Source organism: Monodon monoceros, unplaced genomic scaffold (assembly GCF_005190385.1).
Source record: "Monodon monoceros isolate NGI ecotype Baffin Bay Population unplaced genomic scaffold, NGI_Narwhal_1 Super_Scaffold_18, whole genome shotgun sequence".
Classification (NCBI taxonomy): domain Eukaryota; kingdom Metazoa; phylum Chordata; class Mammalia; order Artiodactyla; family Monodontidae; genus Monodon; species Monodon monoceros.
The window spans coordinates 159,394,064-159,538,242 of NW_021703774.1; the positions used below are offsets into that span (position 1 = coordinate 159,394,064).

At 42.6% G+C, this 144,179-nt stretch overlaps 4 protein-coding genes, 1 non-coding gene and 1 pseudogene across 10 annotated transcripts; 2 read left to right on the forward strand and 4 right to left on the reverse strand.

Annotated features, from left to right (window-relative positions):
- Nucleotides 1-15,832: 15,832 nt before the first annotated feature.
- On the reverse strand, nt 15,833-33,298 carry PPP1R8 (protein phosphatase 1 regulatory subunit 8). 2 transcript variants are annotated; one of them, XM_029230730.1, is made up of 7 exons: nt 33,186-33,298; nt 31,233-31,293; nt 26,470-26,623; nt 24,936-25,156; nt 23,204-23,348; nt 18,829-18,893; nt 15,878-17,342 (listed from the first exon to the last, which is right to left on the reverse strand). In XM_029230730.1, the coding sequence occupies exons 1-7, from the start codon at nt 33,239-33,241 to the stop codon at nt 16,989-16,991; spliced, it is 1,056 nt and encodes a 351-aa protein (XP_029086563.1). In that variant the 5' UTR covers nt 33,242-33,298; the 3' UTR covers nt 15,878-16,988. The 2 variants fall into 2 exon arrangements, with proteins under 2 accessions (XP_029086564.1, XP_029086563.1); XM_029230731.1 differs by lacking the exons at nt 31,233-31,293; nt 33,186-33,298 and having other exon boundaries at nt 15,833-17,342; nt 24,936-25,701; nt 26,470-26,594.
- On the reverse strand, nt 29,507-29,672 carry LOC114900161. The gene has a single exon (XR_003794778.1).
- Nucleotides 33,299-37,979: 4,681 nt separating the features above from the next.
- STX12 (syntaxin 12) lies at nt 37,980-72,343 on the reverse strand. The gene is made up of 9 exons (XM_029229933.1): nt 72,096-72,343; nt 58,778-58,847; nt 57,113-57,212; nt 52,834-52,971; nt 46,926-46,969; nt 45,512-45,617; nt 41,929-42,001; nt 40,815-40,897; nt 37,980-39,497 (listed from the first exon to the last, which is right to left on the reverse strand). Exons 1-9 carry the CDS (start codon nt 72,211-72,213, stop codon nt 39,405-39,407), a joined length of 825 nt encoding a protein of 274 aa, XP_029085766.1. The 5' UTR covers nt 72,214-72,343; the 3' UTR covers nt 37,980-39,404.
- A 9,698-nt stretch (nt 72,344-82,041) lies between these two features.
- FAM76A (family with sequence similarity 76 member A) lies at nt 82,042-108,938 on the reverse strand. Of its 2 annotated transcripts, XM_029230416.1 has the most exons (9): nt 108,759-108,938; nt 107,402-107,466; nt 104,456-104,510; nt 103,555-103,707; nt 98,636-98,793; nt 93,693-93,779; nt 86,410-86,545; nt 83,660-83,761; nt 82,042-83,135 (listed from the first exon to the last, which is right to left on the reverse strand). In XM_029230416.1, the coding sequence occupies exons 1-9, from the start codon at nt 108,837-108,839 to the stop codon at nt 83,049-83,051; spliced, it is 924 nt and encodes a 307-aa protein (XP_029086249.1). In that variant the 5' UTR covers nt 108,840-108,938; the 3' UTR covers nt 82,042-83,048. The 2 variants fall into 2 exon arrangements, with proteins under 2 accessions (XP_029086249.1, XP_029086250.1); XM_029230417.1 differs by lacking the exon at nt 82,042-83,135 and having other exon boundaries at nt 83,703-83,761; nt 86,366-86,545; nt 108,759-108,900.
- Nucleotides 108,939-132,187: 23,249 nt separating this feature from the next.
- On the forward strand, nt 132,188-135,439 carry IFI6 (interferon alpha inducible protein 6). Of its 4 annotated transcripts, XR_003794672.1 has the most exons (6): nt 132,188-132,272; nt 133,686-133,785; nt 134,145-134,198; nt 134,279-134,428; nt 134,913-135,124; nt 135,204-135,439. XR_003794672.1 is itself a non-coding variant. In XM_029231205.1 (5 exons), exons 2-5 carry the CDS (start codon nt 133,716-133,718, stop codon nt 135,308-135,310), a joined length of 381 nt encoding a protein of 126 aa, XP_029087038.1. In that variant the 5' UTR covers nt 132,188-132,272; nt 133,686-133,715; the 3' UTR covers nt 135,311-135,439. The 4 variants fall into 4 exon arrangements, 3 of the variants coding, with proteins under 3 accessions (XP_029087038.1, XP_029087040.1, XP_029087039.1); XM_029231205.1 differs by lacking the exon at nt 134,913-135,124; XM_029231206.1 differs by lacking the exons at nt 132,188-132,272; nt 134,913-135,124 and adding an exon at nt 132,360-132,964.
- Nucleotides 135,440-144,082: 8,643 nt separating this feature from the next.
- Nucleotides 144,083-144,179, forward strand: part of LOC114899397 — a 408-nt pseudogene continuing 311 nt past the window's right edge.

Below are 144,179 nucleotides of genomic sequence, written 5' to 3' on the forward strand. Positions count from 1 at the left end.
CAAGATTTATAAATGGGTAACTAGTCGCATGGGCACTGGGAATAGTCAGCGCAGGTCTTCATCATTGTTTGGAGACTGACAGAATATAGAGCCACCTGGACATCACAGTTATTAAACAGTATCTATTAACTACAAAGTCCTTGATGACAGGACAGTATAGTCCTGGCTGGGGTCAGTGGAAGGACAGGAGGAGCTGAATGGGCCCAAGATGGTGTCAGTTATGATAAGAGCCGTACAGATGACAATTGTAACATAATTATCCTGGCTCAAATTATCAGTTAAAATAGCCAATTGCCATCCCAGTCTTATTTTTGGAATTTAAAAGTTACTTCCACAGAGTTTTGTACAATCTGAAATCTGGCTGTCTTTCAAGACTCTGTGCAAACAACCTTTCCCAGGATGTTGTTTTTTTTTTTTTGGCTGTAGTGGGTCTTTGTTGCTGCATGCAGGCTTTCTCTAGTTGCAGTGAGCAGGGGCTACTCTTCGTTGCAGTGCATGGGCTTCTCATTGTGGTGGCTTCTCTTGTTGGGGAGCACGGGCTCTAGGCGCGCGGGCTTCAGTAGTTGTGGCACGTGGGCTCAGCAGTTGTGGCACACGGGCTCTAGGGGGCTTAGGCTTCAGTAGTTGTGGCGCACGGGCTAAGTTGCTCCGTGGCATGTGGAATCTTCCCAGACCAGGGCTCGAACCCTGCATTGGCAGGCAGATTCTTAACCACTGCTCCACCAGGGAAGTCCCACTCAGGACGGATTTGTATTAACAGAGCTAACATGTTTTTCACACATAGTTCCACAGTCTCCACATTGGACAGAAAAACAAGATGGACACACTTGTGAAATTTCTTGTTTTGATCTGTATCATGTCTGATTCTTTTTCTTCTTTTCTTTTTTTTTTTGGCCGCACCACGGCTCGCGGTATCTTAGTTCCCCATCCAGGGATCAAACCCACACCCTCGGTAGTGAAGGTGTGGAGTCCTAACCACTGAACCGCCAGGGAATTCCCAATCATGTCTGATTCTTAAACTCATTTTTATGATGGAGTATAATAAGTATTTGTGTTTCTACAGCTTCAGGGGAGAAAAGACAGGTACTTCCCATCTTTCTGAGGCTTGTTTTCATAGAAGTTGTTAATTAAAATTTTCATTCTTAGGGCCAGGCATTGGAATTTTATTAGTTAATGCAAAAGAGCAGGGCTGAGGAAGCCAAGTTCTAGAACTATAGAGAAGACAAAATTGTTTAATAATTCCATTATTTAACCATACTAGGATCTAGAACATTTGATGTTTTTCTACAATATTGTAGTTTGAGGTCAGAAATATCTTCTTAGAAGATGGAGTTTCTGTTTCTTGTTCCCAATGTGTGTGTGTGTGTGTGTGTGTGTGTGTGTGTCTGTCTGTCTGTCTGTGTGTGATGGGGTGATTTTCAAGAAGAAAAGGGGAAGAAGATGCCTCTACTCCACCTTCCTGAAAAAGCAAACTTGGAGCACATTTCTAGAGTATGTTGTACTTCCTCCTATGACAGGACATTTGCAGATGCCATTCCCTCTGCCTGGAATGCACTCCACCCTCTTGCCTGGGTAACTGTGTAGCGGAAAAAAAAAAAACATCTTCCCAGGGAATTTCCCCTACACCAAGTAACTTTGTGAAACCAATTAGGTGTCCTACAATTCAACTGAATTCTGACAGTATGTGCACAGAGATATAATCAGATTCTACAGGTTAAGGGCTCAGTCCCATAAGACTGCCCCCCCCACACACACACACTTCAGAGGCCAGTTACAAGCCCAGGTAATTAGCTGTGCTTCTGACCAACCAGCTACAGATTGAAAGTTCCAACGACCCCCTCCTAGGGTCCAATCAACTTGTTAGAGTGGCTCACACAACTTAGGGAAGCACTTTAGTGTTTATTAAAGGTTATGACAAAGGATACGGATGAAGAGCCAGATGAAGAGACACATAGGGCGAGGTCTGGGAAGGTCCCAAGCGCAGGAGCCTCTGTCCCCGTGGAGCTGGGTTGTGTCACCCTCTCAGAACGTGGATGTGTTCACTCATCTAGAAGCTCCCCGAAACCCGTGCTATTTGGATTTTTGTGTAGACATGATCAACTATTTCCAGCCCTCTCCCCTCTCTGGAGAAGTTGGCGTTGAGGACTGTGTATGTGAAAATTCCAAGCTTCTAATCAAGGCTTGGTCTTCCTGGTGGACAGCTCCCCTCCAGGAGCCGTTCGGGACCACCACTCCCCCCGGCCAAGTGACTTCAGTAAAACAAAAGATGCTCCTAGTGTCCTCATAAGTCAGGAAATTACAAGGGTTACAGGAGCCTTGGGCCAGGAACCAGGGGCAGGTATCGATATAGATATATAATTATTATCTCACAGTAACCTTTTTCATCCTGAGTCTCAGCCTAAGCACCGCATCCTCAAAAGACTTTCTTGACCTCCCAGGTAGAGTGTGGTCCCTTACTACATCCTTGCACAGTCCCATGAACCGCTTCTCCATAGCCCTCATCACAGTTATACTGTTACATTCATTCGTGATTTCTTAACATCTCTTCCTCAGTAGTCTATATGCTCCCTGAGAGCTGGCTGCGTCTCTTTTTCTGCTATTTCCACAGAGCCTGGCGTTTGTTGACCAGATGATGGGAAGCTTCTGGACTGTGTGATCTGCCCTCACTCCCAGCCTCCACATCTTCCTCCAGACCCTGTGAGGATGGCCTCCTGGGGAAGGGGGAAGGGTCCTGGGGAGTCAGGACCCTGGGTTCCTGGCTTGTCACAACTTCTTCCTTGTGATCTTGAGTCAAACAATTGTCTGCGACTAAAGCGTGTGCCTCGAAGCTTGCGTTCAGTGCGGTAGGTTCAGGAGAGCTGCAGTCGCAAACCTGGCTCTGCCTCCTCTAAGCCTCAGTTTCCCCAGCTGCAATGAAAAGGGGCTGAAAGAGGCCACAGGTCCCCTCCCTATTTCTCCTGTTAGGACTTCCTGCTCTTCCTCAGCCCCAGGGCCCTGTCCCACAGCCCTTAGTCAGCAGCTCTGCCCCTGTGTCCTCTGTCCCCTCAGCCGGGTCCGTCCCATCCACCCTCGGCCTGGATGTTGCACACACTTGAATTTTCATATGCATGAAGCTGATGGGAAGGCCTGGGGGCCTGGGAAGGGGAACTTGCCTCTCCATGCGGCAGGCGCTGTGCAAGGGGCTCTCCACGCACTGCTCCGCTAAGCTCACCATACCTGAGACAGGGTTCTCCGGTGCTTTCCATTTTACAGGTGGGAAAGAGTAAGCGGTGTGCCCAAGTTCCGCTGCCAGGAAGAGACCGAACCAGGTTCCCAGGAGCCAGCATCCCCTCTGCTGCTCGGAGCAGGAAGCCACAGGGCAATTTCCCTTTCTCAGGGGCCCTCTGGAGCCCTCCCCACAGAATCTCCTGCTCTGTCTCATTGCCCTTACTTCCCCTGAGGGTTTGGGAGCCTTGATGAAACATGACTTCAGTTGCTGGTGTCTCCTCCCAACACCCCTGGGACATCACTGGGTTCAGGGCTGAGACCCTCTAGGTGGCATAGGTGAAGGGACGCGGCTCTGCACTCAGCTGCCCCTTCTCGCTGAGATGGGGAATAACACCCCCTGCTCACCTGATCCAGCAGGGGCAGGATCCAAGGATGGGGGAGGGGAGGAGGGTGAAAGAGCTTCATGACACATTCCAACTCAATGCTGTCTATACGGCTGGCCCACTGTGGGTTTGCTGGGAAGCTGTGGTGAATACGATAGACCCAGACTCTGCCCTCCCAGCACCCGAGTGGGAAAAACCCAGTGAGTGGGAGTTACTCAAGCAGACCTTCCTTACGCAGCCTGGGGACAAAGGAAGGCCGCCCAGAGGAAGTGATGAGTGAGCCGAGGGTGAACAGCAGGTGAAGGGGGAGGGCAGCAGGGAGGATGCACACTAAGGAGCTAAAAAAAGAGTCAAGTGGGAGGGTTTGAGGCCCCGGGAGGGAGATTGGCCTTTGACCCAAAAGTTTTGGGGATGAGTCCCTGCTTCAGGGACATCTGAAGGAGGAGTGATGTGCTGTGAATTGCATTTTAGGAAGACCCCGGGGGAGATGTGGAAGATGGCTTGGTGGGCAGAGAAGGGCACTGCAGCAGTGCTCAGAGGAGGGAGGAGGGAGGAGGGAGGTCCCACCTGGCTGTGGGCAGATGGGAGGGAGAGGCATGTAGGAGGCAGAATGGAGCCCAGGGAGTCTGGGTTAAGCCCTTCCTTCGGGGCAGGGCTGCCATCAGCTCCGGTAAGGGTCTTGGGGGCAGGTGGCTGGGGCCATTGGGACAAGGAGGGAGAGTGCCAGGCCTGCCGGCCAGCTCTGCTGTCTGTGAGCTGCTGATGGTGACATTGTGCCTGGACTTCCTCTGGTTACCCGCCCCCCCGACTTCAGTCCCCCTTCTGAGCTTTCCCAGAATAATGGGGGCCTGTGTCCCGGGGAGGGGCCGCCATCTCCGCCTCCAGGTGGGGCTTTGGTCCCAGAGCGCCTTTGGTCCCAGGGCCTGTGTGCAGCACAGAGCCTCCCCCTCTGCTTTCTAAACAAGCCTGGAGCGGTGAATTATTAGGAGAGGGAGGACTCTTCTGTCCCAGTGAGTGATCCAGCCACTGGGAGTTCCAGGGAGCAAGGTGAGACCTACAGACCCCAGAGAGAGTGGAAGACGGGTGGGGGGGTGGGGTGGGGAAGTGGGCCTTCCTCTGCCTTCCCTGAAACCCTGTCTGCCCTGAGCCCCCAAGGCTGTGGCTTCTCAGCTAGAAGTCTTCAGAATTCCTCTCTCCACCACTCCTCTCAGCACCGCTGTGTCCATCTTCCAAACCTGTGTCTCCAGTCCAATTTTGAGCTCCAGGTATACATACAACTGCCCACGTGACATCTCCCCTGATGTTCCACAGCACGAAGTGTCTCACACTCAGCACCTTCCCCGTAACGTGCCCCTCCCACCTCCCCCTCTGCAGTGAATGGCACCTCTGATCACCTGGATGCCCAGGCCAGGACCCAGGAGGCACCTGGGTCTTTCTCCTTCTCCCTGGACTCAGCCCCTTCTCTCCAGCTGCCACCGTGACCCAGGTGGCATCATCTCACTTTCCTACAGTCTTGCCACTGGTCTTCCCACCTCCAGCCTCACCTCTTCCACGGCACTGTCCCCCTCCTGCCATCTGCTCTTAAAATGCTGCCTTCTGCTTAAGCACTTCCATGGCTCCTGGTGGCCCTCAGGGTAAACTCTGAGTTCCCAGTGACCCAGCCCTCTTGGCCCCTGACAACTCTCCAACCTCATCTCTTGCCTTCCCCTTCCAGAACTCCCTCTTGAGCTATCTCAAAGCACTTGCAGTCCCCCAATCATGAAATATCCCCTCGCTTCCCCAGGCCTTTTGCACATGCTGGAAATGCTCCTCCCCACTGTCAGGCAGGATTACCTCTATTTACCCATCAGATCCCAGCCTTCATAGCCCATTTCCAGGGAAGCCTTCCTGATGGCCAAGCTGCTTAGGACCTCCGGTCCTAGCAATGGCTCATTCATTCAACAAATATTTACCACGTGCCTACGATGTGCTAGGCCCTGTTCTAGCCATCCTGAATACAACCTGAAACGATCCTGACAACAATCCATGCCCCTAGTGGAGCTCACATTCAAATGGGGTTGGGGGCGGGCGAGACAGACCACAAACAATATAGAGCAAATAAGAAATTGATCCAGTGTGGGAGAAGGCGATGGGTGCTATGATGGAAATGGAGCAAGGGAATGGGGAGGCTTGGGGGGTGGGGCAGGCTGCAGTTTTCACTGGAGATGGTAACCTCTGGGTAAAGACTTTGTGAAGGACCTCCAGCCAAAAACCACCAGAAAGACAGGGCAGTTATCAAGTTGAGTTTCTGACTTGTAGTGAGGGACAGCGTACTCCGTGGGGACCATGGGGTCACTCAGTAAGAGGGTGTTAGAAATGAATTACTATGGGATTTGGACTTCGGTTAGATGATTTGGGAGGGCTTCAGGAAGTAGAACTTTGCTCTGGATTGGATGCTGTAGGAGTGGGGACAATTCTATGACTAGGAATCTATCTTTTTAAACATCTTTATTGGAGTATAATTGCTTTACAATGTTGTGTTAGTTCCTGCTGTATAATAAAGTGAATCAGCTATACATATATCCCCATATCCCCTCCCTCTTGCGTCTCCCTCCCATCCTCCTTATCCCACCCCTCTAGGTGGTCACAAAGCACTGAGCTGATCTCCCTGTGCTATGTGGCTGCTTCCCACTAGCTATTTTACATTTGGTAGTGTATATATGTCCATGCTACTCTCTCACTTTGTCCCAGCTTATTCCTCCCCCTCCCCGTGCCCTCAAGTCCATTCTCTACGTTTGCGTCTTTATTCCTGTCCTGCCCCTAGGTTCTTCAGAACCATTTTTTTTTTTTAAGATTCCATATATATGTGTTAGCATACGGTATTTGTTTTTCTCTTCCTGACTTACTTCACTCTGTAGGACAGACTCTAAGTCCATCCACCTCACTACAAATAACTCAATTTCGTTTCTTTTTATGGCTGAGTAATATTCCATTGTATATATGTGCCACATCTTCTTTATCTATTCATCTGTTGATGGACACTTAGGTTGCTTCCATATCCTGGCTATTGTAAGTAGTGCTGCAATGAACATTGTGGCACATGTCTCTTTCTGAATTATGGTTTTCTCAGGGTATATGCCCAGTACTGGGATAGCTGGGTCATATGGTAGTTCTATTTTTTGTTTGTTTGTTTGTTTGTTTGTTTTGCAGTACGCGGACCTCTCACTGTTGTGGCCTCTCCCGTTGCAGAGCACAGGCTCCGGAGGTGCAGGCTCAGCAGCCATGGCTCACGGGCCTAGCCGCTCCGCAGCATGTGGGATCCTCCCGGACCGGGGCACGAACCCACGTCCCCTGCATCGGCAGGCGGACTCTCAACCACTGCGCCACCAGGGAAGCCCCTATTTTTAGTTTTTTAAGGAACCTCCATACTGTTCTCCATAGTGGCTGTATCAATTTACATTCCCACCAACAGTGCAAGAGGGTTCCCTCTTCTCCACACCTTCTCCAGCATTTATTATTTGTAGATTTTTTGATGATGCCCATTCTGACCAGTGTGAGGTGATACATCATTGGGGTTTTGATTTGCATTTCTCTAATGATTAGTAACGTTGAGCATCTTTTCATGAGTTTGTTGGCAATCTGCATATCTTCTTTGGAGAAATGTCTATTTAGGTCTTCTTCTATTTTTGGATTGGGTTGTTTGTTTTTTTGATATTGAGCTGCATGAGCTGCTTGTATATTTTGGAGATTAATCCTTAGTCAGTTCCTTTGTTTGCAAATATTTTCTCCCATTCTGAGGGTTGTCTTTTCGTCTTGTTTATGGTTTCCTTTGCTGTGCAAAAGCTTTTAAGTTTCATTAGGTCCCATTTGTTTATTTTTGTTTTTATTTTCATTTCTCAAGGAGGTGGGTCAAAAAGGACCTTGCTGTGATTTATGTCATAGAGTGTTCTGCCTATGTTTTCCTCTAAGAGTTTTATAGTGTCTGGCCTTACATTTAGGTCTTTAATCCATTTTGAGTTTATTTCTGTGTATGGTGTTAGGGAGTGTTCTAATTTCATTCTTTTACATGTAGCAGTCCAGTTTTCCCAGCACCTCTTATTGAAGAGGCTGTCTTTTCTCCATAGTATATTCTTGCCTCCTTTATCAAAAATAAGCTGACCATATGTGCGTGGGCTTATCTCTGGGCTTTCTATCCTGTTCCATTGATCTATATTTCTGTTTTTGTGCCAGTACCATGTTGTCTTGATTACTGTAGCTTTGTAGTATAGTCTGAAGTCAGGGAGTCTGATTCTTCCAGCTCCGTTTTTTTCCCTCAAGACCGCTTTGACTATTTGGGGTCTTTTGTGTCTCCATACAAATCTTAAGATTTTTTGTTCTAGTTCCATAAAAAATGCCATTGGTAATTTGATAGGGATTGCATTGAATCTGTAGATTGCTTTGGGTAGTATAGTCATTTTCACAATATTGATTCTTCCAATCCAAGAACATGGTATACCTCTCCATCTGTTGGTATCATCTTTAATTTCTTTCATCAGTGTCTTATAGTTTTCTGCATACAGGTCTTTTGTCTCCTTAGGTAGGTTTATTCCTAGGTATTTTATTCTTTTTGTTGCAATGGTAAATGGGAGTGTTTCTTTAATTTCTCTTTCAGATTTTTCATCATTAGTATATAAGAATGCAAGAGATTTCTGTGCATTAATTTTGTATCCTGCAGCTTTACCAAATTCATTGATTAGCCCTAGTAGTTTTCTGGTGGCATTTTTAGGATTCTCTATGTATAGTATCATGTCATCTGCAGTGACAGCTTTACTTCTTCTTTTCCAATTTGTATTCTTTTTATTTCTTTTTCTTCTCAGATTGCCATGGCTAGGACTTCCAAAACTATGTTGAATAATAGTGGTGAGAGTGGACATCTTGTCTTTTTCCTGATCTTAGAGGAAATGCTTTCAGTTTTCCACCATTGAGAATGATATTTGCTGTGGGTTTGTCATATATGGCCTTTATTATGTTGAGTTAGGTTCCCTCTATGCCCACTTTCTGGAGAGTTTTTATCATAAATGGGTGTTGAATTTTGTCAAAAGCTTTTTCTGCATCTAGTGAGATGATCATATGGTTATTATTCTTCAATTTGTTAATATGGTGTATCACATTGATTGATTTGCATATATTGAAGAATCCTTGCATCCTTGGGATAAATCCCACTTGATCATGGTGTATGATCCTTTTAATGTGTTGTTGGACTCTGTTTGCTAGTATTTTGTTGAGGATTTTTGCATCTCTATTCATGAGTGATATTGGTCTGTAATTTTCTTTTTTTGTAGTATCTTTGTCTGGTTTTGGTATCAGGGTGATGGTGGTCTCATAGAATGCGTTTGGGAGTGTTCCTCCCTCTGCAATTTTTTGGAAGAGCTTGAGAAGGATGGGTGTTAGCTCTTCTCTAAATGTTTGATAGAATTCACCTGTGAAGCCATCTGGTCCTGGACTTTTGTTTGTTGGAAGATTTTTAATCACAGTTTCAATTTCATTACTTGTGATTGGTCTGTTCATATTTTCTATTTCTTCCTGGTTCAATCTTGGAAGGTTATACCTTTCTAAGAATTTGTCCATTTCTTCCAGGTTGTCCATTTTATTGGCATAGAGTTGATTGTAGTAGTCTCTTAGGATGCTTTGTATTTCTGCGGTGTCTGTTGTAACTTCTCCTTTTTCATTTCTAATTTTATTGATTTGAGTCCTCTCCCTCTTTTTCTTGATGAATCTGGCTAATGGTTTATCAATTTTGTGTATCTTCTCAAAGAACCAACTCTTAGTTTTATTGATCTTTGCTATTGTTTTCTTTGTTTCTATTTCATTTATTTCTGCTCTGATCTTTATGATTTCTTTCCTTCTGCTAACTTTGGGCTTTGTTTGTACTTCTTTCTCTAGTTCCTTTAGGTATAAGATTAGATTATTTGAGATTTTTCTTGTTTCTTGAGGTAGGCTGGTATAGCTATAAAGTTCCCTCTTAGAACTGCTTTTGCTGCATCCCATAGGTTTTGCATCATCATATTTTCATTGTCATTTGTTTCTAGGTATTTTTTGATTTCCTCTTAATTCTTCAGTGATCTCTTGGTTATTTAGTAGCATATTATTCAGCCTCCATGTGTTTGTATTTTTTACTGTTTTTCCCGTAATTGATATCTAATCTCATAGTGTTGTGGTCAGAAAAGATACTTGATACGATTTGAATTTTCTTAAATTTATCAGGGCTTGAGTTGTGACCCAAGATATTATCTATCCTGGAGAATGTTCCATGAGCACTTGAGAAGAAAGTGTATTCTGTTGTTTTTGGATGGAATGCCCTATAAATATCAATTAAGTCCATCTTGTTTAATGTGCCATTTAAAGCTTGTGTTTCCTTATTTATTTTCATTTTGTATGATCTATCCATTGGTGAAAGTGGGGTGTTAAATTCCCCTACTATGATTGTGTTACTTTCGATTTCCCCTTTTATGGCTGTTAGCATTTGCCTTATGTATTGAGGTGCTCCTATGTTGGGTGCATAAATATTTACAATTGTTATATCTTCTTCTTGGATTGATCTTTTGATCATTATGTAGTGTCCTTCTTCATCTCTTGTAATAGTCTTTAAAGTCTTTATTTTGTCTGATATGAGAATTGCTACTCCAGCTTTCTTTTGATTTCCATTTGCAAGGAATATTTTTTCCATCCCCTTACTTTCATGACTGGGGATCTTAATTAACTTTAGCTAGAAGGAGGGAAGACCAGACCAAGGCTACCACTGTTATTAGCAAAAAGCAAGTCTCCCATATTATCTGGCTTAGGGGGATTGCCATAACAAATTACTACAAACTTGTGGCTTATAACAACAGAAACTTATTCTCTCATAATTCTGGAGGTTGGAAGTTGGATATCAAGGTGTTGGCAGGGTTGGTTCCTTTTGGAGGCTCTGAGGGAGCATCTGTTCCATGCCTCTCTCCTGGCTTCTGGTGGCTGCTGGCAGCCCTTGGCATTCCTGAGCTTATAGACATGTTATTCCAGTCTCTGCCACCTTCTTCACAAGCTTCCCCTCTGTGTCTCTGTGTCTTCCCCTTTTCTGTCTCTTACAAGGACATTTATCATTGGATCTAGGGCCCACTCTTATCCAGGATGATCGCACCTCAAGATGCTTACCTTAAATACATATGCAAAGACTCTTATTCCAAATAAGGTCACATTCTGAGGTTCTGGGTGGACGTATCTTTTGGGGCCACAAGTCAACCCAGTACAGGGATGGCTGGTCCTTTTTGTGGTTTGGATGTAATGTCCTGAAAATATCAATTAAGTCTAACTGTTCTATTGTATCATTTAGGATCGCTCTTGCCTTGTTGATTTTCTGTCTAGAAGATCTGTTCATTGATGTAAGTGGGGTGTTAAAGTCTCCTACTATTATTGAATTCCCGTCAGTTTCTACCTTTATGTCTGTTAGTATTTGTTTTATGCACTTGGGTGCTTCTAAATTACATTCATATATATTGACAAGTGTACAATCCTCTTCTTGTATTGATCCTTTTATCATTATATAGTGTCCTTCTTTATAGACTTTGCTTTAAAGTCTATTTTGTCTGATATGAGTATTGCAACTCCTGATTTCTTTTCATTTCCATTTGCATGAAATATCTTTTTCCATTGCCTCACTTTCAATCTATGTGTCCTTTGCCCTAAGGTGGGTCTCTTGTAGGAAGCATATCGTAGGCTCTTGTTTTTTTATCCCGTCTGCCACTCTTTGTCTTTTAATTGGAGCATTCAGTCCATTGACATTTAAGGTAATTATTCCTTTCTGTGGTTTGGACAGTGTTCACGTTTTTGTCTGTGTTCAGACATCATTACAGAGTGGTCCTGTTTGTCTTGATCCATCGTGGTCACAGAGTAGCCTTGTCTGACACTGATGTTCTGTGAAACTGTATATGTTCAGCAGGAGAGCACCAAGGCCCAGCTGTGTGAGCCAGGCCAGCCTCTGGAGGTCAGGGCCTGCCTTCCTCTTGTTCAGCTTGAAGGCAGTGAGGGAGGCAGCCATCTGGGAGAAGAGTTCCAGCCACAGGGGCAGGGTGGGAGTGTGCCTTGAGGGCTGAAGGGCCAGCCAGACCCCGTGGTGGCTGCAGCAGAATGAGCAAGGGGGAGAGAGGTGGGAGGACAGAGAGGCAATGGGAGGGGGTGCAGAGCAGTGAAAAGACTGGCTCTCAGGCCAGAGGAAATGAGGGGCCTCTGGAGCGTTCTGAGCAGAGCAGTGAACACGGCGGACCGGAGTCATCAGCAGGCACAGTTTCGATGGAGTGTTAGGACACAAACCTGACTGAAGTCGATTCACAAGCAATTGGAGAATGAAGACACAGGTGAGACAATTCTTTCCAGAAGTTGTAGTGCAAGGCGGAAGAGAGAAACAGGAGGAAGCTGTGGTACCTGGTGAGAAAGTGGAATAGAGGTTTTGGTTTTGTTTCCCTTTGAGAGCAGTGACGATGAATAGAACACTGCTGAGGAAGGTCTGGAGGAGAGACTGTCTTGATGGTGTCAGTTGGAGAGGGCATAACCGCAGAAAAACAGGCTCCAGGCCCAAGTGGCGGCCTGGCTATGGAGGAATACCGTGGTAATGGTGGGGGTGGAGGGGAGGCCGAGGCAGATGGGGGACTTGGTCATCAGAGGTTCTCTCCTGAGAGCCTCTCTCCACATCTCACCTGCACTTCCTGTTAGTAACCTTGTCCCCAGGCCATGAGCGCAATAGTGTCTGGAGGGGGCTTCAGTCACCCAGCCTGGCCCAGGTATGGAGACAGCACTTGGAGCTCCATGGACCCCAAAAGGGACCAGAGATGGAGATAGAAGGGGTAGGAAACTGAAAAAGAGAAAAATCAGAAAGGGACCAAAATCCAGAGTCTCTCACAGACCCCAGGCACAGGCAGGGACAGCGACCTGAGTCAGGAGCTCCCCTGTGTTCTTCGTCATCCTAAACAGCAGGTCCAGGTTCAAACTGCTGGTTTATCACTTGCCCGCTGTGCACTCTGTGAGCCTCAAGTTCTCCAGGTATAAAGTCGGACTCAACCAACCTCCTCTCGGGACTGTTGGGAGAATTTAGGGAGGTAAAACACATAAAGTGCCATCAGGGTGCCTGACAAGGAGCCAGATGCTTTCCCTTCCTATCTTCTGCCACCCACAACCCTGGGTCTTCACACTGGCTCCTACGGCAGCTGCAAGGATGGGAGCAGGGCCCTGCCTGCTGGCTGACTCTGGAACTGCACCTCTACCCCAGTTCAGAGGTAGAAGCCTCCACATACAATTCCTCCAGCAATTTCATTCCATGGCTACAGATACTACCCAAATTCGGTAGGCGAGCACTCCAGTCTTCTTACCACCCCCAACCTCATCGCCAGGGCCTTTAATCCACCCTAACCCCCTTTACTCCTGCAGCTGCCCTTGCTTGGAGTGCCCCCACCTCCGCCATTTGGAAACATCAAAGGTCTGAAGCTTTCCATGACCCTCTCCTCTTAGCACCCCTCCCTCTCACAGATAGAACTACTAAGGAACTTTCTTTTCCGTATTCTCTCTACATCTGGACTTACCTCTAGGTTTGCTAAACTGTGTGAGAGAGTACACTAGAACACCTGTCTCCCCTGCTTCGAGACTCACCTGAGGTCAGGGACTGCCTCATTCGTCTGCTGCCAGAGGGACTTTCTAGCATCTGAATCCGATCCGTCGCTGCCCTGCCTGAAATCTCCCCGAGGAAGTCTCCCCACTCTGGGTGAGGAGGGTGCGTGTCTGTGTGAGGTATATGTCTATGGAGTTTCCAATATTGCTGTATAAGAATGTCCGTATACATTTTTATTTTTTTAAGTAAGGAAAACAAATCCTTCATTGGCTCCCTGGTAGATTCAAATTCCCCAGCAGAGCTCACCGTGTGGGACCTGGACTCTGCCTTTCTGATTCCTCCCTCCTGCCACCCCCCAGCCATCCCCTCGTCCTCCTTCCATGCCTCTCTCACACTGGTTCTTCTGCCTGGAGAACCATGGCCCACAGTCCTTCACGCAGCAAATCCCTCCTTGATCTTCAATGCTCAGCTCAAACATCATCTCCCTAGAAGCCTCACTGACACCCCGGGTTTCACTCATCTCTACTCACACATGTTCAATCCTTATTAGTTGAAAGAAGTAGAAGTAAGTCCCCGCTGCCATGGTTTGCTTGCAAGCAAAATGAGGGATCCAGGCAGGATCTTACAAACCCTTCTAGACTCCAAAATTCTGAGTTGATAATGATGAGCATATTTTAGGCAAGCAGTCACCAAACAGCTTGAGCTGTGATCACCTATTGCTTTCTGTCAATAGGTCCTTCTCCATGGGGTTCATCACTCTCTCCCACCCTGGGGAGGGGAAGAGTCATCCCCTCCCTCCTTAGCAGGTGGTCTATTAGGGGCAAAGGACTCTGGGGAAACCAACAGTTGCTTCTCATCCCTGCATCCCTCAGCAGCACTGTGCTCACCTGAGTGATAGAGACCATTTGCTGATCCTGGTGGTGAAGAGCAGGGGCTTACCTACCCACAGTCAACGTCTAGACCTGCATTAGGGGCGAGAGGCAGCTGAGCCCCTTCCTGCAGTGTTCATCTTTGAGGGGCACTAAAACATGATTGGAATAAATCAGAAATCTGGTGTCAGGAAAGCCAGGTTTCCATACACACATGCCTCCGTATGCTGTGTAACCACCAAATTCAGCCAGTCCTGCTTCCACTAAAGGCAAATGGACCTTTGAAGAGAAAGACAGAGCTTTGTAGGCTTGGATATTCTCTGTTGAGCCTTCTTTGACACACCAATTCGTTTTACTCTGCAACTCAAATTCTGAAACCGAATAATGCATGACATCTCTCACCAGGAAGGATTTTATTCTCTCACCAGGAAGGATTTATTTTATTATCTAAACTAGACCTAAATCCCTTATTATACCTTCTAGTAAGTTGTCCAGTTTGGAAAAAAACCTTTTTTTCCCCTTCTTAAAAAAAATTACTTACTTATTCATCTTTGGCTGCGTTGAGTCTTTGTTGCTTTGCGCGGGCTTTCTCTAGTTGTGGTGTGTGGGCTTCTCATTGTGGTGGCTTCTCTTGTTGAGGAGCACAGGCTCTAGGCGCGCAGGCTTCAGTAGTTGTGACACGCAGGCTCAGTAGTTGTGGCACACGGGCTTAGTTGCTCCGCGGCATGTGGGATCTTCCTGGACCAGGGCTCGGATCAGGGCTCGAACCCGTGTCCCCTGCATTGGTAGGCGGATTCTTAACCACTGTGCCACCAGGGAAGTCCCAAAAATACTTTATTCAAACTTCAGAACAAACACCTAGCTCCAGTCTACGGAGCACAATGACGAGCCACCTAAAGACCGGCACATCCTTCCCCTTAACTCATCCCGGAGGCCATGTAAACCTGTGCTCAGGCTCTGGATTCAGGCTACAGTTTAAATCCTGACTTTACTACATGAAATCATAAGGAAGTTTACTTTAGCTCTGAGCCTGTTTTCTCATCTGTAAAACGGGGATAAAAACAGTATTCCTCTTAGGGCTATGAAAATTAAATGACATGCTTGTAGATGGCTGGCACAGTAGGCAGGTGCTCAACGAGTGACAGTTAACCAGCACTAACAGTAACCTTCGCTGTGATGAGGGGAAGGCACCCTCATGAAGACGAGGACACTCACTGTTACGGAGGCCAGTGGAGAAGTTAACTTGTCTGTGATTTTACAGGTCTCTGTTCTTTAACAGGCTGCTCCTGCCGTGAGTCCACACGCTCAATCTAAGGGATTTGGAACCTAGTTGGCATTTTCACCACAAAGCCACATATATTAAGTCTCACCACACACAAATGCACTTCCTGCACACGAGGTTCTAGTATGCAAGACACACCCATCCAACCCAAACTCTGGCTGAAATCCCTTCTAAATGTACTCATCTTTAGCTTCCTTTCACTCCTGCGCCTCCTGAGCTATAGCGCAAATGCAGGCAGCTGTAACCGGAGGGCAATGGTTACACCCAGGACAAGGGCCCCAAAGCCCAGTCTTCCTCGTCAGACCAGCGGCTCTGCCTCCTGATGAAGGGCAGCAAGCACTTCTTAACCCACTTTGCTCGCTGAGGCTTCAGTCTGGGGACTGGAATCTCTAATTAGAATTTCCACGTTCATCAGGGGGCATCTTTATTTGTAGTAATAAAATGGGGACAGAGCATCACCTCCCAAGCCTGACAGCTGTATTGACAAAAATTCCCTAATGGCAGTAGAAATAGGTGATGGCAACTGAATCACAGACTGCACCCGAATGACAAAAGTTACGTTTAATTTACAATGTAATAAAGGTTACAGGTAAAAAGCTACACATAAAGCGTGAAAAGGCCTATTACACAAATGTACAAATCTCTGTACAAAGCTCACATCAATGTGTCCTACCTTCATCTCCTATGTTTGTTAACCAGGTCTAGTCTTGGAGCTCTGGACAACGAGAGCTCTCAGTCAAGGGGGGGGAAAGAGCCTCCAAATCAACATCTGAAAATGTCCTCTTCGAGCTATCCGTTACTTCAAAGTAAAATCTTTTCCTTTTTAATTGAAATTGCTCTAACTGGTCATATCCTTTATATTGCCTTCATAACACACTTGAAAAGGAAAGTAATGCCTTAGAGAGTAGAGGACAGTACTCTGGAATCAAATGAGAAACTTCAGCAAGTAGAGTACTCAGGTTTGACAAGAAAAACAGGTAAAGTTCAAACAATACTGTAAGTTTAAAACTATCAACCTGTGTCTATGGCACTGGTCACAGATGAAGAAAAATCAAAATGTTCTCATTCTAACAGAAAGGACAAAAGAGAAAAGCCTAACTACTGGACCTCAAAACCACCGACCCAGGAAAACTTCTGAGTTGTTTTAAACCTTAGCTTAACTGAAGCATTCTAAACCCTCTTGTTAACCTGGAATCCGTGGCAACCCTTCTGCTACCTGGGACTTGCAGGATAGTAAGTATAAATCAGGCTGCTAAACCCACAAAGCTGGCAATGCTACTGTCACCTCCACAGCTCTACATTCAACCTGAGGGCCTGGAGTCTCTCCCTGGGGTAAATGATTTTTTAAAAAGTGATGCTAGAAAGAGGGAGAAAAGAAAAAAGGAGATAATGGAAAGAGTGGAAAAGAGCCAGGGCAGTCTATTTAAAAGGATGTATGAAACATTTCTCTTCAATGAAAGTGTTCTGAAGACAGGTCTTTCTGGGATACTTCAACCCCACCCCCAGTTTTAATATTACATGGTTAGGACCCCAGGAGACATTCTGAAAGACGATACTGCACACATGGAAAGTTTTTCTCCCTAATTCATTTAGCTCCCCCATCACCCTTCCACCCTGTTCCCACCCAATCCCACCCTCCTCCATTACCAAAAATATCAAATCAGTAAGGAAGGTGTGGGCTTCTTGCCCGGCCAAGCCTCTTTTGCATATTTTTTCTTCTTGGGTTCGTTGACAGCTTCAGGGTTATAGACGGCAGGGTTTGGTGCAGGGTTCATGGTCACTGCTGACGGCACAACAGGAGTCAAGTCCACGTCAGGAGCGAGGTTCGGGTATGGCATGGGCAAGCCACCGATGAGTGCTGTCCCGTGGATGCCGTGCGGCTGGGAGCCGGCTTCACTGTGCGTGGGGGGCAGGCCCCCATAGAGTCCTCCACTGAATGCAAAGTTCTGCATGCGTCTGTTCCCTGATTCCTCCAGGCCCAGGGAGCCAGGGCCCTCCACCCGCTTCTTCTGTGGTTTATAGAGAAGACAAGAAGTGAGACACAAGAGTGCTGTTAGCCTGTTCTATTGCAGTCCTCAAAAAGCTGGGGAAGGCCCCTAAACCTCTAACTTGTTTTGTTTCTTAAACAACCCATCTCACTGTCCTGAAATCTCAGGGTTTGAAGAGACCTTACAGTGGTCATCTAACATCACGGCTCCCAAACACTGTCCCATACAAAGTGGTCAATATCCTACGTCAAACTGAGAAAAATGAGGCTAGTGTGTGAACTTTTCATAAAGTAAGACATCCAGTTTAAGTGACCACTCTTTACCCTAAGGTCATACTCCTCCCTCTTGTTTTCAATGTTAAAATGCCCTTTCAGGAATCAGAGGTGATAATAGATGGAGTAAGTATTTCAATTTTTCTTTTTTGGGGGGAAATAAAAAGTTAGTATCTTCCTGTTGGGCACCTAATTTTTAAACATTAATCTGAGAGCAGAACAAATCTGTAGTGACTGAAAGCAGCTTACTGGTTGCCTGGGAGTGGGAGGAAACTGACAGCAAAGGGACACAGGGGAACTTTCTGGGGTGATGGAAATCTGTATTTTGATTATGGTGGTGGTTACCCAGGTGTATATATCTATCAAAATTCAAATTATACTTTAAAGACAACAGAAAATTCCAAAGGGTGAAGAAAAAAGAGAAAAGTGCCCAAGGGGAAATGTGACACAAATACTATGGAGTTGTATGGAAAAATTTCATCTTATACTTTTTCACACTGGACTAAAGTTCAATGAAAGATCCTCCCTCACCCCTCTACTCCTTTTGCATGAACTTGACACATTTTATCAATCTATTCTAATATATTCTAAAGATTTTTAAAAAAATAAAACTCCCTATAGCATCTCTGACCAGCATCTTCCAATCACATTTTGAATACCTCTACTAATAGGGATCTACTTCCAGGGGCCGTTTGCTCCCTTTTGGAGCCCTAGCTGGCAGGTGGTTCTCCACATGTTGAGCAATCAGAACACCTCTGTAACTTCCACCTCTTGGTTCTTCAGCAGAGCTGCTCTTTAAACCTAATCCAATGTGGGCTGGCTTTCCTATCTGTGCCATCCCCATTCACAAAATAAAGATGTGGTAAAGGCCAGAGATGCCATCCAGAAATGCAACAATGTCTCTTCTTTGCCTAATAGCTTACTTTGAGTCAAGAAGGGAAGGTTAAAGAAAGGTGGGTCTCTCTGCACCCTGCTGGGTGGTAAATTTACAGACCCACATCACACCATAATTTACATGCAGGATCAAGCTAGCTGGTCACCTGCAGCCTCTCTATGGCACTCCAGGATCCCTGCACACAGATGGGGTAAATGGATTTCCACAGTATGAAAAATGGGAAAGGAGCAAAGAATGTTTTAAAATTAAGCACACACTTAACACTTACCTACATATAAAAGAGTGGGTTTTTAAACCAGACTATATGACATTTCAAATACTGTCACAACATGCTTCCTACCTTGACTGGGACCACTGCAGTCTGCACCATGTTCCGGAAGCGACCAACTGAGGGATCCACATCCTCTGCAAAAAGACACGAGGGCAGGGTTAGTTCCGTAATCAACTGGGAGGATTAAGGTTATAGGGCTCAATGCAAATAAAGCAATCACAAGAATTCATATTAAAACAGTAAAATACAGCTAACACTTCAAGTGTTTACTGGGTACTGTGTTAAATCCTCACAACAACCCTACGAGGTTAGTACCACTACAATAAACATTTAATAGATGAGAAAACAAACTCAGGCTTGGGGAAGGAAAGTGACCGGCCCAGTCACCTTGCTGGAGAGGAGCCAGGATATAAATCTAAGCAGCCAGAAACAGGCCTGTGCTCTGGACTATGTGCTACACTGGCTTCCCCAGGTTCTTTCCCATTCCACATACCTCCCTCTTTTGAGGGAAGACATCAATAATCTCATGTTAGTGATAAAAAGAGGTCACACACCACATACCTTGCTAACACCCGCTCATTAGCAAATAACAGAATTAGGATTCAGACCCAAGGCTCCTAGCTTAACCTCGCCTTTCAAGCTGAACAACTGTACACAGGCATACCTTGTTTTATTGAGTTTCATTTTACTGTGCTTTGCAGATATTGTTTTTTTTTTTAAAAAAACAACAAATTGAAGGTTGGTGGCAACTGTGCATTGTCAGATGATGGTTAGCATTTTTTAGCAATAAAGTATTTTGTAATTAAGGCATTGTAAAGAAACGAGTACATTGCTTTTGTAGACATAATGCTACTGCACACTTAACAGTTTACAATATAATGTCAACATAACTTTTATATGCACTGACAAACCAAACAAATATGTGTGACTAGCTTTGATATTCACTTTACTGAAGTGGTCTGGAACCAAACCCACAATTCCTCCAAGGTATGCCTGTACAATTAAGACTCACTAAAGGATCTGAAGCCCCTGTCCAGGCAGGGTGGGACAGCGGCTCCCTTTTCACAGCTTATACACACACTATTGCACCCTACGAAGCTTCTAGCTTCATTCATTCACTGTGCCAGAAGAATGCACTAAGACCAAGTAAGGGACATGCTTGTAGTCAGTCAGTCTCTCATTTATTGGACATCAGGCATGGAAATAAAGAACAAGACACCGTCCTGCCTGTAAGGAGTTCACAGTTGTAAAGCCAGACAGGCTAGAATACAATGGAGGTGCTTGAAGAGTGATGCAAAAATAGTTTTCTTGGAGCACAGAGGGGAGATTGGGCTGGATCACCTAGAATGAACAGTTTTCTCACTGAAGACTGAGTGTGGGGAAACAGGCAAGCATAGACTTATTATCATTACTAGAAAAAACTACTCCAGGGCCCTTTTATCTTAATATAGTGGTAGGAAAGGAGTTGTTTCCCTAATAGATGTTGTACGCCTTATTTTAATGTGTTGAGGGCACTTACTATTTAAAGAAACACTCTTGTGAGTCCCTTTGGAATACAAAGATTCCTTATTTAATTTGAATATAGTCCCTGGTTTATTTGTTTTAAGTCTGGCTTTTCACATATTAGGATGCCTCTAAGGAATATACCCTGGAATTATTTTCACAAACAATCGATGTTCAATGAATGAATAGCTTCTATATGGAAGAAGAAAGAGGAAAAGCTATCCAGGCTCATCAGGAAGGAGAGGTCTCTAAAAAAGGCGCCCTTATATTCTCTCTCATTACCATAACAGCCCTGCTCCAATCATCCCTTCAGGAAAGCTAAATCAAGTGCAAGAGCAACTGGAGCCCAAGAGGCATGGCTAACGGGGTATGTGGCCCACAAACACAAGAGGCCTACGGAAGTGGGGGCTAAGCCATCTGGGGGACCCTGTCCTGTGCTGGCTGAATGGTGCTCAGGCCTCTCACCCTCTCCTCATTCTCTAGCCATTCGACTCCTAGAGAGGGGGTCTGCCCATTGCAGGCAGTCTCTGCTCCCGGAGGATCTACCGAGAAGTCTCTTGCTAAGTCTACCTCTGGTATAGGAAAGTCTGCATAGGTCAAGGCAGAAGGGGTGGCAGATGAGGAGGAGGACAATGGCTAACACTTATCAAGGGCTACTGAGTGCCAAGCACAGATATGAGGTATTTTCACATATATTAATCATTTAATCTCCCCACCAATCCTGAGACCAGTAGTCCTGTCACTGGCCAGGGTCAAAGAGCTACTAAGCAGACAGGTGGATTTCATACCTAGGCCCTCTGATCAGAGCCCACGCTCTTAAACACTATGCCATACTCCGTCTGAACGTACTGCCTTAATAAAGCTGCAGGACAATAATTTTCTTTTTTTTTCCTTTTTCTTTTTTTTGGGCATGCCGTGCAGCATGTGAGATCTTCGTTCCCCAACCAGAGAGTTTTAATCACTGAATCGCCAGGAAGTCCCACAATAATTTTCAAGGAGAAAAACAGAACATATCAGACCCCGAGTCCTGAAAGAGACTTAACAAATTATCTAGTTCAGTGATTCCCAAACTGTTGGCTGTTCATCAGTACAAACAGGAGCTTATTAAAACTACAAATGTCGAGGTCCAACCCCTAGAAACTCTTATCTGGCACTCAGAAATAAACTTCCCAGATTAGTCATCCAGCTCCTGCCCAAACATTTCCCTTGGGCATTCAGTACCTTGAGAAGTAATTCATTCCACTTCACACATCATCAAAAAGTGAACAAAAGTCACTAGAATGAATGCCCCAATCTCTTTCACAGGAATTCTTTTAATTCTTCTTCTAAATATAAGAAGGATTTGTTGTTGCTTTTCATGCTGAGCCAAATACTTGCTACTCACAGGCTCTGGTTTCGCCTACTCCATCCTCCCGAAGGTCAGCCTTGCAAACATCCACCTCAGGGTGCCTCCCTCCAATCTACTCTCCCTCATGTACAGTTCCCAGCATTTAGGGACCACTTTCCATAGCTGGGAGTCTCCTCTTTCCCTCAAGACTACGTAACACATTTAGTACTTAAGGCCATGCTTGCATTTAGTAACACATTTGGGTGAGTTCTGCTCAGAACACAGGCCACCAGGTTACTGTCCCCCATTATTCTATTAATGCAATTTTAAACTGTACTTGATTAGTTTCCATATCCCCCTGATGACTCAGACTGCATTTTTAACTAACTAAAATCCTTATACCTTTTTTTTAACATGAGCTGTCACTGGAGCAGATTTTCTCCATTTAAATAACTGACATTCTGAAACTAAATGCAGGACTTGAAAGTTATTCTCACTGCATTTCAATTTGGGATATAAAAGCAACTTGTTAGTCTGGGATCCTTGTTTCCATCCATGAAGGTTTATTTTCAAACAAGATTTTTGGAATCCCAATTCCATCTTCACTGTATAAACTGCACCTCCCAGCTCCATGCCATCCACCTCCCAGAGTACTTGAGATATAACATGAGCCCAATAAATGAATGTTGAATGATGGAACAAATGGGTAAACTCAATGGCCTTCCCAGAAACTGATGCTCTCATCCTGCTGACATTTCCATACAAACTATCTATAAATTAGGACCTTACAGAGGCAAGTCTTCAATGCGATTAATAGTAGCAGAAAGTTCTCCAATCTTAGAGTTACCAATCATACATGGAACCCCATGACAATAGTGTCTGCTCTGACCTATACTTAAACTCCACTATACCTGGATCAGCAAAGGAGAATTACAGCCTTCCTTCATCTATCTACTTCTTTCACACTGCAACTGGATAATGCTTGAGTTTCAAGGCACTCCATCAATGTACAGGCATACCTTGTTTTACTGCACTTCACATATACTGAGTTTTTTATAAATTGAAGGTTTGTGGAAACCCTGCATCAAGCAAGTCTATCAGTGCCATTTTCCCAACAGCATTCACTCACTTCGTGTCTCTGTGTTACATTTCTGTAATTCTCACAATATTTAAAACTTTTCCATTATTACTATAGTTGTAACAGTGCTCTGTGATCAGCAATCTTTGTTGTTACTATTGCAAAAAGATTACAACTCACTGAAGGCTCAGACTAGCATGGTTAGCATCTTTTAGCAATATTTTTAAATTAAGGTACGTACACTGTCTTTTTTAGACATAATGTTATTGCACACTTAACAGACTGAAGTTGTGTAAACGTAACTTTTACATGTACTGGGAAACTAAAAAATTCATGTGACTTGCCTTATTGCAATGCTTGAACTGAACCCACAATATGTCCAAGGTATGCCTGTTCTGTACAAAAATATCTCCCCTCAACATAGCACCTGTTATCCTAAACCTTGTACAGAAACATTACAACTGACCTACAGGTTGTGTACACTACTCTCTGACATCACAGCTTTTTCATCAGAAAAAACTAGGAAGATACCTCACCTGGGTTGATGATCTCATCATCCTCACTAAAGGTCACCCGTGAGTTCTTCCTCTTCCTCTTCGGTCTCTGAATGTCCAGATTCCCCTCCTCAATGGTGAGAGTGGAAATCCGCTTGTTGTGGGCAGTGTTGAACTCTGTCAGGTTCTGGGACAGGGTTCACACAGGAAAGACAGGAATAAGTACACAAGGAATCTGAAGGAGAATATTACCAAATAAAGGGCAGGAAGGTATTAGGAGCTAACCTTGACCTCTTCACACAGATGAGATTCTTTTCTGCATTCAGAAAAGATTCATTACCGTCCCTAGACAGCTAATACCAGCAAGCCTCAATTTGACAGAATGTGGAACATCTTCATTGACTAGTGCGGCAGTGATATTCAAAAGAGAGTGAAGGACCTTGAGATGAAGACAGGTCATCTGTGCAAAAACCCTTGAGTTGAGGTTTTGGGTTTTTCTGAATAAAGTTTATCATGTCTTCATGCTGAGAATTAAAGGAATACAACTGGGAAGAAATCCAAGAATTGTTTTTAAGTAACAGAGACGAGAAAGGACAACTGACAGCTTCTTTCCCAGTAGCTCTCTCCTTTAAAACTTGTAAGGACGTTACCAGTGCACTGAATATCTGGCATTAATGTTTTGTCACTCCCCATCCCTTCATCTGGCCCCATTTCTACTCATAACTATCTATCCATCTCAGTGATTAACTTGACCTCATCACTGCTGCCTGCCTCTTCCCAATCACCTGGACTTATTCCAATCTGTACTGCAGTTTGAGACATCCCAAATGTCTTGAGAACAAGGACCCAGAGATGACCTAACATACTGAACTAAAAGACAGGAAGGCATGGAAGCAGCCTGGAAGAGAATGTGCAAGACTGACTGCCAACCAGGTCCCTGGCTATGAGGCTACTTCTTTAGAACAAAATAACTTCTAAGTTGTAAGACTGCTACTGTGCTTTTCTTCCTAAGGGCTGGGAAACTGTCCCGGTATACAAGAATAGTAAATGCATGTGGGTGGTGAAGGACAGGCTGGCGTTTGATCTCCCTGGATAGACCAGTCACACCAATGCAGTGACAGACATGTGAAGACAAAAGCTACATCACAAACTACTGGGGTCAGCTCTAGAAAAGAAAACCTTAGCACATTAAAATTAAATCTTGTAAAATTCATGGCCTTCAGGGCAGCCAGGCCCAGAGCAAAAGTAATCTAGTTCTACTCAGAAGATTCTTGGGCTGACTGGACAATATCAAAAACAGCTACATAAATGAATGAAAGCTTCAATCTCTGTAAGCTAGTGTTGTTCAAACAAACTTTCTGGATGATAGAAATGTCTTCTATCAGTGCTATTCAATATGGTTAGTCACTAGCCACATGTGATTACTGAGTACTTGGAATGTGATTAGTGGCTACTGCATTGGACAGTGCAGCTCTAGAGAAATGTAACTCCCAGCCTTGGCTTCTAACATCCACTGAAACTGCACTAGACAACCATAAGGGTCTACTGGCAGGAGACCCAGTCTCCTAGTTAGCCCTGGTTATACATAACCAAACCCACACAATGCAGCTCTCCAAGGGCCACACCACACTGCCAAAGTGGCAAAGGCTTATCACTGGGCTCAAGAAAACCTCCAGTTGCTAAGTCACTGGCATTTCAAACTACACAGAACAGCTACACACTGCAAAAGCCAGCGTCCCAAAAGACGTAACAATGACATAGACAATGGAATTACATCAAGCTCTGTTTCCTCCTCTGGAAGCCCCAGTAAGCCCTTGAGTTCATCATCCTCTCCACCCATCTTCTCATCTCCTTTCACAGCCGATGGCAATGTCTGAGGCTTCTCACGCAGAGTGTATGCCCTTGTGGATGCACCAAATGAGACCGTGGAATCGATGGGAATTTGCTGAGGCTTGTGAGGCTCCAACCGAATGTGACCCAAGAAAGTGCCGTGTGCTGGGAATAACCAAATCAGAAATGTAAGAGAGGAAAACAAACAAACAAACAAACAAACAAACAAACCTGAGTTGTAGAAGGGAGAGTAGCTCCTGCCAGCACATCAGTTTTGCTTTTTAAAATGGAAATGGCTCTGGGTCCACTTTGCATCCCTTGTCATGGGTCACAATGAAAAGGAAACTCCTTCACTGAATCTTGAATCTCTTCAGTGGATTTCTTACACATCTTCAGACCTGCTGTTACCCCACATAACAAATACCACTGCTTGTTCTCTGCTGCCAGACAGGCTTGGCTCCATTCTGGGTCCAGCAGGAATGGTTCCAACCCAGCAATAGGCATGCCCGCTAAGGCAGGAGACAGGAATTGCTATGGTCTGACCTCTCCAGCCCCAAGTCTAAGGAACATAGAAATTGCTGGCCTGGTGGCAGTTATGCTTGGGGTTTCCCCAGGATAAGAAATGAGGTTGGCTGAAACAGGTGCAATATCAATGGCAAGGCAAGCCACAATCCTACTGGAGAGTCTGGATATCTTTCCATGTCTGCATTCTGCATATTATGAAATGGAGAGAAAAGATGAGATAAATTTGCAAGTAAGTACTTATGAGACAAGGCTCTCCAAAACCATTATATAAGCATACTGGGGTGATGTGTGCGTGTGTATGGGGAGCGGGGAAAGGAGTAAAACACGATCAACCCAGGAAGCAGATCCTTTACATTTCAAGCTGTAATTATACATAGGCAAAAATGAACAAATTTCAAGGCCCCATGCAGTCAAGTCTCAACTGCATTTCTGGGATTATCTTTGACAAACTTGAAAATCTTATTAGTTGGAGTGTGCTCATAGAATTAAAATTGATATTATTAATATCACAGCAAAATATAGCTGGGATAAAGAGCCCATTATAAAAAATTAACTTTTGGTCAAAACAAGTTTTTTTTTTTTTTTTAATGTCCTACTGTACTACAACTCTACTACATTAATGGAGCTAATCACAGCTTCTGCTTAAATTGGACCACAATCTATCATGGGCCTATAAACACATTCCTTAGTTCCTGGATGCTTTTTTTGTTCTCTGTATATACCTATTGCTCTCTCCAGGAAAGTGCTCCCCAAAACCCTCTTCTCTCTCCAGTCATCAATTATTCCAGTAAAATAGGAAATATCACAGGAATGGAGAACAACTAATTTAAAAACCAAACATAAACTTCCTTGATGAGCAACAAAACACAATTTCAAAACTGAAGAACCCAAAGAGCATTTTCACACTGCCCAAAAGACAATGTGTGAAATAGGATGGGATATGAGTTACTTACTACTGTTGAGATCTATTAGGAAAACTCTCTTCAGATGCTTATGGTAGACCAAGGCAGCGTGGACCCGAGAGCAAGACTGGTGGTCAATGGTAAAGTCACACAAATCAGGGTTTCTCCCAAATAAGTAATACTTCTTCTCATCAATGATCAGTTTCTAAATAAATTAAATTAAATATTACTTAAAGCTTGTTTCAACAGGGTTTAGCAAAAATTCTTCCAATAAACTAAGTAGAGCATCTTAAGATAAAATTCCTTGTCAAAGGAAATATTTATATTTACTATTATTCTTCAAGATAAAGAGCTCAGAATAATTTACTAACATTGGGGGATGGATGGCAATTAATCTCCCCAAATGTAGTGGTCAAATGTTTAGTGTTGATATGAAAAGAACTTTCCTAATCGTATTAGATGTAAATGGCATGCAAGAGTGGTTGTTTTCTGACCATTGGAAATTTAAGATTTCACTGAATCTTAATTTTAGGTCAAGCAGGAAACACAAAGCATGCCTATAAAGTAATAAGACCGCTTTTCAGAAAAATATATATTCAAATGAAGATTGTCAATTGGTTCAAAAAGGAAGGGGATATAAACACCTATCTATATTCTAATCATGCTGCCAGAGACCCAGAGTATTTCTGGAACCCTCTTTAGAAACTAGAATTACATTAGACATCATTGTATGAGCCTCTAAATCTAACTTTATTGTCCCATTTCATTTTGCCCACAAAAAAGCATTACTCAAAGTTAACTCTAAATGAGTATTTGCTGTGTCCAAATATGGAACAACCTCACAGGGCAAAGATTTTCCAGGTTTGGGGGAAGGGGATGTAGGGATTAAACATTTATTGAAGAACTATTATTGCTAGGCATTTTTAAGTATTATGTCATCTAATCCTCAAAACAACTCTGTGAACCAAGTATCACCTTTACTGTTAAACATAAGAAAATAGATTCAGAGAGATGAAGCCACGTATCCAAGGCAGTCCAGCTGGTTAAGTAGCAGATCTGGGGTTTAAACTCAGGTGTGAAATGACCTGCAATGCTAACATTCTAAACAACAGTGCCATGGGTCTGAAACAATTCTGAGAAGAGCTCCAAAATGTTTCTAGCCACTGCTGTGGTACTGGAAAAAACAAAACTGTATAAGGCCCCAATATAATAGCAGAAAAGAGGATTTCGCAGACCAGCAATCTATTATTTTAAAAATTGTAGGGGCTGACATAGTACTGTTAACTTGTCTTTTGCCATATGAGAACTATTTTTTTAATTGTCACCAATCAGTATTATAATCATTTTACGAAAGATAGGTCATTTTAACAAATAAGTAAGAAGAGGGATAAAGGACCACTCTTTGTGCTGAATTTATGAAAAACTCACTACACTGTCTTTATTTTTCTTTTAGCCCATGATCAGTAAAGCCTTTGCCACAGACTGGTTGTAGACTGGGCCATCATAGATGAAGGACTCTGGATAAATTTTCGCTAACACTGCTTTCAGTTCTTAAAGTCTACAATATGAGTACTTGGAGAATAACCCTCATTCATATACATTATGTTGTTCCTTTAAGTTTTGGGGGGTTTTTTTGGCTGTGCCACGCGGCTTGCAGGGATTTTAGTTCCCCCACCAAGGACTGAACCAGTGCCCTCGGCAGTGAAAGTGCCGAGTCCTAACCACTGGACCACCGGGAATTCCCTGTTTTTCCTTTAAACACAAGGTCTCACTAAGCTCTAGTTCACATTTCACACTATGCTCCTTCTAAAATCCCTGAGAGAAGACAGCACAAAGTTGAGTAGGGAAGTATAGTCAAACTAGGATGTACCAGGCTAGGAATCAAGAGGCTTATATTTCATTCCTGGCTATGTCATTGAATCCACAGTGGGCTACAATTCTCCCCTATGCTTCAGTGTTCTTACAAAACCAGAAATACACCTCACGTACTAATAACAGTTAACAACTGCTGAGTACTTATGTGCCTATGTGCTATGAGTTTTATGCTCTGAGTTTTATGCTATGTCATTTCATCCTCACAACCACTCTGTGAGGTAGGCAGGCACTATTATTCCTATTTTTATAGATAGGAAAAGTGAGGCACAAAGAAATTAATTAATATATGCAAGTTCACACAGCTAGATATTTATAAACTGGATTAGAAATTTCAGGTTTGTCTGACTTCAGAGTCTAAGCTTTTTAAACCACTACATTATATATTTTCTTCACTCTTCCTGCATCAAAAAATCCACCACATGGCAAAAAACATTTTAAGGAGTGAACAAGTACTATGGGTCACACTCTTAATTGTTTTTTAAACAATCACTTACCCAGTTCCTTCCCAGCTTAGCCTTTAAGGCTCAAAATAGGTATGGGGGTCACCTCTGGGAAACCCTGTCCAGCAGTGCCCACCTGCTGCTGGCAGAGCTTGTCCCAGGCCCCTAGTGCTAGGGAGCACCAAGATTCAACAACAGCCTGACAGCTCAGTCACAAAAGCATCCCCATGTCTGCTCAGACCCAAGTATTAAGACTTGGGTTAAAAATAAGACAATGCTTCAGAATTGAGAGAGCCCTGAAATTTCAGCATCTTATTCTCTCTAGATAATATCTATGCAGGTTGAATCTCACTGCATTTCTCATTCATATTTATGTGCACATAGATTATGTCCTCATAAGCTTAAATTTGCTAACCAAAGTGTTCACAGGCTAGACTTAAAGAAACAGTACATAAGATCACCAGCACTTGGGCTCTAATATAAAATTGACCACATTTCTATGACTCTAAGCTGCCAGTACCAGCGATTTAGGTGTTTAGAGGGGAAAAAAAAGAAAAGGCCTCCAAATTAAATATATACATTCACTATTAAAGGCATCTCAATTATAGAAATGTGAAAATGTAGGGGAAAAAAAAGTATGCCTCAGAAGCAAGAAAATGTGTGAATCCTTAGACAATATGCTTCTTCTGTCCAAGTGAATGAAATAATGCATTGGTCTTTCAACAGCCACTAAGCCACAATTTCTTAACTAGCTATGGCTAGTACCATTATTCAGTTGTGCCTCTGAGTTATAACTCAGAGTGTATCTTTACACACTGGGCTTAAAAGACTCATGGCTTTTGTTTTAATATTGCACTTCTTAAACCCAGCTATCACAACACATCACAAGCCTCTGACATAAGGCTAGGACACAGATAGCTCGGTTAGTATCAAGTGCTGCCTAAATCCTTAAAAAATAAGCACATCTCGTGTCTATTCCTCTCGGAAACAATACAGTGATGTCTAAGTATTGTAACATGACAGTTCTGTGGCAACTCAGCACACCTAAGAGCACTGAAAGAGAACATTATCACTTAATGGAAACCAGTAATTAGAAGGATGTTTGACAAGTCAGAGTGCTTTGAAAGTATAAATTATTTCGCAGAGGAATATGACATTATCATTAACGCTAGCCCTCCTTGTCTGTTTCTTCCTGTAGTAAACTAAAGATTTACTAAATTCTGGTTATATATAAAAAAAGACTCCTATATGTCTATTTAGCAACAATATTTTATATGTGTGGAACAGTCTACAGTGTAACAAAACAAAAAACATTTTAGCTAACTTATTCCCTTGAATAATCTTGGTACTCTTTAATCTTTAAGACAGAAGAACACATGACAAAGGGGCTCTAAGTGACTGGCTCAGGGCTTGATGAATTAATAAGAGAATTCATCACAACTCATGCCTTAATACTTTGCAAAATACGTGGGTATCTCTACAACATCCTGAAAGTGAAAACACTGTATTTATAGAACATCCTGCAGGAGACCTCAAAGATAGCTTTCCATTATGGAGTGCAATGTTTTTACTATATATACCATAGAAAAATAACTGCACTCAATAATAGGGCCTTGAACTTAAATTCTATCTAAGCAAGCAAACATAAAATTGGTTGAAGACACAGAGACTCACAACTCCACAGTCAGAGTGGGCTTAATCTCCATCTCCTGGTAAATAAGTGGTAACATAAGGATTTTTAAAAAGTACACAACCTAACAGCTAATCAAAATTCATGTTCTCTTGAAGTTCTATGTGGTTTTCATTCTAGAGACTTGTAGAAAAGCTGGAATTCTGCTCAACTTGTCCTTTATAGTACTTATTTCAATTATGATCATGCAAACTTTTGTTTGATTCTGTTGTTCCCATCAGATGATTTCTTTGAGGACAGGAACCACATTTGTTCTGTTCACTGCTACAGTCCTATGCCGAGCATAATGACTGGCACATAATAAGTACTCAGTAAATGTTTTGAATAAATGAATGAATTTTGTCACCATTTCCATTCTCTTTTTTGAGCAAGTATCTTAGTTTACTATCTTCTTTGAAGAGTTTTGGCTTGAATCTCATAAAAGCAACTTAAAAGTTAAATTCAATCTACATCATTCACTTTCTTCTTCAATTACTACAGATCTTGCACCTTCCATACAACTCCACATACTCAGAGAGAAGGAATTCACCAAGTTATAGGGCATCCAGTTTGACTGAGGCCTACAAGCCCATGATCTATTAAAACCCTTCATTTGGAAGGTGAGAGGAGTCACAAAAAACTGAGTGTCTGTGGAGATACATGGTTTTAATGTGTTATATCACCATGTGCTTTTAATAGAAAAAAAAAATCAGGATGAACGAAAGTAGCATTTCTGTAAAACAAAGCACAGGAGAGGAGGTGGAAAAGTGAGTCACTGGCAAAAATCTTTAGTGTGGTGGGAAAAAAAGGGAAGACATGTACTTCCATACCTCAATTAGCTTGTCTCCTTTGACTACATCCAGATGTAAACCAGGAGGGGGTTTACCTGCCCTGAAAAATAAGTGTGAAAAAACATTTTCAGGATGAGTTTGTAGATGCTATTTACAATCATTATCCCATTCAACACTGTAGCTCTCTTACTAGCCTATAATTAGTTCACGTTCAAGCAGAAATGCCATCTACTTCACTGTTATTATAGCTCCTTTCTACATTTGACACTTACTTCCCCAGTGATTCAACTGCTCCGAAACATATTTTAGTGGATCTGTATTTAGAGCAGCACCAAAGAAACCCATATTTTAGCACTGGATTATCCACCTTGGAGAGAAAGCAGCACAAAGACTGCAAGTACTATAGCTGGGGTTGTCTGGTCACTTGGAGTCTGAATCTAAGATTTGCCACTACCATTAATTAATACCATATAAAGGCAGAATAAATCAGTTGGTGTCTGGGGCTGATCAAGACTAGACTCATCACAGAATAAGCAGAGGGTACTGTCCTGAGCTCTGAGTCCAAATCAGAGAAGTGTAATTAGGGAGCTAAGACAATCCAAAACTATGCCCATGAAACCAGGTACCAATAAATACAAGACATATTTGTTAACCTTGAACAGGTCATTCTACAATGGCATGGGTAAGGGAACTTTTCTCTACACTCCTGTAACCACACCATCCAAGGGAGATACATGTATGTCAAAGCACCTAACACAGTGCCCGGTGCCTAACAGACGCTGAGGAAATGGTAGGTGATCTTATACAGTCTCTTCTAACTATAAGTTTACTGTCCTGGCCCAACTTCTGAAATCAATGCAGCAAGGAACCAAAATGGACGCAGAATTTGTAGACTGAAGCAACTGGGTGTTACAAAAGTGCAGAGGGACCCAGAAAATAGCCACACATTCACTTGCTTCCTGTGTTTGCTCCTTTGAAGTTTGAAGGATGAACAATCTTGCCAGAGTCCCTACATATGCACACACAAAAATGCATCTGTTTACATCTAACTTAAGATGCAACACAGTCATCTCACAATCCTGACCCAACTCCTCTATGGAGGTTGTCAGTATGACAAGTGCATTGGACAAAAGCCCATTTTGTCTGGAAAACAGGGAAAGCCAAGTTATGTCTAAAACATGCTTTCTGAACTCCTACTACGTGCCAGGCTCAGGCCTAGGAACTCGGAATATAAAGATGCGTTAGGCAGCCCTTGCCTTTGAGGATCTCTATATAACGGGGGCCAGAGAGTAACACAAACAATACACTGTGATGAGCAGAAATAGCCCCAACTCGGATGGGTCTCCTTGCAAGGCAATTCATATGTATTCATCGTGTACTCTACTCAAAGACTAAAATTATTCCATTATTCCCAAGAACTTGCGAAAGGAGGAAAGGGGTTCATCCTAACAAGCAAGGATGCCCTCTGCTGCCCGGCTTCGCGCTGGTCGCTGAGGCGAGCTTGGGGGTAGGTCAGAGCCGATCCTGCCCTCAGGGAGCTCCCAGTCTGCGAGAGACAGGCAAGTGCCGCACCCAGGCTGCATCAACAACCGCGGGATGCGGGGCTCTGAGCGGGGCGCCGGGGCCGGGAAGCTAGCTCGTGCGCGCTCGGGACAGAGAGCAGGGGGGCAGATACGATGCTCCACAAGAGCACCAGACAGGAGTTGGGGTAAGTTCGGGGTCAAGGCCCCGAAGCGCCCCGGCAACCAGCTGATTGCCCGAGGGGCTGCCTAAGCGAGCGCCTCAGAGCCCCCAACTCCGGGTTTCCCCAGTTCCTGGGCCCGGGCTCCGGGTTCCCGGTTCCTCCACACGCCGCCCGGCCCGACAGACTGTTCTCCCTCAGTCAGTCCCAGGATCTTTGGGCCGCTCGGCTCGCTGCGAGAAATGAGCCGCCCGGCCAGCCCTGGCCAGCGTAGGCTAGGCCACTCCAGCGCTGGTCACCCCGCCACTCACCAGGTCGGGCAGTCAAACAGCGGGAGGCTGGAGCCGGAGTTCGCGGCTGCCGCCATCTTGCTTCTCCCCCTCCCATTTGGCGGGCCTGAAGCACGCCGGGAAACTGGAAGACCCAGAGGAGAGAGGCGGCTTCCCATCAGCCTGTGCGTATGCGCGCGCGCGCCCACCCACGCACGCATGGACGCGCAGACGCACAGGGCGCTTCTAGTAGCGGGGGGAACTGGGGTAGGGTTTTGGGGTCTTTTTCAGTGCTTGATAGTTCGCTCTTTACAGAGGTCAGGGTCTTCCTTGGCCGGGAGTTGTTTGAGGAAAATGGGCTCGTAAGGAGGGGTTCTGTTTCCCTCTACGTTCTTTTTGCAAACACGCTCCCAGGCTCTAAAATGTTGCGACTCCACCCTTGCTCTGGGCCTGCCCCCTCAGCGTTTCGACCCCAGTCTGGAGAGAAGCTAGAGGGTAGAGCTCAGAGATTGGAAAAACTCCAACTTTTCTGTTTCTCTTCTTCCGGTCCTTCTGCGTAGAGCTGCATGCACCGTACTCCCTTCCCCATTGTAACCCAAATCCGGCACTTGAGAGCTTCTGTTAGATTATCTGGGAAGCTACCTTTGGGGGTCATCTAAACTCTGGACAAACAGGAGCCAGGGACGGATCCAACCAGATGGCAGGCGTCCAGATCTTCAGTGTGCATGAATGAAATGGTTAATCAAGTTGAGGCCCCTTTGGATTTTAAAACTTTGGTCATAGTGACTAGATAGTGTAAGGAAGAATTAGGATTCAGGCCTGCTTTAGGCCAACAGCTGGGTGAAAGAGACCAGCAGCAGGTCCTTTGGTTGTAATGGCTTATGTCTATTGAGTGCTTACTTATCTGGGCAAGTATATAGTTTCTATGAATCATCTCATTTAATTCTCACAACTCTCTTGAAATAGGTATTATGATTCCTGAGGGGTGGGTCAGAGAGATTGAGCTACCCAGCCTCACCCTAGAACAAGTGGTGAGTGGGATTCAAATCTAAATCAGTGTGATGCCAAAGCCCATGCTCTTTAATCATCGCTATCTGTCACATTTTGATGTTGGTGTGATCATATTAGCATGCAACTAAAGCCCAACACTTTTTCACTTTTGTAGAAAACATGGGAGGATTATCTGACCTTTTTTTTTTCTTTCTTTCTTTTAAGGAAACCGAATGCAAAATTATTGTTCACCCATAAAGAGGCACTGACTGCACAGCAAGTTATCTCCTTCTATGGTGGAGTTATTTCTTTTCTTGATTGCTTGCTACTGGTCCTCTAGATTTTAAATCCAACATCAGCCTGTTCAAAAGAGTTTGCCCTTGGTGACATCTCTAGGCATCAAGATTTAGCTGCAGCATAATATTAACTTAGAATTTAAAATTATCAACTCTTAGGCAGGAGGATCACATTTTCCCCTGGTCTTCAAATGCACAGTAAACTCATCCAGCAAGGATGTTAACTGATCAGATCACTTTTCTTTTTTTTGGCTGTGCCTCGGGGCTTGCAAGATCTTTGTTCCCGGACCAGTGATTGAACCCAGCCCTCGGCAGTGAAAGCGCCGAGTCCTAACCACTGGACTGCCAGGGAATTCCCTCAGATCACTTATCACACAAACTGGTTAATATCCTACTTTCCAGCTTTGTGATTCCAAAAATAGACTAGGCTGATAGCTCTAAACTTGGTTTCAGGAAAACAGGCTATAGCTTCCTCCGTTGAGCACAAGGACTTGATTCTTAAGAAAGAATTAAATAGTTTCAAGTGTTTTGAGTGTAACAGAAAGGAGCAAGGTGCTTGTGTCTACAGAGATTGTGTGGGCCTTTAAGGTCCCATGCCCTTTTCAGGCATGAAGAGGTATTGAAGCCATGTCTAACTATCAGGGACCTAATACCATCTTATGTCAGCTTTGCCTTTCAATTTCTCAGCTTCTGTGGGTGGTCTATTATTTAATCCCTTCTAATGCTGAATGTACACCCAAGAAACCTAAGCTATATTCTTACCCTTATAATTTTTTATTCCTTGGCCATGTTCCCTGTTTCCAGCATAGCTGATATTCACACTGACCTCTGATGTAATGGCACCTTACACTTTCCTGGGCCTTATAAAGCAAAATGCTCTTTGGGCACCAATGATGTCAACAGAGATCAGCAAACTGGAGGACAGCAGTCTAGGACATGAACCTTTTGAAATGTAAAGACTGATGGGCTAGCTGCCTTTGGATTTTGGTATCTCAACAAAGACATTAATTTCTTAGACTTTGAGACTTCCTTAGAATAGAATCTAAAGACATAAGGAGCATACTGATATCAAAAAACTTCTTAGAACATCTTTTATATATGAGTGATCAAATGGAGACACTGAAAAAATTGTGTGTTTGTGTAGAGATGGTACAGCAGGAGACTTCATTTAGCAGGGTGATGAATGAAAAGTTTACAAGGTGCCAACAAAAGAAAAGATATTCATGAAAACTGAATAGAAATTCCCATTACTCCGCATTGTTAAAGCTTCATGAAAGACGTGGTGAGCAGGATAGTTTGTATCAGTGATGAATGGAGACAGTGTATAGTGTCTAAAGGTGTGGTTTTGAAGTCTGTGTGCTTGAGATCAAATCCTGGCTCCACTGCTCCTGAACTGTGTGCCCTTGGCCAGGTCGCTTACTTACTATGCCTCGGTTTCCTAATCCATAAAAAGAGGACGAGAAAAATATATCTCCTCAATAGTTTTGTGAGTGTAAGATGATAAATGTAAAACATTCAGCATAGTAAATTGCTTGTAGTAAGGGCTCCAGTATTACCCCACAAATGACCATTCACATACAGAGCACTTCCTCAAGCCTCTAAATTCCTGCAGTATACTGCCATTCCTGGCCTCAGCTTCTTCAGTTGTAAAGCGATGCAGCTTTATAGATGAGTGGTTCAGATATTCGAGATGTCATGGACCAGGGGAAAATAAGTATTATAGGGGTGTCAACTTTTATTTTGCCAACTGAGATTTTTAAATGAAGACTGTCACCTAACATCACCACCTTTTCATAATCTTTTTAAAAAGTGAGAAGGCCATTAGCTCAGATTCATAGATGGTACTTTAAAAAGCCCACTATGTTATTTTTCTCATTTCTCCGTGGACTGTAAAAACTTGGTCCTTAATCAGAGTCCCACATTAAAAATTCTATTATTTCAAGTTTATCTTTTAAAAATTAAGTAGTATATTGTTCATCAAATTTCATTTTGGATACGTATTAAAATGAACTACTCAGTTGGCCTAAAAGCAGGATCAAGGGTTGGAATTAAAACCTTTCAAGCTATTTCCTGGCTAAATGGAGATTCTAAAGTAGTAGATGTAATTCATAGTACTGGAAAGCAATACTGAAAAATTCCTTGAAACCTAGGGATACGCTAAATATGCTTAGAAAAGGGAGGAAGCAGGTGATTTCTAGCCCTAGGAAACAGGATAGAATGAAATCTGAGGTTCTGGTCTGCATTTAGTCACCAAAAGCAAAAGCTTCATTCCCATGACTGAGAACTGCCCCTGAACAAAAGAAGGGGGAAAAACCCAAAAAACAAAAAAACTGAACGGAGGAGGCTCGGTATGTTTTAGTTTGCACTGACTGAAGCATGATTTCATTTTGATATTTTTTCCCCAGTGGTGCAAGGCAGTGTATTACCACCCCTTAACAAAACAAAACAAAACCTACCCAGGGAGCATTGGTCTAGCAGCTAGCAAGTTCTTGTTCTGGAACATTTGCAGAGGAAGTGGCCAGCATGACACCTCTACTTTACCCTATACTACAGTACTACTGTTTTAATTCACTTGAAGAGAAAACATTCTATAAAGAAAGGAGAAAGAAAGAGAAAAGGAAAGGAATACAGAGACAAACATACAGTTGGTATGTTCAGACCACATCCCTATGGTCTTTATAATCAAAGAATTTTATAGCTTTAAGAGAACTACTGAGGAAACTAGGGGCCTATGGGTTAAATAACTTGTCCAAATACCTACAGCAAGTTAATGACAGAGCTAAGATTCCCCAGGCCTTCTGTACCCCAGTCTAGTTTTTGACCTCCAAACCAATGGTTTTCAACCATGGTTATACCTGAGAATTATCTGGAGCTTTTAGAAGTCTCTATACCCAGGCTATAACCCAAACTAACTAAATTAGAATCTTGTGGCACGGTCACCTAGGTATCAGTATTTTTTTAGTTTCTAATGTGAAGCCATGGTTAAGAGCCACTGCCCTAAACCATGGTGCCCTAAAGGTGGACAAAGCACAGTCAAGGAGGATTCTGTGAACAGGTTTGTTAGGACCACTTAGCAGAACCTCTTGGTGACTACTACAAATTCCAGGCCATTGAAATTCTAGGCCAAGGTCATATTTGCTACCCATGACTACTATTACCACCACCATTGGATAACACAGAACAGAACTGTGGTGGCTTCATTTTACCCAAACTGAAAGGTTTCGTGGGTTTTTTTGTTTGTTTGGTATTTTTTTACAGTCAAGACTTTTTTCTTGCCTGGAATGTTACAAATGATGTATTCAAGTCCAACCGTAATTTAGAGCTGGAGGGGCAGTGATTGTATAACCAAGGAATTACCTCTGAAGCTGCTGCTTGGGCCACTTGATGCCCCAATAGCTCTATCCTGTTCCTCAAGGAAAGGACCTATTCCACCCCTAAACCAATCCTCACCTGATCTCCAGTCTTCTTGCAGGTCTCAGTTTTTCTCTGGACAGCACATTACCCAGTATCTACTGCATTAGGATGTTAACTCATAAAAACTTACTACAAAAGCTTTTCAAATGTTTATTTGTCTTATGTGGGTGGAATGCTGCAAGAGTGCAAAGAAACTTATGCATTTAGCCCTATTTCCCTGCTGTTCACATTAGTTTAGTAAAAGAAGATTAAGTAACATTAAAGGGAATGGAAGAAATAAGTATAAATATATCCAGGGTAGTGAGATCCTCTGATTCACTAAAGGATGAACTGAAATCGTTGGCCCAATTCACATTTATGTGAGAACCTAGAGAAATTACTTTCCCTTTAACCTCCCTACACTTGTGAAAAAGGGGAGTGGACAACATTTATGTTACAAGACAGCAATCTTTTATTGAAACATTTTTTGTCTAAAACTATGCATGGAGAGATTAATCTCTTGTTCATAAATTAGGATAAGTCTAACATCACTATTCCAAACCAGTATTATTTACAAAAAAGAACCTTTGCTTTATCGCCAGGTTCACAGGACTAAATTTTAAACCAACTTCAGTCTAGCTTTTAAAATCTTCCTGCCATCAAATGCCCAGCAAACCTTATTAGGGTATGGGGCAGCCTTTTGATGGCAACATTCATCATTTACCAGGAATGCAGAACCACAACTGAGCAACAACAACAAAAGATTAAATCATTCCAAACAATTCCTATTTGCTCTCCAGAAGAACGCTTTGTCTAATTCTCCCCTTCTATACAGACATGTGGGAGAGGAACCCCACAGAGAATCGTAATGTTAATTAAACTCTTCAAAAAGTGAACAAGATCATTTAGTGTATATATGGATGAATTGCAGTCGATGACACTAGCAGATAATAAACTTAAACCCAGATTAACACACACCCCAACAGCTGACCAGCTCAAATAGTTACTTCTCATTTAATCTGGATCACCTGTGCAATTTTTTATTCTCTAGTTAAATACATTGCCAAAACCTTTCAAAGCATATAGGGGGCAGGCTTCTTAGAAATTCAAACAAATATTAAATAATAAAAAATGCTGGCTTATTATACAGTTTCTGACAGACTCCAATATGCTGGGTGACAGAAAGTAATTCTATCTCAGTTGCTAGTAAAAAGGTAAATCTTGTATGTACATAGAAAGACAACATTACAAGACTATAGTGTTACCTACCAAAACAAGAATATCTAGAATGTAATTTTCAGTAAACACTTGGGACGAAGGGCAATCAGAGTATAAGAGAAAGCAAAATCCACATAAATTAATTCTTAATTTGAGAAATCAATAAAATGTACACATAAGTTGATAAATACTGTCTCCACAGGTCACTAATTCCAAGGACTAGTTAGTAGTTAGTTTCTAACTAAATTATTACAGGACATTCTGGTGTATTCTGTCTTCTTGTGATCAGTTTGTTCTGGCAAGACTCCAGCAAGCACTTGCCCTTGAAAACAGCTCAGCAGGAGAAGGCTCGGAGGCAATCACTTCATTTATTAACTAGCCACAAAATAAGTCCCAAGATTACAATAATCACTGACAGGACAAGCACCAGGATACAGATCTTCTTGCGAGATTTTTTCTGAGGAGAGAAATATGTAAAGAAGACACTCATGAAACAAGTGAAAAATGTTTCAATCTAAGACCCCAAGAGTGCTTCATCAATCTGCCTCCTGGTAATTCAAAATTAACTCTATCCATGTATGACTATGCGGACACCTTCTCAAAAGTCTCAAATTACCAGTGCTAAGGCAGCAGCGCAAGTTCTAATTCCAGGCTCCCAAATACAATTTTGCAAAGGAACTGTTTATACCTATGTTGCTAGGCATTATTTGCAATAAAATAAGTTATCCATACATGTGTATTTTAATAAAGGTTTTATACCTAGTATAAAATTTTGTTCACTGTAAAATTGTGTTCACTGTAAAAAATACACACGAGCAGAAGAGAAAATAATCACCCACAGATAATAAAACAGTTGACATTTTGATTGTATTTCCTTCTGATCTTTTATCCATGCATGTTGTTATCTGACATAATTGGGACCATACTGTATGATGTTTGATGTTTTTATCACTTAATGCTTTAGCATAAAAATTTTGATATTATAAACTCTTCATAAACATCTATTTTAATTCCCACATAACATTGAGTGGATGTATATAATTTACTTAATTGTTCCTTTACTGTTGGATATTAAAGTCATCACTCAGTTTTAAGGGGAAACACTATTATTAAATATGAATTTCTTTAAGAACAGTCCCAGGTGAAATAGCTATCTTAGGAACATGGTAACTGACTGAATGCTATTTATTTCTAAAAAGCCATGCAACACCAAATTGAGGAGAAATGAGAGGGACCTCATTCACAATATTTGTAAACTGAGGTAAAGACCCAGATAAAAGTCATAAAACTAGAGTTTCAACTCATATGTAGAAAAATATCACTTTACAGAAAGTGGAACGATTAACCCCTATTTATTCATACGAAATAACCCCAAAATGATAAGCCCCTATTAATTCATAAATAGCTGTCAGAGTTGATTCTTTGTCCATCCTCTGTGGCAACAGTCAACATAAAGTATCTGCAAAGTTCTACTTTGTACCTATTACTATCCTAATTGAAACAAACTTCAGCTGTTTAGGTTATAAACGTAGGCTTATACCAGATTAGGTATCATGCTAGCTTACATGGTTAGCTTTGCAGCTAAGAGGCTTCTATGTCAGTTTATTCAAAGTTTGATGCCTTTTTGTAGATCTCTCTGCAAAGAAAAATACTAAAAGTGGAGCTGGGACTGCAATTATGACTACCTGTCTCCAGCTTAAGTCTAAGCAAAAGGCTGCAGCTGCTCTCAAAAAGTCTACAGCACACAGTGACTTTCTTTAGTACCTGCTTTTACCTGATAGTAAGCAGCTCTCTGTAACTGATCAGTGGCTCTTTCTACATGCACCTCTGAGCTTTCCACATTGGCTTCTATGCTGTCTGCAAAAAAGAAGGGCAGTGGATGTTTTACCACACTCAGATGTCTCAAGACTGCAAACTGAAAACAATTATGATGCTATGGGTCCTGGTTCATCACCATCACTCCAACTATCCAGGCATGAAATCAAAAGTTACTAACTCCATAAGAGAATAGCCCTATTCTTTGGAAATAAATACTGGGGTGGAGGGTTATGAAGTATATAACTCACCCACAAATGGTTCAGAAAAAAATCAGGTATATACATAGAGTGAGAAAGAGGGCAAATAAAAAGCAAGTGGGGCAGAATGTTAACAAGAGGTAAATCTGGGTAAAGTTTATAAAGGAGTTCCTTATTTTTTATTTATTTAATTTATTTATTTTTGGCTGTGTTGGGTCTCTGTTGCTGCGCACAGGCTTTTCCTAATTGTGGCGAGTGAGGGCTACTCTTCGTTGCACAAGCTTCTCACTGCAGTGGCTTCTCTTGTTGTGGAGCAGGGGCTCTAGGCGCGTGGGCTCAGTAGTTGTGGCTCGCGGGCTCTAGAGTGCAGGTTCAGTAGTTGTGGCGCACGGGCTTAGTTTCTCCACAGCACATGGGATCTTCCCAGACAAGGGCTCGAACCCATGTCCCCTGCATTGACAGGCGGATTCTTAACCACTGAGCCACCAGTGAAGCCCAAGAAGTTCCTTATTATTTTCATTTTTGCAACTTTTTATAAACTTGAAACTATTTCCAAATAAAAAGCTTTTAAAAAAAAGGGTTTCTAAGCCCATAGTTGTGCAAGTTTCTGGAGATAAAAACTGGGAAGCTGACAGCTAATATTTCCCTAAACAGCCAAAGACTTACCAAGAGGCTATGGCAAGTGAATGGAGCTGACTATTCATGGAAGCCTCATTTTAACTTACACATTTGACAACATAAGAAAATTGCTAAGAAAATGAATTTAATGATTTTTAAATGGTATTCCAAAATTCCTAAGACACATCTTACTGACTTCTTTGCACACAAATACTGTCAACTCACCTTCATGTTAAAGGTATCAATAATACATACCAATGAGATCACCTTGGTCATGGATCATCATTGCCAAATCTTTAAATATCTGATTGACATCCAAAATATCAGCCTGAGGAACACAAAAAAACAATTAACATTAAGCAACATGTTAGAAGATTCATTTCCTCTACTTACCTAAAGTTTTGTCTAGTAACAACACATGTGTTTTTAAAGCTTATAAATCATGTTTTCTCCATAAACAGAAAATGAAAAATAGTTAATTATTAACATTTACTAAATGACTACTATGTGCCAAGTACTATACCAGGTAGGTAATTAAAAGCACAGTCTCTTGGAGCCTGACTGTCAGCTACAGAGGACTGTTAATCCTCCAGTTTTGTTGTCCAACCTTAAATTAAGAACTTCTCTGGACCTCCCCTCTAAAATGTGGACAATGACAGTACCCATCTCATAGGGTTTTCAGAAGTACTAAATAAAAAGTTCTTAGAACTGTGAAATAACCACTTCATAAGGGTCAGCTATTGTTAACTATTACTTAATTGGTCCTCATGACAACCCAATGAGACATGTATTATCCCCATTCTACAGAAGAGAAAATCACGGCTCAAAGAGGTTTAATGACTTGTCCCAAGGTCTCACAGCTAGCAAGTGGCAGAACTGAGAATTAAAAGTTCATGATCTTTTGTTACTATGCCTCCTTGATACTTGAATTAATCATTCAGTAACTCTATGAATTAAGTATCTTTGAGGATAATGAGGCTCAGAGAGGTTATGTAACTTGTCTAGTCATACAACTCGTCAGTGAGGAAACTAAGCATTGCAGCCAGGATTATATCCCTAAAGCCCACGCTCTTTCAAAGTGTACTGCCTCTCAGAATGCTATAATAAAAAATGATGCCTTCAAAGCAATGACTTCCTAATCATAACCTGCAAGAATAGTTCTTGCCAGAACCTCAGTTACTTGCTAAGAGTCTACTATAGTTGGGAGAGTCTGCTAATTGCTGTGAATATAAAAGGGCTTAATAATAGCTAACAGGGCGGGGGGGGGCGGGGGGAGGGATCACTATACAATAAGATAAATAAGAAGAAAGGGTGTTACATGGTAAATGACTAATAAATGGTATAGGAAGTCTAGCAGAGGAGGAAGACTATGGCAGAAGAGGTAGGACTTGAGTTGTGCCTTACAGCAAAAGAGAAGCCATATACACAGAAAGGTAACTGGGTTAAAGAACAAACAGCCCAGTTTGACTATAACATAAGGTGTGATATTGTGATTCATAATAAGAAATATACATTTGGTCTCTGTCCCATTCCCAGCACAGAGCTTCTAAAAACTTTAGAATTTTCTAAGTGATAAATGAGATAAAGATGTCTTTTTTTATTCATAACAAGCCCTTTTCAACCACTCCTAAGTTTATGTTAATGGCTTGACTTTTGGAAAACCAGTAAGGATGGGGGCTGGTTGCCAGGGGAACCAACTTGGTGATTAGATGGTTGGAACTCTCAGCCCCAATCCTGACCTCTGGGGAGGGGAGGAGGGCTCAAGGTTAAATCAACCACCAAGGGCCAATTATTTAATCAATCATGCCCATGTAACCACAGGGTTCAGAGAGCTTCTTGGTTGGTGAACACATGGAGATTTGGGGAGAGTGGTGTGCCTGGAGAGGGCATGGAAGCTCTGTACCCCTTTCCACATACTTTGCCCCATACATCTCTTCCATATGGCTGTTCCTGAGCTGTATCCTTTTATAACATACCGGTAATCTAGTGAGTAAACTGTTTTCTTGAGTTCTGTAAGCAGCTCTAGCAAATTAATCAAACCCAAGGACGGGGTCATGAGAACCTCCAGTTTCCAGCCTGTCAGTCAGAAGCACAGGTGACGACCTGCATTTGGGAGTGGCATCTGAAGTCACAGGGAGGGGGGTCAGTCTTGTGGGATCTGAGGCTAACTCCAGGGAGATAGTGTCAGAATTGAGTTGAATTGTAGGACATCCCGATGGTGTGGCAGAGCTGCTTGATGTGGGAATAAGCCCACACATCTAGGGGCCAGAAGTGTCAGAAGTGTAGTGTGACAGCAGAAGAGACACACAGGAGTGTGATGCTTCACCATTAGCATGGGGTTTGTATGTTAGATGCAGGAAATGACTGGATATGAAAATCCAGCCCCGGCTAAGGAATTTGGCCTTAATTCTGTTGAGTGAAGTCCCCATTACACTCCTGACATCTACTACATTACATTCTTCTCCTTAGCTCCATATATCTCACTCTACTCCCTGCTATAACAGGATTTCTCACGTTAAAGAACCAAGTCAATGATTAGTAGCAATAGGTGAAACAGAGAAAAGACATGACATTTTTGAAGGTGAAACAGAGAAAAGACATGACTTTTTTGAAGGTGAAACAGAGAAAAGACATGACTTTTTTTTTTTTTTTTTGCAATACGTGGACCTCTCACTGTTGTGGCCTCTCCTGTTGCGGAGCACAGGCTCCGGACGCGCAGGCTCAGCGGCCATGGCTCACGGGCCCAGCCACTCCGCGGCATGTGGGATCTTCCCGGACCGGGGCACGAACCCGTGTCCCCTGCATCGGCAGGTGGACTCTCAACCACTGCACCACCAGGGAAGCCCAAGACATGACATTTTTGAAGGTAATAATCAAACTTGAGGATGAGCTGTCCCATCAAAAAAACTGACACTGATGGGCTCTAGGGCAGTGGGGCTCAACCTCGACTGCACGTTGTAATCACCTGCGAAGTTTGTAAGGGAAAAAGTGTCCACGGCCAGGGCCTCTTGTGGATGTTTGCCCATTTTTAATCTATGAAAAATAGGCAAATCATATAGTCCAAACATAGTAATTGGTAGTGGAGGAGGAGAGCTGGGGAATTTTTTAAAAAATCTCCAAGTGATTCTAAAGTGCCGTCGTGGTTCAGAACGACTGCCACAGATGAAGGTCAAGGAGGAGTTCAAAGTTTCTCCTCTCTCAACCCTCCCCTCCCCACTGCCTCCGGGGATGGCAGTTTTCTATCCCCATGGAGGAGAAAAGTACTCAGGTTTAAGGATATTTTACTGGTCACTGTGCAAGATTAAAGTTGGGAACTAAGGTAAGAGAGGCCTCAAGACCGCTCTCTCAACCCCTACCTCAAAAACTCTTCCTATTTCTCTGACTCACTGACATGATATCCAAAACTTGGGAGTGGACATTGGGATACACAAAAATGGAGCAAACCTTTTTGGCCTATCTTTATTCTAGGCTATTCAGATTAAGCAAAGGGCTCTCCATAGAGCCCTACCTAACCTAGAGGTTGGCATTGAGGTTTGGGGACAAAGTCTTAATGAGCAATAAAATATTTGTTGGCCTTGCTCTGTTCTCTATGCATAGTCTCATGGAGACCATATAAGATATAGTAACTGAGGAGAGGATTCGGGTATTCTCAGGTGCCATGGCCCATACCAACATAAGAGTAGTTCAAATTCACCGTGATTACACTGAGACATAATATGTCTCATTAGCCATACAACAACTCATTTCATCCTTTTTCATAATCACAGCGAGAAAAACCAGGTGAATTAAGAGATTGCATCTACATTGAGTCAAACAAAGAACATGACTTGGCTCTCACCTCCAGCTGCCGAATTGCCGTTTCCCTCTCTTTAATAAGTTCCAAATCCTGTTCAGTGATGGCCACCTCATCCTCCTGGCTCTGCATCTGGTTCCACTCCTCATGGCTGCAGGGAGACAAGCACACTAGTTGATTCCTCCTCTCTAAGGTGTGCATGAGACATACCTTCATCACCTCTGCTGCCAGCAGAGCCTGCCCAAAGACAGTACCAGGGCTCCAACTCCTCTGGTATCAATACAAGTGTCAGAGGCTACATTCTTCACATCCAGAGGCAAAGAGTTGGTAATACCAAAAAAACAAAGTCTCAGCTTTCCTGGGCAAAACTAAGAGGAAGCAGAATTATAAGGGATGGGACTCCTTGCTGTTTCCCTTCAGAGGTACATTCTACAATCTTGCTAGGGCTTGCTAGACAGAAGTGGGCAGAGATTTGAAATCAACAAAGGCCCATTCTCTCCCAGGGCACTCTCAAAGCGCAAGCTGTATTGGTATCTCGGGTACTAGACAGGTGGAGGAGAGCAGGTTAAGTGACCTGTCAGTGCTTCACCAATTAGTCCGATAGAATCACATCCCCTGGTTTTTGAGAATCTCTGAGGTTATGCTTTAGTTTGTCTCTTAACAGAAAGCCAAAGTAAAAAGCTAGTGAAATGTTATAACCCTTCTTTTCAGGTACCATATTTAAAAGAAACGCATACGACATCTTATACTAGAAATGTAACACTTTGAAAATTCAGTATTAAGCATTTTCCAACAGTACACATAAATCACAAATCATCTCCACAGTATTTAAAGAATTTCCTCCATGTGCTGGAGATACAAAACTGAATAAGACAGCACCCCAGGCCTTTGAGGTGCTCACAGTATAGTGGGGGGGAGATAGATACATACCTATAAGAAAACATTTTATGTTCTCAACTAATACCATCAGTACATTTTTATGGAATTAGTTAATTCAGTTTGGAGAAGTTAAGAAAGGAGATGTTCTTCAGATACAAATTATTTGCTTTTTCTTTTAATACCCCTAGAAGGATGGGTTGCCTCCATTTTAGGGATGAGTAAACACTGACCCAAGAACTTTGAAGAATTTAAATCTGAATTTGAGGTAAAATTATTTAGACCTCCAAATCCGTAGATTTGGGGGCTCATACTTATTCTTATTGAGCCACACCCTCTCCTCAACACATAGACATCAGAGATTTCTTGAAAGTTTTTTATTCACTTTGAAATTATTCCTTCCATAATTCAAAGATCTGGGAAAAGCCCACAGTTTTGACTTTTTTATTTGATGGATTATAAATTACCTACTCCAGGACTCCCTTTCTTTTTCCTCCTTTTTTCTCATTGATTTTTAAAATTAAAATTAAGTATAAAGTATAAAATCCCATCTCAACTCTCTACATTAGAATAATTCCTTTACCTGTCAAATGAGACGAGCTGCTCCTCTCTTTGCCTCTCCTCCACCTAGAAAGCAGATGGCATTATTGCTGCTGTTATCCAGAAACATGTCACAGACAGACAGACAGACACACACACACACACACACAATGGCTTCCTTTAGCTACAGTATAAAGAAGTAACATCCCTTGGCTCCAACAGAGTCTGTAAGATGACACAGGGCTCTGGCAATCTGACTGGACCAGAAAATGGGTGTGAAGTAGTTGAAAGCAAATCTGCATTCCAATTTGGATTCAGAACAGAAACCATACTAAGTAGGACGGAGAAAACATGGATAGGAGAAAGGAATAAAAATTAATAATAATGATAACCTATCTTAAAATTTGGAGGCAGGTGGATTAAGGGAAGGAGTTGAAAATTTGCTAGGAAACAAATTTTCAGAACATGTGAAGATTTTTTTAAATGGACATTTAAAGCATATTAGGTACAAAAGTGGCAAACTGACTTAAAAAATCAGTCTAATTATGTATTACTTTTGTAATTTAACAACAAACTAAGAAAAAATGTTAAAAGAGCAATCTTTTCCTATTTTTAAAAAGCCGTCCCTTTTTATGATAACAATAATTAAAAAGATAAGCAAAATAAAGAAAATTTCAAAATTCCACCCACCCAGAGGAACACTGTGGGTTTTTTTAAAAAACATTTTTACTTTTTCCCCATATCAAGAAACAAAACAAGGGCTTCCCTGGTGGCACAGTGGTTAAGAATCTGCCTGCCAAGGCAGGGGACACGTGTTTGAGCCCTGGTCCAGGAAGATCCCACATGCTGCAGAGCAACTAAGCCCATGCACCACAACTACTGAGCCTGAGCTCTAGAGCCCACAAGCCACAACTGCTGAGCCTGTGTGCCACAACTACTGAAGCCCGCATGCCTAGAGCCCGTGCTCCGCAACAAGAGAAGCCACCGCAATGAGAAGCCTGTGCACAGCAATGAAGAGTAGCCCCCACTCGCCACAATTAGAGAAAGCCCACGCGCAGCAACAAAGACCCAATGCAGCCAAAAATAAATAAATTTAATAAATTAAAAAAAAAAAGAAACAGAACACTGCTAGTGTCCTAAAGCCTACCTATGTGCCCTCCTCCAGTTACAATCACCTCCCTCTCCTTTAGAGCAACCATCATCCTGACTTTGTGATCATCATTTTCTTGTATTTTTTATATGTTTTTTAAAATTAATTAATGTATTTATTTATTTTTGGTTGCCTTGGGTCTTCGTTGCTGTGCAACGAGCTTTCTCTAGCTGCGGCGAGCGGGAGCTATTCTTCATTGTAGTGTGCGGGCTTCTCATTGCAGTGACTTCTCTTGTTGCAAAGCATGGGCGCTAGGCGCATGGGCTTCAGTAGTTGCGGTTCACGGGCTCTAGAGAGCAGGCTCAGTAGTTGTGGCGCATGGGCTTACTTGCTCCGCAGCATGTGGGATCTTCCCGGACCAGGACTCGAACCCGTGTTCCCTTCATGGGCAGGTGGATTCTTAACCACTGCACCACCAGGGAAGCCCTATCTCTTCTACTGTTAATCGACATTTGGATGTTTCCGATTTCTGAGTACTACAAATAATGCTGCTATGAACATTCCTGTACATATACCCTGGTACAGACTTACAGTGTTCTCTAGCATAGAACTGCTGGGTCATAAGGTGTGCATGTGTTCTGAAGTTGCAGCCAGAATGTTTTCCAGTGGTTGTTCCAACTCATACTACCACTGGCCAGATAGGAAAGTTCCTGTGCATCATATCCATGGCAACAACCCTCCCTGTTCACAGAATTTTAAATTTCTGCCTTTTTTTTTTTTCTGCCCTTACTTTGGACATGAAATAGTATCTCAGGGTGGTTTTAATCTGTAATTCCATGACTACTAAAAATGGTCCATTTGACCATTATTCAAAGCAATACCAAGATGTTATTTGCTTTTATCACTGTGTTGACAAAAACAAAGGTGGACAAAACTACCACTTGCACTTTAACACAAATCAAGGCAGTGGCACCAAACCATACTAGGAGTTTTCTATTCTTTATCACCACACATAGGGGGATAAAAGCCAGTTTGTCCTTAATGAAGCCATTAAATTTATTAATTAACTAAATCTCAGTACATGTCTCTTTTTTTTTTTAGTACATGTCTTTTTAATATTCTGTATGATGAAATGGGAAGTATACATAAAGCCCTCCTGCTACAAACAGCAATACGATGTTTGTCTCCAGGAAAAGCACTTGTGTAATTGAGTTGCTGGGTGAACTAGCTACTTTTTTTAGGGAATAGCATTTTTACTTATTCAATATAGTTTATACTTATATATAAAACTTTTAAAATATATAAACTTTTAATACAATTTGTGTATATACATATACGCATATATACACATATATATGTATACACAAACATATATTATATATGATATATATAAAAGAATAACTAACAATCTATGGTTACTCAGATGGGTATTCAAAAGACAAGGTCTTCAAGATAAACAATGTGAGCCTGTCACCTCAAGGAAAATAATGCACAGTGTTTGTTGCCAGTGATAAAAATCTAGCTTTCAAATAGAAAAAAAAAGAATTCTGGAAAACTTGTATCTACTGCTTGTGAACTTGAGAGATTCTCAATATTTAAAGACTTTTCTGGTCAAGCTGAAGATAATACATGATTTTTTGATATTGTAAAATGAAATATATCAACATTTAGAAGACCTGCATAAGTCAGGGAACCAATATTTTCCAAATGATAAATACATGATGTTATAAAAATCATGCACGGATAAAAGATCCAATAAAAGCATAAGACAGACCAAGATTTTAATGCATCAGAGTATGAACAAGTCATTGACAATGGTTTTCGATTCCACAATGCAACTAAGTTTTGATGTAGTATCAAGGAAAAATATCAACAATGATCTGAAGAGGTTAATTAAAATATTCCTTCCTTTTCCAGTTACTTACCTCTGTGAGGCTGGATTTTCTTCAGATACCTCAACCAAAACAACATATCATAACAGACTGAATACAGAAGCAGGTATGAATATCTAGCTTCCTTCTGTCAAGCCAGATATTAAAAAGATTTGCAAAAATGAAAACAATGCCACTCTTCTCATTAAAACTTTTTTTATTGTTTTGGAAAAGTAGTATTAATTAAAATCTCATTTACATTTTTATGTTAGTATGTAATGGGTTTATTATTATTTGTAAATGAAATAATAAACATTTTAAAAACTCAGTTTTAATTTCTAATACAATATATATCAATAGATATCATTCATACAAGCAAAAGCTCTTTGGGGTCCTTAATAATTTTTAAGAGTATAATGGGGCCCTGAAATCAAAAAGTTTAAGAAACTATTGTTCTGTTGGGTTGTGTCTTGCTCATATTGATTCCTGAGAATTCTTTATATATTCTCGATACCAGTCTTTTGTCAGTTGTACAAATAGCAGTATCTTCTCCCTGTTTGTGATTTGTCTTTTCACATATTTACCACTTTCTTTATTCTTACTCCTTTCTGCTTTTCAGGCTTACTATCTGGGATCACCTTCCTTCTGCCTGAAGTTCATTCTTTAGAATGTTCTTAAGTAAGGTGTGCTGATAGCAAACTCTCTTTTGACTGAAAACGTCTTTAATTAGCCCTCATTCTGGTTATCTATTTTCACTGGGTTTAGAATCCTAGGGAGGCAGTTATCGTCCTTCATAACATTAAAGACAACACTCTACTGGCTTCAAGTGTTGCTGTTGAGAAGTCTAACTATTGCACCTTTGAAGATATTCTATTGTTTCCCTGGCTTTTTTTTTTTTTTTTTGCGGTACGTGGGCCTCTTACTGTTGTGGCCTCTCCCGTTGTGGAGCACAAGCTCCGGATGCGCAGGCTCAGCAGCCATGGCTTACAGGCCCAGCCGCTCCGCGGCATGTGGGATCTTCCTGGACCGGGGCACGAACCCGTGTCCCCTGCGTCGGCAGGCGGACTCTCAACCACTGTGCCACCAGGGAAGCCCTCCCGGGCTATTTTTATGATTTTCTCTTTGTCTTTGGTGTTCTGAAGTTTCTCTTTGATACACCTAGAATTAGAGTTTTTAAATTTATCCTTCTTGGGATTTGTTGGGGTTCTTGAAACTGTAGATTAGTGACTTTCATCAGTTCTGAAATATTACCAGCCATTCTCTCTTCAAATATGACTTCTGATCCATGTCTGCTCTACCCTCATTCTGTAACTCTAATTAAAACTATTATAGGGACTTCCCTGGTGGCACAGTGGTTAAGAATCCGCCTGCCAGTGCAGGGGACACGGGTTCGAGCCCTGGTCCAGTAAGATCCCACATGCCACGGAGCAACTAAGCCCGTTCGCCACAACTACTGAGCCTGCGCTCTAGAGCCTGCGAGCCACAACTACGGAGCCCGTGTGCCATAACTACTGAAGCCCATGTGCCTAGAGCCCGCAACAAGAGAAGCCACCACAATGAGAAGCCCGCACACCACAATGAGTAGCCCCCACTCGCCACAACTAGAGAAAGCCCGCGTGCAACAAAGACCCAACGCAGCCAAATATAAATAAATAAATTTATTTATTTAAAAAAAAAACTATTTTAGATCCTTTTACTTCAGTCTCCATTTCTCATAACCTTTCTTCCCTATTTAACTTCTTAACCCTCTTGCTACATGCTGGATAATATTTTCTAACCTATTTTCTAGTTAAACCACATACCCGTTAAGTTTTTAATTTCCACATTATATTTTTCAATTCTAGAAAATCTTTTGACTCTTTACAAAGCTTTTTGTAGTTTCCTTCTTCCTGCAGATGTGTTCAAGATCTTCTATTTCTTTAAACCCAATAAGTATAGTTATCTTATAATTCTAATACATTAAGTCTTTATAGGTCTATTTCACCTCACTTTTGTTTCTACTAGTTTTTGTCCGGGGTTATTTGTTTATTTGTGTACCCTGGGCTGCTCATTACACTTCAAAACTTATTTGAGGGTATTCTTTTAGGGCTAGGATAAAGGCCTCTAAACAGAAAGGATTTGTATTTGCTTCTGTCTGGCACGTAGGTACTCAACCAGACCAGGACTACTTGAAGCTTTAGGCTTTTGGACCATTCAGGTAGAATTTGGGCAGTAAATCTGCCTGAAGGTTACTTTGTGGTACAACTTACTGTCTGGATTTCCCCTCCCTCCTGCCATCCTCAGTGCTAATGCGATCTTTTTTGCAGTCTGCTAGGGGAAAGGAGGGCTTACTTTTCATTTTTTAGGGCCCAGTTTAATTTGAGGAGCACCTTCTTTTAGATTATCCACCATGCATGGATTCTTAGCTTTGACTTTTGTCCCCCTTCATGCCATGAGGACATCGAAACTGAATCTAAGTTGGCCCTCAGTAAATGTACTCAGTGGAAAAGCAGTTTCAGTGCTCTGCTTATGTCTATGGGTTCACACCTTCTCTTAGACTTTGACCTTAATATTTTCATGACTCTTAATATTTTTAAGAAATTGGGTTGTTAAAATCTAGTATTTGTTAATTCTTTTCAAAGAGAAGGCTAGTCCAAATAACCTAGCCTGCGATATTCTAGGAAACAGATGTATTCTTTTTTCTTTTTTTAAGTTTTTAACATAAGATCAACATGACAAGAAAAAAGGAAAAAGAAAATGACACACAATTCTACCTGTCACTTTTGTAAATCTTTGGGCACATTCTTTTCTGGTCTAGTGTACAAAGTGACCATATGTACATTTTTTTTTTTTAAACAAAGGGTAAACCAATCTGACATTTTCACAGCAGCTAATGTCTATGTTTATTATTTGGAGGGATAGTAAGCAAAGAAAATGGTCAAAAATTTTTTAAAAACTTAGGAAAGAACATCCTGAAATTTGCAAAGGTCTTCTTTTGGAAATAAACTTACAGAAAGACGAGATCCAGCTCTTGCTCTGGCAATACTCTCCTTTTCCTTTTCAGATACCCTTCTCTGCACAGCCTGGAAATTGTTTAAGGCTGCAGAGAAGTCATTCATGAGACGTTCCTTCTGAAGTTTCTGCTGGCGCTAAGGAAATTAAATAAGAACTTGAAATTTCACATTAGCCCAGAATCATTTGGTTTTAATTCCCATTAAAAGCAAAATTATACCTCCTAAAGAGTTCCAACTAGGAAAATTACTATGAAATAGGCTCTTCCTTAAATTAATAAATTTGTCCTTTTCTAACTCAAATCCCTGGTTAATACTATAGGCCAAGTCAGAGTTTTCCTTCTTTCATTCTGACAAACCTGGGAATTGGGTATCATTTACCTGGTAAGGGAATCTCAGAGCGAGCCACAATTCAAAATGTTAGCTCCCAGGAGAATCTAAAAGCAGAATACCCAACAGAGATTGTTTTCTTGCTAAAATGTTAAAACTGTATTCATCTATACTGAGTTCACAGCTTACCTGAAAACCATCATTTTCCTTCACACTGTAGTGAGGTTCAAAATCTTTGAGAACCTGAAAACTACTTTGTAGAGTTACAAGCTACCTTTACTAAGCTTACTGATGCTACGTCTCAAAAAACACATACTGAGAGCACTTGCTGGGTGCTGAGAACACAGAAGTAAAAAGTCACCCCTGACCTCAAACAGCTTATCATCTATTTGGAGATAAAGAATTTAGATATACAAATAACAAATCAATACAAATAATTGCTATATTCAATTAGTACTATACAGAGTACTGTACACATTATACAGAGGCATGTATGATCAGGAAGAATCTAAGTGATCAAAAGGCCTCCAGAGGAGGTGGGCACCGAAGGAAGAGTAAGGCATGAAGAGCAGAGAGAAGGGGTAAGGCGAATCCAGGCAAGGCAACAGTGTGAGCAAAGGCATGGTGGCAGAAATTTGCAGAGGATCTAGAAAAAGATAGTTTGGCTTGAACCAAAGGCTTTTTCATGAGCATAGCTAACAGATAAAATTGGAAAAGGAGGAAAGGGGGTGGCCACGGCAGGTTTTAAATGCCAAGATAATGAGTTTGGGATTCAACCTCTACAGAACAAAGAGCAACGAAGATTTCTGTGTGGAGAACATGATGGGTACAAAATGATAACTTAGAAAAATTAGTCCGTGATGGTGATGGAATGGGAAAAAGAAACAAGTCAAAAAGATGACTGCAATAATCTAGATTTAAGGTTAGGAAGACGTGGTATCAGTAATGGGAACACAAAGAAATGAATCTAAGGAATATTATGTGACTGGCTGTGGGGAAAGGGGTATAAAGTCAAGGGATGACTCAAATTTCACGCCTGGGAGAGTGATGGTAATACTGAAAAGCAAATTTAGATAAGGGACTTTTTATCCCTTTTCTTGGATTTTAATTTTTACATAAACATTATAACAATAGGGGGAAAAAACCCATCACTCCCCAATCTCACTATACAAAAGTACTATCTTTTAAGTATATCATTAACATTTTCCATGTTACCATACTCTTCACAATTATGGTCTTTGTTATATAATACTCCATCAAGTTGATCTAGTAAATTTTAGGTAAACATTCCTTCTAGACTGTTCCACTTTTAACCATTATAAATAAAGCTAAAGTGAGCCCCATTGTAACAGCTAATATTTATACAGTGCTTATCATGTACCAGTACTGTTATAAGTACCTTATATAATAACTCATTTAATCCATACATCAACCTATAAATTAGGTACTATTATAGTACCTATTTTACAGATCAGACAAATGAGGCACAGAGAGGTTAAGCAATTTGCCTATGATCACAGAGTAAATGGCAGGGGTAGAATTTAAATCCAGGAAATTTGGCTCCGGAGTACATAGTTGGTTTCCTTTTCTTAGAACGCAAACACATTTGCAGGAGTGGGAACATTAGGTCAAAAGGCACAAACTTTTTTATGACAATAAGCATTGTTAATCAGCTTAGTCAAGGGGTTTGGGTGAAACAGGAGGAATTCAGTATAAGACAACACATTAAATTTTAGATGAAGGCAGCATATTCAGGAGGAGATGTTAGAGCAGGAATTGGCAATATGGGCCAAATACTTAGAGGTTTAGGGGCTAGGGCTTGAAAAAGATCTGGGGATCACGTTCATAAAGGTGACAGGAAGCTCATAAAAGTACAGTAGAAAAGACTCCTGAGGGAGAAAGCATAGAGTAATAAAATTACAGGATCAATGGCAGAGCCTTGGGGCACACCCACTTCTACGAAGATATAAAGTCAGAGAAGGAGGCTGAGACTCAACCTGGGGTAAGAGAAAATAGGCCAGAAAGGGATCATCAGAGTTGGGAGACATGAAAACTACTTTGTAGGCTTTACTACAGAGATCATGGAAAGAAGAAAGTTTCAGTGAAGACAGGATGGGCAAGAGGATCAAATGAAACAAAGAAAAGTGAATAAACTCAAAAAAGGCCACTGGCTTTAGCAACTAGGAGATTACTGATGACAGCACGTAGGTATGAGAAAATGTGAGAGTAGGATGTATGGTTTGATAGTCCAGTAACAAAAAGATGGGTGACAGGGCTCACATTAAGTAGATAAAGAAACAATTGAAAGGGAAAAGAATATTCAGCACAATAGGAGGAAGGGAATCAAGGATCTGTATTTCACCAGAGAGAATATGTCTGTAGATTTATTTCATGTTCTTAATGATCCAAGATAACGTAAGGGAACAAGAGCATGCATAATCCAAAACTAAATTCTATTTGATTTTGGAATACGTTAGGTTTATTTTTAAGCAGATTGAACTTTACATTTTGCTTAGGCTACTATTTAACACTTAAGTACTTTCAATAGTCTGTTTACATCAGACTCTTAGACTCCCTTTTTATTACTGCTAAAATTATCTGCAAGTGTGTATTCCCTAAGTGCACAGCTGGGGGGAGGAAAGGGGTGATTTGGGAACAATTTGAGACAATGAATGGCAAGGGGGAACTGGTCCATAGGTGAAATATCAGGATGAGTAACAAAACAAACAACACATGTGGATAGTCAAAGGGTGATTACATTAAGGTTACTACTTTGTAGCAGGATGACAAAAGCACCTAGTTTTGGTTCTTTTCTTTTGTGCAAGGGGATGCCAAAACTCCAAAGGCTGAACCGTATACTTCATTAAATGACTTGCCAGGAATGGGTTAAACTGATGATTTTCAAACTTTTTTGATGGAGACACAGAATAAGAATGTGACATCTTGACCTAGCACCATATATATACATATGTATGAAAGTTTCATTAACAGTATTTACCCTTATTACATGGTTACACACTCTGATATTTCTACTTTGTTTCATTTTTATAAATGATGATCACAACACACTAAAATTGTTTTATGTTCCAATAGTCACAATGCACAGACAACCCGGGATAGGGAGGTGGTAGGCTTCATCTTTAGAGCCATCAGAGATAGGATACCATCATTTAAAAAAATTCAATAATAAAAAGAAATGTAAGTTAAGTGCTCCCATGAGTGGTACAGAAACTAAAAGCAAAATAGAATCATAATAGGCTAAGATAGATGAAGAAGGTTTTTGCCCTGGAAGAGAGAGGATTTGAGGCAGACCATGAATAATAGATTAAAAAGTCAAGCCACAGTGGAGGGGGCACATCTGACTTCAGGAACGTCTGAAGAAAAGGCACGCATATCAAGGGAACAATGAATTCCAGTAAAAATTGTGTGTTTTTAAAGGATTTAAATGGCCACTGAAGAAAATGACTTAAATAGAGGAATCTATTTCCCTGAGCATTTCCTCAACCTGAGACCTATAAATGATTCATGATGCGACATGAAAGTGACTACAAAATATAAAAGACGTCTGCTTGAAATTTATACATACAGGATACAAGAAAACTAGGATCAAGCCTGAAAGCATAAAGCTGCAGGTCAAACCCCAAGAAGATGCAAACATGGACATTCTTCTCCAGTTAAACCCATTTTACTAATATATTATTACTAATAACAGCAGCCACTACCCATATTGAGTACCTACTAAATGCTAGGCACTTTGCAAGATCCGGTGCATATGTTCTTTCTGTTGTCACAAAAGACACTTATCCATTTTATGAATAAGGAAACTGAGGTTCAGAGAAGGTCTATCTAGAACCAAAGGCCAAGTTATTTTTGTTTCACACACTGCCTCTCCACAAAAACAAAGTCCTTTCTTATTAAAAAACAAGCCAAAACCCCACAAAATACCAACCTGTTCTGAAGTAGATAAAGGAAGGGGCAAGGACCCTAATTCCTTCAGTAATTCATTTGTTTCCTTGGCAAGCTGATTTGTAGAGTGTTGTAACTGTTGCCTAAGAGAGAAAAGATATGTTTTAGGATATTCTCACTTCTTGAGAGCTGTTGGTATCAGTTCGTTCTCAGAGTGTCTCACAACGCAGGGAATGAAAGGGCACTTGAAGAAATGGGTTCCTAGATGCCCAGGTTCACAACAAAATTCCGGAAATACTACCCAGTCATACTCACCTCAAGTCGTCTTCATGTTACTGAGTAGAAAGAACCTGCCTCAATGAAACCTGCTGACTGGGTATTTTAACTCCTCGGGGAGGAAGGAAAAGCATTCTCAGCAGTTTTGATAGAAGAAGAGCAACTGCCCCCACACCTCAATCTAAGAGTTTTAACACACTGAACGCTCTCTCAAAACTGTCGTATTGATTTGCCCAGGAGTTCTGCATGGGTACTGTCTGTCACAGTCCACTGACTAGTGACAGAATCCAGGCACTGGAGGTTGGACGAAATGTGCATTAGAAGCACAGCTTCCACCCTAGGGAACAACCTCCAAAGATCTACTCCCACGCTCTTGCTTAAAACTCATGCTTTTTCAGCTTTATCCTTGGCTCCCTACCTGTCCCTTAGGCCTGACTTTCTGGCTCTTCCCTCCAAAACAAAGAAGCCCTATACTGTGTAAAAAAATGTAACGAGCAGAGGGGGAAGGAAATTAAAGAGGGAAGAATGTGTGCTATATTAAGTGGGATTGAAAGGTAGCAGAAATACAAAAAAGGCTCCTTTACTCATGGTTTCCTCTACTATCTGGCCATTTCTACAAAGGGTTTAAGGGAGGACAGGGAAACCACACCATTAATTACTAATGTTTTTTTCACTGCAAAGGGGCCTCCAAGATAAAAAAAATAAAATAAATAAATAAATAAAACAAGGGAATCAAAACCAAGAGGGAGACAAAACAAACAAACAAACAAAACAACCCCAAGAGGGAAGTCAATCAGAAGCCTGAGCATCGCAGACAGTACTAACATACCCAGAGCTATCTCACATCTCCCTGGAAAAAGCTCAAAGTAGTAAGTCATTCTCTCACTTCACAATGTCTAGGACAGGAAACAAAGAATATTGTTCAGTGCGTGTTAAAGATGAAAACTTGAACTTCTAAAAGCAGAGATGGAGTCAAGAAGGACATAATAAAAAGAATCTATTCCACTATTCTCTCCCTCAGACTCTCCTCGGGTCATTCTGAATACATTTTTCTAATATGATAGACAGTTGGAAATCCAACCCGATTAGACGAGCGCTGTAGATCATCAGGAGGCCTCTGCCAACAAGGAAGCTCATTTAGGCAGAATGTAGTTTAAGAGTGGTAAGGATTCCCTCTCTGCTTCCCTAAATTGTTCTGCTAAACTGCCCAAGGGAGAAAAGAAGCAGCGTTCAAGGACTCTGCGAGGCAACGGAGATCACAACCCATTGATATATTTTGTTGCTCCCCTTCTAGATCCAGCTATGACCTCATATCCCACTGCCTCTCATTCTGATTTCACAGGCCTGAAACCTCAGCTGCCAGGCAGCAAGGGTATTAAGTGTGTCCCCAAAAGGTCCTCACAAATCCCAACCTTGTTAGGAAGCTACTCACAGATTTTCCTGTAGCTTGCTTGAATCTTGCTTAGTTCCTAGTTGGCTCATCAAATTCTTTATCTGAGCAGCTGGGGAGAGAAGAAAAAAAGATTTATTGAAAAGAAAAACACAGGGCTTCCCTGGTGGCGCAGTGGTTAAGAACCCACCTGCCAATGCAGCAGACACGGGTTCGAGCCCTGGTCCAGGAAGATCCCACATGCCGCGGAGCAACTAAGCCTGTGCGCCACAACTACTGAGCCTGTGCTCTAGAGCCCGTGAGCCACAACTACTGAAGCCCACGCGTCTAGAGCCCGTGTTCCACAACAAGAGAAGCCACCGCAATGAGAAGCCTGTGCACCGCAACGAAGAGTAGCCCCCGCTCAGCAATGAAGACCCAACACAGCCAAAAATAAATAAATAAAATAAATAAATTTTTTTAAAAAAGAAAAATACATTCATCACGAGCATCCTAATTCTCAGATCACTGGTCTCTCTCCACATCCTGAATAAGTACATACAACTAATAGAAAGCATGCTATGATCAAGACCTTGGCATATATATTCCCGTCTAAAGCTACTTATAAGGTCCGCCTTTCTCCTCTAGAGTAACTGTGCCACTAAGTAGAGGGTGGTGGTTTTGTTCATCACTCCCAAAGAACTCCCACATTTTGCCAGATTTCCCATGACACTGGTTAAAATGTTCATCACTTTTGGAATGGCCTTGATACCAAATATCAATTCACAACAATAAAAATTTAAATTCACTCATACACAATATTTTATACGGCAAACATTTTTGGAAAGACAATGTACACTTATTATTAAGTTACCACTAACTGAGCACCTCTATGTGCCAAGTACTATATTAGGAGCTTTGTATACATAATCTTATTAATTTTCATAGCAACAGTCTGAAGTAGATGTATCTCCACTGTGCAGATGAGGAAATATATTTAAAGAAGTTAAATATCTTATATAAGGGCACACAAAAAGTAGCAGGGCAAAAAAATCAATCCCAGGTACATCAGACTGCAATGCCTATATTTTAACTACGCTGTCTGTAGACAAACAGTGTATCGTTTTGTTCAGATTACTCTACCTAGATATTGTGCTAAGATCTGGAATGGTCATGTTTGAATCCTAGATGTTTAAGCCCCTAGTCCTGGACTAGGAAAGCAGAGGAATGGATTGTCTCTCAATAAGGAGAAACACCAGCCTGCCTGGGAATCTGAACACCCTTGTCCCTCACTGACTTCTGCAACAGGAACAGAGCCCCTGATTTCCCATGTCCTGCTTTCTATTTTCTTTTTCTGGTTGGCAGGGAGGACGAGGGAGATTCATTCATTCATTCATTCATTTGCAGAGCTTGGAATTTTATTGTACGACTTTTTTGTTTGTTTACACGCTTGCATTTTAAGAGCATTCCCTGTCTTCTATTGCAAGTAGCTGGAATACAGAACACAACAATAGAGTACTTTTTGCCCAGGGGAAACACAATTAATTATCTTTAAGTTTCACTAGAACTTCAAGAGATACTATAACACAATAGGTAATATATGGCTCCTCTAGCCAAAAGACAATGTCCTTTGTGAGGGCCTTTCCTACCCTCTCAGGATTAATGCCCAAGTTTCACCTGTGAAACACCAGACTGCTAAATGACTGGCTTAGTGGAAGAAGATGAGGAAACCGCTGTATACTGTATCATTTGTATACATCTCATAGGAACAATACATAAACAAAGCTTCAATGTCCAATGAAAACGAAATTGCACTTATTAGAATTTTAAATTTTAAAAATTAATTGTTCCTGGGACTTCCCTGGTGGCACAGGGGTTAAGGCTCTGTGTTCCCAATGCAGGGGACCCAGGTTCGATCCCTGGTCAGGGAACTAGATCCCACATGCATGCCGCAACTAAGAGTTTGCACACCAGAACTAAGGAGCCCACGTGCCACAACTAAGGAGTCCACCTGCCGCAACTAAGGAGCCCACGTGCCACAATTAAGGAGCCCGTGAGCTGCAACTAAGGAGCCCACCTGCCGCAACTAAGACCCAGCACAACCAAAATAAATAAATATTTTTTAAATTAATAAATAAAAATTAATTGCTTCTTATGATAAGATGCTTCTTAAATAACAAAATTTGGGGGTCAGAGTCATAACCTTGGCCCTTATTCGGTCACCAAGGGTAGTAAAAAGGCAAGCCGAAGTTTATTAAGTACCAGTTACCTTAAAAAAACACAGATGTGTTAATAGCCTCTAAGTCTGTTAAGAAACAATAATTAAGCAAAATCTTTCAGGTGATTGCTGAGTGACTCTTCTCCTAAGTAGAAACTGAACAACTTAGTCCTTAGCAGCATGTACAAGTTATTTCTCCTGTAAAAAATTAATAAACAGAAACTTCAGTTAAACAGAGTTGGGAGACCAGAAGGGGGAGCTCGCACACCCTGCCACAACAGCCAAGCCCAACTGCTATGAAGAAGACTCCTCTCAGCCAATGAAAAGCCATGGACTCTTTGTTTGCTATACCCCTCCCAACTTCCTTTTCCCCTTCCCTTGCCAGGAGGGGGATTCCACTTGGCTAGCCATGATTGCAGACCCCAAACTGCAACTCTCTGCTGATCGTGAATAAACCCCTCTTTGCCGGAGAAATATCTGGCAGTCTCTGTTTTAGGTCAACACTCCCTAGCCCAAATCCCTGTGTCATCATGGGTGTAACAAAGCAAAATTTTGCAAAGTCAAGAATATATTGGTTTTTAACACTTCAAATTATGATTTTATCTTATTTTGAGGCCATTTTTTAAGTAAAACTATAACTCCACTTTTACAATAGAAATATAGAATTCACTTGATTAAAAAGTTGCCTTTTGACAAACTTTCCTAAAATATATCTATTCTATTAAATGAGGGGTTTTAGCTTATTGGTTCCATTGGAAAATGTAAGCACTATAAAATACTGCATTCTGCTAAAAAAAAACACTATGTAAGATATAAATAATCATTTTTCATCACTAAGATGTATAATGTCCTTCTTACCTAAGTCAAATGGGAATCAGAGTCAAAGCTATCTACTGGGTGGCCAAACAAATAATTTAAGAAAGAGGACAGATGTTAGCATTTACTGAGCATTCACCATGTGCCAGACACTGGGCTACATACTTGATGTGGTATAATAAAAAATATATTTGGTCTTTGTCCCCAGTTCTTGGCATAAAGCTCCTAAAACCCTTGGAATTTCCAGAGTGATAGTGATAGTAGTGTCTTTTGTTATTCATAAAGGGTTCCTTTGGAGCATACTGAGTTTACCTATTGAAGTGACTTAGGGTAGGGCTCCTGATAGGCTTAGGTTGGGTGGGGTTAGTCACCAGAAAGATCAAGTGATTATCAGGTTGGAACTTTCAGTTCCACCCATCAACCTCTGGAAAGGTGGGGGGTGGGGGGTGGGGGGGGCGTGGCGCAGAGATGCGGGGAGGGTGTCAGCGCTCAGAGAGAGCATGGAAGTTCTGAGCTCTTCCCACATACCTTGCCCTATGCATCTCTTCTATCTGGCTGCTCCTGAATTATATCCTTTTATAATAAACCAGTAATCTGTAAGTAAATGTTTTTCTGAGTTATGTGAGCTGGGCTAGCAAACTAGCTGAACCTGAGGAGGGGCTCATGGGAACCTCCAATATGGCTCACTGGTCAGAAGCACAGATAAGAACTTGGACTTACAATTGGCATCTGAAGGGGGTGGGGTGGGGGGAGTCTTGTGGGACTAAGTCCTTAATTTGTGGAGTCTGATGCTAACTCCAGGTAGTGTCAGAATTGAGTTAAATTGGAGGACACCCAACTGAAGTCCAGAGAATATGATAATTGCTTGGTGTGTGGTAAATCCACACATCTGGTGTCAGAAGTATTGACAGTGGAGGAAACACAGAAGTGTGTTTCCTTCACACTTGATAAGTATTATCTTATTAAATAAGCATTATTACAGATGGGCACACTGAGGCTCACACTGAGTGTTACAAAACTCATTAATTCATTCATTTACAATACCTACTCTACACTGTTATATGCTCTAGAAGATACTGCTCTCGAGAAGCTTACATTTTAAGGAAAAGAGATAATAAGCATATATCAGGTGGTGATAAGTGCTATAAAGAAAAATAAATTCAGTTAAAGGCTGGTAGGGAGGGGGTACTAGTTTACACGGGGCGGTCAGAGAAGAGTTCTCTGATAAGGTGACACAGAGCAGAGACCCAAATGAAGTGAAAGATCAAGCCATGCGAAATTTCTGGGGGAGCTCTCTAGCAGAGAGCATTAAGCACAAAATCCCCAAGGCAAGAGCACTTGTTGTGATGGAGGCACAGGAGGCCTAGAGGGAGCAAAAGAGAGGTAAGAGAGAGAGGGGAGCCAGATTACATAGGGCCTTGTAAACTAGAGCAAGGACTTCGAATTTTAAAGAAATGTGAGGCCACTGATGGTTTTGAGCAGAGTGTCATAAAAACCAGCATTCAAACCCAGGAGGGCTAATTCCAATAACTATGCGGGCCTCTCACTGTTGTGGCCTCTCCCGTTGCGGAGCACAGGCTCCGGACGCGCAGGCTCAGCGCCCATGGCTCACGGGCCCAGCCGCTCTGCCGCATGTGGGATCTTCCCGGACCGGGGCACGAACCCGTGTCCCCTGCATTGGCAGGCGGACTCTCAACCACTGTGCCACCAGGGAAGCCCCCCACAATGACTATATTCTTTATGCCACACTAGGTTCTCTCAAAAGGCTGACGCTTAAAGGAAATACACAGAACTAGTGACTTAGGGCAGGCCTCCGTTTCCCAGTGTTCCACTTCGCCCCACCCTGCTTATTTGATAGCATCCTAACTTAATAGCTCTCTGCTCCAGATAGGCTGATGCCCTTGCTGTAACCTGCTCCCTTCCCGGACTCCCTCCCACCTTTGGTAAGGTTCCTGTGTACTCACCAGAGTTCAGCAGAGTGCCAGCACCCAGCGGGTAATAAGTAACTGTTGATTAATTGAGTTAGCCTCTGTTTTATGTCATGCCACTTTCAAGGCAGAAGATATGAATAAACATGAGCTAGGAATAATGAGACCTAAACTCTAAGCCAGATTCGACCACTAACTACATGTATGGCACCAGACAAGTCATTTCATGTTGCTGGGTCTCTTTCACCAATTGTATATGATATTCAGGTTTAACTAACATATATTGAGTACTTACTATTTGTCACAGTACTTACTATTTGTGTGGGGCTTTGTATTCATTAAATTATTACAACTATGTAAGGACTAAATGATCTCTAAGTACTCCCACCACTGCTCAATGCTAAAATTCAGCAATAATGAAGAAGCTCTAGTCCCAGAATGATGCTGTGTAACCAAGCAGTGTTTTTAAGCCAGAGTTTGGCTTAGAGAGACTCTGCCTGTGTACAAATGGGACTGGATTGACTATATGCCTCTGATGGCACTGACCACATTCTACTCATTTTTTTTTTTTTTTTTTTTTGCGCTGTACGCGGGCCTCTCACTGTTGTGGCCTCTCCCGTTGTGGAGCACAGGCTCCGGACACACAGGCTCCGGACGCACAGGCTCAGCGGCCATGGCTCACGGGCCCAGCCGCTCCACGGCATGTGGGATCCTCCCAGACCAGGGCACAAACCCGCGTCCCCTGCATCGGCAGGCGGACTCTCAACCACTGCGCCACCAGGGAAGCCCTTCTACTCATTTTTGTATTTGCATAACCACACACACATACATACCCCTCCAGAAAATAGTTGGTTACAGGGTGACATATAAAGGGAAATGTTACTGGTATGGCAGTTCAAGGAAACATTTCATCTTACTGACTGTCTTTATATAGAGCATTCTCCTTAGAAACTCTACAGGTATGTCAAAGTTTCAAGTTGTTAATCGTCTATCAAACCATATTAAATGCCCTAGAGAGCAAAGGGGACTTTACAGACTTTGGGGGGAAAAAATCAATTGAAATTCAGCTGCTCTTTGTATATTCTCAGCTGAGAACTTTTATTTATCTAGACTTTTCTGACTTCTTTTGTTTGCTGAGATTACCTGAATTGGGATGGGGGGTGGGGCGGAGGAGGACTTTATAGGGTCACTTACTAGTTAAGCACCAGAATGAATCCAAGCCTCCATCAATTCTATCTAAATTCCTGCATATTGATATTTTCCTAAAAGTTTCCAGCAAGACTCAGGTATCAGATGCCCCAAAACTCAAATGATAAAGACAGTGGTGTCTACATCTACTGGAAGTATCATTGTTTTGTATACCGCCCTCCATAACCACCAACATCAGAGGTTTATTTGAAAATAGTGACTTAATGACCCATCTGTTTTACAACTAAGAAATGTATCCCTTCAACCTAAAGCACAAAAAGAAATAGAATAGTGTGAATGTTTACATACATGCTTATTTTCACTTGAATGTACTTAAAATGTCAAAAAGTACAGTGATACTTCTTGGAACAATTTTTACCAAAATGGGCTACATCTAAAAGGGTTTTCTGGTCAGCTCGGTTAATGAGAAAACTCCTTTTCTAAGCATTCTAGTAAATAAAAGTTTCACTTTAGATTGATTTGTCACAATATTTTGGATGAAAATAATTGGGTATCTATTCTCTATGAAATGCTACATAATCCTGGAAACCAGATGACTAGGCCTCAGTTCCGTGTAAGCAATTTTGTTATTTTTAAAACTAGGCCTCAATTTCTCCTATCACTGACCTCTCACTTTTAAAAGCATGTCCTGGCTAAAATTTTTAAAAGACTACGAAGCAAATCAATTTATTGCACATTACAGCTAACACCCACACTAGGAACTACTCTAGACTGAACACTCTTCATGTGCTTTTAGCTGATATAGGCAGAATGTGAATCTCCAAATGAACCTTAATCCAAATCAATGTCTAGTCATATCAAAAGCAACTACCATACAGGTAAAAATTTCTTCATATGAGAGACTCGAATGCTCTAATTCAGTATATTAAACAAGCAAATATAAATTCAAAGAAAGAGCATTATTTACATTAAATGAGAAAATGATAGCCTATGTGGTCATTATTACAATGAAGTCATCTCAGTGTCTTTGAAAATTAGGTTTGCACTGCTTTTGCAAAGCTACAATGAAAATGACCTGACTTTTTAAAAGTAGCCACTATAGGACTTCACTGGTGGCACAGGGGTTAAGAATCCGCCTGCCACGGGGTGGTGGTGTGATGAATTGTGAGATTGGGATTGACATATATACACTAATATGTATAAAATGGATAACTAATAAGAACCTGCTGTATAAATAAATAAATAAAATAAAATTCAAGAAAAAAAAAAGTAGTATCTCTCTGTCAACTTCCTAAGACAGGAGAGATTTCTAGCAACAACAACAACAACAAAGAATCCTCCTGCCAAAACAGGTGACATGGGTTCAAACCCTGGTCCAGGAAGATCCCACATGCCACAGAGCAACTAAGCCCGTGTGCCACAACTACTGAGCCTGCGCTCTAGAGCCCACGAGCCACAACTACTGAGCCCACGCGCCACAACTACTGAGCTCGTGTGCCGCACTACTGAAGCCACGCACCTACAGCCCGTGCTTCGCAACAACAGAAGCCACAGCAATGAGAAGCCCGCGCACCGCAACAAAGAGTAGCCCCACCGCAACTAGGGAAAGCCTGCGCACAGCAACGAAGACCCAATGCAGCTAAAAAATTAAAACAACTAAAAAAAAAAAAGTAGCCGCTATACTACAATAGTAAAGCTCTAAACTAAACTGAACATGAATACTAAACATCAAAGGTATAATCTTCTATTTACCATACCCATGACAGGACACGAACTCGTTAAGAGCACAGACTCTCAGTTAAGACTGCTGTGTGCTATTCCTGGTTCCACCACTTCCTAGCAAAAGTTTCTATTCCTCTGTGCCTCAGTTTCCTCACCTAAAAAATGGGAAAAACAAGAGAACCCTCATATGGTTGTTGTGAGGATGACCTAAGATAATATGAAGCTAAATTTAGAACATGTCTGGCACTTAAAAGAACTCAATTAAGGATAGCTATTATTATCAAACTCGAGACCAAGAAAAATGTACTTAGCAATGATAAAATCAATTAAGTACACATCGAATGCTAACTACATATCCACTGCTGTGCCAGGCACTGAAGCTAAAGACAGCTGTACAATGCGTGATCACTATCCCCACAACAAAACTAATAGTAATCTCTCAGTTGGAATAACAAGGTCAAAAAGGATGAATTAAAGACTACAGAATAAAGTAAGTGTTAAGCTTGCAAGTTCAAAGGAAAAAACCAAAATGATAGCTAACATTTCTTAAACAATGTTGCAGGCACTGCTTTAAGCACTTTATATAAATTACCTCACTTAATTCCCACAATCCTATGAAGTAGAGTCTATCATTAACTCCATCTTATAGATGAGGAAACTGTGAAATAGAGAGGTACAGCAATATGTTTACATAGCTAGCAAGAAGCAGATCTAGGGCTCAAACCCAGGCAGTCTGACTCCTGAGCCTGCTCACTTAACTACTAAACTGTAGTGGAGCAGGGGGCTCAACCAATAATATCACCATTTACTGAATGTCTACTATGTACCGGGCACTAGACTAGGCACTTTCAAACATCCCACTTTAACAACACCATTCATTTTACATATGGGGTAACAGATAGAAAGGGGAACTAGCCTGCCCAAGGTGAACAGTACAACACAGAGGACCAAGGACTCAGCCACAGATCTACTGAGCTTAAGGCCCAGGCTCTTCCTGACTTCACTCTTTCAAAAGCAAAGGAAGGCTTAGTTACAAGCGGCAGGATTTAAGCACAACTCAAAGGATTTTTATAATTTAGGTAGCTAGTGAGATAGGGAAAGATTAAAGAAAGGAGGAACAGAAAGAGCAAAAACTTGCAGCAAAACCCCGTGTTTAGGGATGTTAAGAAAAACAGCCTGCCTGTAACAAAGAGAAGTAGAAAATATGGCTAATTTGGGTTAAGATGACAGAGACAGTGAAAGCAAGGTGAAATGTTAAGATCTGATACAGCAGACAACAGAGAGCCGCCATAGGCTCTTGAGGAGGTGAGTGGTATAATGAAAACAGGACTTTAGACATACTGCTGATAGCCTTATCAGGATGAACTAGAATGGGAACAGAGACACTGAGAGTATGCTGCTGGATGACAGAGGCTGAGATCATGAAGACTTATGAGGAGGACAATGAAATAAAGAGCAAGGGGCCAATATGAAAATAACTCTGAAAGAACAACCCAGAGGACTGCACACGATAATCAGTTTTAAAAGTTCAACTGCTTTTAATTTTTTTAGTAAACAGAACCATATCAATAAATTAGCAACGTTGGGCTTCCCTGGTGGTGCAGTGGTTAAGAATCTGCCTGCCAATGCTGGGAACATGGGTTCAAGCCCTGGTCCAGGAAGATCCCACATGCTGCAGAGCAACTAAGCCCATGCGCCACAACTACTGAGCCTGCGCTCTAGAGCCCGTGAGCCACAACTACTGAGCCCGCGTGCCACAACTACTGAAGCCCGCGCGCCAGAGCCTGTGCTCCACAACAAGAGAAGCCACCACAATAAGAAGCCTGCACACAGCAACAAAGAGTAGCCCCCACTCGCCGCAACTAGAGAAAGCCCGCGTGCAGCAACAAAGACCCCAACACAGCCAAAAATAAATAAATAAATAAATAATTTTTAAAAAAAATTAGCAACGTTAAAGAACAGAAATGATGTTCTTTAATCTCTTCAGAGATAACTTGGCGCCTGTTAAGGTTATTTCCTTATATCTGCCTCAGCAATACTTGCCCAGACCCTTTGTTTCACAATAGGCAGAGTCAAGCAGTTTTCTTCTGTAGCCCACACATACTGATAACAACCCCTTGTACCAGGCAGTCAACCTTAGCTGTACCTATAACAACCCACGCAGTGGCCTGCCGTATTTCAGGCTGATATGCTCAGCAATTCCAAACCCACATATGTGAAAAAACCCACAGTTGAGAAAAAAGAATAGCTATTCTCTCAAATTTTCCATAGATACAGCTCCTTGCAGGACTATATGGATGTGGGCATATGTCTGGGAGGTCACATTCAGACTGTATACTTAGGTATGCTGGCCACGTCTGGGGGATGGGCACCAGCCTGATAAGTGGGTAGAAGCAATGTCACCCTACCAATTTCAAATTCCCAGTGCCTCAGTAAACAATCCCAAGGGGAGAATTCCAACTCACACTGACTAGGGTCATAAGATGTGGTAGGAACCACACAGCACAAGGTAAATGAGTCAGGAAGAGTTCCAAGATGGTAGAGAAACCTCATTCATTCAAATCTACTAAATACAATTTACTAAGCATCAAGACCCTAAATGATATGATCCCTGGCTACCTCCCTGGCCTCTTTTCCTACGATGCTCCCCTTCTCTAACTGCAGTCCAGCCACACTAGTCTCCTTGCTATTCTTGAAATCACTGAGGTCTTCGCTCTTGCTATTCCCTCTGCCTAGGATGCCTTCCCCCAGCTACTCACGAGGTTTTCTCCCTCACTTCATTCAGGTGTCTACTCAAACATCACCCCCTCAGAGAGGCCTTCCTTGACCAACTGATGTAAAAATATAAAATAGCACGCCCACCCTCTGGCTCTCCTCACTCCCTGTTCCCTTTTTTCCTTCATAGCACTTATTATTTCTCAATATTGTTCATATATGTGCATGTATGCATACGTGTGTATACGTACACATACACAAACACACACACATACACACAATCAGGGCAGGATTTTGTCTGTCCTGCTCATCACTCCATCCCCAGTGCATAGCAGGTGCTCATAGAATATTTGTTGAACAGTGAATGAATGAACCTAACATATACTTGGGTCTAAGATAAGTACTAGAAATATAAAGATGAATAAGTCATGTCCCATTTCTTCAAAGGAACTAACAATCTAGCAGGAGAGGCAGACACACCACAAGAAGAGAAAGTTCCACAGCCTCAGGTATTCCCCATAGCTTCCTATGAAGAGTAAAAAAAAAAGAAAGAAAAAGAAAAGTCACTTGTAACTTGAAGTGTTAACTGTTATAAAACTGTAATATTAATTAAAAATTATAAAAAGGCTGAATGCTGGTCATAAGAGACAGATCTGGTTTCAAATTTAGGTATTGCCATTTGTAAGCTGGGTAATTATTTAACCTTTCTCAGCCTGTTTCCTAACCCATAAAAAGAAATAATATTGGTAATTACTTCACAGGGTTGTTACAAAATTAAGATAATGCATGTAAAGCACTTATATCGCCTGGCATACAGTATGTACTCAAATGTTAGCTATTAATGTTATTAATGGAATGAATCCAACTATCCCTTGAGCCTGATGCCTAATCAACAGCTAAACCTTATCAATTCTATCACCAGACACCTCTCCTATCCTTTCCTTCTTTTCATTTTCAGATCCTAACTGGTGTCTCTGATTCCAGTCTCTCTCCCTTCCAACTCAATTTACACATTTCTAAAGAATTATATCCAAACCCCCTTAGTGTAGCACTTAAAGCACTTCATGTTTGGGCCCCAACTTACCTTTCCAATCCTATTTTCCACTACTTTCTGGACTCCACCAGTCTAGCCAAATTAAATCACTCTACTTTTCTATACACACCACATGCTTTCCCACTACCATGCCTTGTTCATTTTATTCCCTCCTGGAACGCTCTTCCCTTCTTTACTCTCGAAAGTTCAAATACTTTCCACCATCTTTCCAGACCTAGCTCAAATGCCAATAATGCCTTCCCTGGCCTCTCCCAAGTGAAAAAGGTGTCTTTCTCTCCTGAATATCTATAATTTTATTATATCTCTTCTATAGTAGCGATCGCTTTCAGTCACTATGTACGCCACAGGTTCCCTGTTGAAGGAATCCATGTCAGTTCCTATACATACTACATGCCTCATACTCAAATACATGCAGCATGAAAATTTCACAAATAGACATTAAAATTATATTTGGCCTCGATAAGAAACTTTCAGTATTGAACCAGAATATTCTGATCTAACCTGTATTACAGCTCCCTCACAAAAGGAAACTGGAACACAAAGTACTATACTTTCTAACCAGTGGTCACATTAATTTTTGTTTCAAATTTCTGGATTTAACAGACCACATATTCTTCTTTCCACTTCCAAAGTGCCCAGATTCAAACGCTTTCCATCAGAAACTTCCCTCTCTCATTATATATTTAAATTTAAAAGCTAAGTGATAGATTGTTCTTTAAAATATAGAACATAATTGTAATTCAGGACCAACTAGTTGTACCTATTAACAGGGTACAGCCAAGCTCACAAAAACACAATAATAAACAACAAGGATCATGATACCATTCTTTCCAAGTAGTTGCTGCTGCTGACCTCCTGTTTATAAGGCTCTGAGCTAATTTTCAGGCACAAGGAATAACGTGTATTTGACTCATTCAACTATAGTATCATTCAGACCCTAATGGTGGGGAGGGAGTTTTAAGACAAGCAATGACATTCTGAAATCCACCACCACCTCTACCATGTCTTACTTGCTATGTGATTGTGGCCATGTCCCTGAGCTTCTCTGTGTATCATGCTTGTTCAAAAGAGTAACTAGGTGGGGAAGGAAAACAAAAGCCTCATTGGCTTGAAATCCAAAAATATATGCAAATCTTTTGCTACAAAAGACAAAAGAATGTAAACTAAAATGTTTTTGGTGAATTCTCTTTATTAAAGTAGAAGTCATCTCACCCCTCGAATACAAGTCATTGTATCTGATTTCCAAATTCCTTACAGGAAGAACAGTATTAAAGTCACCAAAACACATGCACTCTCCACTTCCCTTAATTGAAAGGTTCTGACTTCCAAGAAGCCAGAAGCTCAGCAGAATGTAAACTCTAAACCAGTAAACAGCTCCCGATCCAAGCTGGCCAAAGAGGAAAGAGAGGTGGGTGGAGGGAGGCAGATGACAGGAAAAACTAGGCTGACCACTGGAGCCAGTCGACTCATTCACTGCTCTGGAGGGGACACACACACACCCTCCCACCCTGCGGCTGTCAGGACTGCTGTCTTGGCCCCAACACGGTAAGAACAGAACTCCTGAGAAGAAACTCGAGCTGCAGCTGGGGCTCCGGACCCTCGGGGTGCCTGGGCCTGGCAGACTCGGGGATAGCAGCCCGCCGTATCCAGAGTAGAGCACCCAAGACGGCCTCAGGTGTGGCTCTGGCCGTAGCCCTAGCCGGGCTCCGCGTCCCGGCAGCCTCACCCGGGCCTGTCCCCGGGACGGCCCCCGCCCCCCAGCCCGGTACCCCGGCTCACTGGCTTGGCTGATCCGCTGGATGTTGCCGCTGCACGTCTGGATGATGCTGTTGAAGTCCCGGAGCGGGGGCCCCGAGGCCCCCGGGTTCCGGTACATATCTAAGGGACCGTAGGACATGACGAGGAGCCGAGGCCGACTCGCCCTGCACCGCGCTCCTACCGGAAGCAGCCGCCAGACCCGACCAGCAGGCTGACAGGGAAACCGGGAAGAGAAAGGGCGGGGAAGGGGATAAAGCTGCGTGAGCGCTAGCCCCGCCCCCTCGCAGCGCGCACACGTCCGCCCTGGCTCCCCCACATTGCGCAGGCGCCTCTGGAACTGGTGTAGGCACGGTAGCTTAGAGACGTGACGCCCTGGAGCTTGGGGATGCGGGGCGGGGCGATGACATCATACCATTGGGGCTCGGATTGGAGAATCTGAGGTGGCGGTGTTGTTTATCGCCAGGGCACGGTGACAGAAGGCAAGAATTTTTCGATTAGCATAAAATTGTACCAGATGATCTCAGCCCTAACATCCTATTCTGTTCTATTCTGAGCATTCAGGCCCAAATATGGAGAATTCGACAGCCTTGAAACCCAGATCCGTAACCAAACTCCTGAAATTCCTCACTCTGCTTCCATCCTCTAGGGCTTTGTTAGGATTTGTGGAGCACTTTTTTTTATTTTATTTTATTTTTTTTACATCTTTATTGGAGTGCACTTTTATGGTTTACAAATTACTTGCATTTCTCCCTCCACCCCTCTTCTAGTCTAAACAATAAAATGATAATAATAAGATTTCTTGAGCACGTATTATTTGTGATCCCCTCACTGCAATTCAGTTGTTCATAAGCTCTTTCACAGCAAGGGACGATGTTCTAACTATATTTTTACCTTCAGACTAGATAACGGACAATCGATTTTTTTTAATGTTGAAGTAAAGTAACTCGACAGAGCAAGCATTATTATTTTCCCTTTTACAGTTGAGAAAGTAAAAACCATAGAGGTTAATTTGTTTTTCTGAGATTTGACTGCAAAACCCAAACACTAAGCTAATTGTATTGTCATCTTGCTATGTCCCTAAAACGCATTCTTATATTACCAAATTCATTCTCCATCTAAATCCCTCCCAAATAACTTCTTCATCTATATCCCAAACCAGGATTTCTTGGAGAACTAGACTGTCAAATTTTTAAAATCATTCTCTTAAGTAATTTGGAGTGTATGACCTCAATGTTCCCATAGAAGACTGTATTTTGTGAGCGTATGTTAGATGGAAAGACAAGAGTAGGATTTTGCTGTTGGAGGAGATCAAGATAGAGAGAAGTGAAGGGGAACTGGCAGTGTTTGTTTCCTGTATTCTCCACCCCACTTCACTCCAGTCTGCTTTGCAATCTCTGGGGAATGACCAAGAGAGGAAGATGCTTGCCTGTGTAGGAGGGGACCCTAAATGGGTGAATGAGCCTGCATTCAGCCTTAGAGATTTTGTAAGCAATGCTGTCTCTATTTTTCGTTGGAGCATTTATAAGAGCAATTTTTTCTCTTTAGAAAAGGACAGATGACATTTGGGTCCTCTCATTCTGGTTATTAAAACCATACGATTTCTTAGAATCCATAGTTTTATGTCCTATCTTATAGTAAATCGTGTACATTGTACTTTTTTACCTATAAAATAGTCTTGAGAATGTTTTCATTTACATTTGATTCTATTTAAAGTGAAGTTCAGTAAAGGTATTTTTCTCCTAGGATTGAAAACATAGTGGTGGTTGTTATTGTCGGTTTATTTCTCCAGCTAAAATAAAAAGTGGTTTTCCATCTGTGCCATGGCTATCTTGTGCTATCTCTCATAGCAATACATTTGTGCCTAGCAAATACTAGATGTCAAATGAACATATATTGAATTTATACATGAATAATAAAAAATAACTATCATTTCTTAATGTCCATCCAGGTAATGTGAACACATTTTACAAAGTTATTGGTAATACCCAAGATAAAGCCCATCTGATAAAGTGGCTTTATCTTTATATGGTCTGACAAAGTTAGGATTCTTAACTTACTGCTGCAAGGGGGACTACACACCAGAGGAATCATGGGGTATCTCACCAAGCACGGGAGAGATAGAATTATTCCAGGATTTGGAAAGATGGAGTGTAGGTAAAATTTAAAAGAAGCAGTGTTTTTGATAGCCTCAAAGCACACCAGGCTATGTGTAAAGGGATTATCGTCAGGCCTGAGCTAACAAGAAGACTCAGAATCCTGTTTCCTTGGAAACTACAGCGTGAAGATAAATGTGGAATGCTGTATCTGGAAACCCCTTATCTGAAGCTCTGCACCTGGATTGGAAATTGAGGCTGCTTCTCTGTGTCAAAGTAACTCAGATCCTCCAGGCGAGAGTGGAATATTCCGTTCTTACTGATATTTCAAATAGCAAATTTTCTGAAAAAGCAGTGCTTTTAGAAAATGAGGTTTCTCAGCATTATGTCTTTTTGCTAATTGAAAAAAACAGTTTTCATGGTTCGAACCCATCAAGGTGAGATTAGCTCCTTGGTAACAGATAAGGAAACTGGTGTTCTCTAGAGGTTCTGGGCACTTGCCCAATGTCATCCAGCTATTAAATTGTAGAGCCATGATTCATACATATTCTATGACCCAGCAATTCTACTCCTACCTGTATACTCAACAGATGTGCATCCATATGTGTTCCAAAAACCAAGTATCGGAAAATTCATGACAGCATTTTTTACGACTAAGCAGCATTTCTCTGTATTAATTTTTATTTCATCATAATTAACACACAATAGAATACACAGGTATTAAGTGTTCATTTCAATGAATTTTGACATTTGTATATACCCACGTAACAACCATCCAAACTGAGAAATAAAACACTTTCACTGTTACACAAGGAAGTTTCCTCAGGCTGTGTTCCTTTCTTTTTTTCTTTTAAGAGATGCTTTTCTTTTGTAAGTCACCAATGTCTTTTTTATTTTTATTTATTTATTTAAATTTATTTATTTTTGGCTCTGTTGGGTCTTCGTTGCTGCACACAGGCTTCTCTAGTTGCGGCGAGCAGGGGCTACTCTTCGTCGCAGTGCGCAGGCTTCTCATTGCAGTGGCTTCTCTTGTTGTGGAGCATGGGCTTTAGGCGCGCAGGCTTCAGTAGTTGTGGCACATGGGCTCAGTAGTTGTGGCTCGCGGGCTCTAGAGAGCAGGCTCAGTAGTTGTGGCACACGGGCTTAGTTGCTCCGCGGCATATGGGATCTTCCCGGACCAGGACTCGACCCCGTGTCCCCTGCATTGGCAGTTGGATTCTTAACCACTGCGCCACCAGGGAAGTCCAGGCTGTGTTCCTTTCTAATCAATTCTCCTCATCCCCAGAAATCACTGTCTGATTTTTATCATTACAGATTAGTTTTGCCTATTCTCAGGCTCCATCAAGAAGGGATCATACGTTATGTATTCTTTAGTGTTGGCTTATTTCAATTAACATAATGTTTTTGAGATTTATCCATGATATTGCATATGTCAGTGGTTTGGTCTTTATTGCTGAGTAGTATTTTATCATATGATCTTACTACAATTTGATTATCCATTCTCTTATTTATGGGCATTTGGATAGTTTCCAGTTCGAAGCTATTATGAAGATGGCCAGAGCAGCATTTATTTTTACAAGTTCCAAACTGGAAACAGCCCAAATGTACATCGACAGTAGGATGGATAAATTGTAGTATCATACAGCATGAAAATTCATGGCCCACGGCTATGTGAGCAATGTGGGTGACCTTGTCCAACATAACGTCTAGCAAAAGAAGTAGACAAAGATGAGTACATTCTGTATTATCCCATATTTATTAGGTTCAAAACCAGCAAAATGAATCTATATTATTAAAATTCAGAATAGCATGTAGTTAGTTTTTTGGTTTGGTTTGGTTTTTTGCCTTGCTGTGCAGCTATACAGGACCTCAGTTCCCCGACCAGGGATTGAACCCGGGCCACGGCAATGAAAAACCTGGAATCCTAAGCATTAGGCCACCATGGAACTCTCAGTTTTGAGGAGGAGAGGGAGTGACTAGGAATGGGCACATGAGATGGGCTAGGGTGCTGGTAGCAGTCTTTCTTGATCCGGATGGTGATTATATAACTGTGTTTACTTTGTGAAAATTCATCAAGTCATACATTTGTGATGTGTGTCCTTTCTGTATATATGCTACACTTCAGTAAATACATCTCATATTTTAAAAATAAAGTATCATTATCACCAATATAACAAGCTTTCTGGGAAATGTAGGGAAGAGTCAGTGGAGAAATTCAAAGAAGTTTGCAAAGAAGACTGTGTTAAAATTAGCACTCATCATATATTGCCAGTGGGAATGCAAACTTGTACAACCACTTGGAAAAGTTTGTCAGTTTCTTAGAAAATTAAACATAAACTTATCATGCAATCCAGCAATCCCACTGCCAGGTATTTACCCAAGAGAAATGAAAGCACATGTTCATATGAAGATGTGTATGCAAATGTGTTAGCTTTATTCATAGTAACCAAAAATTAGAAATAACTCAAATATCCGTCAGCTGCTGAATAGATAAACAAATTGTGGTACATCTATCAATGGAAAACTTTTCAGCTATAAGAAGGAACAAACTACTGAAGCACGGAATAAATTTACTGAGACGTGAAGCAATGTGGATGAATCTCAAATGCATATGCTAAATGAAAGAAGTCAGACATGAAAGTCTACATACTGTTTGATTCCATTTATATGACATTCTGGAAAAGGCAAGACTATAAGGATAGAAATCAGATTAATGGTTAGGCAAGACTATAAGGATAGAAATCAGATTAATGGTTGCCAGGGGCTGGAGCTGGGAGAGGGAACTGACTGCCAAGGGGCACAAGGGAAGTTTTTGTGCTGATGGAAATGTTCCATGTCTTGACTGTGGTGACTACACAACTGCATACATCCATCAAAATATTTTTGATGTATACACTGAGAAGGATAAATTTTACCAGATGCAAGTTATATCTTATTAAACGTAAAGAAAAATGGCACTCTAAGGATCAGTGTAATGAAGTGGCACGCATGAGGTGGGTAATGTGGAGTTGAAAAAAAGATATAAAAGTTGTGGGTTGCGTGAATCTGGGGATAAAGTGATCTGGAGATAAAGTAACTTTGGAAACAAAAAACAAGTGAACAGGGCTTCCCTGGTGGCGCAGTGGTTGGGAGTCCGCCTGCCAATGCTGGGGACACGGGTTCAAGCCCTGGTCTGAGAGGATCCCACATGCCGTGGAGCTAGGCCCGAGTGCCACAACTACTGAGCCCGCGCACCTAGAGCCCGTGCTCCGCAACAAGAGAAGCCGCCGCAATGAGAAGACTGCGCACTGCAAGGAAGAGTAGCCCCCGCTCGCCGCAACTGGAGAAGGCCCGTGCGCTGCAACGAAGACCCAATGCAGCCAAAAAAGTTAAAATAAATAAAATAAATTTTAAAAAAGTGAACATATATGTTCACTCTATTTTGTCACTGTTTTCTCTCTCAAGAAACAGACAATGTAGATTCTGTGATAATAATAGCTTAAAAAATCGAGTGCATACTATGTGCCAAGCACTGTTTTAGAGACTTCTACATACATTATTTAATCCTCACAACAACCCTAAGTAGAGATAGAACTCACACACAGGCAGTCTGACTTTAGAGCTAACCACAGCCTGACACAGTCTCACTTTTCAGGTAGAGTTGATAATCTGCTTCAGTGACAGCCTGACAAGCACTGGCAGGCAAAGTGGTTATTTGACTCCAGTCATAACTAGGAAATATGAACTCCTTTCCCCCAAATGCCAACTGTCATTCCTGCCTTCAAAATCCAGAGATTCACATAGTTGTTAATCAATCTTATTGGTCAAAGGTCAACGTGGTAGCCAGTCTCCAAGATGGACCCCAGTGGTTCTGCCTCCTGATATGAATGCACATGGGTAGTCCCATTCCACATTGAATAGTGTCAGTAATTTTTTAAAAAATTTATTTACTTATTTTTGGTTGCGTTGGGTCTTTGTTGCTGTGTGCAGGCTTTCTCTAGTTGCAGCGAGCGGGTGTTACTCTTTGTTGCAGTGCACGGGCTTCTCATTGTGGTAGCTTCTCTTGCTGCGGAGCACAGGCTCTAGGCGCACGGGCTTCAGTAGCTGTGGCATGTAGGCTCAGTAGTTGTGGCGCATGGGCTTAGTTGCCCCATGGCTTGTGGGATCTTCCCGGACCAGGACTCGAACCCGTGTGCCCTTCATTGGCAGGCGGATTCTTAACCACCGTGCCACCAGGGAAGTCCAGTGTCAGTAATTTGTCTTCTGTAACCAATAGGGTATTGTAGAAATGATGCAGTGTGACATCCAAAGATAGGCCATGAAAGTCATTGCAGCTTCTGCCTTGTGCCTTGTTCTCTTCTATTCGGTTTGTTTCCAAAAGCCATTCTCTATGTGGCAGATTTTATATATATATATTTTTTAATAAGTTTATTTATTTATTTTTGGCTGCGTTGGGTCTTCGTTGTTGGGTCTTCGTTGCTGCGCGCAGGCTTTCTCTAGTTGCGGCGAGCGGGGGCTTCTCTTCGCTGTGGTGCGTGGCCTTCTCATTGTGGTGGCTTCTCTTGTTCCAGAGCTCAGGCTCTAGGCACACGGGCTTCAGTAGTTGTGGAACATGGGCTCAGTAGTTGTGGTTCGCGGGCTTTAGAGAGCAGGCTCAGTAGTTGTGGTACACGGGCTTAGTTCCTCCGCGGCATGTGGGATCTTCCCGGACCAGGGCTCGAACCCGTGTCCCCTGCATTGGCAGGTGCATTCTTAACCACTGTGCCACCAGGGAAGTCTGGCAGATTATATTTTTTAAAATAGCCTCCACAGTAGCTTCCATCCCACATGCTCTTCTACTTTGTCACCTTCTCATCAAGAGAAGGGATCTATGTCCCCTCCCCTTGAGTCTGGATGGACTCCTGACTGCTTTGACCAATAAAATGCTGCAGAAGTGAGGTAATGTGACTTCTGAGGACAGGTCAGATGATGAAACACAGCTTCAGATTTGTTCACTTGTGCTTGGAGTCTTGATCCACCATGGAAGAAGTCTGATTACCTTGAGCCCATCATGCTGGAGAAGGCAAGGTATATATGGAGGGGCCCTACATAGGTGCTTCAGTCAGCATTACTAGACTTTGTCATCTCAGTCCAGGCACTAGATACACAAGTAAGCAGAGCCTTCAGAGAGATGATTTCAGTTCCAATAAGTTTCCTTCAGCTTTTGTATCTTCCCAGCTGAGGACCCAGACATTAAAGAACAAAGACCAGTCGTCCCCACAGTGCCCTGTCCAAATTCTTGATCAACAGAGTTTGTGGGCATATTAAAATGGTTGTTTTCAAACACTAAATTTTGGGGAGTTCCCTGGCGGTCCAGTGGTTAGGACTCAGTGCTTTCACTGCCTCGGTCAGGGAGCTAAGATCCCGCGAGCCCCCGGCACAGCCAAAAAACAAAACAAAAGCAAAACACCTAAATTTGGGGGTAATTTGTTATGCAGGAATAATAACCACAACACTCTGTAGGTCCTGACAGTTTGGACCTTCCCGAAAACGGCCCCTCCCCCCAAATCCTCGAACTGACCGTTAGATGAAGATAGCTATACTACAGGTAACATACGGTCTTAAACTGAAAAGGATGCAACCAAAATCCTGCTAAGTTGCTTTTAAGGTTAGTTAGAGTGGTTGAAGAACTTCCTGAAGAACTACATGATATCTTTCTCTGTTTACACTATATTCTTTCCCTACAGCCGCTTATACGGCTGTGTAAATGGGTAAATTAAGGTAATTCACACAATAAATGTGGTCATAAACATAACCTACTGTCGTAGTCTGTTTGGGCTGCTATAACAACATATCACAGACTGGGTAGCTTATAAACAACAGAAATTTATTTTTCACATTTCTGGCAGCTGGGAGGTTCAAGATCAAGGGGTCAGCATTCTAATGAGGGCCCTCTTCTAGATTCATAGCTGGCATATGGTAGAAGGCGCAAGGGATTTATTTGGAGCATCCTTTATGAGGGCACTAATCCCATTCATGAGGGCAGAATCTAAGCTCCTCCTAAAGTCCTCACCTCCTAATACTACCATCACTAGGCGTTAGGATCTCAACATATGAATCTGGCGGAGAGGAGAGGGGCAATAAACATTCAGACCATAGCACCTATAAAACTATCTTTATTTAGAGAAAATACGTTGTCATTACACCTATAGAACAGAATGACCAGGATGTGACAGTGATAATGTCTGAAAGGCACCTGTTATTTAGAAACCTACTAGCACCAATGTTTCAAACCAATACATTCCTCTCCTTGAGATGACATCTCAAAAACCTTTCACTCATACCTTATAAAGATTCATCCCGTATTAATTTTGAGTAATAATGGTAAATATAAAATCAAGGAACAATGGTGTTGTCCAATATTCCATTAAATGGGAGCGTCATGAGGAGAGTAACTTTGTCAATTGTCTTCACTGCTGTATCCTCATTGCCTACCAGTGCTTATAACAAAGCAAGCACTTAAACTGAATAAATAAACTCAAAGAAGAAAGAGAATGATTTTATTCTCTGATGGACATAAAACTCCCTATTAGCACTGTTAGGTTTTTAATTGTTTAAATTCTACAAGCAAGACAAACTGACTCTTTTCTAGATTGAAGGGGATTATGGGATATGTCTATTGGTGAACCAGCAAGAAATGAAAAAAATAACCAATTATACTTAAGTCAATATGAATTTTTATTAACACACATTTTTCAAAGTCTGTACAAACCAAAACATTCCTGTGTTTTAAAAGGTCCATTATTACAAACATACAAATAAACAAAAGGTGTTACCAAAAGTTAGCTACTCAATTTCACGGTAAAACAGTGTCATGATTTTTAAAAACCAAAATTTCAAGACTGAGGTTTCTTCCTTCCCTTTTTGGAACTTGTGGAAAGTTAGAAAATGTGTGGATTTGCTTTATATTAAATGCCAAGACCTTAAAAAAAGATTTAGTATAAAACTAAATGTGTTTTTACATTGTCACTTCATGTAACAGAATTTCTCAAGTCTTTAAAATAAAAAAAAAATGACTGTAACTTTTTTCACAATCTTTTCCCCATAGTCAATGTAAATGCAGCTGAAAATATTATCTGACAGTTTATCTTTACCTAAAAGTTTCTCATTCAAAAAGTTACAAAACTGTTTAGCACTGCCATTTCCCTTGCTTAGAAGGGAAAATTACAGCCTCTACTAGAGTGATAGATAAGTAACATGGTCCGTTGTTCCTCTTACCAGAAGGAAGCCACTCATTGCCACATCTCTGTCCAATTATGTGCATGGCTCCACTTGTGAGAATGCTCACAGATTAGAAGCATTTGCTCCTAGGAAATGCCTAGCAAGTTAAACTTACTGCTACACTTTTGGTAGACTGAGGTACAAATGTCATCTGCCCTTATGATTACCTCTAACTCTAGTACCACCCCCTGCATTAATGATTCCAAGGTAGCTGGTTTTACTGTTTCATGGCACACTACACATCTCTAGTTCCTTTCACAAACATCATCTAGAGGACCTGAGAGTATGGCTAGAAATGCAAATCTATCCTCTCACCTGGAAAAGAGAATCCATGTACCTATTGTGTCAAGAAGGGAAAACAGGACACAGTTCAGGCTGCGGCCAAGCTGCTTTTGAGAAGCACCTGTTTTCAACACATTTCCATTAAAGGCAGGGAGTGTACAGGCTGGGGTGGTGAGGAGGAGTGGGGAAAAGGTACAGTGATATCATTCTCCCAGGACTTACAGTCCATACTTGAGCAGCTCATACTAACCTCCAAAATGCTCTGTAGTCTGAATATTATCCCATTTTGAATCATGTAAAAAAAAAAGTTACCTGAAAATGGCCCAGTATGACAACCGATATAAGTAAAGGGCATTTTTTAAAAAAGAGGTGGCAGTGTGAGAATTTAAAATCAGTCACGTAAAACAATCAAGAAAGGGGTTGGGGAGAGAAGTGTCCAGTACAACCTGGACAACCCTTCTTTCTGCCTTTACTTAGAAAGACAGACTGCCCAAATCTTTGCTACCTCCCTTAAGTATCTTCTTACATGGTCTTCCAAGAAATCCTCCAAAAGGCACTTAACTCCATACTTATATATTGAATTGTTTCACCTTAGCAATCAGTTTTTAAGACTCCAAGGTAACAAGAAAGAAAAGATCTGATTCTTTTACTAAATGCTAGAGAGTAGGACTTTTTTTTAAGAGGCATCACTTTTACAAGAAGAACAAACTAGGCTACCATTACTCCTTTATCAAGAAAAAGTTTCTTTTTTTAAAAAATAAATAAAACTCTGGCTATACATAGTACAAAGTACATAATACACCTGGAAAAAAACCCAAGAGTATACCCTGAAGCAAAAGGTTTACTGGAGAGAAAAATTCTCTTCCACTGTACCAAGTCTTAAGGTGGCAGTTTTCAAAGTTCAGAGGGTGGCAGTGATATGTAATTAATGCCAACTATTTGCTCATGGGTATGGCAGGATGCCATGATGGACCAAACAAAAAAACCCAAACCATTCTGCACATAACACTGAGCAGTGACCACCACACACACATAAAAAAGTAACAAAAGAGTGACAGACAGAGAGACAGTAGTACTGAGAGGAGGGTTGGGGGTAGAGAGGGGAGTGAGGGAGAGTGAGAGAGAGTGGGGGAGAGAGAGAGAGAGAGAGAGAGAGCCTGAAACCCCAAACATTCAAGCATGCAGTCATAATATAGCACAAACCAGGTGTTTCCACTCAGCCCCACTGCAATCGCACAAAGAAGGATAACTATAGTAAAATAGAGATTTCTTAAGAAAGCTTGCAATTCCCAGAGAACAGCTACGTTGCCACCCTAACCCAGGAATCCATTGCTATTGCCAGGAGCGTCCTTGTGGTCTCTCATGGAGAGGTTATAGCTCCTGACTTCTCTGACTTCTTGCTCTTGGACAAAGCAGCTGCCTGCTTCAGGAGCTCTCGGTTTTTGGCCTTTAAAAAAAAAAAAAAAAAAATCACACAGGACGTTTTAGCAGGATAGGCTATGTTTTTCATGCAGATGCTAAGGGAGACAATGCAGAGGTCAGGAAGAGGTGAACAAATTCTAGAGGCAGAAAACAACAGAAAGCTCTAGGGTTTGGTTCAGAGGGAAGAAAGTATTTGCTGGAGATTAATCAGTGTACTTCAATCTCTTGGGATCCACTATTACAAAAGGATGCTTTATGCAACACAAACGAACCATGGAGCGCCTTAATGTGCTGGATAAACAGAATTTACAATTCAGACATCTGGAATCACATCTGGTTTATCCAAAAATCAAAGAGCACATTTATTAATTCCACTGTTTCTGAGAGAAAAAGATCAGAACACATCCAAGAGAAAATATTAAAAGACATCTATAAGGTGGATTAATATGATTTGTCAATTCTCTGAGAAAAAAGAAATCTAAGAGATGATCACTTAAAATACCATCAGCTAAATAAACCAGAGTTACCATATTAAATAGGAAGAGTCACCTGCAATTGTTCTGTAACTTCTTTGTGGGTTTTCTCCATCTGGTTCATTTTGGCTCTCATCTGAGATTCTTGGTATTGAAAATCAGCCTTCAGCTCTGTGATCTGAGGGAAAAAAAGGCAGAGTGACCGGAAGAAATCTCTGTGCAATGAGAAATGTTTTGGTACCAGAGTGCTAAATGGTCCCCCAAATTAATGAAATCCAGGGCTCTCCTAAAGATTCATACCTAAATCAAAGCCAGGGAACTGTGTATCCTATTTTTTCTAATGATTTCCTGAAAATTACACAAAATCCTGAAATAGCATGTTTGATACTTAACCACTTACTAGAAGGTTTTAGATATTTCATGTATTTAATATATGCAATCATCTTTCAAATACCTCCAAATAAATCAGTGATTATAACAAATATGGCTGACAGTTTGAGAGAAGCCATGAGAATAACAGCTGCTGCCATTTACTGAATTTTTACCTTGTTCCAGGCAAACTGTTTGATTATATTATTTCATTCAATCCTATGACAACCCTGTGGGACAGTAATGTTATTCTTCCCATTTTATAGATGGGAACATCAAAGCCTTAGAAAAGGTTAAGTAAAGTGGCCAAGATCATACATGTTAGCAAGTAGCAGAGCTAGAATTCAAACTCCAGGCCTTCTATTGACTATGCTATTCAAGGAACACAGAGAAGAGGTATCTAAATCAGAGAAGTGATGTGTGAGCTGAGTTTTGAGGTACAAGCAGCAACTGGCACATGAGGTAAGGAAAAGGGCACCCGAGCAAAGGGAACAGTATGGGCACAGGCAGGGTGCGAGATAACTGAGAGCATGTTCAAATGAATGATGAGAGTGTCAGGAGATGAGGCTACTGATAGGCAGGCATGATGTGGAAGAGCCTGTGTTCCAACCCAAGAGTGTGACCTTGATCCTGAAAGTTATGGGAAATAATCTACTACTTGTGTTTGCTCTTTCTAAAACCCTAACTTTGTGGGAATTCCCTGGCGGTCCAGTGGTTAGGACTCAGCGCTTTCACTGCCCTGGTCCAGGTTCAATCCCTGGTGAGGGAATTAAGATCCCACAATTGCAAAGCACTAGAAACAAGTGTTCATTTTGTCTCTATTTTGCAAAAATCCTTTTATGTGTTATTCTGATCTAGTTCATGAAGAAAACATACTTGGGTCTGCTTTCATCTGACAGTCATGTAGTAAATTGGAAAGAATATTGGTCTCTTCCCATGAATCTCCACCTTACTGGCAGAGTAGAAACACAGCACAGTAGGGTCAAGAAGATTTGGGTTCATTCCTTTGTTCTGTCATTTATCAGCTGTGTGATTCGGACATTTAATTTGGTCGTTTAATCCTCTTGGGTCCACTTCCTCATCTGTAAGATGAGGTAGAAATCAGATGCAAAGAATGCACATAAAGATTTTAACATTATAAATGTCTTTGTTAGCCATTCAGAATGAATCATAGCATTCCGAACACAGTGCAAAACAACATAACAGCCTCCGGAAGAAAACAGAGCTAGAGGAAGGGGCTGGAACCCTAAGGGGAAAAATACTGAAGGTACTGTTTATCTATGAAATGATGATAATAATAATTCCTACCTCAAAGTGTTGTTATGGGGATAAATGAGTTAATATATATAAGCACTTAGAATGGGCTCAGGCACACAGTAAGCCTCCAAAAAAGTTAGCTATTATTTTTATTGTTATTAAAATATTAAGGCAAAAATGAGATATTCTCTAACAATCTGAAAATAAGAAACAATAGATATGAATCAGAACAAGGACATAAAAAACTCCCCGAAAGAGGGGGAGATGGCTCTTAGACCAGAATAAGGCTTCACTGAAGATATTAATGAGCTCAAAGAGTAGGTCACTCAGGAAGGGTGTTATCAGCAATAGTAAACAAAGTGATGCAGTTACAGAGGAAGGCCTACCTGAACACTGTCCAGGTAGGAGAGAGACCTGGTCCACATATTTTGAGCATTACTGTCCCCTGGACACAGCCATACCAATAATAGAGATGGAGGCATCAGGTTCTCCTAGCCTGAGAGCACTAAAAATTCCAATTATGTAACTACTTCCTCTTGTCCCAACTCCGTGCTCATTCAGCACCCTCTGATTACAAGCTTCCTAGACAGCTTATGCCGAAAAGAGTAGTACTCTGTTATATTAAGAGGCAGACATTATAGTTGTGAATTAAGAGGCAGACATTATATTTTTACACATCATCTCTGTAAGCTTGGTCAACATCGGTCCTCCCTTAGAAGTGGAAGCTTCCTCCAAATTTAAGAAAGAAAAATCAACTTTTGGGACTTCCCTGGTGGCACAGTGGTTAAGAATCCGCCTGCCAATGCAGGGGACACAGGTTCGAGCCCTGGTCCGGGAAGATCCCACACGCCACGGAGCAACTAAACCCATGCGCCACAAATACTGAGAGCCTGCGTTCTAGAGCCTGTGAGCCACAACTACTGAGTCCATATGCCACAACTACTGAAGCCCAGGTGCAAGAGAGAAACCGCACAACAAGAGAGAAGCCACCGCAATGAGAAGCCCATTTACTGCAACAAAGAGTAGCCCCCACTCACCGCAACTAGAGAAAGCCCGTGCACAGCAACGAAGACCCAACGCAGCCAAAGATAAATAAATAAATTTATAAAAAACAAAAACAAAAAAACAGCATCATGCCCTGCACCACATATCTTACCTGCCTGTCTCATTCTGACCTGGGAAGCACTAACTAAACAGTACCTTCTTCTCTTTCTCTAAAATCATTTGATCCTTTTGATGCAGCATCTTCTTTAGAGTGGCTACTTCTTCCTTCAGTTGGGCAATGATGACAAAGTGGTCAGTGCCTGGTGAGTCCAGAGCCAGGTCTGGGGAAAAGCTGAGTGGAAAAATGGAGGGGGAGAAAATCAGTTGGATTGATAAACTTTTTTCTACCTGAGTACACATCGTAGGCCACTTGACTGCAAGTGCAAGAGCAGGAGCAACTACTTGAATTCCCAGCATCAAGCAAAACACACACCTGACTTGAGAGTATTGGCTAAACTGCACAGGTAAGGTAGCCATCAGATAACTATACCAACCAAAGCCACAACCCACAGCATTCCTGCAGCATCTTTGCTCACATTCACGACTAAAATAAATGCCTTCTCACAAGAGCCAAGGATATTCTGTTCCAGGTTCACTGAAGATCTCCGGTTATTTATGGGTGAGAGTCATAATTTTTTTGTGATTAGATAATTTCCCTAGAATCTGGATAAATTATCAATTGTAAGTTCATGCGTTTTTCTTTAAAGCTACCCATAGAGTTTTTGACTCTTTTGTTTTCTGCTCCAAAGCCCACGATGTGGTGCAGCTGCTGTGCTCTGCCCCAGGAGCAGTCAGTCTTTTTAAAAAGTGATAGAAAGAAGATGAAATTAATAGGAAAGAAGCCAACTTCCCCCACTACAACTGGCCTGTTCATTGTCACTTCCAATATCAAGAATTCTGCAATATTTAGTTAGGAAAAGAACAAAGAGGTGGCAAACTGCAAAGCCACATCACAACCTGGGGTTTTCAACAGATTCCTCCCAGTAATAGTCTCTGAGCACTACACTTTGTCAAAGTGCCAGGTGAACTCCATCCTTTTAGTAGAGTAACCAGGACAAGTTCAGGGAATCTGTAAAGCTCTGAAATTGTATGTACAATTCTATGTATACATACAATGGATGGTTTCTAGGGTGAGGATCTATAGCTTTCTAAGGCTGGTCAGAGGTGTCTTAGACCCAAACAAGTTAAGGAATCACAGCCAAGAGAGTCAAATCCTGCCCTTCTCTACAGACTTCCCAAAGGAAGCTCTTTACTTTTCCCAGGGCAACCTTTAAAGTAAAACACAAACCTGTTTCTCCTAACAGATACTGCAATACTGATTCCCAACTCCCTATATCAATATAGCAACTACTCTAGATACCCCTTGCTGTTGGTTCTTTCCTACATCTTAAACAACATCTAATAACTAATAATTCTCTACACAGGTAGAAACTCCAAATAACAAGGTGAACCACTGGACAAACTTCCTCATAGTTACCAAGTCAAACATTTCTATGGCTAGAATGGGAAGACACACTCCATTGATAAGAATATTCCCCCTCAGTCTACACGAAGCATATGAGAAGAATGTCAGAGGAAGAATGGATCACTGCTTTTCTAACTGATAAACATGTAGAATTACTGGGTAAAAAAAAAAGTAAATGTAAAATAATAAAACAAGGCATGGAGGAGAAAATATTGAAAGGACCCATCATTGTCTCCACCGGTTTTCATGCTCACCAAGGGACTGTCTTCCCTCAACCCAACAGAATCTAGGTAAACCCATAAGCAGAGCAACAAATGAAATGGAGTAATGGGCTAGTACAAATAACTTCTTCTTGTCCTCACAGCTCCTAATACTCTGCTCTACCTGCTTCTTCTTTTTTTTTAACTGAAATATAGTTGACGTACAATATTATGTTAGTTTCATACATAATGATTTGACATTTGTATATATCATGATCACCGTAAGTCTAGTAAACATCTGTCCCCACATAACATTATTATATTATTGACCATATTCTTTATGCTGTATATTACATCCCCGTGACTTACTGATTATATAACTGGAGGTCTATACCTCTTAATCTCCTTCAACCTATTTCGCCCATCCCCCACCCCACCCTTCTGACAACTACCTGTTTGTTCTCTGTACCTACGAGCATGTTTTCATTTTGCTTTGTTTGTTTTTCAGATTCACATATACGTGAGATCATGCAGTATCGGTCTTTCTCCAACTTATTTCATTTAGCATAATACCCTCTAGATCCATCCATGTTGTTGCAAACAGCAAGATTTCATTTTTTATGGATGAGTAATATTCCTGTGTGTGTGTGTGTGTGTGTGTGTGTATACACACACACACACATCATAGCTTCTTTATCCATTTGTCTATCAATGGTCACTTAGGTTGCTTTCATTATCTTGGCTATTGTAACTAATGCTACAATGAACATTGGGGTCTATATACCTTTTTGTTGTTTTTGTTTCTGTTTTTGTTTTGCGGTACGCGGGCCTCTCACTGTTGTGGACTCTCCCATTGCGAAGCACAGGCTCCGGACGCACAGGCTCAGTGGCCATGGCTCACGGGCCCAGCTGCTCTGCGGCATGTGGGATCTTCCCGGACCGGGGCACGAACCCGTGTCCCCTGCATCAGCAGGCGGACTCAACCACTGCACCACCAGGGAAGCCCTATCTTTTTGAATTAGTATTTTTCTTTTCTTTGGATAAATACTTAGAAGTGAAATTGCTGGATCATATGGCACTACTATTTTTAATTCTTTGAGGAACCTCCATACTAGTGGCTGCACCAACTTACAATCCCACCAACAGTGCACAAGGGTTCTATTTTCTCCACATCCTCATCAACACTTGTTGTTTGTTGTCTTTTTAACAATAGCTATTCTGACAGGTGTGAGGTGGTATCTCATTGTGGTTTTGATTTGCATTTCCCTGATGATTAGTGATGTTGAACATTTTTTCATGTGACTGTAGGCCATCTGTATGTCTTCTTTGGAAAAACGTCTATTCAGGCCCTCTGCCCATTTTATTTTTTTTGATAAACTTTATTTATTTATGGCTGCATTGGGTCTTCGTTGCTGCGTGCGGGCTTTCTCTAGTTGTGTCAAGCAGGGGCTACTCTTAGTTGCAGTGCGTGGGTTTCTCATTGTGGTGGCTTTTCTTGTTGTGGAGCACAGGCTCTGTGGCGGGCGGGCTTCAGTAGTTGTGGCACATGGGCTCAGTAGTTGTGGCTCGCAGGCTCTAGAGCGCAGGTTCAGTAGTTGTGCACGGGCTTAGTTGCTCTGCGGCATGTGGGATCTTCCTAGACCAGGGCTTGAAACCACGTCCCCTGCATTGCCAGGCTGATTCTTAACCAGTGCGCCACCAGGGAAGTCCCCTCTGTCCATTTTTAAATAGAACTGTTTGCTTTTTTGATGTTGAGATATATGATTTTTTTGTACATTTTGGATATTAACCCCTTATCGGATATATCGTTTGCAAATATCTTCTCCCACTCAGTGGGTTGCCTTTTCATCTTATGGATAGTTTCCTTCATTGTGCAAAAGCTTTTTAGTCTGAGGTAGTCCTATTTGTTTACTTTTGCTTTTGTTTCCCTTGCCTGAGGATACATATCCAAAAAACATTGCTAACACCAATGTCAAAGAGCATACTGTCAATGTTTTCTTCTAGGAGTTTAATGCTTTCAGGTCTTACATTTAAGTCTTTAATCTATTTTGCGTTATTTTTGTAAGTAGTGTGAGAAAGCAGTCCAGTTTGATTCTTTTGCATGTAGCTGTCTAATTTTCCCAACACCATTTAGTGAAAAGGCTGTCTTTTCCCCACTGTATATTCTTGCCTCTTGTTGTAGATTAATTGCTCATATAAGTGTGGGTTTATTTCTGGGCTCTCTATTCTGTTCCATCAGTCCATGTGTCTGTTTTTGTGCCAATCCCATACTGTTTTGATTACTGCAGATTTGTAGTACAGTTTGAAATCAGAAAGCGTGACACCTCCAACTTTGTTCTTCATTCTCAAGATTGCTTTGGCTCTACCTGCTTCTTGAGGGAGGATTCTTCCTATACCAATAAATCGTTGACAAAACTAGTTGTGCCTTTCTTGTGTTAGGTCCTGACCTCTGTAACTCTGTAACTCCTGATTAATAAGAACTGCTGGGTATCAAAATGAAAAAAGATGGCTAGGTTACCAAGGCAGAAAATCAAATCCAGTCTCTTTCTAAATATCCCCAAAGACAGGGAACTCACTATTTCTCCAGGAAGCTTCTTGTCTTTTCCAAAAGCTTAAGAAAACATCTCTCCTCAGGTTGAGCCAAAACCTGCCTCCCTATCAGTCCCATCCATTAGTCCTGGGTCTGTCCTCAAAGGCCACACAGAGTAAGTCTAATCTTTCAGGCATATTTCAGAGGGAGAATAAAATAAAACTATAAGGAAAGGAAAAGAATGTCCTTTAGAAACAATAAACCACAAGGTGTGCCTGGAGGTCACCCACTGCTTTTACTGCCCATAGAACAATAAACAAATATGATCAAAAAGTGCATTTCTCAGGGAAGGAAAGCTAGAAATGAACTCCGATTTTCTTCAAATTGAAGAGTTTTTGTTACAATTTTGACAAACTATAAAATATTGAGATGGAGGCTGTGAATTTTATAGGATACTAAAAAATAAAAAGACAAAGGCATTTTATAAGTATAAAACCATGAGAAAAATGGTTTTATTTTTTTAAAAAAACCCTAAAGTAATGGGTTCTCTATGATATGGAAGGCTAATGAATAAAGAAAAAGAAGAGGGCTTCCCTGGTGGTGCAGTGGTTGAGAGTCCGATGCAGGGAACACGGGTTCGTGCCCCGGTGCGGGAAGATCCCACATGCCACGGAGCGGCTAGGCCCGTGAGCCATGGCCGCTGAGCCTGCGCATCCGGAGCCTGTGCTCCGCAACGGGAGAGGCCACGACAGTGAGAGGCCCGCGTACCGCAAAAAAAAAGAAAAAGACGAGAAAAAATAATCAAATATTCCTCGATATTTAAAAAATAAAAAAGAGGACTTCCCTGATGGTCCAGTGGTTACAACTCCACACTTCCACTGCAGGGGGCGCGGGTTTGATCCCTGGTTGGGGAACTAAGATCCCAAATGCCGTGCAGCACGGCCAAAAAAAAAAAAGAGAGGAGAATATGGTAGTATAGAAAGGTCAATGGAAAACTGTTAGAGAGCAACCTGCAGAAGACATGAAGGGATAAAAATGAAAGAATAAAAGCATAAATTTAAAAATATATGTATATTACGTGTGGCTGATTCACTCTGCTGTACAGCAGAAACTAATACAACATTGTAAAGCAACTATACTGTAATAAAATAAAAAGTATATGGATATTTTAAGAGTGGGACAAGCAAAGTGGATTGTGATTAATTAAAAACTGGGAGGCAGTCACAATAGATAGTTAGGAAACAAAACTGGTAACATTTACTACAGAACTGAATTCAAAATGGATACTCAGGAAAAAATTTTTGGTTTGCATGACATTAAAAAGAGGACTGTTAAAAAAAAGTCTTGTCAGAATGTTTTCTAAGTGAAGGAAAAGCAAGGGAAAAAAACACAAAAAGTAAAAAGAAAAGGAAAAATGTAATTTACCTTGTATATGAACTTTTAAAAGACAGAAATGTGAACAAGTGGAATAGATTGTTAAGATTGCTAATACAGGAACATTCAAATGGAACTTGTATATGAAAATAATCTTTTTGGCAGCAGAAAAATTTTTTCCAAATTTTCAAGTTATTAGGATAAGTTATTTTTTTAATTACCATGTACATTTAAAGGAAAAATTATTTTTAAAGATCTTTCCCAGAGGACATTATGAAAGACTACAGACCTAAGTTAAGGATCGGCATCCTACTTGAGGAAAACAATCATCGCTGGTAACCGGATGCAATAAAACACTGAGCAGAAAGTTTAAGTCTTTGGCTTGGTGTATCCATAGCAATAGTCAGAAAGAATAGTGGCAATATCTCAAGAACAAAATGAGCTAATAGAAGGCAAACTTTAAGGACTGTTGGTTAAACTAAAAGTTAAACTAAATGAGCTTTTCTGGGTCATTCAAACATAGCCTGCGTCACAAATAGCACAAAACAGAAATGATGAATCTAAAGGCTGTGGGTCTTGGCTTAGGCCTTTATAAAGCAGGGCATTCAGAATGGTTCACTCTTTTAAAAAGTAGTTTTTACAGGATCATGAATCCTGGCAGAGGTGATGGGACAATCAGTGCCACATCTATTTTCTTCAGAATGGTCAAACTAGCTGCTCAGAGAATAAACAATAAAGCTGACCAGAAAGATGGTCTTTATGGTTCCTTCCCCTATGTAATCAGAATATCTAAATTAAGCATTTCTAGAAGGATCAATTCAAGAAGTTTAAAGTCACTAATACTAGCATTAAGAAGACAGCTTGCAGAGTCTCAAATCAAGTTAATGAAAAAGCCAACTTCATAGACGCTGTGTATCCAGCTAAATACACAAAATTCAGTGCTGGGAAGCCTATATGCTGGTCTGCTCCCATACCCACCACTGCCTGGGAGGGAGAACCGAGAATGGAAGTTTTCAGAATGGAGATGATTCCAAGGATTTTAGGGAAGAGTGTGCCAGGTGGTCTCACTTCAGGATGCCCAGGCCTGGAGGAACAGGAAAACAGGTGGCCCCAAGACTCTGCTGAGAAGCCGCCCACTGCACCAACATGGATGGGGCACCCTGGATATGAGGAGAAAGTAGCTCGTAAGCGAAGCATCACTGAGAAGGAGAGGGGAAAGTGAGGAATAAAAATGCATTTAGAAAGGCTTAAAATGAAACAAAAATATTTAAACACATCTCCTTCTCTCCTGAGCCAGCATTTGCATTGGGCTATCTCTTGTTAATGCTAAGGAAGCATGGATTATCCCTCACAGACTGAGCAATACTACCTTAATTCCAACTTGTCGGGAATTCCCTGGCGGTCCAGTGGTTAAGACTCAGCGCTTTCACTGCCGTAGCCCAGATTCAATCCCTGGTCGGGGAACTAAGATCGCACAAGCTGTGCAGTGCAGCCAAAAAAAAAAATCCCAACCTGTCTCTGCTTTGCCTCTGGAGACCAACTCCTGCCCTGCCTGGAGGAGGCTACAGGCACAGATCACAATAAAAAGCATCTAGCTATTCACTTCTTTGAATTCGTGTGAGGAAGTTATTTGTGGACTGCAGAATTCAATTGCTATGAAATCCAGTTATATGTTCTAGACAAGATTAGATTTATAAACAAATATCAGTACTGTTTATTTATAAGATATCAAGTGGCTAGTGTAGCGAACCTGAGAAGTTCATTGACAACCATAGACTAGCTCCATGACACACCCTAAAATGTATTCCTGTTTCAGGAACAGTGTATGCATTTCAAACAGAAACATGCACACACACTTGAATTGGCTTACCTATCTCCATTGGCTGTGATCGACTCAAACTTGGATTTTTTCTTTGGGATTTCATTTTGAATTGAAGATGTAGAAAGTGTTTTCTGACTTTTAGTGGCAAAAAAAAAAAAAGGAGAGAGAGAGAGATACATACACTTTAGAAATCAAAGATTAATAAAACATCACAATGAAAGTCTTGTCAAATGGGACCAATGTAATACCCATTCTATGCAAGAGCTAATTATTCTTTTTTCTCTTTCATTTATTTTACTTAAAAAAATACAGCATAACACAAGGAACACACATGAACCTGTGTTGTTACTTAAAGGGGGTAAAGCTTTCAATTCTGAGGTCAGGTGGGGCACGCTGTCCGCGTGAAACAGACAACAAGCACAAATGTCCAGGTGGCCTTGATCTAAGATCTAAGAGCTAATTATTCTTGATCATCAAAATCCACCAAAGTCTTGATTTCATAGGTCCTGGATGCATGGGTAGCTCGTTTCTATAGTCCTCCCCCAAATTCTTGGCCTTGATTAAATCTTATCTGCTTTATTAATAACTATGAGAACAGAGTCAATAAAACCTCAGAAGTATAATCTATCTTACAATTTAAAAAGTACCTTCACATTCATTGTCTCACATGTATCTTATAATACCGTGAGGTATATACAAGGGATTATTTCTATTTTGCATAAACTGAGGCTCATCAAGGTTAACTGACCTACCCAGGGATATACAGCTAGTTAGCAGTGAAGCTGGGACTAGACACCAGGCTGACATATTTCAACTCCAAGTCCAGTTCTTCCTCACTCTATTTCTGTGAATCTTCTGGTGTCTGAGTCCCACAACAACACTAAAGATCAGTTTTAGCCCCAATAAGTTGACACCCTAAAACTAGTCTGCAACCCTTTTACTTTGATGGATGTCCAATCGCCAAGCCCAAAGGATGTTTCAGACCTTTTCTTACTTGGCCTCTTTTCAATATTTGATACCACTGACCATGCCATCCATTTCCCCCCCTGACTTTATTGAGGAATATCTGACAAATATAATTGTACATATTTGAAGTGTACAAGGTGACAATTTGATATACATGTACATTATAGAATGATTACCAAGATCAAGATAATTAGTACACCCATCACCTCGAATACTTAATTCTTTTACTTTATTTTTTGGCTGCACCATGTGGCTTGCAGGATATTAGTTCCCCGACCAGGGATTGAACCCATGCCCTCTGCAGTGGAAGCACAGAGTCCTAATCACTGGACTCCCAGGGAATTCCCTCTTTTATTTTTTTTAATGGTGAGAATGCTTAAGATCTACTCTCAGCAACTTCCAAGCATATAATGTGGTATTATTAACTATCGTCACTAAGCTACACATTAGATCCTCAGAACTACTTCTTCTTATAAAGTTTGTACCCTTTGACCTACACCTCCCCATTTCCCTCTCCCCCTGCCCCTGGCAACCACCATTCTATTCTCTATTTCTATGAAATCAGCTTTATTTTTTTTAAGATTCCACACAAAAGTCATACCACATGGTGTTTGTCTTTCTCTCTCTGGCTCACTTCACTTAGCATATGCCTTCCAGGTTTATCTATGTTGTAGGAAATAGCAGGATTTCCTTCTTTTTTTATGGCTGGATATTCCATTGTATGTATATACACATTTTCTTTAGCCATTCATCCCTCGAAGGACATTTAGGTTGCTTCCATATCTTAGGTATTATGAATAAAGTTATAATGAATATGAGATACTGATTTCAGTTCCTTCAGATATATACCCAGGAGTGATTGCTGGATCATATGACAGTTTTATTTTTAATTTTTTCAGGAAACACCATACTGTTGAGTCCTTTATATATTTTGGATATTAACCCTGATCAGATATTTGGCTTTCAAATATTCACTCCATCCTTCTTGAGTGCTTCTAGAATCTGTTCTCAGCCTCCAACCTGAGTCGTGTCATTCAAGAGCATGGTTTTAACAACTATCTATCATAGTGGTTAGAAATGATGTTCCCCAGATCACCTGCATCAGAATCATCTGAGATGTTTATAAAACAAAGCAGATTCCTGGACTCTATCCTAGATTCTACTGAATTAAACTCTGAGGTAGGGCCACAGAAATCCACATTTTAAACTAATCTCTGCTACCACTGACTCTTATGTGCTACCAATGGCTCATGTTCAAACCTCTCTTGTGAGTTTAGGCTAAACTTCCACTAAATAATTCTTTTTTTTTTTTGGAGGTCAGATCTATTTATTTGTTACTCTTAGAACATCTTCTTTTTGACCAAGGACAGCTTCTGTCTCTTGACAATCTGTTCCTTGCATTTTTCTTTGGCCTCCTTCATTCTCTTGACCAAAAGTGTAGCATATTCTGCAGTCTCTTCCTTATTTTTCTTAGCATGCTGTTTCTTCAGAGCAATATGCCGACGTTTGCGTTGCAGAACATGTGGAGCAACAAGACGCTGAATTCTGGGTGCTTTAGTCCTAGGTTTCTTACCTTCTTTGTTTAAGGGCCTTCTCACAACATAATGGTAGACATCATCTTCTTTATTTTTTTTAATTTATTCTTTAATAAATTTATTTATTTTTATTTTGGGCTGCCTTGGGTCTTTGTTGCTGTGCGCGGGCTTTTCTCTAGTTGCGGTGAGCAGGGGCTACCCTTCGTTGCGGTGCGTGGGCTCCTCATCGTGGTGGCTTCTCTTGTTGCAGAGTGCAGGCTCTAGGTGTGCGGGCTTCAGTAGTTGTGGCTCACGGGCTCTGAAGCGCAGGCTCAGTAGTTGTGGCGCACGGGCTTAGTTGCTCCACGGCATGTGGGATCTTCCCAGAGCAGGGCTCGAACCCGTGTCCCCTGCATTAGCAGGCAGATTCTTAACAACTGAGCCACCAGGGAAGCCCCATCATTCTCTTTAGAGAGCTTAAAAAGTTTGCGGATTCTAGCTCTTGGGCCCCAGGCAATGCAGCACAGTTGTATCAGCAAATCTAGAAATATCCTTCTCACCTTTTTTCAAAATGACCAAATTCAGGACATTCAGATTGGCATCCACAATGTAACCCTGTACAGATCTGCACTTTCTTTCTCCAGTCCTCCTTGGCCTGTAACAGGAATGCTGTTTACTCAGTAGCAAGCAGACGCGGCTGTGGGTCGTGCCACCCGGCTTCATGGTCCCTTGTTTGTCACTCTCACCACTGATTTGGACCACATAACCCGTCCATTCTTCACCTGGAGCATCAGCAGCAATTTCCATGGCCATAAACTTCTCACAGATGGTACAAAGTTTGCGTTCATAGTTCACTTCAGTGAGTTTCTGGCAGACAGTGGCTGGGAAAGATGTTCAGCTTCATCCTGAAGCAGCCGTTCGCCTCCAAGGTGCCACGGAAAAGAGCTAAATAATTCTTCTTGATGCTTTAAACTCAACTTTCCAAAACTGAACTTCTTTTTCCCCCTTCCTATACTCTCTCTCAGATAAGGATCTACCCATTCACCCAAGTAAGAAATTTGAGAATTGTCCTTTACTCACCCAGCTCCTGCCCATCTATCTGTTCATCACATTATCTAATTTACTCAAAAATCTCCTTCTAAAGTATCTTCCTGAATCTGCCTCTTCAGTGTCACTGCCTCAAGTTGAGGTTCTCTATTAACATCTCTTATCTGGACTCTTACCAAAAAAGCTTCTTAACTAGGCCCCAGCCTCTTTTTCCTCCAATGCATTCTCCCCAGTAGTCTGGGTTAATTTTTTTTTAAATGCAGATTTGGCCCCTCCCCTGCATAGATCCTTTCAGTGGCTTCCCGTTAAGATCACTAAGATCAAGTTCACGCTCCTTACCAGGTCTGCTGGATTCCTTTTCCTCCCATTTTCCAGCTCCCAATCATAAGCTCCAGCAAAATAAAAGGACCTGCTGTTCCCAAGTTCCGTGTGGTCTCATGCCCTCCATGTCTTTGCAAATGCTATTCCCTCAGCCTAGAATGTCTCTGCCCATTCCTTATCTGATGATTCTGACCCATCCTAAGATCTAGCTCCAACACCAGCATTTCTCTGATCTTTCGTTCCCTAACCTCCCAAGGCAGTTAATTACCACTGCCTCTTATGCCTGTATTTTGACATGTTTCCACTGTGATGCCCATCGAATTATCCTGCAATGATTTGATTACAGGTCTGTCTTCCCTACCAGACTGCATACTCTTGGATAGCAGCGTGAGTCTTTTACTTATCTCTGCATTCCTTGCAGAGAACCTGGCTCATGAAAGTACTTAACAATGAACAAAGAAAATCACAATGGTAATAATAACAACGAATAACTAAAATGTATTGAAGCTTCCTATATGCCGGTTATAAAACTAATCACTATGCACATACTATATAATTTATTTCTGCAACAACTCCATGAGGTAATATTATTATTTCCCTCATTTCACAGATGAAAAAACTTGCCCAATATCCCATACAGAAAACTTGGCAGACCCAGGATTCAATCCAAAGCCAGAACTCTTAACAATTCTACAGATACTCTGAAACGAAGCTTAAGACAATAATGAAAGGACATCATTTTGACTGGATCTCACAAGGACAAACCTAGAATATCTATCAATCTCCTAGCCAATATGCATAAAAAAGCTGCATCCCTCAGACTGTGAAATGTCCAATCTTCTAGGGAGATAACCCACTCTAACGGAGGGGAGAACGTTACATGTTAAAGTGGAGTAAGTTCCACAAACTTTTAAGACACAACAGAAACCAAGTCAGAAAATCCTGATGCCTTATGGAAGTCTCTCTGGCCCTTGGATGATACATGAATTACAAACTACGACAAAGGAGATTCCCTCTATAGACTAATAACTAGAGAGAAAATAGGAAAATTTAGACAAAATGGTGTCTTCCATGGTTAATTGTGTGAGTATTACATCTGACCTCCCAGCACCTCTAGTCCTATCTCATGCATCTCGGGGTTACCTGTTATAATGGCTGCCACCACTCAGTCGACTGTACTGCTCCTTCTCCTGGTGGCTTGCACGGGAAGAACTGCTCAGGTGCTTCCTCTGCTCTTTGGTCTTCTGAAGGACCCGTTTGTATGAAAGTGTGCACAGCCAGCATAGCAATTTCCCATCTACCTGAAAGATGGGGAGACAAAGATAAAGAAGAAGGAATGTGCTAGTGCAGTGGCTGAGAACATGGGTATTAGGAGCTAGAACCTCTGGTTAAGTCCAGATCTGCCACTTACAAGCTGTGTGACCTTACGGAAGTCAGCTGGGTACTCATGGGGTCAATTTCTTCATCTATAAAATGAAGGATAATAGAACCTACTTCAGAGGGCTGGTGCAAGAATCTAGTGACATAATGTAGGTAAAGCATGGTGCAAGGTACATAAAAATTGCTCAATAAAATAGGAGCCGGGGACTTCCCTGGCGGTCCAGTGGTTAAGGCTCCACACTTCCACTGCAGGGGGCACGTGTTTGATTCCTGGTGGGGAACTAAGATCCCACATGCTGTGTGGTATGGCCAAAAAATTTTTTAAATAAATAAATAAAATAAAAATGAGCTGCTAATTTTATATATGTTTGTATTTTGTTTTTCTTCAACTTAACACAGACCAGAGCAAAGTTCCCATAAGAATTTCAAAAGACACAAATATCTCATCAAGGAAAACACAGCAGGGAAAAGAGAAGACAGAAGATGAAACATAAAATTTATAATTTAGCTTTTCCTTTTCTTTTTTTTTAAATTTATTTTATTTTATTTATTTATCTTTGGCTGCGTTGGGTCTTTGTTGCTGTGCATGGGCTGTCTCTAGTTGTGGTGAGTGAGGGCTACTCTTTGTTGCGGTGCATGGGCTTCTTATTGTGATGGCTTCTCTTGTTGTGGAGCATGGGCTCTAGGCGCGCAGGCTTCAGTAGTTGTGGCACATGGGCTCAGTAGTTGTGGTGCATGGGCTTTGTTGCTCCGCAGCATGTGGGATCTTCCCGGACCAGGGCTCGAACCTGTGTCCCCTGCCTTGGCAGGCGGATTCTTAACCACTGTGCCACCAGGGAAGCCCTATACTTTAGCTTTAATACCTTATAAATGGCTCATAAAATGGTATGCTGGATATCTTTTCTCAGATGGAAATAAATGTCTCCAGAGGGCTTCCCCGGTGGCGCAGTGGTTGAGAATCTGCCTGCTAATGCAGGGGACATGGGTTCGAGCCCTGGTCTGGGAGGATCCCACATGCCGCGGAGCAACTAGGCCCATGAGCCACAACTACTGAGCCTGCGCATCTGGAGCCTGTGCTCCGCAACGAGAGCCCGCAATAGTGAGACGCCCGCGCACCGCGATGAAGAGTGGCCCCCGCTTGCCACAACTAGAGAAAGCCCTCGCACAGAAACGAAGACGCAACACAGCAAAAATCAATTAATTAATTAATTAACTCCTACCCCCAATATCTTCTGTTAAAAAAAAAAAAAAATGTCTCCAGAAAAAGACTGATGGGCAAGTAGCTTCCAGGGCCCCAATCCCTGGTGGTGGCCTACCATGGCACTTTGTTTGATCTAGAAAAAGTTGATCACTTTGGGCAGAGGCAGCTCTGTACCAGGGTGCAGGGCACAGGGCTAGGAAAGCAGAATGGGGCTTCCACAATCCTCTGAAGCTGGGGTGCCTCTGTACAGCACTCAGATTGCAAAAGTAAGTTTGTGGGGTGGCCTGGTACAAGTGGCAGGGCAGCAGAGCTGGTTGCAGTTACTCAGGTTGAGGAGAGAGTGTGCTGATATTTCATGGAATCTTAGTTTTCATGTCTTGCCTCTAAATTAGATCTTCTGCCCCATCTTGAACATGGGTAAGCCAGACCATCATTTACCTAAAGTATTTGTCTTGTTAGCAAAAGCTTCTTTGCACCTTATTCTCCTAACCTATTAGCAAGTCATCCGTCTGAATCTATCCACTTCTTTCCAACTCCACTGCTTCCACCCAAGCAAAGCCATTCTTACCTGTCACAACTGCAAGACCCACCCAAATGATCTCGCTATTTTTCTCCAGATCAACCATTTCCACATAGCTGCCAAAGAGGGCTTCTTAAATGTAAATCTGATTATGTCTCTTCTCGCCTTAAAATATAAAATCTAAACTTTTTACCATAGCCTATGTTGACTTAAATGTAGCCTCTGCCTGCCTTTTATAATCTCATTCTCTGTTCACTCTGCCTTCTTTCTGTTCTTCCCATCTGCCAAGCTCATTCTTGCCTCAGGGTCTTTTCATAGCTGGTCTCTCTTCCCAGGATCTTTGCCCTCCAGAGCTTCCCATGGCTGCTTCCTTCTCATCTTTCCTGTTTCAGCTCAGATTTTATCTCCATGCAGGTCCTCCTGATTGCCCAATCAAAACTGGCCTCCCCAGTCACTCTCTACCATATACCCTATTTCCTTATAGCACTTACACCTAAAATCTGTGTTCATTTATTTCCTTGTTTGTTCTCATCCATCTCTTACACACATAAATAAAAGCTCTGAGAGAATAAGGTCTCTTCTGCTTAGTTCATCAGTGTATTTCCAACACCCAGAGCAGTGTCTGAGACATGATAAGCATCTAATTATTTGTTAACGAATGTATAAATGAATTTTGAAACCAAACTTCAATTTGCTGCATTTCATGCTTATGGGATATGGCCTGAAGGTCTGACTTTAGGAGGACTTCCCTGGTGGCGCAATGGTTAAGAATCCGCCTGCCAATGCAGGAGACACGGGTTTGATCCCTGGTCCGAGAAGATCCCACATGCTGCAGAGCAACTAAGCCCCGTACGCCACAACTACTGAGCCTGCACTCTAGAGCCCGCAAACCACAACTACTGAGCCCGCGTGCCTAGAGCCCATGCTCTGCAATGAGAAGCCACGGCAATGAGAAGCCCACACACTGCAAGGAAGAGTAGCCCCCACTCGCCGCAACTAGAGAAAGCCTGCGCCCAGCAACAAAGACCCAATGCAGCCAAAAAAAAAAAAAAAAAAAAACTCTAGGAGACCTTCTCCACGAAAGAGCTTTCACTGAAGAAGGGTTTGAAAACAAAGCAACTGCACTGAAAGACAGCCAACATTAAACATGAAAATCACACACTGAACCACAGGACACTTTATTTCAGATCTCTCCTTCACAAACTTTAAAAATATAAAATCACCCTCTCAGAATTAAACTATCATAAAGAAATAATCATAGATAACACTGAGTACTTATCATGTGCCAGATTCCTTCTGAAGGGGTTTACACTTGACCTTCATAACAACGATGAGGTCATTTACGGATGAGGAAACTGAGGCACTGATAGATTAACTCACCCAAAGTCACACAACAAATAAGTGACAGACAAAAGATTTCAATCCAGGCACTCTGAGTCCAGATCATCCACTCTCAATCCCTAAGCTTGGTCCTCCTGAAGTTTATAAATAGGTGATTGAGGATGCCTACAAATACGCCAACTCTTATGATAGGATTGTAACTAGAAAGTAGAAACAATGAATTCTAGTGTAATCCAATTAATAATAATATAGGTACCATTTAATGAAGTATAGTATATGCTAGGCTCAAAATTGTTTTATATACCTATCTCAATTAAATCTCCCTATGCCCTTGTGAAGTAGCTACTGTTATTCCCACAGTAAAGATGACAAAACTGATGTATAACAGGAGTAAATAATTTGCCCAGGATCATTCAGCTAAGCCAGAAGTGGGCTGGAACCCAGATCTATGGGACTAAAAAGCTTGTGCTCCAACTATTATTATATGTTACCTTCTGATTACTAATTCAGCTTCTCTAGTATCTTGATTCAGGGAAGAGGTGCCCTGGTTGGCAGGCAGGAGTATTCTGGTCACTGGAAAGTTACTTCCTCCCATTGTAAATTAATGAATTTGGTTACCACGAATCAGCTTTTGAGAGCCTAAGCATCTCTGAAAAGCATCTCTGAGATGTTTCTGTACTACATTCTTTCATTCAAAAAATATTTATCGAGTACCTACTATGTGCCAGGCTGCTGGTAATACAGCATGAAAACAGATGGACAAAGAACTCATACTTTAGTGGGGGTGGACAAACATGTAAACAAACAAGATAATTTCTCATAACGTTACATGCTATGAAGACAATAAACAGGGTACTATGATAGAGTGATCGGGGGAGTTAGTAAAGAAGGTCTCTGTGAGAAGCTGGCAATTGAGCTGAGACTTGACGCAAGGAACCAGTTATGACACTCTGGAGAAGGCTGTGTATCAGGCAAATCCAGCCGGCACAAAGGTGGAAATGAGACTGGTATATCTGAAGGACTGAAAGGTGGTCAGTGTGGCTGGACCAAGGGAGGAGGAGGGGAGTGTGATGGAAGATGAGACTGAGAGTCAGGTACGGGCCTTGCAGGCTATGGAAGGAGTTTGGGTTTCATTCTAAGTGCAACTGGAAGCCACTTGAGGATTTTAAACAGACCAAATCTAAATCATTTTAATTCCACCAAGGTACCATCATTCCATATAGAGGTCTATCTATAACATCTTCTTGTGGTCTTTAACTTCAACAGACAGAAACATTTAAAGAGCCAGACAGTAAAACTGGTAACAGACTATATCCTGCTTAAGTCACAATCTCTCCTTTAAAGAGTTTTGTAGAATTTTGCCAATCACCACTTCACTCATAAGGGATGTTGAACACTGTAATTCAAATTCTCATGAAATACTAACCTATGAAATGTTATAATATAATGGTCCACATTTGATAAATGAAGAGAACAAAGACTGAATATCTTCTTCAAAGTCAATAACAGAATTTGGAGAGGAACTGAGAAATCAATCTTGGTTATATGTCTTTTTAACACAATTGGCCCACCTTAATTTCTCTGAAAGAAAAAAATATCCAGAAAAACACAGAGATTTACCTTCTTTCTATCATCTTTCCTGTCAAATGCACACTGCTGCTTGCACTGTTCACAAGAATATGGTGGTCCATACTTCTTCTCTGAATTTGTGCAGCGCTGACATTTGTTGCCAATAAATGCTGCAATTATGTTGCAATACTGACAAGGTTTGGGCTTAAAGAGAAAAAAGAAGTGTCAAGTAAGTATGTTGTAAAATACCAGTGCATTTTTTTTCCACTGCATTTTTTAAAGCAATGATTTCTATTATACATAGTTCATTAGTCATGGTAAAAATGCATTCCCAACTTCATAAATTTCCTTTTACACTGATCCAATAAAGCCCAATTCCTAACACCATGTAAAGTGTTTTTCTGCACAGGACTATTGATTTTTAAATAAATAAACAAATAACAAAAACCCATTAGCATATATGCTGGGACTTCTCTAACCAATTCAACAGAACCAGCTCTTGGAGAAATGAGCAAGTGCGTCCAAATTTCTGAAAAGGCCTCTTTTGACATTATCAGTGTATAAACATGTGGGGAGAATGCCTGCAAGGACACAGTATGCTGAACCCTAACACTGAAAGAAAAAAAATCATTCATCAAAATGAATAGTCAACTGTTACCAAACAAAGAGGTCACGTCACAGGATTCATCATTCCCCTTCTCTTTACATACTGGTTACTGAAGCTTCTCAAGGAAAATTATAATCACAATCCTGCCACAGTGACTATAAACACAGAGCTCCTTAATACTAAGTATTAGCTAAGTTTGAAAGCTAAAACACTACATAAATTTTTCTGAGAACATTTTTACGCATAACTAGGTCTTCTAATAAAAATATTGTAATTATATTAATAGTCCACAGAATGTACGGTCCCAAGAGACCTGACTGTTAGGTACAGAGAAACCCTACTTACCGTTCCATACAACTGCACATTCTGAGCACATTTCTTGCATATTGTATTGGTTTTACTGTTAAGGAAGAAAAAGACACAAGGCTTTATAAGAAAAAAATTGTTTTACTTACAACATTTGAAAACTGATTCTTCCTTAAGTCCAAGGAATTTGTTCATTACTAAGTGCCAAGGTGAAATATGGTTTGGACATTAGATTAACTGAAGGGTGAGTATCTGCCCAGTAACTCTTTTAATTATTCTGTAGTTATAAATTTTATTAGCTCAAATACAAGGAGGCTTTGGTTAAAATGAAGAGTGAGTTATTTATGATTATGACATCTCCAAGTACCACTAAGTAAAATTATCAGATATGCAAAGCACCCTGAAAAGAATATTACGTTAGACGAAAATGGACTAGCAGAAAAGAAATTAATTCTCCTCAATTCAGATGAGCAGCTGAGAAATTCGAGATGAGGAGTAAAGTATTTGTGTTTGGGATATAAGCTCAGAGACTCTATCCATGTTGACCTTACTCTGTCTATGTTCTCCTCTATAAGTAAAAGTATATGAAAATCCCTGATGTGGGGAAATAGATGCTAACACCAAATATTTTTTCAATATTTCCAATTTCTCTAAGAGCTAAGCACTGACAAAAATAAACACGCCCTTTCCCTTGTGAAGATCCAAGTCATAATATTACCTACATGCCTAAACTGGTAAACTGCCTTGGGGAAAAAATATTATCTTCAAATAAAGTCTAACCCTTCACAAAGGGAGGTACAAACAAATGCTTCATGTTTAACAACAGTTTAAACAATATTTGGGGGCTAAAAACAAAATCACATAAAAATCCAGTATATTGCTACTTTGTGATTTTTTTCCCATACAATTCCTATCAAAGTGACTACAAACTTAAAAGACAAAAGAAAAACCTCAAAGTAAAAATCATTAAATTAAAATGAGATATTCAAACAAAATATTTCCCAGGGCAATTTTCTGCCATTTTAAAAAGGCAGTTCAGGGACTTCCCTGGTGGTCCAGTGGGGTCTAGTGGTTAGGTCTCAGCACTTCCACTGCCGTGGCCCGGGTTCAATTCCTAGTGGGGAACTAAGATCCAACAAGCCACAGGGTGGCCAAAAAGAAAAAAAAAAGGCAGTTCAGGAAGTGAAGTACATTGAAAGAGACCTCTAGAAAGAGGATTAGCATCAGTGTTTCTGTGATGTTGAACATTTGGGTTTATTTTAGATTTATTACTCAAGAAGTGGGACATATATATCAATATATACAAATGCTCTTGACATTTTAGAAAAAAGTGCAAAAAACCTATTTCTATAATCCATCTTGAATTAATTTTTATGTATGGTGTGAATTAAGGGTTAAACTTCAAATCTCACCCTACACACAGAAATAAATTTGAAAGGGACCATAGGCCTAAATGTAAAAGCTAAAATATAAACCTTCCAGAGTATATTCTGTGTGTCTCCATTTACATGAAGTTCTAGAACAGGTAAAACTAATCTATGGTGGAAAGGAAAATCAGAACAGTAGTTGCTTGGAAAAAGCAAGGAGGGTGAGGACTGACTGGGCTGGGGTTAGAATCTCTGGGGTGATAGTAATGTTTTATATTTTGATGGGGTTTAGGGTTACACAGATATATACTGTTTGTAAAACTCATCGAATGATGCACTTAAGATTTGAGCATTTCAATGTGTGCAAATTTTACCTCTAAAAAAATTTAAAAACCATAAACAAATATGAACTCTAAGTTAATGATATGCATGCTGAAGTGTTTAGGGTCAAGTACACTGATGTCCCCAACTTTAAACTGCATCACAAATAAGATGGATTAATACACTGATGGATAGAGAGATGGATAGATGCAAAAGTAGTAAGTGTAAATTGTAGAATCTAAGTAGTGGGTAGATGAGTGTTTACTATCTAGTTTTTTTAGCTTTTTTTTTCTTTGAAAATATACATAACGAAATGTCAGGGAAAATATTCCTAGAATTGAAATGAAGCTGACCAAAATTAGGCTTCTGGGTCCATGTGTGAGCTGGCAAACAGACCCCATCCTGCTTAAGGCAATATTACCTACAGCCACGGTTCCCCAAAAGTTTAACTTACTATACCAATAAACCACTTTGCTGGCTATTAAAAAGTCCCCCAAAGATGTGTGTTCATGCACACCTAAATATTTTTCACACTTTTCAAAATGAGATTCACACAAGGCAAGTGTAAAGGCAAGTGAGTTTTTTCAAATGTGACTAGGGCTAACAAACTCTTTATCAGATTGTCACATTTTCAAAAGTATCTTCTTTTGGCTTATAAATTCTTCAAACTCTGCATATAAATATACTAGAGCACAAGGCTCATGTTTTACTGTTGTGGGATTGGTTTCTTAGTGTCAAAAATGTCAAAACCATAATATAGGGCTTCCCTGGGACACGGGTTTGATCCCTGGTCCGGGAAGATCCCACATGCCGCGGAGCAACTAAGCCCATGGGCCACAACTACTGAGCCTGCGCTCTAGAGCCTGCGAGCCCCAACTACTGAAGCCAGTGAGCCCCAACTACTGAAGCCAGCGAGCCCCAACTACTGAAGCCAGCGAGCCCCAACTACTGAAGCCCGCGTGCCCAGAGACCGTGCTCCACAACAAGAGAAGCCACCACAGTGAGAAGCCCACACACAGCAACGAAGACCCGATGCAGCCAAAAATAAATAAATAAATAAATTTATTTATTTATTTAAAAAACCCCACAATATAAAATTATCGAGGATGTGAAAAATAACTAATAATTTAAGCAATTAATGAATAACTAGGGAACAATATGTGTATTTTACTTCCATTGTGTTATAACAGGAAATGGCAGAATCTGTGTATAATGCAATTGATTACAGATCTGTATATTGAAATGCAATCGATTACAGATTTTAAAAGGAAAAGCTCATGGTCAACGAAAACTGTACCTCTCCTGCTGGTACTCAGTCCTACAGTAGGTACACTTCACAACAGGGTGTGCAATCCGACATTCCTGAAATGAAACGAGGATATAATTTTAAAAGACAGTCAGAAATGGAAAGTCTTCAGTAGGAGGCAGAAGACCTGGGTACTATTCCAAGCATAGCCACTGTGCTTGAGTGAGTCACTTAAACTTTCTGGGACTAATTTTTTTTGTCTGTAAAACTGGCACCACCACCCTGCACTGATGTGGGAGTTAAGTAAGAATTTATACGGAACTAGTCATAAATTGTAAAACAAAGGTATGAATAAGCCTCAGACCTAGGGAATAAGAAGCCCTGGATTCTAGTCCAGTTCTGCCTCCGCCACTGTGTGATTTTTGAGCAGGTTCACTTGTGAAACCAAAGTACTGAATTAAAATCATTATTGCTTACATATATAAAACTCCCTTAAAATCAATAAATATATACATATACAAACATATAATCAAATATGTATTTTTTAAGGCCAAAAAGGCATTCAGACATTTGACTTTTTGAGTTCTCTCATACCTAGTAAACAAAAGAGACAAAGTCATGGCCACTGAAAGCATTGATGACACACAATTATGAGTTAGCCATACCAGAGATACAAACTCTGGATTATCTGGAGATATCTCAACATCACTCTCCAGCCGGCTTGGTGACTTTTAACTGTCGCTTCACAGCACCTCTATTCATTTAAATAGGCAAAGCAAGATGAAGCAACTTAAAAGAAAAAAAGAGAACTTGGACCTTCAGGGGTAAAAACTGATCAGCAGCTGGTTACGGCGAGGACAGAAGGTCACTAACTAGAAGCTGAAATATCATCCTTTTGCTTCGTGCGTTTGACTGTGGGGCTTTATTATAAAGCCTGGCTACCTCCGACTCTAGGACTGGCTGAAAAGTGCCCGTGAAGCTCCCAGTTCGACACGATCGTCCCAGACAGCACCCAACTCTGGAGTTCTGTCCCAGGCGGGGCAGGAGGTCCCTAAGCTTGAAACCCGGCAGACCCCGCCGCGGGAGGAAGCCAGCCCAAAAGGGATCTCCGCCGCGGCTGGTCGAGGGCGAGCGGGGGACCAGCTGTCCCCTCCCCCGACCTCACGGGGTCCGAGAACAATCCCTCTCTGTTGCTAAGCACCCGGACACGCCGGCCGCTGGGGCCTGGACACGGCCCGGGTCTCCCCCACGTGCCCCGCCAGCCCCCGGCGGAGCGGGTGCGGTTCCGCAGCTAGGTGGGCCTGCCACGCCCTGCCCGGGGGACCCCGCCGGGCGTCCCCACAGAACCGGGAGCTCCGGGCCGCGCCTCCAGCGTCCCAGTTCCCGGCTGCCGCCCCAGCCCGCGCACCTTGCACAGCTGCTGCCCCTGAGACAGCGCCTCGAAGGGGAAGCGCTGGTGGCACTTGGTGCAGGCGTAGAGCGCCGCCATGTCCGGCCCGGGCCGTGCTCACAACCCTACCGGCCCGGCCCGCCGCTTTATCTGACAGTCTGAAGCACAACCTGGCGGCGGCAGGCTGCGGGCTGCGGCAGGCGGGCGGGTTCTCGGGTGCGGGCGGACCAGGGCTGGCGCGGCGGTGCTGGACGCCCGTTCACTGGTTTATTTTGACGTCTATCAAGGAGGAAGGGGCGGAACACGGAGCTTCTTACGACTCTGATTCGGTCTGGACTGGAGTACGCCACTTATGACGCGCGCGGCCTCGATTATGTAAAGCGCAGTCACGAGGGGGCGCCGCTGGGAGGGAAGGTCTCCCGCGGGGGACTCTGAAGTGCCTAGGCTCCTCCCACTTCGCTCTCTGTTCCCGCCCTCGCTCCTCCTCTCTCAGCAGCTGGAGCCACCGTGCTTCTCGCGATATCTCCACGGAGTTGTGATGTTTTGGTTTCCATGGAGTTGCCCTCTCGCAGCTGGTTGAGCCGAGCGCGGTGCATTGTTGAACTAGAACTCGGCCGCCACCCCGAGCCTGAAGAAGATGGGGGCTTCTGAGAAAACGCCTCCAACGTCGGGGTAGGAGGGGCCCGCACAGCCCTCTCACTCGAGGGAGGAGAGGAAACGTGAGAGGCAACTTAGAGGGATGCCTTCTGTCTGAGATCCCTAAAAAAGAGGGACCTCCAGGGTCCCTGACTTCCAGAGAGAAAGAAAGAAGCCCCAGAGAGAGCACCCCTATTTTGTGGAAGAGGGGTGCTAGAGTGATGACAGCTTCTCCCGGAAGGAGAAGACGGGTACTAAGGCGAGGCCCTCCACCCCTGAGAGTACTCGTGCCCAGGAGGCCCACTCTAAGTGGGATGCAATTGGCCTGAGGACTGCTTCCTACTGTGCCTAATCCAGCTGCACCCTCAGCTTCTCTGTCGAACAACTCCCTGGCATTTCCTGGTTAGGTCCGGCCACAGGAAGGCAAGCCACACCCTCCCAGCTACTCTGCCTCTTTTCAGGTCCCAGCGTGGTGCGTCTAGGGGCTGTCCAAGGAATTACAAACTTCTTGTTGAGGCTTTGGCAAAGCTTCCGGCAGTGCTGACCTTTCCAGGTCTCTGCCCTATAGCCGCTCTTACTTTTTTTTTTTTTTTTTTTTTTTTACGGTACGCGGACCTCTCACCGTTGTGACCTCTCTCGTTGCGGAGCACAGGCTCCGGACGCGCAGGCTCAGCGGCCCGCGCGGCTCGCGGGCCCAGCCGCTCCGCGGCATGTGGGATCCTCCCAGACCGGGGCACGAACCCGTATCCCCTGCATCGGCAGGCGGACTCTCAACCACTGCGCCACCAGGGAAGACCCTGCTCTTACTTTTGACTCTGCTCGCCTGAGCGATGCTAATTGCAGTTTTACCTAAACGTGCGTTTTTTAACAACCGAGGGCGCATTTATGGCTTATAAATCCGTGCACCCCCCCCCAATTTACTCTCTTTGATACCCAAATCCAGCCCCCTACTTGTGACTTTGCCCAAAGACCTGTATTAATCAAAGATTTAGACTCTGGGGTCAGAAAACAAAGGTTCAAAAATCACTTCTCCACTTCTGCTAGCTAGGTAACCTTGAACTTCTGAACTTCTCACTATAGCTGAATTTCTCAGAGCCTCTTTCCTCAATTGTACAATTGGGTCATTGTGGGGATCAAAAACAGTAAGTACATGGAGGGTAATGGGAAACTGCTTCCTGGATAAGGGGTTTTACTTTGGAATGATGGAAAGGTTTTGGAACTAGATAGATGGTTGCACAGCATTGTGAATGTACTAACTGCCACTGAATTGTTCACTTTCAAATGATGAATTTTATATTATATGAATTTCACCTCAAATTATTTTTTTAAAAAAAAGGATGCAGGGAATTCCCTGGCAGTCCAGTGGTTTGGATTCTGCGCTGCCACTGCAGGGGGGCCTGGGTTCGATCCCTGGTTGGGGAGCTAAGACCCTGCAAGCCGCCACGTGGCTCAGCCAAAATAAATAAACAATTTAATTTTAAAAAGTTTTAAAAAGATGCAGGTTTGGGAGCCAGACTGCCTGGCTTTGAATCCCAATTCTATCACTTATAAGTTGTATGGGGCCTCCCTGGTGGCGCAGTGGTTGAGAGTCCGCCTGCCGATGCAGAGGACACGTGTTCATGCCCCGGTCCGGGAGGATCCCACATGCCGCGGAGCGGCTGGGCCCGTGGGCCATGGCCGCTGGGCCTGCGCGTCCGGAGCCTGTGCTCCGCAACGGGAGAGGCCACAACAGTGAGAGGCCCGCGTACAGCAAAAAAAAAAAAAAAGTTGTATGATTTTGGGCATATTAAAAACAAACAAACAAGAAACAGTACATGGAACTTGGTACACTAAATAAATGCTATTAGGAGAAACTGAATTTCTTCTAGGGAGATGCTGGTGCCATCGATCATGGAAACACAGCCTCCTCTCTGCTCACATGCATACTCCACACTGGGGTATGGGCCCCTCTATGTTTCTACTGCCTCCAGTTCTGGTCTCTATTATTTACCAGTTTTGCAATTACCTATCTACTTCTTTTTCATCCATCAGATTATGGCATTATGGGACAGAAAGACCATATCTGGGTCCTCTGTATCCTATTCACCCAGTGCAGGGCTAATTAACCCATTCATTCAACAAATATTTACATATTTACTATGTGCCAGGGTCTGGCTTAGGCACTGGGGATACGCTGGTGTGTAAAACAGATGTGATCCCTGCCCTTGTGAAGCCAACAGTCTAGTGGCAAAGACAGTTAAATAGCAAAGACTATGAACGAATAAACATGCTGCAGGGATAAACAACAAAGTTGGGATAGGGAGAAGGTAGGGGGAGTCACTTGGGTAGAGAGAAGGCCAGGGGATGCCAAGGCCTGAAGGTTGAGAAGGACTTAGACATATGACTTAGACAAGAATGTTCTGGGCAGAGGGAAAGGTGATGACCTTGAGGTGGAATATTTCTTGGCATCTTCAAGAAATGGAGGAGAGGCCAGTATAGCTGGGGCTTAGTTGGACAGAGGGCAAGTGGAGAGGTTGGCAGGAGTCAGCAGGGGCCAGATGTGCAAAGCCTGTAGACCCTGATGCGCATATGATTTTTTTTTCAAAGTACAGTGTATGAAGTATAATGGGAAAGAAGCCATAGGCAGTTTTTAAGCAGTCAAGTGACAGATATAAATTTTTTTAACAATTTACTTGGCTGCTACGAGGAGAATAGACTGTAGGGGGCCAGCATAAATGCACAGAGCTCAGTGAGGAGGATATTGCAGTCATCCAGGTGAGAGGTGATGATGACAAGTTTGCAGTGGAGAGAAGTGGAAAGAGTCAGGATATATTTTGAAGATAGAGTCAACAGGACTTAGGGGTGGAGTGGATTTAGGGGGTGGTGAGGGAAAGAAAGAAATTATGGTCTATGTGCCCAGCTGTGTGCAGATGATGGTATCATTTCCAGCAAAAGGGAAGACTAGAAGGACGGGTTTCAGAGACAAAACCAAGAGTTTTATTTCTTTGCTTTTTCTTTTGGCCACGCCACGTGGCTTCTGGGATCTTAGTTCTCCGATCAGGGATCAAACCTGGGCCCCTGGCAGTGGGAGCATGAAGTCCTAACCACTGGACAACCAGGGAATTCCCAAGAGTTTTATTTTTGACATAGTAAGTTCTAAATGCCTATGGGACCTCCAGAGGGAGATATTTTGTAGGTGGCGGCTCTAGTCTGTATATCTCTTAGAGGAGAGGTCTGGGATGAAGAGAGTTTCGGGGGAAATGATCAGCATATATGCCCTGAGACTGGACGATATTACCTTGGAAGCCTAGAGAGAGAAGATAGCAGTGCCCCTTCCTGAGTCAAGAGAAAGTCCATCCAACAGAGATCTTGTCATGAGGAGATGCCTGCAAAGGAGCCATGAGCAAGAGAGTTCAGAGAGGAGGGTAGTTTCACAGAAGCCAAGAGAAGAGCAGGAGACATCAGTCAACAGTGGCATCAGCTACTGAGAGACTAAAGTGATGACAGTGACTGATGTTTCCTGAACTGATCTGAACACACACCTGTTTGCTGAATGTCTAGCCTGTCAAACCTTATCCCTCCTTCCCTTTATGAAGTTTCCATGTGTCTTTGGCAACAGCAGTTGGGTGTGTCCCTGCGGGAACAGTAGGAAAAAAGGGTATTTCTAGCAGGATTGTTCATGGTAGCAAAAGAAAAGGGGGACAAAAAGGGAATAACCATGGACAGAATAATGGATGACTGAATTGTGCTGTGCTTAGAGTATCGTGGAAGTACACAGAGGGGACACTTAGCTTCAACGGGGTCAGCTCTCCCAGAGTGTCACTGCTTGCCTCCTGTTCACAATCTTCAGAAAAATCTTCATGCTAAGGAGGATGGTATAGGTCCAGGGTGGAAGGGGGGAGTTGATAAAAATCGAAACTGCCTTCTATTGGCAAGTGTAAATTCTTGATCTGCAAACTCAGAAATAAAACTTTAAAAAACTGAATTCAGACAGTCCTGCAGCCTGTGGAACAAAAACCACGGTCACAGAAAGATAGACAAGATCAAAAGGCAGAGGGCTATGTACCAGATGAAGGAACAAGATAAAAACCCCAGAAAAACAACTAAATGAAGTGGAGATAGGCAACCTTACAGAAAAATAATTCAGAATAATGATAGTGAAGATGATCCAGGACCTCGGAAAAAGAATGGGGGCAAAGATTGAGAAAATGCCAGAAATGTTTAACAAAGACCTAGAAGAATTAAAGAACAAACAAACAGAGACGAACAATACAATAACTGAAATGAAAACTACACTAGAAGGAATCAATAGCAGAATAACTGAGGAGGAGAACGGATAAGTGACCTGGAAGTCCGAATGGTGGAATTCACTGCTGTGGAACAGAATAAAGAAAAAAGAATGAAAAGAAATGAAGACAGCCTAAGAGACCTCTGGGACAACATTAAACGCAACATCATTCACATTATAGGGGTCCCAGAAGGAGAAGAGAGAGAGAAAGAACCAGAGAAAATAGTTGAAGACATTATGGTGAAAAACTTCCCTAACATGGAAAAGGAAGTAGCCACCCAAATCCAGGAAGCACAGCGAGTCTCATACAGGATAAACCCAAGGAGAAACACGCCAAGACACATAGTAATCAAACTGGCAAAAATTAAAGACTAAGAAAAATTATTGAAAGCAGAAAAGGAAAAATGAAAAATAACGTATAAGGAAACTCCCATAAGGTTAACAGCTGATTTCTCAGCAGAAACTCGACAAGCCAGAAGGGAGTGGCATGATATACTTAAAGTAATGAAAGGGAAGAACTTACACCCAAGATTACTCTACCCGGCAAGGATCTCATTCAGATTTGATGGAGAAATCAAAAGCTTTACAGACAAGCAAAAGCTAAGAGAATTCAGCACCACCAAACCAGCTCTATAACAAATGCTAAAGGAACTTCTCTAAGTGGGAAACACTAGAGAAGAAAAGGATCTACAAAAACAAACCCAAGACAATTAAGAAAATGGTTATAGGAACATACATATCGATAATTACCTTAAACGTGAATGGATTAAATGCTCCAACCAAAAGACACAGGCTTGCTGAATGGATACAAAAACAAGACCCATATATATTCGGTCTACAAGAGACCCACTTCAGACCTAGGGACACATACAGACTGAAAGTGAGGGGATGGAAAAAGATATTCCATGCAAATGGAAATCAAAAGAAAGCTGGAGTAGCAATACTCATATCAGATAAAATAGACCTTAAAATAAAGAATGTTACAAGAGACAAGGAAGGACACTACATAATCATCAAGGGATCAATCCAAGAAGAAGATATAACAATTATAAATCTATATGCACCCAACATAAGAGCACCTCAATACATAAGGCAACGGCTAACAGCTAAAAAGGAGGAAATCGACAGTAACACAATAGTAGTGGGGGATTTAACACCTCACTTACACCAATGGACAGATCATCCAAAATGAAAATAAATAAGGAAACACAAATTTTAAATGACACAATACACCAGATAGGTTTAATTGATATTTATAGGACATTCCATCCAAAAACAGCAGATTACACTTTCTTCTCAAGTGCGCATGGAACATTCTCCAGGATAGATCACATCTTGGGTCACAAATCAAGCCTCAGTAAATTTAAGAATATTGAAATCATATCAAGCATCTTTTCTGACCACAACGCTATGAAATTAGAAATGAATTACAGGGAAATAAACGTAAAACACACAAACACATGGGGGCTAAACAATACGTTACAAAACAACCAAGAGATCACTGAAGAAATCAAACAGGAAATCAAAAAATACCTAGAGACAAATGACAATGAAAACACGATGATCCAAAACCTATGGGATGCAGCAAAAGCAGTTCTAAGAGGGAAGTTTATAGCTCTACAAGCCTACCTCAAGAAACAAGAAAAATCTCAAGTAAACAATCTAACCTTACACCTAAAGGAACTAGAGAAAGAAGAACAAACAAAACCCAAAGTTAGCAGAAGGAAAGAAATCATCAAGATCAGAGCAGAAATAAATGAAATAGAAACAAAGAAAACAATCACAAAGATCAATAAAACTAAAAGCTGGTTCTTTGAGAAGATAAACACAATTGATAAACCATTAGCCAGACTCATCAAGAAAAAGAGGGAGAGGACTCAAATCAATAAAATTAGAAATGAAAAAGGAGAAGTTACAACAGACACCGCAGAAATATAAAGCATCCTAAGAGACTACTACAAGCAACTCTATGCCAATAAAATGGACAACCTGGAAGAAATGGACAAATTCTTAGAAAGGTATAAGCTTCCAAGACTGAACCAGGAAGAAATAGAAAATATGAACAGATCAATCACAAGTAATGAAATTGAAACTGTGATTAAAAATCTTCCAACAAACAAAAGTCCAGGACCAGATGGCTTCACAGGTGAATTCTATCAAACATTTAGAGAAGAGCTGACACCCATCCTTCTCAAACTCTACCAAAAAATTGCAGAGGAAGGAACACTCCCAAACTCATTCCATGAGGCTACCATCACCCTGATACCAAAACCAGACAAAGATACTATAAAAAAAGAAAATTGCAGACCAATATCACTCATGAATAGAGATGCAAAAATCCTCAACAAAATACTAGCAAACAGAATCCAACAACACATTAAAAGGATCATACACCATGATCAAGTGGGATTTATCCCAGGGATGGAAGGATTCTTCAATATACGCAAATCAATCAATGTGATACACCATATTAACAAATTGAAGAATAAAAAACATATGATCATCTCAATAGATGCAGAAAAAGCTTTTGACAAAATTCAACACCCATTTATGATAAAAACTCTCCAGAAAGTGGGCATAGAGGGAACCTACCTCAACATAATAAAGGCCATATATGACAAACCCACAGCAAACATCATTCTCAATGGTGAAAAACTGAAAGAATTTCCTCTAAGATCAGGAACAAGACAAAGATGTCCACTCTCACCACTATTATTCAACATAGTTTTGGAAGTCCTAGCCATGGCAATCTGAGAAGAAAAAGGAATACAAATTACAAAAGAAGAAGTAAAACTGTCACTGTTTGCAGATGACATGATACTATATAGAGAGAATCCTAAAGATGCCACCAGAAAACTACTAGAGCTAATCAATGAATTTGGTAAAGTTGCAGGATACAAAATTAATGCACAGAAATGTCTTGCATTCCTATACACTAATGATGAAAAATCTGAAAGAGAACTTACGGAAACACTCCCATTTACCATTGCAACAAAAAGAATAATATACCTAAGAATAAACCTGTCTAGGGAGACAAAAGACCTGTATGCAGAAAACTATAAGACACTGATGAAAGAAATTAAAGATGATACCAACAGATGAAGAGATATTCCATGTTCTTGGATTGGAAGAATCAATATTGTGAAAATGACTATACTACCCAAAGCAATCTACAGATTCAATGCAATCCCTATCAAATTACCAATAGCATTTTTTATGGGACTAGAACAAATCATCTTAAAATTTGTATGGAGACACAAAAGACCCTGAATAACCAAAGCAGTCTTGAGGGAAAAAAATGGAGCTGGAGGAATCAGACTCCCTGACTTCAGACTATACTACAAAGCTACAGTAATCAAGACAATATGGTACTGGCACAAAAACAGAAACATAGATCAATGGAACAAGAAAGCCCAGAGATAAACCCACACACCTATGGTCAACTAATCTATGACAAAGGAGACAAAGATATACAATGGAGAAAAGACACTCTCTTCAATAAGTGGTGCTGGGAAAACTGGACTGCTACATGTAAAAGAATGAAATTAGAACACTCCCTAACACTGTACGCAAAAATAAACTCAAAATGGATTCAAGACCTAAATGTAAGACCGGACACTATAAAACTCTTAGAGGAAAACATAGGAAGAACACTCTTTGATATAAATCACAGCAAGATCTTTTTTGATCCACCTCCTAGAGTAATGGAAATAAAAACAAAAATAAACAAATGCGACCTAATGAAACTTCAGAGCTTTTGCACAGCAAAGGAAACCATAAACAAGAGGAAAAGACAACCCTCAGAATGGGAGAAAATATTTGCAAACGAATCAATGGACAAAGGATTAATTTCCAAAACATATAAACAGCTCATACAGCTCAATATTAAAGAAATAACCCAATCCAAAAATGGGCAGAAGACCTAAATAGTCATTTCTCCAAAGATGACATATAGATGGCCAAGAAGCACATGAAAAGCTGCTCAACATCACTAATTATTAGAGAAATGCAAATCGAAACTACAATGAGGTATCACCTCACACCAGTTAGAAAGGGCATCATCAGAAATCTACAAACCACAAATGCTGGAGAGGGTGTGGAGATACGGGAACTCTCTTGCACTGTTGGTGGGAATGTAAATGGATACAGCCACTATGGAGAACAGTACAGAGGTTCCTTAAAAAACTAAAAATAGAATTACCATATGATCCAGCAATCCCACTACTGGGCATGTACCCAGAGAAAACCATAATTCAAAAAGACACATGCACCCCAATGTTCATTGCAGCACTGTTTACAATAGCCAGGTCATGGAAGCAACCTAAATGCCCTTCGACAGACGAATGGATAAAGAAGGTGTGGTATATATATACAATGGAATATTACTCAGCCCTAAAAGGAACAAAATTGAGTCATTTGTTGAGATGTGGATGGATCTAGAGACTGTCATACAGAGTGAAGTAAGTCAGAAAGAGAAAAACAAATATCGTGTATTAACGCATGTATGTGGAACCTAGAAAAATGGTACAGATGAACCGATTTGCAGGGCAGAAGTTGAGACACAGATGTAGGGAACAAACGTATGGACAGAAAGGGGGGATAACCGCAGTGGGGTGGGGATGGTGGTGTGCTGAATTGGGTGATTGGGGTTGACATGTACACACTGATGTGTATAAAATTGATGACTAATAAGAACCTGCAGCATAAAAAAACAAACAAACAAAAAAACATACTAAACTTTCCTTGGGTTATTTGTATGGAAATATGTTAATATAAATGTTTCAGACATTACATGAAATTTCTAAAAATCTTATGTGTTCTGGTATAATGTTATAAGTCATAATTCTAGTTATTACTTTAAAATGTATATCTCAGAAATAACTAAATTTCCTTGTCAATTGCATTTTTATGAACTTTCATCAAATCTTTAACCGTGGTCATTTTTAAGTCTTTCGTCATTTACAGACAGTTCTGGGTGTACTCTGATGCTTTTGCAAAAATGTTCCTATAAAAGGGTTTCATCTTCAAGGAATTCATGGAAAAGACTCTGACAAGTACAGGTTTCTGGTAACTGACTATACTGCTGAACTGAATGAATAAGCATTTTCAGAACTCTAATGGAAAACTGATGAATTCATAAAAGTGCTAACAAAAGATCAAGATAAAAAAAATTAATTACATGGGTCTGAGCAAACTGATGAGGATGATTATAATTTTTGTGACTTTCTTTTTGAATAAAAGAAAAATCCCACAAGGGCTCAGAGGCAAAAAAATATTCAAATCAATTTTCACTGCAAAGTAAAGGACCTGTTACAGTGGAGGATTACTGGAGTGAATGTCAATATTATGACATAGTATCAGTGTGTTTCGTGTTTGGTAATTGCAATCATTGTTGCTTTTGTTGTGGTCATCCATTTACAATGCTTGGTGTCAGTTTATTTATCTCTTGTAAAAATAAAATACAGTGTGTGTGTGAAAACAAATACCAACACACTTTAAAAAAAAACTTAATTCAATTTCTTTTTTAAAAAGTTCATTATTGGACTTCCCTGGTGGCGCAGTGGTTAAGAATCCACCTGCCAATGCAGGGGACACGGGTTCGAGCCCCAGCCCGGGAAGATCTCACACGCTGCAGAGCAACTAAGCCCATGCACCACAACTACTGAGCCTGCACTCTAGAGCCCGTGAGCCACAGCTACTGAGCCTGCGTGCCACAACTACTGAAGCCCGCACACCTAGAGCCCGTGCTCCACAACAAGAGAAGCCACCACAATGAGAAGCCCGCGCACCTCAACAAAGAGTAGCTCCCACTCAGCGCAACTAGGGAAAGCCCACGTGCAGCATTGAAGACACAATGCAGCCAAAAATAAATTAATTAATTTTTTTTAAAGTTAATTATTTCCCCAGCTTTATTGAGATATAATTGACATATAACTGAATTTAATTTCTATATTATTTATCCAGTAAACATGAATTGCACATCTAGTATCTAGTGCTAGGCCTTGGAAGGACAGCAATGAATATGACAAAGTCCCTGCTCTCGTGAAACTTCCATTCCAGAGAGGGGAGAGACAGGCGATAATACGAGTAAACAAACGTATAACATAATTTCAAGTGATGCTAAGTGCTCTGATAAAAAATAAAGTGGGGGAAATAATAAAATAAATAAAATAAAGTGGGAGAAAGGGACAGAGAATGATGGGAAAGGCTCTATTTTAGATAGAATGGTCAAGAAGGCTTCCCTGAGGAGGTGGCACATGAGCAGACACCTAAGTGAAGTGAAGGTGTCAAGCATGTGAAAATCTGGGGGAAAGAATTCCAGAGGAAGGGGACAGTAAGTGCAAAGGGCCTGAGGCTAGGAGCGCTGGGCATGTCCGAGTAACAATAAGACCAGTGAAAGGGAGAATGGTAGGAGATAGGTTAGAGAGGCAGCCAGCAGCCATATCCTCCAGGGTTTATGGGCCATGATAAGGAGTTTGGATGTCGTTCGAGGGTTATGCTAAGTCATTGGAAGGTTTTGAACTGCAGAGTGTGTGATCTGATTTACATTTTAAAAGATCACTCTGGCTGATCTGAGATGAGAATGGCAGCAGGGAGACCAGTTAGATGACCAGAGGTGATGATGCCTGGGACTCAGGAGAAAAAGGTAGAGATGGTGAAAGGTGGCCAGATTTGGGATAAGTTTTTTTCTTTCATTGTGGTAAAATATGTATAATTTGCCAGTTTAACCAGTTTTAGATCTATAATTCAGTGGCATTAAATATATTCACAGTGTTATGCAACTATCACTATTTATATCCACCCATCTATATATTTATATCCAGAACATTTTCATCATCCCAAACAGAAACTCTGTACTCGTTAAGCAATAACTCCCCAATTCCCCCTCCCTCCAGCCCCGGTAACCTTTATTCTAACCCCTGTCTGCATGAATTTGCCTATTCAAGATATCTCAAATAAGTGAAATCATACAAATTTGTCCCTTTGTGTCTGGCTTAATTTCAAGGTTCATCCATATTGAAGAATGTATCAGAACCTCATTCCTTTCAATGGCTGAATAATATTCCATTGTATGTATATATCACATTTTGTTTATCCTTTCATCTATTGTTGGACATTTGGGTTTTGTCCACCTTTTGGCTACTGTGAATAATGCTGCTATGAATATCGATGTTCAAGTATTTGTTCGAGTCCTCGCTTTCAATTATTTGCGATACATACCTAGGAGTGGAATTGCTGGATCATATGGCAATTCTATGTTTAACTTTTTGAGGAACCTCCAAATTGTTTTCCACAATAGCTACACCATTGTACATTCCCACTAGCAATGAATAAGGGTTCCAGCTTCTCCACATCCTTGCCAACACTTATTTCCTGTTATTTTTCTTAATAGTCATTCTAGTGGGTCTGAAGAGGTCTTCTCATTGGGGTTTTGATTTGTATTTCCCTAATGATTAATGATGGGTATCTTTGAACGTGCTTATTGGTCATTAGACATCTTCTTTGGAGAAATGTCTGTTCAAATCCTTTGCCCAATTTTAAATTGGATTGTTTATTTTTTGTTGTTAACGTGTAGTAGTTCTTTTTTTTTAAATTTATTTATTTACTTATTTTTTGGCTGCGTTGGGCCTTCGTTTCTGCGCGAGGGCTTTCTCTACTTGCGGCAAGCGGGGGCCACTCTTCATCGCGGTGCGGGGGCCACTCTTCATCGCGGTACGCGGGCCTCTCACTATCGCAGCCTCCCTTGTTGTGGAGCACAGGTTCCAGACGCGCAGGCTCAGTAGTTGTGGCTCACGGGCCCAGCTGCTCCGTGGCATGTGGGATCTTCCCAGACCAGGGCTCGAACCCGTGTCCTCTGCATTGGCAGGCAGATTCTCAACCACTGCGCCACCAGGGAAGCCCTGTAGTAGTTTTTTATATATTCTGTATATTAATCCCTTATTGGATGTATATATATATATATATTTTTTTTTTTTTTTGGTGGTGCACGGGCCTCTCACCGCTGTGACCTCTCCCGTTGCGGCTTTTTTTCTCACTCTCTGGATAGTGTCTTTTTAAAACATTTTTAAAAATCGAAGTATTGTTAATTTACAATATTGTGTTAGTTTCAAGTGTACAGCAAAGTGATCCAGTTATATATATATATATATATATATATAAAATATATATGTATATTCTTTTTCAGATTCTTTTCCATTATAAGTTATTACAAGATATTGAGTATAGTCCCCTGTGCTATACAGTAAGTCATTGTTTATTTTATATATAGTAGTGTGTATATGTTAATCCAAAACTCCTGATTTATCCCTCCCCCCATTTCCCCTTTGGTAACCATAAGTTTGTTTGCTGTGTCTGTGGGTCTACTTCTGTTTTGTAAACAAGTCCATTTGTATCATTGTTTTAGATTCCACATATAAGTGATATCATATGATTTTTGCCTTTGTCTGACTTCCTTCACTTAGTACGGTAATCTCTAGGTCCATCTATGTTGCTGCAAATGGCATTATTTCGTTCTTTTTTATGGCTGAGTAATAAGATAATGTCTTTTGATGCATAAAAGTTTTTAATTTTTGTGCAATCCAATTTGTCTATTTTTTCCTTTTGTTGCCCGTGCTTTTGTTGTGACACTTAAGAAACTATTACCAAATCCAAGATCATGAAGATGGGATAAGTTTCGAGACTAGAACTTAAATGGCCAGCCAAGGAATTGGACATTGGTGTGAACAATAGAGAGGAATGAAGGATGTGTGTCCTATGTTTTTGGCTTGAGCAACTGGGTGAAAAGTGATGGCATTTACTGAGATGGGAAGAGTCGTGGAGGTGCTAATTTGGAAGGGAAAATCGAAGCTTCCATTTTGGCCATGATAATTTTGAGATGATTATAAGATGAATAGGCAGTTAAGAGATACAGACCTGGGGTGTAGAGTATCAGCGAGGGCTGCAAGTGTAACTTGGAAGTCATGAACATGTAGATGGCTTCAAAAGCCGTGAGATCATCTGGGAAGAGTGAAGAAAGAATTCCAAAGACAGGCCCGGAGCTCCAAACAATAGATTGGGAACTGAGGATGGGATGAAGGAAGGAGAGAGTGGTAATAAGCAAATGAGACTGAGAAGGTACAACCAGTTAGGAAGAAAGAAAACCAGGAGAGTTGTTTTATTTTGGGGTTTTTTTTGTGTGGTACGCGGGCCTCTTACTGTTGTGGCCCTCCCGTTGCGGAGCACAGGCTCCGGACGCGCAGGCTCAGCGGCCATGGCTCAGGGGCCGAGCCGCTCCACGGCATGTGGGATCTTCTCGGACCGGGGCATGAACCCGTGTCCCCTACATCGGCAGGCGGACTCTCAACCACTGCGCCACCAGGGAAGCCCCATAAACCAGGAGAGTTTTGAGTCTCAGAAGCCAAGTGAAGAAATGGCTTCAAGAAAGAAGTGATCACCTGTGGTAAAGGGTGTTTGGTGAGCCTGACATGACCAATTTCACTGGGTTGGCAGGAAGAAAAGCCTGCTTGGGATGGGTTAAAGACAGAATGGGGGGAGAAGAGGAGAAAGAGAGAGAATGAGAGGTGAGGCAGTGGAGTCAGGGAGTATAGAGAAGCATTTAGAAAAAGTGGGAAACAAAAACAGGATAATAATTGAAGGGGGGCCTGGGGGTCAAGGGAAGTTTGACCTCTTTCTCTCAAATAGGGGTTATGACAGTAAAAAATATATCAGCTTCAAATTTTGATTTAAAGTGTTATATTAGGGGCTTCCCTGGTGGCGCAGTGGTTGAGAGTCCGCCTGCCAACCAATGAGTCATGGCCGCTGAGCCTGCGCGTCCGGAGCCTGTGCTCCGCAACGGGAGAGGCCACAACAGTAAGAGGCCCACGTACCACAAAAAAAAAAAAAGAAGTTATGTTAATATGTATAGCTTGCTTTTTTATTTGTAATATATGATTTAAATCTTTTGGAGTAATTTTTTTAAATTTTAAAATATATAATAAAATTTTAATTTTTAGTTAATCTTTTGATGAAAATATATTCAAATTTTGTGTATTATGAAAACAATTACATTTTAATTTTTTAAATCAGAGGTTGGTAAACTTTTCTGTAAAGGGAGAAATACTAAATATTTTAGGCTTTGTTGGTCATTGCATTCTCTGTCATAACTACTCTGCCACTGTAGCATGAAAGCAGCCATAGACAATACATAAATGAATTAATATGGCTGTGTTCCAATAAAACTTTATTTACAAAAACAGGCAAAAGGCCTGATTTGGCCCACAGGTTATAGTTTTCCAGTGCTGTCAAGAGAACACAAATTATGTGAAATTTTTAATTATGAAAACATATTAGTAATTTTGCTGAAACAAAATCAAGAAAAATACATTGTAGGTGTGTCAGTATCATTCAGCCAAAGACCAGCAGAAACACACCTGTAGTTAAATGAATTGGATTTATAACTCCCAGCAGTGAGGGAGAATACACATCACTGGGAATCATAGGATGTCTCAGAGGGTGTTAGGAAGAACCTATTATAGGATCTGGGCTAGGGCTGAGTGACTTGGGGGAAGGTCTAAGAAAGTGAGGGATTGCTCTAGATTGGATGTCAGAAAGCAAGGGCAGGGACTTTCCTGGTGGTCCAGTGGCTAGGATGTTGCACTCCCAATGCAGGGGGCCCAGGTTCCATCCCTGGTCAGGGAACTAGATCCTGCATGCCACAACTAAGGGTTCACAAGCCACAGCTAAAGATTCCACATGCCACAACTAAGATCCCACATGCTGCAACTAAGAACTGGCGCAGGGCTTCCCTGGTGGCGCAGTGGTTGAGAGTCCGCCTGCCGATGAGGGGACAAGTGTTCGTGCCCTGGTCCGGGAAGATCCCACATGCTGCAGAGCGGCTAGGCCCATGAGCCATGGCCACTGAGCCTGTGCCTCCAGAGCCTGTGCTCCGCAACGGGAGAGGCCACAACAGTGAGAGGCCCGCGTACAGAAAAACAAAAACAAAAACAAAATAAGAACTGGCGCAGCCAAATAAATAAATATTTTAAAAAAGAAAAAAGATAGAAAGCAAATACAATGCTATGATTGGGGATGTAAGTTTGATCTATAGAAGGAAGAGACTAGCCCAAGGTTAAAACTAATTGGTAAGAAGTAGCAGTCACTCATTTTAGCTAAGGTGGGGTTGTTTGATATTTTGACTTGTTGTCTATGCTTAGACAAAATATAAAGTGGCCTTGTTTTGTCTCATTTTATCATGGTGTCAGAGTAATCTTGTCTGAGACTGGTATTCTGTGTGGTCATTTATGTTCAATATCATGACCTAGCTCTGAGTGCCAGGCCAGCCTCCTTTTTTTTTTTCTTTCTTATATGGAATAAATACATAATTTATTAATTGTGTACATATTTTCTTACTCCTCATCCAAGTATTTCCAGTCCACCAATAGAACACCCAGGTACGTACTAATATTCAGTCATTTTAACAGACTTTCAGTCATATAAAAACATAGGTTTCTATACATACTTTCCATTTTGTTGTTATGAAACTATATTTGTTAAGGTATGAAGATAGAATATACCTTAAATAATAGGTTTTTGTCTTGATTTAGAGTTTTTAAATATTTAGACATCTGGTAGGTGAGCATCAATTTATACCATTGTCCCAGGCCCTGTAGAAGTGAGTGGTGGGCCTGTTTGCTTCTCCCCCATCAAACTCAAGGTGACATGACCACTCTCACATCAGAGCTCACCATCCAAGCTCAGAAACCACATAGATTCAGATAGTGAGGGATAGTCAGGATACTTCCAGAATTCAAGCACTTCTTACGCCCCTGTTGCCAATACTCTGGTCCAAGCCATTTCAATTTCTCATCTGGTGTGGTGGGCTTTGTATTATGTCAACTCAACCAAGCTGCAACTATGTTTCCCAGAGTTCCTTTTCTTGTATAGTTTTGGATGAGAATTGGCCACAGAGGGAGATTTAGGCGGGATTTAGGAGGTGGAAGTGAAGCTGTAGACATGCTTACGCTTGGAAGGCTAGTACAGGGTCAAGTGCTGCTGTAGTTCATACATGTTTTCACTGATCTGTTGGCTCCCCTTGTCGGTGTAAGGCAGTAGCTGGGCCGTAGCTCCTCCAGCACCCCCTCCTCGCCCCAATCTCTGCCTTCAGCTTCTCCACCTCCAGGGTAGATGTGTGTTGATGAAAGGCACCAGATTCTCTTGCCGGTCATCATCAAAATTGGAGGCTTAGAGGTGGGGAGAGAGAAATGTGGGGGTGGAGGTCTAGTTTGTCCTCATAGATTCCAGTTCATCTTCATGAGTGCCAGCTTGACCTTGCCCTCCACCACTTCATGTCCATCTTTCAGAACACCCATCATTTAGGACTTCCCTGCTGACTCCTAACCCAACAGCAGAAGTACAAACAACAGCTGTACATAAACTGTGTAACCAACACCCATAATTGCATATAATCAAATATGTATAATAAATCCCTTATTCTTACCACTCTTAATGGTTCTGCTTCTCTGATGGAACCCTGATGGATACATCTGGATTATTGCAACTGACTCCTAACTGGTCCCCTTGCTTCTGTCCCTGCCCTCCTGGGAAGCCAGAGTGATCCTGTGAAAGCTTTTCAGACATGTCACTCCTCTGCTCAAATCTCTCCAATAGCTTCCCATCTCATTCTAAGTAAATGCCAAAGTCTTTCCTTTAATTGTACCAGATTCAGTTTAGATGTCTCTCAGCAGTCAACATCCTTCCCTCATTGCCGAACGTTACGGGCTGCCTCAGCATCATCAGGAGGCAAGAGCTAGTCTTTGGCATGAACTCAATTAAGCCTGCTACAGTAGGAACACCAGAAGCTTTGGCACTCATGTCTGACCCAACTGGGCTTATGAAGGCTCTGGCTTCCCCAGCAACAGCCCAGTGGAAGGAGTTAACACGGTTCCAAAGGGCAGACTGTTAAGACCCTGTTGGCAACCATGAGACTAGACAATGAAAAATTGATGACGGATAAATTCCTCACTCTTCTGCCTTACTATGGACTATTTCAAGACATAGTGGTTCCATGTGACCTCTTTGAAGAGATCCCATGTGACTGAGCAACTGGCCTTGGTTTTTGTGGGGCTCTGGCCAGCTAAGTAATGTAAGAGCTTATATTTCTTTCCTTCTTTTTCTGTTTCACTTCTGTTCTCCCCCTCACTTTTGCTTCCTTGGGATTGTAACACCCAAGAAAGCATCAGTGTACAACCTTTGATTCAGGCTCCATTTTCTAAGGAACATGCGTTGACATTTAGTACCAGAAGAGGTCCTAGAAAACAGACCTCCGGGGTGTGATTTTGTAGTTGAATTTCTCACCCATGTGAAAGCAATAGGGATCTCATTGTTGGTAGTAGATGGAGTGATAATAACTTTGCCCTTCAGCTGGCATCACAATTAGTAAAGCTTTCACTTGTGCTGAAGGGAAGGCTATGTAGAAAAAAAACATCACAGCCAATCACATTATAAGTGGCAGATTTGCAAAGGTCTCTAAATGTACAGTGTCAGTAGATCTCCTATGTCATAGTCAAGGCCTGATAGGGAAAGAGTAGGATCCTGAGACCTGGGCTAGGGACATCAGGGTAGACAAACCTAAGAATCTTTATCTCATGAGTTCTCCTGGGTGGCAGAAGCAGCCCCTGCCCTCTTGCTAAGGAATAACAGTTTCTCACTTCCTTGAGATTATACAATAATCTCACATGAAGCATGTCCTTCATAAGGTATTTGTTCTCCTTAATACAAATGTCACTCCCAAAACACACTCGAAGAACTGGGATCAGTTCCTAGCAAATCCTAAGGGAGGAGATTTAAGTCCTGACCCAGGAAAAATAAGCCACACATCAAAGGAATCGAAAGGCCTGGCTAATATATGTGGGAGTGATCTTGGGAGTTTTAGACATGGCAGTGAGGGGGCAGGCATGGCAGAATATAAGACTGGCTAATGGGGAATACATTATCGTGGACCACACTTGAGTAAGTCAGGCTTTAATATGCTTGCAAGGATGCCTGAGCTGGTCTCTGGTAGTTTCCAAAGAGGGTCACCATCAATTCCTTCTCTCCCTCTATGTACATGCCACTCCTCATATCAGAAGATGGAGTCTATTTTCCTCCTTTCCTTGAATTTGGACTGGCCTACGACTTGCCATAACCAACAGAATATGGTAGAAGTGACACTGTTCCAGTTCCAGACCTGGCCTTTGAGAAGACTGGCAGCTTCCATTTCCTCCCTCTTGGATGCCAGCCACCATGTAAGAACTCCAACCACACGGACACCCTTACACTGTGAAAAGACACCATGCTGAGAAAGAGAGATGCCTGACCAGCCCCAGATGTTCCGTCCATCCCAGCTGAGCTGCCATTTATGTAAGTGAAAAGGACATCCTGGACATTGTGCCTCCTGCAACACCTACAAACAATACATGAAGCGTACGAACACCCAGCTGAGCCTAACCCAGGCTGCAGAATTGTGAGAAATAATAAATTGCTGTTGTTAAGCCTTTAAGTCTTGTGTGGTCGGTTATTCAGCAATAGATGATTGAAATATGATCTCAATAGTTTGCAAGGATGGTTCCTTAAAGCAGGATGATGACCTACAATAAATGAGGTCAAGATGCTAGAACTTCCTTGGTAGAGTATTAAGAAGAGGTCAGAAAGTTCAGGGAGGTGGGAATGTAAGATCTAAGAACTCAGCACCCATGTTCTCTAGGAGGGCCCACACGACACCCTCTGCACTAAGTCAAAAAGGAACTCACTGATAAAGGGGACACCAGCACTTCTGAGTAGCTCAGTGGTGACTGTTTGGGGTTCCCTGGGATTAAGAGTAATAGATGCTGCCATGGAATTGGGATCCCTAATATCAATACTAATGTTGGGATTCCAGAATGGCAGAGGTGGCATCCGAGACCAGGTGAATATAATTACTGTCAAGGGCAGCGAGGCCAGAGTGACAATGAGGATGCCTCGATCTGCAGGAATCTATGGCAAGTTGTTATGGGGATGGAATGGATGGACCGCTGACTGGGTGATCCTTTATTTTCATATTTTTTAAAAAATCAGGAGCTGGTAAGCAGATGACTGACGTCAGCTGCTACAATGGATAACCACAGTCCCTCATCTAGATTCTAGATCTAAGTCCACAGAGCCAGAGCCCCTTGACTACAGCAGAGGCCATCCCCCTAAAGAAACAACTCTCCAGTGATACCATAATTATATATAGTAAATATTCCTCCAATTCTTCCCCAAAGGAATCTGCTGTCATTTACCAGGATAACTGTGCATTGGAAAAAGGACAATATTCAGAATATTGAAAGATTGTTAAAGAAATGGAGTCTGAATTGACACAAAACAGAGTTCTCTGGCTAGAGCAGGGAGTAAAGGAGCGCAGTTGACATAGATGGAGTTTACTCTAAGTCCAATGGGTCCCAAAGAAGCTGACAGAATCCTTTCATTGATTCCACGATCTGCAGAGTAAAGGCTATAATGATAGGAAAAGCCAAGCAGAAGCTCCTGAAACTCCCTGTATTAGTCAGAGTTCTCCAAAGAAACAGAACCAATAGGATGTGTACATATATAGTAAGGGAGTGATTTATTTTAAGGAATTAGCTCATGCAATTGTGGAGGCCGGCAAGTGCACAGTCTGCAGGGTAGGCTGGCCACTTGGCGACCCAGGGAAGAATTGATGTTACAGCTTGAGCCCGAAGGCGGACTGCAGGCAGAATTCCCTCTTCCAAGGGGGAGTCAGGATTTTTTTGCTCTTAAGGCTTTTAACTGACTGAATGAGGCTCACCCACATTATGGAAGGTAATCTTCTTTACTCAAAGTATACTGATTTAAATATAAATCTCATGTAAAAACTACCTCACAGCAGCATCTAGAGTAGCGTTTGACCAAATATCCGGGTACTGTGGCCTAGCCAAGTTAACACGTAAAATTAACCATTACACTGCCCTACAGCTGATTTGTGCAGTATTTTTTCTGATCTAATGCTTTGGCTGAGCTTGGATTCCCCATCGTATCCCCATTCAATTCACCTGTCTGGCCTCCAGGAAAACAGATGGATCAGGTAGAAGATGGATAGATCACTGTGAACTTAACCTTGTGATAGCCCCAATCAGAGATGTTCTCCTGGATGTGGTATCTTTACCGGAGCATATCAGCACAATCTCGAACACTTGTGTGTGGTTAGTGATTTAGCAAACGCTTTCTGTTCAATACCCAGAGAAGAGATGATCAAAGGCGGTTAGTTTGCCTTTACATCACAATGTGACAGTGAGAGCACCTTCACTCTCTCGCCTCAGGGCTTTGTTAACTTTCCAGCTCTCTGTTATCTATAGTCTTCAGGGAACTCGATCACCTTGACATCCCACAGAACATCATATTGGTCCACTATATTGATGACATCATGCTCATTGGACACGAAAAGGGAATGGTAAGCACCATATTTGCTAGAGAGTGGAAGATAAATTGCATGAAGATTCATGGTCCTGCCACACTGGGAATATTTTTAGGGGTTCAGTGGTTTGGGGCATGCCAGGACAAGTTATCTCACCTCACATATCTCTTAGAAAAATGCACAGTTTTTGGTGGGCCTCTTTAGATTTTGGAGACAGAATAGACACGCTTAGAACTACTTCTCCAACCCTTTATTAGGTGACCTGGAAAGCTGCCGATTCTGAGTGGTGCCCAGACCAACAGAGGACTGTATAGCAGGTTCAGATCATAAAACAGGCAATGCGGCCACTTTGGATTATATGATCCTGCAGATACAATGTTGCCTGAGGAATCTGTGGTGGATAAAGTTTCTGTGGGGAGTCTCTGAAAGCTCAAATAGGAGAGTTGCGGTGAGGACCCCTAGGATTCTGGAGTAAGGCCATAATTACCATGGTCCATTTGAACAAAAAGGCTCTGATGTGTCACTGGGCCCCAGGAGTCACTGAGCCTGTGACCACCAGATGTCAGGTGGCTGTATGTCTAAAGCTGGGTGTTATCAGACGGGCACAGCAGCAATCCAATATGATGGAAGTGGTACATTCAGGGCTGGGCTCAAAGAGTTCAGAGGCATGAGTAAATCAAATGAACAGGCAGCTCAGACTCCCATGGCATCTAACTCTGTTGATCTGACACCTCTGCTTTAATTCATCCCTATGGCCTCGTGGAGTGTTCCCTATAGCAAACTGATAAAGGAGGAAGGGAGTAGAAGCCAATTTACACACAAGTCAGTATAGGCACAAGCTGGAAATGAACCACTCTATTACAACCCCAAATGGGGGTAGCCCTGAAGGACGGTGGTAAATTCCCTGGGGGCAAAACTCCAAGCAATATACTTTGTCCTTCCTTTTGTATGGAGGAAGATATGACTGAAGCACAGATATACACTAATTCCTAATAAATGGCAAATGGCTTGGCTAGTTGGTCAAGGGCATGGAAAGAGAAAGAGCAGAATTTCAGAGACAAGCAGGTCTGGGTAAGGGGCACATAGATGAACTTATTGGAGTGGGTGCAAAGTATGCAGATCTTGTGTCTCACATTAATGCTCACCAGAGACCATCGAGGCTCTCCAGCCAGATGGCCAAATGTCCCATCTTATGGATGTCAGCCAGCCTCTAAAGTTAGCCACCCTGTTGCTTTGCAAAAGACCCATAAAAGGGTGGCCATAGTGGCAAGGATGGAGGCTATGAATGGACCCAACAACTTGGGCTCCCTTTCATCGAGGCTGATCTGACAACGGCCAACAATTATTCAACCAGCCAGCAGCAGGCAGCAGCATAGAAACATTGGTCAGGGAGGGCAGCCAGCCCCCCGTGGGCAGGTCAATTATACCAACCCCCTTCCACCTTGCAGAAAGCAATGATTCATCCTTACTGGAATTATGTACTCCAAATATGGTTTGCATTTCTAGTTCTGCAAGCATCGCCATCCAAAGGTTGAAAGAATGCTCAATCCATTACCCAGAGCCAGAAGGCTCATTTTATGGCAAAGGATATGTGACAATGGCCTCACGAATATGGGCTTCACTGGTCTTACCATATGCCCATCACCCAGAAGCAGCCAGCCTGAGAGAACAATGGAATGGAGTGATTTCATTTCCGCAAGTTTTAATCTCCTCTTCTGCAAAATGGGATTATAAACAGTTCTAGTACTTCACGAGACTGTTGTGGGATTGGATCTCTTTCTTGGCCCTTGTATGCTGCAAGTGCTCGATAAGTGGTAGGCATCATTATTAATTGAATTAAACTGTGAAAGACCTTCTGCCCCAGGAGGAGCTGGTGATCGGGCTTCACTAAGCCCAGTAGGGCAGTGGATCTCACTCTAGTTTGACCTGCTTTGAATACTCTTAGCTATTCGGAAAGTCTCCGACTTGAATTACACTTTTTGGCCAGTAGGCAGCTCAGCAGAGATGTTGTCACTGAGCAGAGCTGGAGGGGAAGAGAAAAGATTCCGCAGAGCTCGGGAAACCAAAACTAGAAACTCTGACAGGGATTGGCCACCTGGGGCAATCTGAAAGGGCTATAAAAAACGAGCCTATAAAAAACGAGCCTAAGAGCTGTTACCTCACTGCTGTTCCCGTCTATCAGCAGGCTGCAGGCAGGAAGCTTCCTTCTCTGCTCTCCTCCAAGGTAAACCCAGAAGCTATGAGATGTGGGTGTCAAGCTGCCAACCTCTGCCAGGCTGCCTGCCCTTGAGGCTCATGCCATGAGAGCCGGGATGCCCATTCTTCAGGGAGTCTACACCCCTGAGTGCCCTGGACTCAGAGTGGTCTGAGGGGATGTGTTGGTGGGCTTTTAGGGGGGTTGGGTTGCAAAACCCCAAGAGTCATGAAACTTAGCTTATAGGTGCCATGTCAGCAGTCTCTGGCCTTAACCCTGCCACTTCACCTCCTTGGGCTTTAGTTCCTCATCTGTAAAATGAGAATCAAGCTACTTTACCTGCCCAAAGGACTGGACGATTTCTGAAACCCCTTTATTGCAGAATCTAATGTGACAGTGAGTTTACCTTTGAGGATAGATGAAGTGATCTGAAGTAGATATTCAAAGTGTGGGTTTGGGCATTAGTCGATTGTGGCTTTAAATCCTGACTGCTACTCCCTAGTTTAGCAGGCTTGGGATTATTACTTTTCTGAGTTTCAGTTTCCTTATCTATAACGTGTGGTTTATAACAATGATACCTACTTTATGGGGTTGCTATGGGTATAAATAACCTTGTACCATAAAGTGCTGAGGAAGTGCTCAGTAGAGGGGAAGTTGTTTGGGTTTTTTGTTTCTTTTCAATTCAAGGAAAATGCTTTGAGCGGACAAAGTTCACATTAGAGGTGAGTTGTGGTGGGGGAAGTGAAGTGTGTTTCTATTTTGCTGTGTAATGGAAAGAGCATAGGTTTTGGATTCTGCAGTCTTGAGTTTGTGTCTAGGCTGCACAATTTCTTGTGTGACCCTGGACAAGCTCCTTTACCCCTCTCTGCTTTCTTTGTGAGAAAGGAAGTTGATGTGAAGCCAGTGTTTGGGGCCTGTAAATATTCAATGCATTGGGAGAATAAATCTATCAACAACCATCGTTTAGAACATTCTGCGTGACAGGCACTGTTCTAATTGCTAGGAATATAGTGGTGAACGGTTGCAAAACTCACAGCCACCCTCCGAAATAGGCTTTATTAAATAGGCCCACCTTAGGGGTAAGGAAACAGGCTCAAAGAAGCCCCAGGTATCCTGCTTAAGACAAAACCAGACAAAGCCAGAAACAGAAACCACAGTAATGATACTAGCTGACTTCCGCTGAGTGCGCAGGGCATGCCAGGCACTGTACCAGAGAGGATTCCATCCTGTAATTCTCATAACCACCGGTGTGGCAGGAACATCAGCCCGCTGGTGCCGTGAGGAAACGGAAAGCCTGCGGCTCCTTAGAGGGGTCCTGGGCTCAGTCCAGAGCATCTTGCTGCTTTTTGTGGACTCATCCTCGAATCGAAAGGGAATACAATAGAGCGCGAGTGGCTCCAATAGGGCTCTGGGGACCGTCTCTTCCCTCTCTCCCATCCCAAGTACGGCGACAAAGCCTTGCGCTGTGCCACCATGCGGCAGAAGGCGGTATCGCTCGTCTTGTGCTACCTGCTACTCAACACCTGCGGCTGCGAGGAGACAGGTAAGGATCCCGGGGCACCTGGGGACTCCGGGATAAAGAAGCGGAGAGTTTCAGGATCCCTGGTTTCGAGACCCAGGCGTGCCTCTGAACGAGAGAAGCTATTCCAATGGACAGCGCGGCGCGGGGTCCCTGTAGCTAGCGTCCCAGATTCGAATCCCTGCTCTGTCAATTCTTCCATTCTCCCTAAATGAGTTCATCCCAGTTCTGTACCAGGCAGAGTGCCTGGGAAAAGTCCCTTCCCTTCATTGAGGCTCTCCGAAATGGGAGGATGGTGGCCCCACCTCCGGGGGCGGTCCGGAGCATCAGGCACAGGTAGGGGGACCCTGCTCCCCATTGGACATTGTCCACTCTCCTTCCAGAAGAAAGTGACTCCGGGTTCTTGGGCACGCTGACCTACATGGCCGTCGGAGGAGGTGGGTCTGGAGGGCGGGGAGCCCCGGAAGGTGGGGCGGGCCCAGCGGCTGGCGTCCCTCACTGCTTCCTCTTCCTCCAGGGCTCATGGCCATGTCGCTGCCCGCTCTGGGCTTCATGAGCACAGGCATCGCCGCCAACTCGGTGGCTGCCAAGATGATGAGCTGGTCGGCCGTGGCGAACGGGGGCGGAGTGCCCGCCGGGGGGCTGGTGGCCATGCTGCAGAGCCTGGGTGAGTGTGGGCCGGCCCAGGTGGCCCTCTTTTCTGTCCTGAGACCTTTTCACAGGCTAACTCAGGTGGGGCTTCTTCTAATCCCCACCACTCAATGGGGAAACTGAGGCACCCAGGGATTAAGGAATTTACTCAAATTCTCCCATATAGTTAGCACCACGGCCAAGATTCAAACCCAGTCAGTCTGCCTTCTGGTTTTCAGACTCTAAGGCCAGAGCCTTCACTAATGCTTTGGCCAAGTCACAAGTCTCTCAGTTTCCTCATGCGTTAACCAGGATAAACATCCTCAATTTAACATTTTATGAATCTCCTCAATCTCAGAGAACCAGAGTGGCAAAGAAATGTGGTGAAGCGACCCAATTCAGTCTCATACTAACCCTGGTCTTGCATTTCTTGAACATCATGAAGGGGATGGATACAGAGCACAGAATGGTGCTTCTAAAAAACGTGATTTCACCTCTCTCTCTCTCTCTCTTTCATCCAGCCCTTTCTTTTTTTTTCTCTCTCCCCCCCTGAGGCGTCCAAAATCCTACAGAAAAACCACCCCTGACAAACTGCCCCTCTGCCTTTCTGAACCCTCCATCTTCCCTCAATTCTGGATGGCAAAAGCCCAAAGAACCAGCCCAAAAGGACACAGCCCTTCTCAGAGGGGGCAGAGAGGAAGACACAGACCAGGCTGCACCCCAGCAGTGAGAGGTGAAGGGTGTGGGCAAGGCTAGAAACAGTCCTGTGCTATAAGATGGTTGTTCTCTCACCAACTGTATTTGCTTTACAGGGGCTAACGGTGGCAGTGCCCTCATGGCCAAGATTGGGGCCCTTCTGGGCTATACTGTCCGCAAGCAAATCGAAAGCAGAGGGAAGGAGAGAGCGGATGAGGAGTAGCTAGCAGCTCCCTGGACCCCCCTCCTTCCTCCTTGTCTTCCTTTTCCAGCTGCAGTCCAGAGGTTCCTCTTTCACACTTGGCAATGACCTAGGTAAAAAAACAGAATAAACGTCTCTCAGAAAACACTCTGTCCTGCTGTGAGTCGTGCTGGCTATGAGAAGCCCAACAAGATCTGGCTCTGGGCTGCCTCATCCACACACCCCACCCGCATTTCCCCCAAAGGCCATCACAGCTCCTGGAGCAAAACAAGCTGATTTTGCCTCTGAGCCTTGGCGTATTCTGTTCTCTCTGCCTAGAATGTCCTTCTGAAGCTCATAACCCAGCTCAGACATCTCCTCCTCCGGGACTCCTTCCCAACAGAGCTGCTACTCCTGTCACAGCCTGAATGCTCAGGCTCTATTTCTCAGGGTTCCTGGGGAGGCAGATTCTTTCTGTTTTCGGTGAGAGAAGTTTCCAACTACTTCCCTGATTGGGCAGAGATGGAGAAGCCAGATCTCCATTCTCCAAAGAAGTGCTAGAGTGGTCTCCCTCAGGCGGAGGATAGAAGGCCAGACATTTGTCTTGGGGAAACGGTGTAACAGCAGCTTCTGGGGGGTCAACAAGGCCTCCCTTCCCTCAGAAAACTCTGGGGACAGGGTAGGCAGTTTTCATGTGGAGCCTACATGCCTCCTGAGGGGGAAGGGAAGGCCAAGCCCTTGGGAGGATCTGAGGTTTGGGAGGCCTGTTCAGTGAACCAGAGTGCCAGGACCTAGGCAGGGGGAGGGCAAAAAGGCCCTGGAAATTGTTTGGTAGTAAAGCTAGGGCTGGTTCTAGCACCAATCGTGCTGTGGTTGTGGTCTGAGTGGGTGTACCAGCCTCGATACCAGACCAGCCTTCTAGAGAGATCTGCACCCCTGGGAAGTGGCCATGTGTGAACTACAAAAGCTGGTCACTAAAGGGCCAAGCCAGCTGTCCTCAGGCCTCCCCCACCCAGCCCCACTTCTAATCCAGAATTTCTTCTTCGATTACAAATGTATGGAGGTGGGTAAGAGGCTCCTTCGTGCTTGCTCCCATCCCCAGGTCCAGCGCCACCCCTGCAGGTGGCAATGGTTTGCCTCAGCTGGCTTTCCCCAGGCCCCCAGAGAAGCAGTGTTTGTGGAAGAGGGGACACAGGTGGTGGAGGCACCATCTGCACCTCAGACACTGTCTCCACAGCTTGTGTCCAAGAGTGGGAGCTGAGCGGAGTCCCCTGCCCTGACAATCACCACTGGGCCTCAGCTGAGTCCTGCCATGGTTCGGGCCATTCACTGAGGGGCAGATGGAGTGGACCTCTGCCCAGGAGGGGATGGGGTCTCAAGCATCACACTCTCCCAGGCCTGGTAACTGCACCCCAGTTTGTCTGTAGAGTTGATAACCCAGAGACGGAAACGTGTATCCCTCAGCCCCTTCACGGCGGGCACTGCATCTAATTCATCTCTCCTCCCCAGTGCCTGGCACACAGTAGGTGCTCAATATATGTGGGTAGAATTGAACCTGAGGTTAGTCTCTGCCCATCTACCTGTCCCTTTACCTTTCCCAACTTTCATGGGAAGGAGGGACTGGACCACTTGTTCTTTCCCTGGGGAGCCCTTGATAATACCCGCTGTCACTGCCATGCAGGCCTCGGAGAGGGGACCTCAACCCCCTTTAACACTGTGGTCAAGTAAACACAGGCCCCTAACCTTTTATTCAATATTCTCTAGCACAGATGAGGCTGGGTTTTCAATAAGGCAGTGGAGCAGAGTGGTTAGGGATGTCCCTCTGGAGTCCCACAGACCTGGGTTCAAACCTGCCCTGCCATCTCCTACCTGCATGCCCTGGCACAAGTTCCTTCACTTCTCTGTGCCTCAGTTTCCTCCCCTGTAAACTGAGAATGATGATAGCATCTACCTCGTGGGGTTTTTGTTATGAGATTAGATGAAATAATGAACAGAAAGAGTTTAACATGATGCTGGCACATAGTAAGCACTCAGTCAATGTCCGTTATTATTATGATTAAGGACTTGCATAAAGCAAAGAGGAAAGAGCCAAACAACAGCCAAGAATGAGATGATCTAACTTTGGAGTCAGGGTTTACTTTCTGGGGCTCACAGCCCCTGTTCTTCCTTCCTCCTAAGGGCGGGCAGCCTGCCCCAGGGGCAAACACCCTCCTTAGACATCATATTGCCTTGAACAGCGTCAAGGCCAGAGAGAAATGGACAGCTCTGCCCCCAGATTTTAGATCTGAGGCCTCAGCAATTCTCAAGCTGAATGACACTGGCAATGACTTGTCTTTAAGGAGATCCTCTGCCTACCACAGGATCCCTTTGGGCCTGTGCAGGATAAATCTTTGCTTTCATTCTGCAGAGGTTTGCTGGGCACTCACTCTGTCAGGCACTGTGCCAAGTGTTAAGGACACTGCAGTGGAAGAGACCCAGTTCCTACGTACTTGGAGCCCATAGTGTACAAACTAGGAGCCCCCCAAAGCATCCATGACCCCCTTTCTCCCTCCCTGTCACCACCTCCTCGCCCCCATCTCCTTTCACCCATCCTGGCCCTTGTCAACTTTCACGGACTACAAATTGTCTTGTCTACAAAGTATGAGACAGAACGATGAATACAAAGCAGAATTCACTAGTGCAACAAGTCAGGACATGCTAATCACCTTTGGACTTCTCCTTGACAATGGCCTTCAGAAAGACACAATGCTGAGTCCTGGCCCAGCTCCAGGGGGGGCACTCAGGCAGGTTACTTGCCCTCTCTGAGTCCCAGCTTCCTCATTTTCAAAACCAGGGGGGCTGGACATCAGAGTCTCCGAGCGCTTCCTGCTCTAAAACTGCTGAGCCTGAAGCACAGACTTCTGAATCCCCTGGGTCCTGTCAGGTCCCAGTCCTCTGAGATTTTATTTTTGGAAGCTACCAAAAGCCACCTTGTGGTGCCAACTTTGGTGACTAAGGTGGGTGATGGTGCCGAGAGATGCCTGTTTGGTCACAAATGAGGATGGCTAGAAACTAGCAGGGCAGTTCCTCACTCTGGGACCACACCCTAACACAAGCCCAAAAATAGATCCCATCTGTGTGGCTTACTTGATGGAAAACAGCATTGAGGTCCTCTGACATCATCATTTCTCTCTGGACCTCAGTGTCCTAGTCTATAAAACAGAGGAAGGGAAGTGTTGGACTCTCCTCTAGACCTAGAATTTCTTTCCAAAGTGCTCAAGTTAGAGGTGTCTTGCTCTTTGATAAAAATCCCTTTATCTAGAGATTTCTTTTATTCTTTAAGGGCCTCCCTGGCCCCCAGACCCTTGAAAGTCCACTCACTCCCTCTCCAGGCAAGCCTCCCACAATTCCATTGCTCTATGCATGGATGTGGCCACCAGGTGGCAATACAGTCCCAGCCTGGAATCCTCAGCCTGAATCATCCTCCAGCAGCTCCACCAAGATCAACAGCCCTCCCTGGGGCCAGGCCCCCCATAGATGTTAGAGACCAAAAAGATTCAGGCCCTGCGCCTGCTCTGCAGCAGGAGCTCCTGAAGCTCACAGGAGTGGTCAACCCTCAGGATCCCTGCAGGGCCTGCCTCTTCCTCTCCTTCCAGACCCTCAGTCCTGCAATGCTGGGATCTCCTGAGCACAGCATTCAGGACCCTCTGCAATCAGGTCTCACTTCCAGCCTGTGTTTCTAGACCTGAGCCACAGGGATTTAAAGGCAGTGAGAGGAGCACTCCACACAAACATTTCTTGTCTGGGCAGCAGGTGGTGATGCCAGGAAGAGGGCATCCCTGGACCCAGACTTGAAGGGGACCTGGGCCAGCAGAGGGCCTGGGTCAGCAGTAGCTGGAGGGAGCTGAGGTAGAGGAGGCCTGTGGCTTCCTGTGAAGAACTGAAGAGCCACTTCCTTTAAGCAGATGGCTGTGAGGGAGGGGCAGAAGATTAGAGAGCACGGGCTTCCTGGCTCAGAGGGAGAGGAAGGCCCTAGGAAGACCCTAGGAAGTGGCCCAGGGCAGCCTTCTATTTCCTTTCCCTCTGGGGTCTCCATGAAGCAGACAGTGCAGACAGGCAGGGTCACACCTTTCCCATGTGCTGTGAAGCCACAGAGAGGAGAGTCAGGTTAGGGGCAGTTCATTTGTACAAGACCAGTAAAAAATGGCACCTTGGTTACTCAAAGAAGTAGGCCCAAAGGCACCTCCAGGCATGCAGGAACCAAGGCTAGACAAAGGCCTTCCCCATGACCTTCCAATGACAGTTCCTCCTTCACTCTGGGGTCTCCGCTCAAATGTCACCTACTCGGAGAAGCCCTCCCTGACCACTACTTTAAAGCAGCCTCCTTGTTCTCTCTACCAGAGTGGTTCCCAAACTTATCCGCTGCTGGGAATTACCTGGAGGCCTCAAAACATACAGATACCTGTGTCTCACCCACAGAGATTGTGATTTAACTGGTCTGGGGGGTAGCCTTGGGCTTTGGAAGTTAAAAAAAAAAAATCTCTGGGTGATTCTAATGTGCAGACAGGCAAGTGTGGGAACCACTGTGCTAGCATATCATCCTGTTTCAATTTTCTATATAAGGCCAGTAAAGAAATGGGGCTTGGTTACTTCAAGGAGCAGGCCCAAGCCCTCAGCCCCAAATACTCAAGTCCAAGTACTCAGCTTCAGAACCCAGTCCCAAACACCCAGATCCAAGGTTTTACATATATCGACTCATTTAATCCTTACCACAATCTTCTTTTTTTTTTTAATATTTATTTTTTTATTTAGGCTGTGCCAGGTCTTAGTTGCAGCACGCGGGATCTTCGTTGCAGCGTGCGAACTCTTAGTTGCGGCATGCATGTGGGACTTAGTTCCCCGACTAGGGATTGAAGCGGGGCCGCCTGCATTGGGAGCGCAGAGTCTTACCCACTGGACCACCAGGGAAGTCCCTTTACCACAATCTTCTTAGGTGTTATTAGGATCCTCATTTTACAGAAAAGAAATCAAGGCAGAGAGAGGTCAAATCACTTCCCCGAGGTAAACAGCTGGCAAGTGACAGGCCAGGATTCAAACCCAGTCAGCCTCACTAGGACAGTGCCTGGCACCCAGAGGGGACTCTATAAGTGACTGTCCAATCAAGGAACTTAATTTTAATCTCCTTCTGCCTCACCCATCGAACCCCATTCAACTGAGCAACCAGGCAGCCTGGAGATTCTATTTTCTAATTATTTCTTTAGTCTGTTCACGCGTCTCCACCCACATGGCCCCCCTCTCAGCATCTAGCTCACTACCCTCAGGCCTGGAGGGCAACTACAAGGTCCTTCTAATGGGTCTACCTGTGTCCACTCTTGCCCCCCTGTGTTCACTCTTGTCTATTCTCCACATAGAGTCAGGAAGATCTGAAAACAAAGTAGATCAAGTGACATCCGCCCCAACCCCCTCAAAACCAACGGTGGCTGCCTACCACACTTAGCATAAAATTCTACTTCCTGGGCTTTCCTGGTGGCGCAGTGGTAAAGAATCTGCCTGCCAGTGCAGGGTACACGGGTTCGAGCCCTGGCCCGGGAAGATCCCACATGCCGCGGAGCAACTAAGCCCGTGTGTCACAACTACTGAGTCTGTGCTCTAGAGCCCGCGAGCCACAGCTGCTGAAGCCCGCGTGCCACAACTGCTGAAGCCTGCGTGCCTAGAGCCCGTGCTCCGCAACAAGAGAAGCCATCGCAATGAGAAACCCACGCACCACAACGAAGAGTAGCCCCCGCTCGCCGCAACTAAAAGAAAGCCCGCGCGCAGCAACAAGGACCCAACAGAGCCAAAAATAAAATAAATAAATAAATTTATTTTAAAAAAAAATTCTACTTCCTTACTTTGGCCTTCAAGGTCTTTAATAACCTGCTTCCCTAAATCTCCAGAGTCTTATCTCACCTTCCTTCCCCTCCCCCAACTCTTTTCCAGCCATACTGGCCTCTTTTCCCTTCCCAGAACCCTCCAAGAGCCTGCCAAGTTCAGTGCCTGTCCACAAGCTCTTTCCTCTGCTTGGAACACTCTTGTTGCTTCAGGAGTCAGCTGGAATGTAACTTCTCCAGAGACCTGAGCCCCCAGTCTAAATTAAACACTCCGTTATTCCAGCAGCCTGTACCTTATGTTCCTAGAATTGATCACGGTTGTAATAACAGCACGACTGGTATAAGCATTTTGTTACTGTCAGGCCTGCTCACTAGACTTGAGCTCTCTGAGCACAAGCACAGGACTCATCGTTATTTGCCGCCAGCACCCAGCTCAGCGCCTGGCACACAAGAGGCGTCCAATAGCTTTGGTTGAGTGGGTGGACAGATAGGTGGACAGCTGGATGGACAGACGGATGGATGGACGAGTGACTGAGTGAACAAATATATTTTAAAACTTATAAAACTATTCACCTGCCTGTATTTCTCAGGTCAGCTATAAAGTGCGCGATTCACAGGGGTGTTATTTTCATCCTTCTAGAGGCCCCACCCACCAGCCCTTCAAGGCCTTTCTCAGGCCAGGCCACTGGGCGGGGCTTCCGGGGGCCGGATGATTGACGTCACGGGAGGCGTGCCCGGAGTCAGCCTCTGCTCCCTGATTGGCGGGCGCCACGACAGGCTGCACTCACAGCCACTGCTGTCGGAGTAGATGCAGTGGGACCCAAGGCGAGGGAACGCAGCAAGGCGTGCCCGTGGACCTCGGCGAGGCCGTCCGCAGCCGCGCCAGCCTCAGCTCATTGGAGTACCCTGAGGTCGCGTTCACGTAGCGCCGAGCGTTTGGCCAGGTTCTCGCCATCCTGCAGGGAGATGTGACAGCGGAAGGGGCCCGCGCTGTGGCTGGACGGCTGCCCGCAGCGGGCGGGGAAGAGAGCCAGTGACCAAACCTCGACGCGCTCACTGAAGCGCGGCTATTTCGGGCCGCTGACCTCAGCGAGGAAAGTCCCAGAAACACAGCCCCACACTCCCCCCTCACACCTCTGGACACGCTTCACCTCTTCCCCCCACCCCAAACTCAGACCCCAAAGAGCTGGACAAGGAGTAGCACTGGACTCCTACCTCCTTCAGACCCCATGCCAGCCCCGCAGGAGATGCTGTTCCCATTCTACAGAGGCACAAACTGGGGTTTCTGGATGTATGCTCTTTACCTAAGGTCACATGTGAGATAGTGGCCAAGCCAGGGCAAACTTCAAAGCCCAACCTCTTTCTTCTACCCCTCAGCTTGGTGTCTCTTGTCTACCTGCCCTGCTACCAGGCCCATCCTGCCGGAAGCATCATAAAGTCCTGATGGTCCCATGGCTCCTGTTCCACACAGCTGGATCCCACCCCCACTGGGGCCTCAGCAGCTGTGTCTGGTCAGCACATGGGGGTCACAGATCCTGGGTTGGGCAGGCACCAGGTAGGAGAGGGCATAGCTTCCCCAGGTATCCAGGTGGCCTCCCTCCCTTCACTCAGGTGTCTCCACCTCATCCAAGGGCCTTCCCTTGCTGCCCATCTAAATACTACTTCCTACTTGCCTTCTGTCCTTTTATCTGCTTTATTATTTTTTTCTTGGCACTACCAAACGACAGGTAATTATTTGCTTGGCCTCCATCTCTGCTGAGGAGCCGGATCTCATCACCTCTGCTCCCTCTACTATCTGTGGCCTTTGCCGAGCCATTCCCCAAGGGACCCTGCCTCTCCTGCCTCCTCCTATTGTCCTCTCTCCCTTCTTCCTCCCACAAATGTTTATCCATGCCTACTCTGTGTCACTGAATAAGCTCAGTGCTGGTCCTTGCAAAGGGAGAGACTGACAAGGAAACCACGTTATAATTCATTCACCCATCCCCAATCCTATTGCCTTCCCCTGTTCTGCCCTCAGCGGTGCAGTCTGCTCTCCACACTGCAGCTTGAGCCAGCCTGATAAAAGGGAGGTCAGAACATGTCACTCGTATGCTCAACCCCCTCCCATGGCTCCCTAGCCCAGAGGAAAAACCAGTGTCCTTGCTGTGACCTGCAAGGCCTGCATGAGCTACCTCACCGCCTCCCACTCTCCCCTCTGAGAGCTCTATTCTGGCTGCACGGGCTGCCTTGCTGTTTTTCAACCTGCCAAGCATGCTTCTAACTCAAGCCTTTGCATTTGCCCTTGGTGCTGCTAGGAATGTCTTCCCCAGGTATCCAGGTGGCCTCCCTCTCTTCACTCAGATGTCTCCACCTCATCCAAGGGCTTCCCTCACTGCCCATCTAAATACTACTTCCTACTTGCCTTCTGTCTTTTTATCTGCTTTATTATCTTTTTCTTGGCCCTACCAAATGACAGGTATTGCTTATTGTGTGTTCCCCTACAGGAGTATAAGTCCCATGAAATCTCCTACAGTTCCCCACCCCTCAGGAGAAAAAAAAAGGGGGGGAAAGAGAAAAGAATATCAGGAAACTATGAAGAAAGAAAAGACACCATTAACCATACTACTATAGATAATTATATTTAAAGCCTCAATAATTAAAACAACTTGCTTTGGTTGCAGGAAGAGACAAAGGAATGGGCTGGACTAGAATGTCCAGAAATAGACCCAACTGCACAGGAGGATTTAGTGTTTGATAAAGGTGTCATCTCAAAGTGGAGAATGGACTCTCTAGTAAATTGCTCTAGGACAACTAGGTAGCCTACTGGGGGGAAAATGAGATCTCTACCTCACATGGAACATTAGGATAAGCTCCAAAGATTTAAATGTTAAAAAATATTAAAATAAAATAAAAGCACTGGGACTTCCCTGGCGGCACAGTGGTTAAGAATCCACCTGCCGTTCCTTTCTAACCCCGGCTAGACAAGATGGCTCCCGCAAAGAAGGGTGGTGGGAAGAAGAAGGGCCGGTCCGCCATCAACGAGGTGGTGACCAGAGAATACACCATCAACATTCACAAGCGCA

Excerpts from the sequence above, each read along its gene's own strand:
- PPP1R8 (XM_029230730.1), bottom strand. The coding sequence starts at position 33,241 with ATGGCGGCAGCCGCGAACTCCGGCTCCAGCCTCCCGCTGTTTGACTGC. Across the intron at positions 31,294-33,185 it reads CTGTTTGACTGCCCGACCTG|GGCAGGTAAACCCCCTCCTG; the intron begins GTGAGTGGCGGG and ends CTTATTTTTCAG. Across the intron at positions 17,343-18,828 it reads CTGCAGTGGTCCCAGTCAAG|AAGAAGCGGGTGGAGGGCCC; the intron begins GTAGGAAGCATG and ends TATAAACCACAG.
- STX12 (XM_029229933.1), bottom strand. The coding sequence starts at position 72,213 with ATGTCCTACGGTCCCTTAGATATGTACCGGAACCCGGGGGCCTCGGGG. Across the intron at positions 57,213-58,777 it reads AGCAAGCTACAGGAAAATCT|GCAACAGTTACAACACTCTA; the intron begins GTGAGTAGCTTC and ends TTTCTCTCTTAG. Across the intron at positions 45,618-46,925 it reads CAGCTCGTCTCATTTGACAG|CCATGAGGAGTGGAACCAGA; the intron begins GTAAAGGAATTA and ends GTCTCCCTGCAG.
- FAM76A (XM_029230416.1), bottom strand. The coding sequence starts at position 108,839 with ATGGCGGCGCTCTACGCCTGCACCAAGTGCCACCAGCGCTTCCCCTTC. Across the intron at positions 103,708-104,455 it reads ATGTGCAGTTGTATGGAACG|CCCAAACCTTGTCAGTATTG; the intron begins GTAAGTAGGGTT and ends TTTCTCTTTAAG. Across the intron at positions 83,762-86,409 it reads TTTTAGAGAAAGAGAAGAAG|ATCACAGAGCTGAAGGCTGA; the intron begins GTACTGTTTAGT and ends TTTTTCCCTCAG.
- IFI6 (XM_029231205.1), top strand. The coding sequence starts at position 133,716 with ATGCGGCAGAAGGCGGTATCGCTCGTCTTGTGCTACCTGCTACTCAAC. Across the intron at positions 134,199-134,278 it reads CTACATGGCCGTCGGAGGAG|GGCTCATGGCCATGTCGCTG; the intron begins GTGGGTCTGGAG and ends CTCTTCCTCCAG. Across the intron at positions 134,429-135,203 it reads GGCCATGCTGCAGAGCCTGG|GGGCTAACGGTGGCAGTGCC; the intron begins GTGAGTGTGGGC and ends TTTGCTTTACAG.